Raw genomic sequence first — 133,108 nt, 5'->3', positions numbered from 1 at the left:
ATAGCTTGATGATGATGAAGTAATAGAAGATATAAGGGATGGTGCGATCGCACAATGGAACTAAAGCTAAAAGTTAACGATAGCGATAATATAACAATACGATGGTCATGAATCGGTGATACTATGGCCCAGAAGGATATTTACGGCATTGTTGTTCCATCGTTGGTTCCTCATCGCAGCACGATTCTCTCATCGCTCCATCGACTCAATATTCAACCAGTAAAATACCGATAGTTCACTACGTTGCCCTATCCGTCCGGATTCTAAAGCTTATGTACCAATAACATCAAAATGCGATGATGCAATGACGACTGTACACAAGTATGATTGTCAAGGCTTGATATTGCTTCGCTGTCCTCTGCACATTATCTTCGCGATAGGTCAGGGGCTAAGAAGGCCAAATATGCATGTAAATCTCGTGCAGCTGTCTATGTGTTCGACATCAATGGGTATAGGGACTATTGAAACTGACATGGGAGGTCTCGTGTAATTTAAATCTATTGATTGATTGAATATTATTTAACGCCGAGTCGGCAATTTTTCAGCCATATTTCGGCGGATTTTTGTTATATCTAAATTTACAGTTTTTATTCGACAATGATATAGGAATATAAGAAATCAATGTCTAATTAGAAGAGGATATTAGGGACATCAACGATAGGTAAAAACATGGAACAATTATTCTACAGTTTCCAACTATAGTTGATGCATATTTTCAGATACTTTGGCCAAGCAAGAACTAGGATCAAGGAGTGAAAAAACAAGTCACGGATACAAAATAAGACATATTTTTCATGAGGGATTTCATTTAAGAAAAACATTTGTGAATACTGCAGTTGCATCGCAGAAATTTTGTTAACCACAAACCCGAAGAATAACTAATTCCCAAGATTGTCTGGAATAAAAATAACATAAAATCCACAAAGATAGAAAACACAACAATTATTAAGATGTGTTTGTGAGACATTAATGGCGTCGTATGGGAGCTTTTAAAAAGGTTAAAGTTTTTTTTTGAAAGGCAAGCCAAACTCCATGGTCAAGGAAAAAATAAATATCAGAAAATTGTTACCCAAAGAAAGGACTTGTGTAAGTGAATATACCTGGGAAATATGGTAGCCCGAGCACCAATCAGTTACAAGTTATAGCCAAAGTTATCATTTTTAAAATTATTTTTTAATTGTATACCAATCTCCAAAGTCAAGGCCAAAAGGGTCAAATTAAAGATATTATCATAAGAAATAAGTCTTTGAAATATTAAAGCCCTAGACCAATTTTTCAAATGATTACCAAGTTTTTAAAAAAGTAAGTCAGCTTCAGATTTCAAGGTCAAACAGTCAAAATTGTTGGTATACAGAGGAAGGTATTGTCACACGAAATACAAGGTCTGAGAGATATGAAGGCCTTTGTACTCACTGTTCAAAATTTATGGTCAAGGTTAAATTTTTTCCTTACTGGGTCAAACTCAAAGGTTATAGCAGTTTCGTTTAAGGTCATCATTTCGTAAGTTCTATGGTCGATAAAATGACCTTGTCATCAGATAAAATATATCATTAATTCAAATGCTAACTTACTTTTTTCATACTGATTGTTAAGCCATTATTTACTCACTTGGTACCCCACGGTTTTTTTCCGTTTTGTTTTTCTAACATGACAAGGAGCACACGGCGGATGTGATCGGTCGGCAGTGGATGCTCAATCCTCCATGGCACCTGATCCCACCTCTGATGTTTTAGAGGTCCGTGTTTGCTCTGCTCCTATTTTGTAATGTTTAATGGACTTTTGAGCTCGAATACTGTTCGTATCTCCACAAATTTTATTGATGGCTTAGTCTATGGTTCATTGCAGATATTATAATGCAATGCGTTGTGTGTATATATAATTTATTAATTTTACCTTTTCCAATTTTTTTAAACACGTGTCTGATACAAAATATGTATTAACCATGATTAAAAATAAGATGATTAAATGCCAGAATAGGGAAATAAATAAATGATATATAAAGTATAATCATTTCTGTGAAATACATGAATATCTTGCTCACGTGTTTTAGATGCATGTGTATTTTTGTAATTTTTTCTTTGAAATTGTATTGTTTATGTTTGCATTGAATTCATAAAAGAAACAGGAAAAACATGACGGTTTGCAGCGTTTGAACACAGAAGAACGTGGTAGCAGATAGGACAACTTGTGATATGCTGTCTACAAGGTGTTTCTTTGGAGATGTTTGGTTATGCTTGATTAAAAATAAAACAATTCAAAATATGTTATTTTACTTGTTAAAAGAACTTTTCCTTGACAAAGGAATGTAAAAAATAAACCTGACAACTTATAGACACCACATGTTTATTACCAGATCGTGCAATAAAATCATGAGCATTGTATCTAAATATTCGACTGCAGTCGGCAAAACGGCAACATCCATGAGGCATGTGTACTTGCAGAAAAAAAAATCCTTAGTACTGTTACCGAACGGTTCAACCTCAGCTCTTTAGTCCTTGACACCGGTAAAACGCGGTCCATGTTCTCGCCGCTGTGAAATCGCGGGAATAAACTGTTTAATGTCTAGTAATAACGAGTTTCGGAAATGACTGGCACAGGAATTGTATCGATGACTTTGAGGCCAATTAAGTTTATATCATCCAAGATGATTGTAGACAAACTCTCATTTATACTGTGCAGTATATGATTAAATAATAATGAAGGAGTGAACGGAAGTCTATCATATATGTCTCAGACAAATGCCAAAACCGGGCTACACCAGATGATAATTAAAAGTTGTAGAACGATTAAAAGATGTCTGTTTAGCAAGGCAATAATTCTGAGACGGAATGAAATTGCGTGATTTCATTTAATAAGTACATTTTATTGATGTACACTTTATTTCCTCCTGATTTTTAATTAACGGTTTGATCGAGATCACAAAAAGGTTAATATCATCACACGTTACATGTAGCAAAATCTAATTATACAGATAATTTCAATGGGAGGGGGGCTGTTTGTTGAAACTTTCTCGATACTAAATATTTTGAATGTTACTTACTGTACAATTAAATTAAACATTCGTGAATAAACACTTTTTTGAATGTCACTTGTACAATAAAAAGAAAATATTCATGAATAAACACTTGAAAAGCTTAACATTGTTTTAAGATTTTCTGCATTTTTCTGGTAACATTAAGAATAATTAACATAGATTTATGCAAGTCTAATCACGATGTACGAGCAAGAATTTCAACTGACGTTTTTCTGATATCTTGTTTCTAAGTTATTGGTATCCCTGGTCCTGCGTACCAACATAAATATAGTTTGTTACCGTTCTCTTGTCAACTTGAAATACCGAGGAAAAGTAAAACAAAAATCTTCCAAGTTCCGAAGGGACCATTAAGAGATATATCTATTGGGATATTTAATGCTTCGGCAAAAGCGTTTTTATTGTAGCAAGAAGTTATCTTTTTCCAGGAATTCCCCATTGTCATATAAAAGCGCTCTTCTACAAAAATACCCACTTTCTATCGAAGATCTACATGGCTAGATCGTCTCGATCTATCGGGTCGGTGATTTCTTTGACAATTTTTTTTTTAATTCTTCAAAACAGTTCACGTCTTGATTATAATAAAATGGTAATATTTCATCAAAATTTGATCAACAAGAGTTTTTTTATCTACAAAAAAGGCAATTTTCCGGAAATGAAATAGGTTCTAGAATCTAAAGGAAATTGCATCATTTCTGAATCAAATAGTATAATGATTTTACAAGTGGTCATTTAATTTCTTGAGAACATTTGGAATTTTGCGTAATAACTGATAAACAGATATCTTTATAAAAATCATTAGCATATTTATTGATTGTGACAACAAAGGACCAAAAACACCAGACTTATATGTATGTCAAAGATACGGCCTTATTTATTTACTTTCTTTCAATTTTCAAAAGTTTTCCCCCAACACGCGTTCTCCTCAAATTGAGTTGCAAAGATTTAAATTAAATATTTGTAAGGAAAAAACAGAGAATTTGTTAAAGATGCTTCTTTTGAAGTTTCGTCATCAGATCCTAGGCCTTTTTATACTTATCTCAATATTTTAGGCCAAGATCTGCATATTTCTTAATTAAATAAGCTACATTATTTATGTTCTTATGTTTCTATAACCTAGACGTTTTCTTTGATTCAAGATAACCTTTCAGCGACCTCTTATTCAACCATTTCGCCTGTCATAAACTCTTAAAGATTACCATGTCATCAAATCATGCTTTATAGATTAAGTAAAGAAAGTATCATTTTCATAAAAAGAAAAACAAGGAAATCAAATAAACTTCTCTTTCTTCCTGAGTTTAATTTTATTATGTATGTTAATTTCTCCAAGCAATACGCACGCCGTTCTTCATAGTATACAATTTTGTTTCTTTAAATCATTAGGCCTATGTAATGTGAAGCGGTCACCCATCCAAGGGTTAAACAGGCTCGCTGTTGCTTAACTGCCTGAAATAGAGGGAGACTCTACCGCATCACGAAAAGCTAGCAGTACAAGTTCCCTATATACTGTCCGCTACACACACACCCGCTCAGGGAAGCTTCGACCCGAAGTTTAGCATGAGTTCTCTCTGAGTGTCTGAGCCTCTTCAGTACAGGCAACCAATGCCGTTCCCGGACACGAAGTCCGTACCTGGACACAAAGTCCTAGCCTTAGAGATTCCTGAAGCAGGTTGGAACTTCTTCAGTTACGGCAACCCCTGCCGTCCAAAAACACGAAGTCTGTAAATGGACACTTAAGTCCTAGCTCTGAGACTTCCTGAAGCAGGACAACAGACACCAGAGTCACTACGCTGCCACCAATTTTGTAATGGGAAGCGGTCACCCATCCAAGGGTTAAACAGGCTCGCCGTTGCTTAACTTGCTTGAAATAGAAGAAGACTTTACCACATGACCAGAAAAGCTGGTTAAACAGGCTCGCCGTTGCTTAACTTGCTTGAAATAGAAGAAGACTTTACCACATGACCAGAAAAGCTTGCTCACTTGCGAGGCAGTATAAGTTCGCTATATACTGTCCGCTATAATTACATCAATACTTTTAACTAAATTAGATATACTGTATTCTAGGATGAAAACACAAGGGGAACCAAATAAAAATTGATGTTTATGACTTGTTTTCTGTTTCTATTCTAAAAAACGGGCTCGTGTTTCAATTGGCAATAGTCAACCGGGCCAAGAAAGATTAGTAAATGTGTTCAGGATTCCGCGCCTTCTTCTTGTTAAATTCGAGGTCGCTCGTAAATATATTCCAAAGGAAATAAGCATTTTAAAAAATATTTTTAAAATAACGAAATTCCTCTCGAAGTTTGGTAAAAGGCAATAAAACAAATTGTAAGACTTATAGTGTACTATATTTATAAAGAAACAGTTCACTTAGGGAAGACATAAAATATTTTAAAAATTATTTTAAAAATAAGTTTTTTTCGATATAAATATTATTAAAGACATCATGAACTCAATAGTGTGTGTTCCATTTTTTAGAGACCAGACAAGGGTATAAAACATTAATTCTTCGTGGTTTCTGATGGCGTTAGCACCATTTATGTTACGCATTATGTCAAAATATGTACAACATAACAATTCTACCTCGTTTATATATATATTCCACGGCTAAATAAGATAACAAAGAACAAAAAGTTTAGCATTTTCTCTGAAATTCATCTGGGATTTAATCTAAAATGTTCCAATTTAGGAATTTTTTTTTTCAAGGCGCGGCATGAATGACAAATAATCAGAATTTAGTGATAGATTTTTGTGGCAGTCGATTCATGTGCAGAGGGATTTTAAACAGAGGTTTTATAAAACTCTAATTGAAGAAGGTATTATCCATTTCACATGCAATTCACACACAATGTTGTTCATAGAAATTGAAGTTAGCAACAGATTTAAAACAACACGTGTATCATTAATTAACTGGTATATTTTTTCAATGAATTTTATTTGAGGGGGATATAGAGGTTTCTTATATACCTATTCTCACTTTTTAAAAATTTCAATTTCATCTACTCCCACTTGCAAATTTAATAACAATAAATGTTCAGAAAATAATGAACAAAGAAGATGGGGGGATAAGGCGAACGAATTTTTATAAATTGCTAGAGTTCGAATCCCTCGATTATCATCTAGTATCATGATTTTAATAAAAGAATATATTTTCCCTATCTTTTTTGTCTAACTCAGAAGAGGTTTATCTCTCATAATTTTATACATTTCAATAATGAGAACTTAATTTAAATATTCAATTCACAAAATTAAGATGATTTCTTAATATCTGAAGCTATAAGCATTCTGCACGACTTGTTTCCCTATCTTCTTTATGAGCAATTTCATTCAAATATAATATGGATTTGAGAAAATAACAAAAGTTTAACAAAAAAAGGCACTTTAATATCTTTATTCTAGAACATAAAATAAAAAGATTCATCGTAAACAAAAAAAGCATTGAAATAGCTGGATTTTTATAATAAATAGATTAGATAACATGGGAAAACGATTTAATTCACTTTTTTTTCTTCTTTCAAATATGAGTAAAAAGTCTAATTTATAATTCTAAAAAGTAAACATGCCTGTCCTCTATTCCAACAGGTATTCATTAAATAATTGTTAATCATTGTTTACATAATAAATAATAATATGTCTTTTTCTAAAAAGTTCGTTCAGTAACTCTCAACTAAAGAATACGGTAACGTGTTTCATATTCCCACATGCATCTCATTAAAACAACTTTGAGATCTGCATGGTACGTTTTTAAATCAGAACCTGTGGAGGATTGACAATCTGAAGGTAAGCCAAAATTTTTGACTTTGTACACCCCTCCCCTTCTCACTTCCGATATTAGAACTCTTTTGAATTGAAAACAAATTTTGGTGCCACTAGTTTCAATATAATGGTACAAGGGCAATAATTCTAACGTTATCTGTTCAAAGTGCAAGAAGATGAATAGTTAAGTATAAAGCTCACATGTTATGTTTGTACATGTAAATTCGATAATTTGTCCAACAGGGACGTGGAACTACGGTGTTTAGAAGTCGAAGTGGCCTCAGTATAATGTAGTCACTGAGTCAACCGTGCTACATGTTGACATGTAACGTTAACGGGTCAACCGTCAAATGTCAAGTTCATTTTGTTAGATAAACAGATGAGGCGAAATGTAACTATTATAATTCGAACACTTTTAAAAAGAGATTTCCCATCTATATCCCTATAACCACGATAACATAACACATCTGTTTGATATTCTACTTTGGCTCCATGATGCATCCTCCCAAAAGGGAGGGGGTGATTTGAGTAAACTTGAATCTATAGGCCTACTGAGGGTACTTCCATAACGTCATATATCGATCTGATCACGTATTTGTTGTTCTTGAGAACAAGATTTTTTCCTTTACAATTATATGTACAACCAATTTCCTATAGTAGCCTCATGCACCTTTCTCTCACTGGTGTCAAGATTTGAATAAACTGGAATCCACAACTATCAGGGGATGTTTCAATATTAGATTGACTCATCATACATATCATATGTTGGTTGTTTCTGTGAAGAAATTTTTTCTCTATATTAGCCCCATATGCCCAAGTAGGTGTCATGATTTGAATAAATTTTAACCTGAACTCTGTAATGATCGAAACTTTCAAATAATTCATCTTTTTTACTCTTTTTTTTTTTTTTAAAGTTCTTGATAAGAATATGTTCAAAAGATATCATTGACTTTTCACTTATTCCTATTTATCCTTGAAAGAGAATGTGGCCTTTCTTTTGAAGAATCTTGAATCCTCTTCACCTAAGTATGCTTTCTATGAAGTTTGGTTAAAAATGGCCCAATTGTTTTTATGAAGAAATAAAAATGTGAAAAGTTGACAGATGATGGAGAGAAGCCAGACTCCCACAGCCTTCAAATAATTTTAATAATGATCTTGAAAATTAATAGGCAGCTCAGGATATTAAAGACAAAATCACAGATCATATTCAATATTCATACATTAAGCCAAATTTGACAGATTATTGGATAGTGTAAAATACTTATATTCACCATACTGAGAAAGGGTTTGATTTGATATTTAAAAATAGGGAGGGTTTTAGAAAAGGATGGCTATGGTTACACATACTTTTTTTTCTCTGCATGTTTACATCAAATGAAAAGATTTAGGAACTAGACCCAAAAGTGGTGTGTTTGAGAAATGTTGCTGATGTCCTCATAGCCTTCAATCCAATAGGTGAAGTTTTTCAAATGTAGATCAAAGCTAAGAGTTAAAAAATGTTGGTACCCTAAGAAAATTCCTCTCACAAGGAATAAGCTTGTGGGAGCTCTAGCACCAACCATTCAGAAAATAGAGGAAGGTTTAAATTAAATATGTTCAAAAGTAGGTCATACTCCAGGGTCAATGTTATTTAGATAAAAATATTTATTATATTATTGAATATTTTCCATCTCTCTGATTGGCCGAGATCCAACTATGTTAGAGAAATACTACGTTGTATTGACCTGCACGTGACGTTCCAGGTCAATACAAGGATTTATTTCCTCTACATTGATCTAAAAATAGATCGGGAAATTCCAAATTGATACAAATTGTTTTGGAAATCTATTTAAACGACTATCACTTTTTTTTCATGTGAACAAATCATAGGCGAATATATATTTTTGGGTGATGGTGGTAAGAGGGGATGCAGGGAACACCCCTCCCCCAACACTTTTACTGAACAACAATTTTTACTGTTTTCCCTGATAACAATTTTTACTGTTTTCCCTGATAATACTCCTTCCTTTGAAAATCTATACTATAAAAAAGACTGACATTATATTTTTTATTCATGGCAACTAAAATTGATTTTAAAAACTTCAAATTGATACGATTGGTAAGGCTTATTTACATTTTAATTCTGCTTCTCTTTTGTATTTGGCTAGAAGTTAATCAAATGCAAACAAGTAATGGACTTTATCATTTTATCAGTGAATCATATAATAAAACAATTATTGCTGTTTTTTGGTCAATACAATGATTTAGCCATCTTCGAAGTACAATATTCACCTCGCCCTCCGGGCTCGGTGAATATTGTACTCCTCAGATGGCTAAATCATTGTATTGACCTCAAAAAACAGCAATAATTGTATATGATACCATATGAAAGATTGTGACAAGAAATACTAATTATACTATATATAAGACATAAAGTGAAATATGGCAGCTCTAGTCAAAATAAGGGACAAGCTGATTAAAGTTTTTGCAAATGTAGGTCAAGGTCAAAGGTTAAGGTCAGGAGGTCAGATGGTTGATACCCAAAAGAAGATCTTGTAACAAAGAAAACACCTGACTGTGATATAAATCCTAGTAACAATCATTCAAGAACTATGACCTAGTTTAATATTTTCCAAATGTAGGACAAATGCCAAAGATTAAGGTCTAAAGGTAACAAATTTTAGTATCCAAAGAATGATCTTGCATTGGGGCTAAACATTTAGATGACCTCACTTTTGATCTCAGTCTCACTTTTCCACTTCATCTTGCTTTTGTGAAAGTGAGACTGAGATCAAAAGTGAGCTTGTCTACATTTTATGGCCTTGGGACATGGAGACTGGTCACATGAATTCCAAAGCAGTTACTGTTCAAAAATTATGATCAAGGTTAAAATTGATAAAATTTGCAAAATTATGCCAATTTCCAAGATTTTGGACAAAAAGCTGAAGAGGTCAAATATGTTGGTGCCAAAAATTCAGTGAGTCAAATTGAACAAACAAATTCAAGGAATTGTGATCCCCCGCTTTTGGAGTCTTTGTGGGTGAGATGTCATTTTTTATAACATGCTTTTGGTGTCTTTGTCATTTATTTAGAAATCATCACTGAACTCCAAGGTCAAGGTTCTTGGTATCCAATGAAAAGTCTTCTCACAAGGATTACAAATGTGAAGTATGAAACCCCTAGCCCTTACCATTCAAAAGTTATGGTCAGGGTTAAAGTTTTTTCATAAGTACAAAAAATCTTCAAGGTCAAGGTCAAAAGGTCAAGATTGTTGATATCAAATGAAAGGTCTTGCCACAAAGAATACATATGTCAAATATGAAAGTCCTAGTTTCTACTGTTCAAAAGTTGTGGCCAAGGTTAAAGTTTCTGAAAAGTAGGTCAAACTCCAAGGTCAAGATCAAAGGGTCAAAGTTCATGGTATCCAATGAAAGGTCTTCTCACAAGAATTACATATATGAAGTATGAAAGCCCTAGCCCTTACTGTTCAAAAGTTATGGTCAAGGTTAAAGTATTTCATAAGTATGGAAATCTCCAAGGTCAAGGTCAAAAGGTCAAAGTTGTTGGTATCCAATGAAAGGTCTTGTCACAAAAAATATATATGTGAAATATGAAAGTCATAGTATCTACCATTCAAAAGTTATGGCCAAAGGAAATTGGAATTTTTGTGTAAAAGTGGGTCAAACTCCAAGGTCAAAAGGTCAAATTTGGTGGTACCCAAAGAAAAGTCTTGTCACAAGGAATACACATGTGAAATATGAAAGTCATAGCTCTACTAAATCAAAAGTTATGGGCAAGGTTAAAGTTTTTATGACGTACAGACTGACAGACTGATGGACAGTCGGATAGACGAATGAGATTTAATGTCCCCTCTCCTTTGCGAAAACAAGGGACAATAATGATAAATCTATTTCTATACCCAAGAAAATGTATAAACAATATGTTTTATTCAAGGAAAAAGGCCAAGACTTTCCCAAAGAGCGGTTGAAGCTATGGAGTACATTTTCCAGAAAAACCCTTATCCAACAGACGAGGATATAGAATATGCGTCAGAAGATAGCGGTGAAAGTATTAAAAGAGTAAAGGTAACTGTAGAAACTTTTATTTCTAGACTTTCTATACTTTGTTTGTATGGATTAAGATATATTGAAACATGTATTTAAATTTTTGTACAAATTCCAGGAAAATTGAGGAGTCAATTTTATATTCAAGGGTTTTCTATTCATGTGCAACTCTATTTTCTTTCTTTGGCATATATGCTTTTCATTGGCAATCTTCAAAGACATTGGTAAATATATTCACTTTGAATGTAAATCATGTTGGTCTCTTGTAATTCCCTTATTCTTAACCAATGTGCATTATGTATTTAATTTCTCAAGAACATCACTGAAAAAGATACGTACTTAACTCCCCCCCCCCCAAAATAACACTCAATGCAGAACCTATCTGTAATTCAAATGCTTAATATAAATGAAGCTTTTATTTTTTTTCCTGTATGGAGGTGTTCTACTGAATGTATTGGAAAAAATAATAGAACAGAAGAACAGATTACATATTGATTTACTCAGAGTACACAAAATCACGAGAGAATGCAAAGTAAATTAACTTTTGCACACTGGAGCAAATTTTCAAGCCCATGATCGAGTTAAATACATTCATGAGTTAATAATGAACAAGATATCATTTGTGCTTAAATCTTCCTGATATACTTAATTTTACCAAATACCGTATAAGTAGAATTTTTAGCGAGGATTTAATTTTGGCATTATTAGCGAAGGTTCTGAGATTGCTAAAATTAAATATTGCAAAAATAAACTGTCTTTAATTTGCAATAGCTTTATTATGCCCCTCTTCGAAGAAGGGAGGGCATATTGCTTTGCTGCTGTCTGTCGGTCTGTCGGTCCACTTAGTTTCCATTCATTTTCTTCGCAACCATTGCACATACTGAAATGAAATTTGGTATACAGATATATCACATTTATTTCTAGGTCAAGTTCTGTTTTGTATACGATCGCACCATTTTTGACAGAGTTATGCCCCTTGGACTTAGAAAAATTTCAATTATTTGCAGTTTCCGTTCATTTTCTTCGCAACTGCTGCACATACTGAAATGAAATTTAGTATACAAATTTATCAGAGGTATATCTAGATCAGTTTCTGTTTTGGGTACAATTGCACCATTTTTGACAGAGTTAGGCCCCTTGGACTTACAAAAATTTCAATTATTTGCGGTTTCCGTTCATTTTCTTTGCAGAGGTTGCACATACTGAGAAGAAATTTGGTATACATATTCATCAGATAAATATCAGGGTCAAGTTTTGTTTTGGATACGATTGCACCATTTTTGACATAGTTATGCCCCTTGGACTTAGAAAAATTTCAATTATTTGCAGTTTCCGTTCATTTTCTTTGCAACCATTGCACATACTGAAATGAAATTTAGCGTACAGATTTATCAGAGGTATATCTAGGTCCAGTTCTGCTTTGGGTACGATCCCACCATTTTTGACAGAGTTATGTCCCTTGGACTTAGAAAAATTCCAATTATTTGCGGATTCCGTTCATTTTCTTTGCAGAGGTTGCACATACTGAGAAGAAATTTGGTATACAGATTTATCAGATAAATATCATGGTCAACTTCTGTTTTGGGTACAATCGTGCCATTTTTGACAGAGTTATGCCCTTTTGGATGTAGAACAATTCCAATTTGGGGGGAGGGGGGCATAAGTGTTTTACAAACATCTCTTGTTAGTGAGCATTTTCAAATCACTAAGATTACATCTCGCTAAAAATAAAATACCCTATTTTAAAGACAAATCGCTAAATTTGGGTCTCGCTGAAATTTCCACTTATATGGTAGAATATACTATCTAAGATATAGTCATATTGTATACATGTATATTTTATTTGCTTAAAAAAACATATTTCTGGGCCACATATTAGACATCAGAAAAAAAGCAATTTCAAAAATCCTATTTCATTTAGGGGGGGGGGGGGGGGGGGGGGGGATAGATTCAAACTAAATCTTCCAGTACCATATTTTATTTATACATTACTACATTACCCTAATCTGGCTATTGTGCAACAAAAGGGGGCATCAACCTTAGCCCTGCCTTTCATTGAATATTTTCTATAGTAATAAGTGATGTTTTGAAAAGCATTGACTTCCCCTGAATGGGCCCTGATGCGTCTTAAATTGCTATCTATTCTTCATTGGATACAGTACAGTTTTTTTTCACCATCTTTAAACAGCTTTCTGGTACTTTCAGTTGAGTTTAGATTTTCTCCTTAAAAGAATTGTTTATAGTTCAGTGTTTAATGTTTTCCATTACAGACATGGTTTGCAAATCGAAGAGTGAAAGCCTTAGCTGAGCTTTCTGGTAAGAGAAAGCCGACCAAGAGGCGGCTGACTCTTCTTCCAGCTTCACAGAGATCAACACCATCTAAAACGGATTGGAGGAGAACCTCAGGAGAACAGCCTGTCTCCACTATTATACCTTCAGCAAGCTCCTCAGACAATGAGGTATCAAACAAGAAACATGTTCCCTGCAAAAAATGTCAAGTGACTTCCAGTGCATTGGACGATCTTCTGTTAGCACGTTATGCTGAACTGATAGAAGATAAAGAGTTCCACGAAATGGTATTTGATTCCGATTAGTGAATGGACCAGTGTGCATGTTTCTCTCTGGATATTCGGACCATTTATTTTGTTAAAGATAAAGAGTTGATAATTGATAGGTGATAAAAAGTTCCACGAAATGGTATTTTTGATTCCGATTTGAATGGACTTATGTGCATGTTTCTCTCTGGATAAATGGGACATTTGTTTGTGTGTCTGTTTAGGTATGTTCGTGTGTTTTTTGGTTTATTTTTGTTTTGTTTTGTTTATTTTTCAAATCAGAGATATTACATGTCTCTGTGATTAAAAGTGTTTATTAAATTAACGATAAAATGATCATATTGTTAATGTTTAATGATAGAAATCGCAAATGTCAACATTTCGACTAAAACATTTTTCTACCCACATGAATCATGCTGTAAACATATTACATTCAATTTATTTTTAGCTCACCTGAGCCGAAGGCTCAATTGAGCTTTTCTGATCAAAATTTGTCCGTTGTTTGTCGTCGTTGTTGGCATTGTTATCGTTGACGTAAACTTTTCACATTTTCAACTTCTTCTCAAGAACCACTGGGCCAATTTCAACCAAACTTGCTACAAAGTATCCTTAGGTGAAGGGGATTCAAATTTGTTCAAATGAAGGACCACGCCCTATTCCAAAGGGAGATAATTATGAATTAGTGAAAAATTAATGGCATTTTTAAAAAATCTTCTTCTCAAGAACCACTGGGCCAGGAAAGATGAAACTCATGTAGAATCATCCTCAGGTAGTTTAGATTTAAGTTTGTTCAAATCATGACCCCCGAGACAAGGGTGGGGCAAAAAGGGCTGATCAAAGTTTAACATAGGAATATATAGGAAAAATCTTTAAAAATCTTCTACTCAAGAACCATTAATTGGGACATGAAGATTAAACTCATGTTGAATCATCCTCAGATAGTGTACATTCAAATTTGTCCAAATTATGGCCCTTCGGGGTAGGGTGGGGCCACAATGGCCGTTCAAAGTTTTGCATAGGAATATATAAGAAAAATCTTTAAAAATCAAGAACCATTGGGACAGGAAAGATGAAACTCATGTTTAATCATCCTCAGATAGTGTACATTCAAGTTTGAAGTTTGTTCAAATCATGGCCCGGGGGGTGGGGGGGGGGGTGGGGGGGGGCCACAATGGCCTATCAAAGTTTTACATAGAAATATACAAATGTATAGGGAAAATCTTCTTCTCAAGAGCCATTGGGACAGGAAAGATGAAACTCATGTTGAATCATCCTCAGATAGTGTACATTCAAGTTTGTTTAAATCATGGCCCCTTGGAGTAGGGTGGGGCCACAATGGCCGATTAAAGTTTTGCATAGGAATGTATAGAGAAATCTTTAAAAATTTTCTTCTCAAGTACTGCAAAGCCATGATTAGTGATATTTTTATGGAAGCATCCTCAGGTACTGTAGATTCAAGTTTGTTCAAATCATGACCCCCAGGGATAGGATTGGGCCACAATGGGGGATCCAAGTTTTTACATTAAAATATATTTTAAAAAATCTTTTTCTAATGAATAGAAAATCCATGATTAGTGATATTATGGAAGCATCCTCAAGTAGTGTAGAATTGAATTTGTTCAAATCATAACCTCCAAGGGTATGGAAGGGTCTCAATGGTGGATCAAAGTTTTACATAGTAAAAAAGGGAAAAATCTCAATAACAGAAAAGCCATGTCATATTGACATGTAAGCATCCTCATGTATTGAAGATTTAAATTTGTTCAAATCATGGGTACCCTTTGAGGTAGGGAGGGAAATGATGGGGAGTCAAATTAAAATTATTACAAAGTAATATATACAAACAAAATGTTTGAAAAAAATCTATAAAAATCTTTTCTCAAGAACTTTCTCAAGAAGTTATAGAATGCTGTCACAACTGAAAGATCAAAATTATGAAGAACGACTAAAGACTCTTAAATTACCAACATTGAAATAGCGGCGTATGAGAGGAGACATGATTGAAACATTTAAAATCATCAATGGAGTATCTGATAAAAGAGTTACATCTACATTATTTCAATTGAGTGAAACGCATATTACTAGAGGAAACAGTTTTAAACTAGTGAAACATAGATGCAACAGAGATGTTCGAAAATACAGCTTCACCAACAGAGTGGTTAAACTGTGGAATAGCTTGCCAGACAATGTAGTAATAGCAAAAACTGTACACCAGTTTGAAAACAGACTGGACAAACATTGGGAACACCACCCTCTAAAGTATGACTATACCCAAGAATATGGACTGCATACCGGAAAAGGACCAGTTGTATTTCAGCAAGAGAAAGAAGAGCTGCCTATAGAGCACCAAGAGGTGCTGCAGGCAGAATCAACATAAGGTAATTTAAGGTAAGGTTATATGCAGAATTGGTATGTAGGCATTCTCAAGTAGTAATAGAATTCAAGCCACATCCCCCCCCCCTTCAGTAATCTTTTCAATTCTGATCGATTTGTGTGTTTTCCTAGCTGATGTGCTCAGGTGAGCGATGTGGCCCCTGGGCCTCTTGTTTTAATTGTAATTGAAAATTCAAGGGTTTATAGTTTATGTCCTGTCTTTCATATTTTACAGGTGTATTCCTTGTGGAAAGACATTTCCAAGGGTACCACCATATTTGACCTCCTGACCTTGACCATGGAGTTTGAACCACTTTTAACAATACAACATGTGTTTGTGAAACACTGCCCCCATATGGCAGCTTATAGCAAAGATTGAAGTTTTTCAAATGCAAGTCAAAATCCAAGCTCAAAAGGTCAAAATTGTTGATATCCAAAGTTTTAATCACAAGAAATACACCTGTAAAATATGAAAGCCCTAGTAATAACTGTTCAAAAAATATGGCCAAGGTTGAATGTTTTGAAAAGTGGGTCAAACTCCAAGGTCAACAGGTCAAATTTAGTGGTATCAGAAGACAGGTCTTTTCACTATGAATACAACTATGAAATATGAAACCTATAGCCCCACCCATTCAAAAGTTATAGCCAAGGTTAAAGTTTTTGTGGACAAACAGACAGATGAACAGGGCAAAAACTATTTACTCCCGAAATCTTCGATAACTGTGGCATTAAAATTTAAACTTTAACATTGCTCAAAATTTTTGGACAGTTGGTACTAAGGCTTTTACATTTTCATGAATAATCATTGTGACAAGACCTTTGAAAGGGTATAAATTCTTTTTTTATAAATTGTTTAAATATCTACAATGCAATAAACTTGCATATTTCACTGAAAATCTACTGCTCCCCATCAGATTTCTTCTCCCTTAAACTACCTTATAAATAGTTAATACTTTTTGTTATTTTTTTAACAAATTCAATTTTTAAATAGCGAATCTTGTTATTATTTTCTTGATATTGTTTGATTGGTGATTTAGTTTAAACAAAAAAAATTCAAAGAATTCGGTGTGTTTGTGGATGAGATGTCATTATTTATGGCTTATTGTGTCAAATATGAATGCACTATCATATGTCATTCAAAAGTTATCACCACCGTTTTTTTTTTTTTTTTGGTTGTTGTTGTTTTAATTAGGTTAAACATGAAGGTCAAGGGGTCAGAAATCATAGCATGCTCGATAATATCTTGTCACAGGTAATACACAGGTCAGACATGAAAGCCCTATCATTTCTTTATTGAAATAAAGTTATAAGGGAAAACACTTTTTTTAAGAGATGTGTTTGTGAAACACTGATGCCCCCATTTGGCAACATAGTGGAGATTAAACTTTTCTTAAATGCAAATTGAATTATGTTGGTACCCAAATTAAGGTCTTTTCACAAGAAATACAATTGTGAAATATGAAAGCCCTAGCACTACCTGTTCAAAAGTTATGGCCTTATGTTTTTGAAAGGTACATCAAACTCCAGGGTCAAGGTCAAATGGTCAACGTTGTTGGTTTTTAAAGAAAGGGCTTGTCACAAGGATTCCATATTTCAAATATGAAAGCCATGACCCTTACCGTTCAAAAGTTATGGCCAAGTTTTTAAAAGTAGGTTGAACTCCAAGGTCAAAGGGTCAAGGTTCTTGTTATCAAATGAAAGGTCTTGTCACAAGGATTAAATATGTGAAGTATGAAGCCCTAGCCCTAACCCTTTGAAAGTTATAGTCAAGGATTGTTTCTTAAAAGTAGGTCAAACTCCAAGGTCAAGGTCAAAGATTTTGGTATCCAATGAAAAGTCTTCTCACAAGGATTACATATGTGAAGTATGAAAGCCCTTTGCCTTACTGTTCAAAACTTATGGCCAAAGTTAAAGTTTTTCTGTAATTACAGAAATCTGTAATTACTGAAATTTCCAAGGTCATGGTCAAAGTTGTTGGCTACCAATGAAAGGCCTTGACAAAAAGAATTGATATTTGAAATATAAAATACCTAGTACTGTATCAACCATTTAAAAGTTATGGCCAAAGTAAAAGTTTGGATTTTTTGTGTAGAAATGGGTCAGATTCCAAGGTCAAGGTCAAAGGGTCAAGATTCTTGATATCAAAGGAAAGGTCTTGTCACAAGGATTAAATATGTGAAGAAGGAAAGCCCTTGTCCTAATCCTTCAAAAATTATGGTCAAGAATGTTTTTTAAAAGTATGTCAAAGGGTCAAAGTTTTAGGTATCCAGTGAAAGGTCTTCTCACAAGGATTACATAGGTGAAGTATGAAAGCCCTAGCATTTACCATTCAAAAATTATGGCCAAGGTTAAAGTTTTTATTAAGTGTGGAAATCTCCAAGGTCTAGGTCAAAAGGTCAAAGTTGCTGGTATCCAATAAAAGATCTTGCAACAAGAAATACATATGTGAAGTATTGAAGTATGAAAGTCATAGTATCTACCATTCAAAAGTTATTGCCATAGTAAAAGTTTGAATTTTTAGTGTAAAAATGGGTCATACTCCAAGGTCAAGGTCAAATGTGGTGGTACCAAAAGAAAGTTCTTGTCACAAGGAATACCCCCGAATCTTTGATTACAGGGGCATAAAAAGTATAAAGTCAAATGTGTAAGGGTCCTGGTCAATCATAGTGCATTTAGAAAGGTCTTGTCACAGGTAATATACATATGTAATGTCCTATCTCTTTCTCATTCAAAAGATATGACCAAGGTGAAAGTTTTTCTGACAGCCTTACAGACGAACAGATGAATGAGATTTAATGTCCCTTGGCTTTTTGCAAAAGCGGGGGACAAAGGAAAAAAAAAAATTTGAATATTTCTAATATTTGTCTGAAAAATATATCAGTTTCAGTAAAATAAAATGCATCTAGTTATACAACTATTCCCCTTAGCTGTGATAGGGCCATGTAGATCAAGGTGCCCTTACTCATTTTAGCCATGCACTTAGGTTACCTGATAAATACCTAAGAGCAGAGAGAAAAGGTTTTCAAACAATGCAATTTGAGTATAATTCTCTGTCATCCTTAGACTTTCAGTAAGGCATGGCATTCTTGACGCTTCGGCAACGAAGAGATAACCTAAGCCACACTTCTTTGCCATAAGAAACACTGTCATTGGATTATTGCTATACCTGTTGACATTTGCCAGAATTTCTATTCCATGTATATTGAGACACTACTTATGTAACATCGAGAAAACCACAACTTACTGAAAGTCCAAAGATAACAGAGAATTATTGTACTAAATTATCAACAGCCCTTACAATATCTGCAGAATCCCTTACCCAGAGGCCATGACTTTAATAATTTTGCTGGAGGGTTCAATTCTTATTACAATCTTGCCAAGAGTTTATTGCTTGATATCCAGGGGTAAATATTTTCAAAGACTGCAATAATTATGCCCCCTTAATTGAAGGTTCAGGGTATACAGTTTTTGCCCTGTCTATCTGCCTTGTTGTTTGTATGCAAAAACTTTAACCTTGGCCATAACTTTCGAACTGTTAGTACTATGGCGTGTATATTCCTTGTGACAAGATCTTCCTTTGGATACCTTTCGACCTTGGAGTTTGACTTGCATTTGGAGTTTGACTTGCATTTGAGAAACTTCAACCCTCACCATAAGCTGCCATCAGTGTATCCCCACCACACATGATCAGGCTTTAAGGTGGCTGGAATCATGAAATTCAAGATCAATATACCCTCAAGGTTATCAGGGGATAATGCAATGACAATGAAGTTGTGGCACGACTGTGAATCAGTAGAACCTTGACAATGATGTGATGGCACCATCACGCAGCAGTGATGTTCATTATTACTCCATCGTGCTATTATGCTACTTTTAACTGCATTGTCATGCCATTACATCATCATCTCATCATTGCATTATCATGCCACCCTTCCTTTAATAGATGCTCAATGGTGCAATAATTATCTATGATTTAATGATGAACAATAGAAGTACATGTATCAACAAAAGTTTAGCTCTTCACTGTGTCAATCTATCAATACTTTGATATAAAATGTACTTCTTTTTCTGCATACTAGCTACTTTACACATGCATGAGAGAAGAAATTACTGTAGCAGTTCATTGCCAAGAAGGTTCCTCAAAAGTTCAAGATCCCTATCTCTATAATTCAACTTCATTTTCAGTACATATTTTGCTTGGTGCATAATTATCATCCAAAAATAAAATAACAACAATACAATATAAGACATGAATTTATTGCAACTTAGGCACATAGAAAAAAATTAAGGCAAGTCCGTATCACTGAAGCTTTATTTAATGAAAAATGTCTGAAATTGCACAACCTACTTCAAGCAGACTTCCGATGACAATTAAAACTGGAATTCCATGTGACATGCATTGAAAAAATGATATGATGTCATAATAATAATTAGATACTACACAGCTAGAGTTTAAAAAAAAACAACACAAACAGCAGACTCCAATGGAATACAATGACAGACAAGTCAGCTGGCATTGGACAGGTTTTAGTTAATCAACCTAAATCCCAACACACAAACACACATCACCTAGGCCACAACCAAGTATATAAAAGTTAAATTAAAAATCAATTTTAAATTGTTAAAGCTATTCGTTCACAAAAACATAAAAATTTCTACAAGCATTTAGTTTTTAAACTAATTATTTACAATTCTACTTTCCTGGTCCAACTTGTGAGATCAAATGTTATTTGAAACATCCTTACAATTCCTTCTTTATTTTCCCCCATTTATGACAAACATAACATTTTGAAAGATTTTTTTAAAATTTCCAATGAACAAAATTGAGTTATTTTCAACAGTTGATTTTTATCAATGTTAAATACCAGTAAGTTTATATTAACCAATATATCAAAATTATACATTAAAATACATGTTTAATAATATTATCTAATTTTATTACAAAAGAATAAGTTTTGTATGAGTAACCTCTACATTTAATAACACGTTTGTAAGGAATAAGAATACAAAATACCAGATTTAAAGACACATCCTATTTAACACATTCTACTTGTAACAATAATTATGCTAGACACAAAGACTGGGTTATTCCCCTTAGCTCTGTTATCATTAACAAATGCATTGATTGCCAACCAGCATTGCACAACCCTATAATAAAAACTTTGACATCTATTTACTACAGTACGATAATTAACAGCCAGTCCTATGTAGGAGCAGCCCCTGGATTAGTCCTGTCTAGCTGGCCGTCACTGTGCCCTGGATTTCTGCTGTAGTGTCCAATGCAGGCCGCTTGTTCATTGCTTCGTCTTCATCGGAAATCTTCAATTTAGTCAGCTCCTCTTCTGTCTTTTCAATTACCTAGATTTGGTAGAAAAAAGTAGAAACTTGTTAATATAGCACGACTTTAAATCTCTATCTGTACTAATTAGAATTTCTTGATATTTGTGTCTTTGGGGTGTTTCTTCCTTTCAAATAGCCACGTTCTTTACCCCAACATTTTTCCTTTCCTTTGAAATCCACAGTATACTCAAATCACTATCATTTTATTTTTAAAACATGAAAACATTCTTGACCCATACATTTGGCTCACAAAATTCTTAATGAAAACCTGAGTAAAATTAAAATAAGATAACTGCATCAAAAGCGACACAGAGCAGTGAGGTATCATGCGCAGTGAGAGAGAGTGCGAGAGAAAACTGAGTCTGTGTCAGCTCTCTTATGACACCTTCCTCTGCACAGAAAGGCTTCTTCTAATCACAGAAAAAAAATACTGACATCAAGAAAATAATAATTTAAAAATTAAAAAAGAATATGTTAAGCTATAAAGTGGGGGAAATGGTTAGCCTTTTACCATGTTATTTGGAAGATTGACTAAGGAACACTTCTATCTAGTTTTTACATACCACACACACACCCTTTTAAAACTGGTTTGTCATAAGAGAGTGCTCAGAATCACTTTAATCTCACCTGTGTCACTGGGGGTGGGGTCTGGGGTTCCTCATTATTTCCTAGAAAATGTAAATCACATGAATTGGAAATATGAATTGGACAAAATACTATTTGCAAACTGACCACTTTCAACCCCAAGTCAAATTTTTATACAGAACATATATTGAAACATGCTTTTAATGAAGCAGAAAATGGTTTGTCAATGAGATGAAGCAGAAGCTGCAGTGATATGAAGATGTCAAAAAAATTGATGAAGATAAGAGATGAAGTGAGATCCTGTCTGTCTTACCTGTGGCTGGTGCGTCTCCGCTGGAGGTTACTAGCTGTGTGGACTCTGTGACGTGCGAGGTAACGGTGGAATTCTCGCCCTCACTAGAAATGATTGTCCTCGTCTCCTGTACTGTCATCGTCCTGGAAGTCTCGGTGGAAGAGGAAATCTCTTCTGTCACCTGCATTCTACAATCAGATACTACACTTTATATGACTGAAATAAATTTTAGTAGATCCAATTTCTTTCAAATATTATTTTAAGATTTAATTTATTTCCCCCTTCTCCATTGTATCAAAATGATAAAAAAAAATATGAAAATAAAAATGCTGGTTATACATGTATATGCATCAACTTGTAAAGTGCAAGCATGCAATAGTTTTAGGTGCTTTAGGTTATCAGAAATTTTTGCTAGCAGTAAGAAACTAACATTTGTACACTATCTTGAGTGATCTCCCCTTCCATGGTGGTGTTGGCTTGCGAGTCATTGAGAGCAGAATCGTTCAGACCTTCTGCGATGTCACCACTGCCGTACGGGACTGCGCCTTCTCTGTAATCACAAGCACACGTGATGCCAACACCAAACACTGGTAACACACTCAAGGTACTAATACCTCAACTCTAGGTAACTCTTGTTTACTTGCATTACTCTTTTCTCCGTTTACTAATATTTCAAATAAATATTTCTTGTATCATTTTTTTTTCAAACATTTGACTGCCTATAAGTGACAAATATTAGTCAATTACATATTTTCTATAATAAGATTAGAAGCTGCCATTGAATTTTTAGCAATAATGAATGAATTAGTGATGTTAACTGGGTATAGGATGCAATAAAACAACATACTCTGCGGGTTCCTCGGTTTGAGCTTGTTCTGTAACTTCTGGTTCCGGCTCTGGTACAGGTATACGCATCCCTTCCTTCAGTTCCAAGCTACAGGTGGGTTCCATGAGGCATCGCGCTGACAATGTAACTCTTGCGTACTCTGAAGCTGATTGTAGATAAAAACCTTGTCCGTTCTTGGTAAATGTGAATGATGAAATTCCACTGTAAAATAAATACATCTACTTTATGTGCTGTAAACAAAGAAAAAGCAAAACTTTTCTACAAGATATACATGTACAAATAGCTAAACAGACTTTTCCTTCCTCCAGCAGATTACAGAACTTACTTGATATCTTCTCTCCTTAAACATGAAGCTTCTAATTGCTGTCTAAGTGTGGACACAGAATAAACACTAAGTTCACCTTGGTTGTTTAAGCAGGCAATGTCATATTCACTATAATTTTCATCTGCAAATTGAAATGTTTATTTATCAATTTCCATATGATGTAGAGTTAGCCATAACAATCAATGAAATTCACTCTTGTGTTTACTGGTTGACTGTAAACTTACCACTTCTACTCCTAAAATTGACAAAAGCTACTTTTCTAATCCTAGAGCCATTGAGGGCTGTGATCTTGTACTTCCACTTAGCCTTCAGATGTGGCAATGTAAAGATCTAAAAAGAAATTATTATTGCTTTACTAATGCTGTAATAACTTTTTTAGCTTAAAAAACTTGATTTTCATACAGATTTTGTTAGTTCACACTGAAAATGGATAGAGACACAAACTAACTGCAGTAAGAGTTATGTACCTTGAGCTGCTCTTCTGAACAAATGACAACAGAATGGTTGCTGCCTTGAGGCTCTTTAGCTCTGGCATGTTGAACTTCTAATGGATCAGGTAAAACTCGCGTTCTGCCATCCACCACAGCGATGGACATCACTGGGGCTTTATGTCGTAGTTTAATTTCCTTAGCTATAGTTGCTGTTACTTCACTTTCTGACCGTTTTTCTTGGGGAACAGTTACGGTATAGATGTAAACGTGGCCGCCATTGGTACCCACCCACAGGGAGGAGTTGGTATTTGAAACTGTGAATAAAGTGTGTAAACTTTACAAATCATGTACCCTGTAAAGGTCAACAATTTCATAAAATGATAGAGATGCAAGATAAATCCACTTACCATCTGAAATATAGGTACTAGCAAAGTATAGACATCTAACCATTGAACCAATGGAATCCTCGGGATTACGGGCCTCGACTTGTCGTTCTACAGGCCGAGACTCAGGGGAGGCAGGAGGGGTCTTTGCTGGGGAGGATTTCACCTCAATGCCTTCCGTTTTCTCTTCACTGAAAATAAAAGGTACTGCCTCAGTATATATTAAGAAAGTTAAATCATTGATAATTTTACTTAGTTAACCATGTTCAAATAGTACAAAAAAAAACCCTTAAATTTCTTACTCTTTCTTTTCTTCTTTAGCTTTTTCCTCAGCTGCTTTTCTTCTCTCTGATCGTCGTCTTCTTAGACGTCTAAATGACTCCCGCAATGATTTCTTGAAACTTTTTCTTCTAGAAATGGGAGTGTCTGATGTTCCTGTTAAGTCTACAACAGACAAGAGATTTCATTTAAAAGTCTGTTACAGATTATTATACAGATTTTTTTTTCTTGTACACTACTCACTCACCCTCTGGATTAAGGGTACATCTTGAAGTCACTTCTTTCTTTTGAGCGTAATCAAACAGACCAAATCCATGGGCAGTTCCTGCTGCTACCCTGTCAATTATATATTTTACTAATGATTAGATACGGATATACATTCCATAGTAAGCCAACTAAAGACAAAGTATAAACAAAATAAGGTAACAATAATTTCAGTCACTTACAGCTGCCATTCAGAGTGGAAGGCCAGGGCTGTACAGGCAGCTGGTGGGCTGATCTGCATCACCGCTATAGGCTGGAAGCCTGGGGGGAAGGTCACCTCACCCTCCCTCTTCCCCAGCGCTTCGTGTCCCTTCCAGACAAATCCGTCATGGTCGCTGACCACGTTGACAGTGGTGGAGCTGACCTCCAACTCCCTGTCCTCCCGTTCTGCCCGCAGGACCACCACCTGACCGGCCGTGCCAGCCACCACCAGAGTCTCACTCAGGGGACATAATGCTATCTTCTGAATGCCAAGGCGGGGATCATCACTGAATGGGTCATAGCTTCCAACCTAAAAAATCAAGTAAGATCTGAAACACATGCAAATCAGGATTTATGAATTATGACCACTACTTGTGTTGTTTGATATCTATACAAGAAATTATGAACCCTTTTCTAATTACAGTATCTGTTCTTATTTAAGTCAAAGGATTGTACTAATGTTACAAAACATATGTAAAAATCCTGCTAGAATAAGCAACCTATAGAGTAAATGTATAGTAAACAATAAACCAGAAAAGATAAGGCAAAAAAAATGAAAGTTAAGATCTTGTTTCATACAGCGTTCCTTTATTTTGATCGCCTTGGCAGTACAGTGGGGACTCGTTTTTACAGTGATAGTTTTATGAGATAAAACACAAATTATGTTGTAAATCACAGCAACAAAACATTTCATAACAAATTTATACATATGTATACCAAATAGGGCCATTTATTAAGATGTTGTCCAAAAAGGGTGGGACGTGGTATTACGATGTAAAAATTTTGACCTTAAAAATTCCATCAACATTTATTAAATATTGATGGTTAATTCAATTGACACTCAAGGAACTGCTAAATGAACACTGAAACACCTGTAAGCTGTTGTCTAAAAGGTGCCCATATGTTCACTAACCAGACCTGTTAGATGATTAATGATGCTTGACTGATCATACTTTGACAAGTCAAGCGGGGTTCATTGAAGTACAGCTAATTTGTCAAAGCCATTGATAAACTATCAAAGTGTTCTATAGCTTATAGTTTAATTCATTTCTGTAAATTTACTTTATTTTTTTTATTGGTTGCATAGAGATTAGAACTAATTTGTAAAATATGTTGCTTTAAATTGTGTTGAAGCGCATTAAGCCCATTGTGTAATTACGTTTGAGGTTGTACTGTGTAAAAAAACAGATGGGTATCAAACATCATTTCAACAAAAATTAACCTCCCTCTAGTTTATGCAACTTGGTTTGGGCTAATTCATAAGTGTAAACAGTACATGGATCAATAATTGCTAATTGAACTACTACAGATACCGATATAGATTGTGCGTAATCACATTCTTACGGAACTGTGTATGGTGAATGCAAAACCGTTTTTCTGTGAATTTTAGTACGGATGCATTATATTGAAAGTAAAATTAAAAAGAAATGGCAGGAATGAATGCACAAAGGTGATGTTCACTACAAATAACGAATGCTGCATTAGAAGAAAAGCAAAATGATTTCGAAAGCATACAGAAATATGCATATACAAAAATATGTTGTCAATAAATTAGAGCGTAGAAGTATTTAAAAAGATATTGCAGGTAAACAGGGAAAAAAACAAAATGGAAAAAAATACCCCCCTCCCAAAAAAAAAAAAAAAATGGATAACAAGCTTTCAAAACAATATTTCAATGTTTTAATGTGGAACATTTAGAACTGTTTATTTGTGTTATGATATTTTGAGGCCAACATGAAAACATAGTAATAGGCTCTTGTATTACCTTTCTGAATGGTGGCCATTCTTCTTCCACTTCTCCACTGTTCTGCTCGCCATGTATGTCAACATTAAAGAGACTAGCAGTAGAAAGTTTATAAAGAAGTGACATAGAAGTGCCAGAGGCATCCCAGAAACGAACTGTGCCATCTTCATGCCTAGAAAGAAGAGATTCAGAGATAAAAAAAATCAAAAACCAAAGCCACTGAGCTCAACCATTACAGAAAGACACAAAAAAGTACGTAAGGGTTGCCCGCAACCCTGTGTCTCGCCTGCTGTCGCTGTGGTTAGTAAGAAATGATTGTCTGATAAACTGAAGCATTTATTGACATTTCAGAAGGAATAACTCAAAAATACAATAATAAAGAAATGGAACAGCTGACTTAATATCTAATCCCTTGGCGATTATATTGGCATTTATATATATATACATATACCCTGTAAATTCACAAATTATTGTGATGTTTTTATTATTGCGAATATTGCAACGTGTTATGAGTCGCAATAATTTGAACTTGCATTTTGAAATCAAATCCACTGTATATGTATCAAGTCATTCATGCAGAAAATGTAGGTGAAGATTACCTAATTATGGTACTGATATTGTTGGTTACCCATGATGTGTAGACTGACAAATTATCATGCCACTATAAGTTATAGTTGCTGAGATATGGACCTCCACCATAAATTTATGCAAAGTCACTCATGCGGAAAAATGTAGGTCAAGATGACCTAATTCTGGTACAGGCGTTTGTGGTTACCCATGATGTATCCACTGACAAATTATCATGCCACTATAAGTTATAGTTGCTGAGATATGGACCTCCACCATAAATTTATGCAAAGTCACTCATGCGGAAAAATGTAGGTCAAGATGACCTAATTCTGGTACAGGCGTTTGTGGTTACCCATGATGTATCCACTGACTAACTATCATGCCACTATAAGTTATAGTTGCTGAAATATGAACCTCCATTATCAATTTAACCAAAGTCATTCATGCAGAAAAATGTAGGTCAAAATGACCTAATTCTGGTACTGATGTTGTTGGTTACTTATAACCTGTACAATGACAAATCATCATGCCATTATAAGTTATAGATGCTGAGATATGGACCTCCACCAAAAATTTAACCAAAGTCACTCATGCAGAAAAATGTAGGTCAAGATGACCTAATTCTGGTACTGACGTTTGTGGTTACCCATGATGTATCCACTGACTAATTATCATATCTCTATAACTTATAGTTGCTGGAATATAGGTCTTCACCATAAATTATCATGAAAAAACTAAGTCCAACTTAAGGAAAAAATACGGAAAAATTTGAATTTTTTTTTTCAAAATCATACTTGGGATATAAATTTTTATCCATACTGAATATTGTGTCCAAATTTCAAGAAGACTGAATAAAATTTGAGAAAGTTATTGCAGTTTATAAAACTTTGACATTTGGGTTAACCAAAAGTTGGACGCCGACGACGACGACGACGACGACGGAATCTATGGTCGCTATGTCTCGCTTCGCGACATTCGTCGCAGGCGAGACAAAAATATACATAGAAAACATGAAGAAATATCTCAAACATACCCAGTAAGCAATATGTCCTTGGTCAAGGATTCAGCTCCCACAATATTTCCTCCATTAATCGGCCATTCCTAGCAGGACAAAAAACCAAACAAAACATTTACTCTCCCTCAAACACAATGGCATCCACAAATAATACTTTTAATGAGGAGAGATAAAACTTATCATATACTTGACTAGATTTGGTATAAACCTGCATAAATTACGAAAGACTCTTTTCTAGGGAACTTCAGCATGCTAACCAGTTACATATGGTTTACATGTACATGTACTTCAGCATGCGTACTGGTAAACTATGGTTTATATGTGTATTGTGCATTTCCTTACCCGTGAGGAGACATTTTTGTTCTGTGCCTGGCCTGCGTCAATGATCTTCTGCCACAGACCGTCGGGGATGTTACTGACATGCTGGGAGCACGTGATGGGGGAGCAGTGAAGACTGTTGAGGTAGGGGAGGGAGAAGGTGGGCCATCCCTGGGTCTCCAAGTCAATCAAGACTAACTCCTCCTCTGCCAGCACCACTAGAGTATGGGGCTCATCTGTCTCTGGAAAAAGATTAGGAAACAATTAGTGACTGACCTGGAACTTTCTTTTGTAATCTGGTAATACACTGGAATACTGCATACTAAATATACTTGAATGGTATAAAATTTATCTTACGAATACTTTTCAAGATTTAACTTTTCTTCAAAAGAAATATTAACTTTTTGGATATCTGGAAAAATCCTGTGGAAAACTAAGTTAGAATATCCTAGCACTGCAAAATGCTTCCAAAGAAAAGCAATACAAAAGGTTATTGAAGACAACCTTAAACCAACACATACCCATGGAGTCCTCCGTTTCGTCTGCTTTTGAGATGGTAATGAAGTCCACCACTTTAGAGGTGAAGTCCAGAACCGTGTGGATGTTATTGGAGCCCTGCATCACACTGACTGTATGTCTGTCTCCATAACTCGCCCTCGGCATTCCCCCGGCAAAAATAATGAAAGGATCCCTGCAAACAATATAAAAGTTAATCATTTCTTCAGACATTTACAGTATTTCTGCCTTTCAGTATATCTCAGAGAACATAATTTTAATAATCTCTATAAATTATCATATAGGAAATGTATGCTACAAATTTAAAATGTAAATTTCTACCCCTTTAAGTATTAGTATACTTACAACTTTGCTGTTTTCCAGTCAACTTTGCTGATAGCTTTGCATGGGAATGGACCTAAAGAAAGTTGAAGAAAAAAAAAAATTGAAATTTCATTTTTACCTCAATAACAGGGTGTAATCATTTTTTTCTCCCTATCTCTTTAATACTACAACAACGGGGGAAAAATTTCTGGACATTACCATAAGGTGTAATTGCTGACTCTTTAGGAGTGGTGGCATCAGAGGTGCTCCACACAATATAGCTGCCATCATTGTGGGCACTCATAAACTCCTTCCCATTTCTGTGCCAGGATAAGGACTCTAATTGCTGCAAGAAATAAATGCATCAATTATACCAACTGCCTCAAAACTTAAATCTTTTAATTTGCTTAAAAGCTCTTGTGATGTGGTTAATTACTCAAAAAATCCTTCTGGCAAAAATTCTTCATCAACACTTTATATATGGGACAACACTTTATATATGGGACAGTACTCACTAATGAGGCATATATTTTCTGTGGTGTACATTGTGAAGTGGTAAATTTTCCTGCCCTGTAATTAATACGTACCTGTGTAGAGTTGTATGTTTGATCTGCATTGCTTGCCTCATTGTCCCACAACACAATTAATCCTCTGTTGTAGCCAATCAAAAACTGAAAATAGACAAAAAGCTTTCTTCAGTTTCATGTTCTGGAAAATCAAATTTCTCATTACTTTTTTTCTGTCTGCTTCAATACAGATTCCAAAGGGATTGAATGCTGACCCCTGACCTGTATAGAAGAATCAAGGTCAGAGCCCAAATGTTGTTAAATTGCCTGCATTACCTTTTCTTTTTCAGTTGGATGTACAGCCAAAGCCTCAATTGCACCAGGATTTACTTTGAAGTCATCGGGTACACTAAAAGTGAAAAGAATTTCTTACTTCATTTTTGTAAAATCTGCAAGGCCTAGCTTGCCAATCATTTTCTTAGTAAACTTCTTTTTCAATTCCATCAATATGAATGCAATACTTAAAGACTATTATCAACAATGCTAACAATGCAATAAGGCTATGTTTTCAGTCAGGTGTAAATTTAGGGTGGCTTATGAAAAAATAATTTTTACTAATTTTCTATAAAAATTAATAAACCTGCGACACAAATATAATATACTTTACAGGTTAGAGATATATTTAACACAATTTCATAAGTCAAAGTCACTCATAAAAAAAATTATTCAATTTTTATTTCAACATTCCTCTTTTTTTTGGAATGTAAAATGTGACATTGCATAGGGTCTTATATTAAATGGTTGTATGAGCCTATTAAATCTTACTCTACAGACACAGTTCTTTTGCTAATTTTACTTGCGATGTTTCTTCAATAAAAATCAGTTTTTCTAGTTGCCATGGAAACTGTCTTTAATTAATAAAAGTTAAAATTAAAATTGTGTGTCGGATGACTCTTGTCTGTCCAATTTACACTGACCAAAAATGATTAAATTGACAGATGTTGCATGCGTGTTTAAAGCTTCTTGCCGCTTTTCAGCTGTAGATATGCACTTTCTTGCATAATAAAATTCATTTCTATCCAGATAACATTGTTTTTCTGTGAAATATTTTAAATCAATTAAATCTTCTCCTTTGTCTGTCCTATGTTACGGGCGAAAATTGTAAAATTAAATACCGATTTTTTTCAATCAACGGACCTCTCTTTTTTACGACATACATGTCTTGAGATGGTAGAAAACGAGTGCATCATGTGTTTACCGCAAACCAGTCTGTTTACAAGATGGACGGAGGCAAGGAAAAATAGTTGTCCGTCTCACTGAAGTATGTAAGTTACGGGCGAATGTGTGTTCATCCGAATGTTCGTCCGAATGTGATATTTTATGAAATTTTTTAATTAACATCACACATATTCTTGTGAATTATCATGCTACATTACCGTAATTGTTATTATAGATTGAAATAACTTCGTAATTTCATCAAAATATAAAGTAAAGCGATGATTTTTCAATCTGGACAGAATGATTTCCATTCGGACGTAACAAGGACAAATACTTTATAGATATCTATGTTATTATGGTAATTATATTGAATTCTTAATGTTTAATGTCCAGCAAACTTGAGTGAAATTTTTTTAATGATCTCGGTCATATCTATAAAAGTTGATTACAGATTACCTCTAATTAATTCAAATGGAATAGATTTAATATCTTAATTTCTTCTTTTAACAGTATATACCAAAGAGACAGTTGAAGATCTTGAGAGGAACTTCATAGCAGCTATATAAAGATTATGTCAATAATTACCTGAATAAATATCTTTTAGATGGAGATAGATCATTTTGTGTGTTTTTTCCTCAGTTATTATGTGTAATAAAAAATACAAAAGAGATTAAAATTCCCTAAATCCTCAGTGTCCGTCCAGGTTTTTCCAACATCTGTCTTCTGTTAATCCAACATAAAAAGTGACATTTTAAAGTTTCATACTAGTGTTATTTATCAATTTTTCCCAATTTTTTTTGCATTCTATGTCTTAGGTCATCATATATTTCAAATTCCAAAGCTGAAAATACTTTTCTTTAAGCACTTAGAACAGAAAAATAGACTTTTTGTCTGTCCCTGTTTGACCAACACTTTGTCACTTTTTTCATATTTTAATGAGTTTAAATGATTTTGAAATATGACAAAAGGTTTAAACATAATTGCTTACCTAGAATATAGTACAAGAAATGTACATTTGCAATTTATATTGTAGTTGATGGAAGATATAACCGATTTTGTCTGTCTTTTCCAACATGTGATGTGGACAGCCCGATTATTTTTCATGAATAAAAACATTTTTCCTTAAAAAGTTATCTTTTTAATGATGCAGTTAGCAAGTATAGATATATATTTTATCCCATGTCAAAATTTAAGTTGATATTTCAAGAAAAAATTCTCAAGTATTTGTCACAGATATTCTACACTGTACTGAAAACGTAGCCATAAATAAATTTACAGAGGACACCTACTTTTGCATGACCACATCTTGGTAGATGATTTGATCGAGGAGTTTGAAGGTATTGAGGTCTAGAATGTAGATATTTCCTATCTCTGTACCAATCAGAAGCTGTTCACAGTTGTTTGTCAGGCAGCACACAGAGATCCCCTTCATACGACTGTCAAAAGAAAAGGACCATTAAAACTTGTACTGGTTTATCATATAAATGTGATGTAAAATAACATTATACAGGCTATCTGACTGAAAAAAGGACCAGAACAACTTACACTGGCTATTATATGACTGGTTAAAAAGTACCATAATAATTGCACTGGAGGATTTCATATTTTATTGACAATTTTTTTTTTTTTTTTTTTTTTTGGTACAGATAAGATGGCATTCAAGTGCAAACAAATAAATTATCATTTTATGCCTAAGTATATGTGAGTTTTCAACAATACAAACATATAAAGTGTCTTTTTGAAAGACATGATAGAAGCAAGAGATAAATTGCATTCTACGCTTAGGCCATAATAAATAAATTGCTGGATTCTCATCCAAATTTTTTTTAAAAATCGAGGCGGGCGGGCGGCTTTTATTTTATATATTTTTTTTTTTCAACTTTGCAGATTTTTTGTTGACCTGGTCAGTCGTTGTTGTAATATCATTTACATAACCCAAATAAAAGTCATAGTAAAAGTTCACTTATCTCTTACATCACATCATCACCAATCTTTTTCAACCAATGACCCTTGTTTAAAATATATACGCATGTATTACAGCAATTACAATCTTTTCAGCTGTCAAAATCATGTTGACTTTCGCAGGATTTAAAACGAAAGTAGTATGGTAGATGAATACCGATCCCGATCAGAATTAAAATGAAGAAAACAGAAATAAAAAAAATCGAGGCGGGGGTATAAAATCGGGGCGGGCGGGGATGATAATCTAGGAATATTTTTATTATGGCCTTATGCATTGTTGAACTTTGGTCTACATGCATATGAAAATTAGGGATACAAATGATATAACATGTCTAAAATCAAATATGAACCCTCTTAAAAATAGAAACTTTGCTAAGAGAATAAAATATCTAGTTATTCAACAGTTAATAAATCTGTATTGAAAACAATCTCTGAATCTCTCCTCCATTTTCTTTTCAAAACACATTTCCTAAGGCATGCTCAAACAGTGTCTTTTAAAAAATAAGATTTCGTCTATTGCCTTTAACAAATATTTGTTTAAAATATTTATCAATGTCAATAATTTAAATCAATATCACACTCAAATAGATAAAAAGATGTTCTTGAATTATTTGGTAGGTCAGGCTGCCCTGAGAAAAGCTGACAATATTCAAAAAAAAAAAGAAAGAAAGAAAAAGAAAATGGTCATATTTATCATTTATAATACATTTCTTATTGCTTCAAACGTGTCAAAATTGGCTAAGAGAGTAGAAAATTTTAAGTCGAGGAATATCATCAAGTCCATTAAACATTCAACCATTAAGAAGGAATTCATACATTTAAATACTACTTAAATTTATATGCACTTGGTCATAGAAAATCATGCAGTAAATTCAGTTTAAAATAAATTTATGGACAACAATGCTTGTTTGAAAAAAAATATCCACAATTATCTGCCAGATGGTACTGTCACACTTTTTCACAACAATGTGTCCCAATTACCCTTCAAATGAGCCATTGTAAATGATTACCTTGGAGTAGCACATAATTAAAGGCAATGTAAGGCCAGCATTGTGTGGATAATGGAGAATAATTACACACAGGAAGTGTGGCCTTCAAACCACAGCAACCCAACACCAGACCTTTCTCTCTCTCATTCCTTACCCAATACGACTGTATTTTATCTTTATGGTCAGTTACAGTTTTTCATCATTTAAAGATTTTTATTGGTTCGGGTATCAATTTTTATGGACTGTGTTAATAGAAAACGCAAACAATACAAGACCGTAAATACTGAATGACTTGCACAAAATCTGTTCACGATCTGCAAGTGGAATAAAAGATGTAATGTCTAGACCAATCCATTCAGCAGGTCACAGCCGAGTCAAACGGGGCCTTCCCTCTAAATAATCAATACTCCATTTAGTTCCAACCTCGTACTGCACCAAATACAGATATCTATTTCTATGACTAAGATAAAACCATTAGATATAATGAGCAAAGCTCCTCTTATTCACACAGGTGCACAGTGAAATGTGCAGAGGTGTTTCCAAGCTACCCAGGGTTGTCAAGATTAGAACGAGCAGACACAAATGATTTTAGTTGAATTTGTTCAACATGTTCAATTTTTTTAAAAAAAATTTTTGACAATGACATCACCCTCTGCAATATCTAGTTAAAGCTACCCCACGTCTGGATTAAAATCAGACCATTTCATTTTCCGGTGTTAATAAACTACAGACTGTAACATTATCACTACCACTCGTATTCCCATTTATCAGAAAAATTCCACATTTACACAACCCAAAATATTCAACTTATTTCAGTGAAACCTTTGAAATAAATGAATGACTAGATAAGTATGCATATATTTGAATTGTCAATGATCATGTATAGATACCTTATCCAAATAAGAATGGGTTTATCAGACACTATAAAAGTTTTGTATTTTTGTAATTTGACAATCATTATGACTGGGTGCACAACAGTGTCAGCTGAGTTAAGCTCCAATAATAAAAGTGGGTGTGGGTTAAACTGGGTCAACAACTCTGACATTCCACAGGGATCCTGTCAATGATAACACACTTACACAGAATGGTAAACACTGAGCCTACAGACGAGGAGCTATGCTTGCCTCATCAATTTTCATATAGTGCATTATGCTGGAAATGTAAACACATCTTCAAGTGCTAAATATTTATGCGATTCCAGTCTCGTGTAGACTTTGCAGCTGTTACAATTTTTGTTTTCTTGTAACAGAATGAAAGTTTGAAAATAAAAGTGTTAATCCTGTTGCTGGAATAATCTCAGATCAAAGCTAGGGAATGACTTGTTTGCAATGAACCTGAACAATGAAATAGGCTTCAGACCATAAATTTTAACACCGATTGTTAACTTTTATCATTTGTTCCACTGCAGATGTGGTTTGCATTTCTCTAATCAGCACCTTTTTAAAACCACATGTTGCCTAATTTCAATGAATTTACACTTCATTAATATTGTTGTAAAAATTTTTACTCAGTGTCAAAAATATTTCTATGCATGAATTTGCTCTGGGGCTTCAAACATCAATATCAGCTGTCACACTTGGAGAGATTTTCAGAGAATCTTTTCCTTAATATAAAATAATTTATAAACCCAAGCATATTTTGCCTTCTCATATGCAAATCTCTTTGATGCATGACAGTAAAAAGGAAAAGAAAGGCTGATTGTTATGAAACTGTTTCCTTTTCCTTCCGATATGAAATTATTCTCTTATTCATTGAAATTGTTGACTGAATGTGTAATATTCAGGAAATAATATTTTTGTTACATATCGTTTCTACTGAAGCAGAGATAGAACTTTCTGAGCGTAATAATTTTTACCATTGATTGATACTTCCCTCTGCCTATCTGACTTGCAGTACTTGGCTAACTGTAGACAATTTACCTTTCATCCACACTGAAGGTGTACTCTTTCTTCTGTTCCAACAATGATCTCCCCCCTGTATGGTTAATCTCCCAGAGGTACACAGTGTTGTCACTGCATAAAGACAACAAACGGCCCTACAATGAAATAAATCATATGAACCCATGAAACTAACTATGTGTATATTAGGGCTGTCACGGGTACCCGAAATGACCCGGAACCGCGGAACAATTAATTCGGGTCGGGTACGGTTCCGTTTTTCTGGAATTCCGTTCGGTTCTGATTTGTATAGTACAGAAGTTTTTACTACAAAAATGGCGTCAAAAACGAGAGATTTGTTAGAATATTACTATTATAAGGTGATTTAAATAATTTGGTACAATTGTTTTCTAAGAAACTACTTTAAACTTCTTATAATGTTGCCATTTCTAAGATTAAATAAAAATATTCTTTTTGTTGTTGAAAATAATACAAATCATGAGCTTTTATTCCATTACCTACCCGAACCGAAAAACCCGAAACCGAACCTTAAAAAATCAGAACAGACCCAAAAAATTTTGGAACCATGACAGCCCTAGTGTATATATATGCAATCAGCAAATTTTGTTCAAAATGCTAGTGGATTATAATAGAACATTATATTTATTTTCAAAGAAAAATGTATGGTATTGAATTTTTTTTTTTACTATAATTGTGTCTGGAATTGCACATTTATCAAATTTATTATTTTTTTTTTTTAGTTCAGAATGAATGTCTGACCTGCTCTGGTAAGAAGAACAGCTGATTGACCGATACATCTGATCTCAGTTCTACTGACCACTCCACACCAGGGGCGCCAACTCTGGGCCAGGGTTAAGGAAATGAATCATATAATTTCATAAAATGCAACAAATATCACGAATATCTATGCCATTAAAAAAAGAACCCTTTAAATAAACAAATGTTTGCTTAATAATATTAAACAAGATTCTGTCATCTTTTGTGTACAAGTCAGTACAACTACAAAACAAGAACTGTGACAAACAAATCAGGACCCCCTTGAGAATTCTGCAGTTTTAATTTAGCCTGCTTTGCAACCTTTTAGTTATCAGAAGTAGTAAAAGATTAATCACTTGTCAAGTCTTGGAGAATCAATACACAGAGCGGCTGTAGGTGTGTGACTGTTTCTGATGGGAATCACTGATTTCTGATTCACCTGTACTTTCCTAACCAGTAAGTCTACCTGTGACTAACCTCTGCTGCCCACACTGGGGAGGGGGGATGAGTCAAGTTTAGGTCAATAGAGTTAATCTTTTACTTAATATTCCCTACAAACCAGTTTATTTGCATGATATAGCCATTTTAACACCTGCCTTTCTATTTGTATTTTATATTTGACAAGGAGAGCCTTTAATTTTTATGAAGCCGTGGTGATAACACATGAATTAAATCTTAAAAACATAAACATTTTGTATCAAACTGAAGAAATTGATATGAACCTTTGTCTAACAAAATAAAGTATTTTGATTATAAAACTGAAAATATTAACTGTAAATAACAGCAAAGTACTATCCTGCGTATTATTATGACTGTGTACGCATCATCCATTGTTTACTTCCGGAAAAATTATTAGTTCCTACCTGATGAAATTCAGAGCAGTTCAGAAAGGTTTCCAGACTGAGCAATTATTAAAATTTCTACTTCAAATCAAATTAAATGAAAAATGTGAATGTATATTATTCATATTTTTGTTTTTAGTGTGTTAATGAAAAAATAAAGTTGTTATTAAAACTCGTTAAAAAAATCACATTTGTGAAATCTAGCATGAAGATTATTTTGACCACGTCTTTCAGTACTGTCTCAGTACTTTGATTATGTCATGTACTTAAAATTGACAGTATGCACAAAATCAGCTTTATGAATTTTGAAAACAGCCATAATAAATCATCATCTTCGAAGCAATATTTATCATGTTTATTCCAAAGCAAAGTATTGGGTGTCCAAAATTTAACAACAAACATGAATTGAACTTAACGTTCTCCTACCATTGTTAAATGGTTAGCTCTGTGTGCGAAATACTTTAAATTCTTGTTAAAAAAATATGTCACATCTTTGAATTCATAACTTGAGAATACTCTACTTTTAAAAAAGATTCATAGGCCAGGCAGGTCTTTAATGGATGACCTATTTTTTCTGCCTCGGTTCTGATCTTTATTATCTAACTAACAACAGAAAACAAACATCTATTTCTTTTTCACAAACAGACCGAAATCTGTCAGTAAATTGGAGGACAAAAAGATTGAGATCAATGACTTATGGAGAGGTAACAGAGCTCAGAGATTTAAATCTGGCCAGTCCTGATAATTAGATCACATTCAATAATGATCAGTAATTGAGAGGATTACCTCATTGCAACAGGTCTGGCTAAAGAGGTCAGGGGGGATAACTTACTTGGAGGTGTGATTGCAAGAGTAATCTCCCATTGTGCACAATACCCCATATTACTACATACACAGTAATCCAATCCTCTGAAACAACATCTGTTGTGTCCACAGAAATTGTTCAGTGATTTATAAAGTAACTGTACACAACAGCTTATGATGTAAATATGAAATACATCACTACCAGTCTCTAACTGCCAATTTTACACAATCCCTTGAAATACCCCTCCTTCATTTCTCATATTTTATGCAATGGAAAATTATAACATTATGTATCTAGCAAAACCCTTTGAAATGTGTAATTTAAAGTTTAAACAAACTTTCAAAAATATTTTTCATTTAACAATATTAAAAAGAATGAACATGATGATAAAGCTTCAACTTATTACATGTATGCTTTCACCACAGACATACAATTACCCCCACTCATGTGAAATATTTTGAATAATTTGGAAAGGATACATTTTGATTCTTCCAGTTTTAGTTCCAATGGCCAGCAGTTTCAGCTTTGGATCATAGGCCATACATGATGGTTTACTTGGAAATCCATGATCAAGACACTGAAACAAAAAACAACAGATTTTAAATAAAGCCTTTCATTTTCTCTACATTATTCTTACATGATGACTGTATTATTCTACCGTAGATCTATCTCTCTGAACATTTACTCCATCACTATGCATAGCTCTGATGAATGCCCAGGCTATATCATTATACCAACATATTTGCAAGCCATTTTCCAGTTATTATGTATAATACATGGAGAAAATCTATAAGTAACATTTGTAAAACCTACGTGATTACGATCCAGTCAAATGCTTAATGCAACACCTGTTTTCATTGCTGTTGGAATTATATTATGCGTGTCTGTGATGCTGTGATTAGGTGGGATTTTCCGAACTGAACAATGTCAAAGACAAGAGAAGATAGGTTTTCTTTTGAAACACTGATGTCACATTTATATATTAGCTAGCTCATCAGTTATGGTTACCCGGTAGTTTTTGAATTGTAAAGTCAAAGGTCAAGACAAAAATATTTAGAAGTATACCAAGAGAGATCTTATCACAAAAAATACAAATGTGAAATACGAAAGTCGTAACACCAATTATAAACTGTTCAAAAGACTTGACAAAAGTTTTTCAAAGTAAAAACTCCGATGTCAAGGTCAAAAGATCAAAAATTTGTTTCTTCAGATACACCAACAGAGTCCCAGAATTTCAAATGATGTGGGCAAAAAAATCATCCCAGGGGCTAATTAATCATGAAGTTAAATGTCATATTCTGTGTTCTTTTGCCACTCTTATCATGGTTATTTTTCTCTGCTTCCTATTCTATTTAAATTAGAATCATTGCACAAATAATGTTATTTTCATAAGGATCTGTTGAAGCTACTAGATTGCTTTTTGGGACAATCTAAGCAAAACTGATTTAAGAGTTTAGAACATAAGATTCAGTGGCAAAAATTATCAAAGACTAATTGAATCGGCTTCCAACGTTATAAAATGTTACTGAGTTCCAGATATTTCAGTGTTTTATCAATGGATACATTCTTGAATATGTTTATCCCAATCTATGGAGGGGTTTTCATAAACAAGTGTCCTTGTTTCACGGATGAATTATTAATAATGCCATAGAGAACAGATGACACTCCTCTTTAGGAAGGAATGTTTATATAAATCTTGTTATGTTGATAATGTTCAAAGTAAGCTTATATGGGGGTGTACAAGAATGCATTTTAAATGAGACAATTTCAACAAAATTTTATGGATAGACAATAAAAACCACATTCCAAGATGATGAAGATATGCAACATATTGATAAATAGATGCATTTTCATATCATAAGGATTTTTGAAAACAGAATTAAAATAAAACAAATACTTTAATAAAACAGATAAAACTCATAAAAAAGATCTATAGAATAGATCTAACTGCCAATATTTATACCATGTACTGTAGATTCCTAACAATCTATTTTTGTGATATAAATTTAATCATGCAACAGGTGCGTTATTCACATTCAACATTTAGGGTCTATAGACAATAAAGCCACAAACAAGTCCTTTGTACTCTCAGCATCCATTTAATTTTATTGTTTCATTACGAACAATTAACATTTAACTAAATGCAAAGACAAATCCGAGGATGCTGCACACTATTTTTGTACGGTCGAGTGATTATGACTCATCCTTCAGCCATTCAAAAGAAAATGTGCAACATGGCTGCCTACATAGATAAATAAACTCACCCGCCGGTATCCGAATAACTCCTTCTTCAACTGACTTCTCTCCTCACTCTCTTTTGGAGGATGCTTCCTGAAAATTTTAAACATCCTGCGTTCCTGGTTTAAAAAACGAAACAAACAATGCCGGCGTGATGCTACCTCGAACAAGGGTTCAAAAATCGATATACGAATATCGCATTTTCCCGAAAAGAATATTTTATCAATCGTAGGTAAAAAATACAAATTCACGTCCAGATTTTAACTTACCTTTTAAAAATGTGAAATGATGTGATATAATCCAGGGTATATTACAGATTCTGTCCAATAGCCCGCGCTGTATAATCAAACTTTAGACAACCCTGCCCCCTTTGACCTCGTTTGAATAAATCCTTCCGCGTCTCATGATTAATACCTAAAAATACATTTTAGATTGATTCTTTAGAAAATCCTTTACAAATATAAACATTCAAAAATTTACTTTGATTTTAAATTCAGTAAACTGTCAGTGAGATGAAGGAAAAGATGAGATTATTTCCATACGGCGCACTTGTTTTCAAGCCGTAAGAATTGAGTTAATCGTCCCGACGCGTCTGAAAGATTACACGTGTGAAGAAAGACCACAGGGTGTCAGATACAAAGAATAATAAATGTATCAGTGTACACGGGCGGCGTACACGCATTAAAAGAAATAGACTTTTCATTTGAGGGGGGAGCAACCATCCTACCCTTGTAGGGAAAAATCTTTTGCCGAGTTATTTTGTTAAAATCATCTTTATTTACGGTTTTTAAAGCCCCCCCCATTGTTTCTGTCGAATATTAAAAAAGAACCCCATCACCATGAATTTAATTTCTAATTTACTTGCATTTTTGCAACAATTTTAAAATGTTTATAATTAAACATTTACTTATGGTCTTCCAACTTTTCGGTACTGCCTCTGAAATATGGCATTTCTTTGGTCTATTTTGCGCTACCTCAAAACTATTTGAAAAAAGCAACATATAAATTATTATTAGATACTGTAACTTCCGAATGGCTGGTAAACAACTGAATCAAGTTGTTGCTTATTTGAAATGATCTTTAAGGGGGTCATTAGTCATTTCTCATTAATTCGCTTTGATTTGATTATGAAAGAAAATTCAAGAAAATTGTTTCTTATAGTTAACATAAAATTTTATCAAAGTATATCCGATTAATGCTTACAAGAGGAATATGCAAAGACTCATAATTCATCAAAACTAAAATTTTACCAAGTTGTTTTTTTGATAATTTCAAGCGCTATGGATACAGTGATATATGAAAGAGCGAACAGAGAGATCAATTATTAGCAGGTTGAGATTTAGTGCACATAATCTTGCCATAGAAAAAGGAATTAAGGCATTGGTCAATACCAACAGATAAATTTGTAAAGATTTTCTAATATTTGCAACATAGGCCTAGGGGAGATCGAAAATGATTTTCATTTTCTCTATATTCACTCAATCATAGGTAACGTTAAATTTTGAAAGGAACGTGATGATTTTTTTTTCTCAGAAAAAATACTCAGATATGTTTTATGCTAAAAAGCTAAATGCTTTACTTTAATAGGCAATGTCCATAGATATTTAAATTAACATATATATCTAGAAATAAAAAGTAGCTCAAACATGGAATCATTGTTGGTTAAGTCAATGAGTTAAATTTAAGGGGGAGGGGCCTTTTTCAATGAATTCGTTCAAAAATGAATTAAGGCTATAGATATCTTTAGAAAAGAGTCCCCCCTCTGTTACTAAACAAAATTTACTCCTATGTATATATGTTTGTTTTGTGTTGGGGGGGGGGGGGGTTATTACACACAGTCACTTGAGTATAATACAGCCTCTAAAGGATCTGCGGAATTATACTAGTATATAATAAAGCAAAATAAACTAATGGAGGAAAATGTATATGTTCAATTGCACTTGCTCAGAAACAGAAAATGGTTATCAAAGGTCAACAAATCAGTTGTTTTTGCAACTCCGAAAGTATAGATTTATAATTTTCTTGTCCTACTTAGGCCTACCAGTATTGTAATAATATCATTTAAAAAAGCAACTGAAAAGCATAAAAACATATATGGCACTTGAAAACATTTACACAACCATTTCTAGCGATGAATTAAAGACAAGGCTTTGTGACGTTATAAACAAAAGCTGGATTAAAGATGGAACTTGTTATTAATTTTTTTTTCTTTCTCATTGGTCATCTACAAGTTGAATTTAAGTTTACTTGTTGAAAACCAGTTTGTTAAAAATTTCACAGGTTATCTTTAGAAGAAAATGTTAACCAGCAACAATGCCTTCCAAACTTTTCACAAGTCTGTAATTTACTTATTTTATGTACATAGCAAATTTTCTTAGAAAGATAGACGGAAGAATAGGGACATCAACCTGCGACCAAAGCTTCCTTCAGGCCCAATTAAATTATACAGCATTATTTTTATCAACTTGAAAATAAATATTCTCTTCTGTAGGAAATGAAAAAAAAAACATCAGCACTCCCCAACAATTGAACCATTGCTACGTCATGACATGGTGGCGCTCCAAAGGTTTTTGACGATGACACAATGACATGACGTCATAATACAATTGCTTTGCAACAAGACGAGAAGGTAAGTGTTTATATGCAAAATCGATTTCTACTAGTTTATTATTTAAAAATTGCATTTTAAACTCGAACAAATACTGGCGAATTGAGGTTATTAAATACTTAATAATAAGATACTTTTTAAAAGATAAATCCCCTTAAAATTATGTTTTTAAACTGATTTATGTAGGCCGTATATAGGCAATTATAATATTTATCATGACGTCATAATAACGTAACGTCTCAGAGGGTCTTTGACGATGACCTTGTGACATCACAATAACATTTGTTTGCAACCAAAACAAAAGAAAGGTGTACAATGTGAGTATTACAAATTTGAAGAATGCAGCAAATATACGAATTGGTTTACTCACGGTTGAATAATACCACTGTCTCTTTTTCTCGGGGGAGGACCTGCTGGCAATGCTGGCGATTTATTAATTTGATTTGAGTATTTTCAGTGCATTTCTCCAATATGCATACATGTATAGATATTGAAAAAGTGCAAGACATTAGCACACCGCACGGTCTGACTCTCTATCTGAATAGCACATAGGAGCCAAATTCTTTATATTAAAATATATATAACTCTCATGCAACTTTTAAATCTGCATTTAGTAAACACGTTCAGTATCCAGCGAATAATTCTTAGACTTAGACAAATGCTAAAAGGGGGGGGTATTAATATTAAGAAACAGCATGTAGCCATTTACAAGTATTTTGATAAGCATTTATATGTATCAAAGTTCTATTTCATGTCCACATTTTATCACAATTAAATTACTAGTATTGTGTTTACTTTTAATTTTTGATCATAACAATAAATATTTACGAGTTGTGATTTTTCTTATAAATTTCAGAATGGCATTTGAAATAGATTACAACGAAGTGTTAGATTTTGGCGAGGAGGCGGTGAAGAGTGTGGTAAGATTTTTTGTTTAATCCACAATCTGTAAAAGAGACCCCCTAGTTCTTACCTTTATATGAAAATTGCATTGTGTATACAATGTATCATCTATACTATTATTATATATTTAATACTAGAATTAATTCATCTACAGTTTATTCTCATAAAAAAATCTGGATCTAATAAATTATTCTTTCAATAATGAAGAACCCTTTATTTTTATATGCATCATATCCTAGTTATTTCATGTGTTATAAACATAATCGTGCATGTATGTATATATAGGCTTTTCAATTTAAAGATCATGAAATTTAAAACAAAAAAATGATACTGATCATGGAATTGCATGCACCGATTTTTTTCTCTATCAACCTAACTTTTTTTTAAGGATGAAAAGATGAAAATTTTAAGGTTTGCCTATAACTGGGCTGATGTGGTGGTTCCAAAGGAAGAGAAACAAGAGGTATTTTGATTGAAGTACAGTAATCTCAACATTTATACATCTTGCTAAACAAGATTTTCATATCGTAAAGATTTGGAATAAGTAGAAACTTTAAAATGTTTTTTAATGGAGATGCTAAAAAGACAATATTATTTGTTTGCAGACAAAGATAGCAGCGAAAAAACGGGATCCTCAAATAATGCTAAAGCACACGCACAAAAAACGAATGGTAAGAAAAAAGAATTACGCACTTTTAAAATTTGTTAGTTAAAAAAGCCTCCTAGACCTTTTCCATTTGTATATAAAAACGTGTTCATGTTGATTTGCAGAGGGAAATTGAAGACAAAAGGAAACACCAGCTGAAATTAGACCAGGTGCATGAGGAATTGTTGGTAAGCATATTTAGAATAATATCCATATAGAAATATGATCAGTGCGTGATAAACACACACTTTTTAAAATCAAAAATCCATTATTTAAGTAGAATTATGTGCCATTTGTTTTATTACAGAAAGTCTTCAATGCTAAAGGAAAAGAAAAGGAAAGGACTCAAGGGAGAGATCCACAAAAAATCTTGAAATACAAACATAAGATACTTATGGTAAGAAATCACACTCAAACAGACAAGTATACAAATATTTTTATAAAAAAAAAAGAAAATAAGATTTTTAAACATCTAATATCAAGCCATGTTGTTTTTTTTTTCTTTGCAGAAGAATATTGAGTTGAAACAAACGACTAATACATTGATCCTGGGTACATACAGAGAAATACTGGTAAGAAAACAACGAATTTCTCTATAAATACTCGGTAGATCCTAGATGTATGCAAAGTGCAGTAGTTTTCATGATCAGAAAATATTATATTTAAAAACATTATAGTGACCGTAATTTTTTTCTTTATAGGAAAGAAATGAGGCCAAGAAAAGGCATACAGGTCTGCTGAAAAATATCCACAATGAACTATTGGTAAGGACACACTTATATTTTACATGTGCATTGCTATAGCTGATGTAGACAGTCTTTACACCAGACTTTAAGTGTAAACTTCTGTAAATAATAAGAATTAAAAATTTTATAATAAGAATTGAGTATAACAAATTCTTATTTTGTGTCGCATTCAAACTTCTCTTCTTACAATTTAGTCTAAGAATTTAAAGAAAACGGAAGAAAAGACGAGTACGACAGAAAAGAGAATGGTTTCAAGTACATTAAAGGTACAATTAAGATATAGATAATACAAATCATTCATTCATTTCATGCATATTTTTTCCTGACATAGCCTACATATATTGTTTTTATTTATAGAAGAATATATTTCATTTCAGGTTTTGGCAGACAAGGGGAGGCAATTAATTGATAGGATAATGAAGTGTTTCCAATGGTTTTAGATTTAAAGAAAGTGACACACCCATGAACTTCATATTGTTTTTTTTATTAAACGTAATTAACCTTTGATCGAGTCTTTTCTCTTTTTTTTAAGCATTTATGAGGTATATTAAGAGATATGAAATTATGTTGTGGTCAATTAGGACCGAAGTTCAAAAGTTGGCTGAACTTAAAGGTTAAAAGGTCAAAATTATTAATGTCTGGGGCTAGGTCCTGTAACCAAAAAATACACATGTGAATTATACAATTCCTAGCACCAAGTGTTCAGATGTTATTATCAAGGTTATGGAATTTTATTAAAACTCATACTCCATGTTCAATTTAAACTGCTCAAAATTTTTGGTATCCAATGAAGGTCATGTCAAGAGAACTAATTATGTGAAATATAAAAGCCTTATTACTGCATGGTCAAGAATTTTGGAAAAGGTTAATAAAAAAAAAAAAAACTAAGCCAAGCTCTAAGATATCAGCCTCGTGGCAGAGTGCCTGAGAGTGGTTAGAGCGTCTGCTCTAGAGTTGTGAAGTAAGGAGTTGATCCTTAAGTCACAGGTTCGAATTCCACTGTAGGACATGAAGACCGGTCCTTTAGATGAGACCGTATAAACCAAGGTCCCATGTTGCAATAGAAGTTGACACGAAAAGGATCTCTCACTACTTAATGGCCCTCTTTGCTAAGCATAGGACAAAATTTGCAGCTCTCCACCGGCAAGTGATGGAGTGTCCATATTAGTGAAAAATTCTGGAGAGGGATGTTAACAATAAACAATTCATCAATCAGACTCTAAGGTCAAGATCATAAATTGTTGGTATCGAAAGTTGGGCTTTGTCACAGATAATATAGCCTGTTGAAATTTGACAGTCTTAGTTCCAATTGTTCAAAGTTATGACCTAGGTTATAACTTTTTATAAGTTTTATATAAAGTGTGTCAAACTCTAAGGTCAAGGACCCAAGGACAAAGATATTTACACCCAAGAAAAGGTCTTTACAATAAATACATATGTACATAATCATGTGAAGTTTAAAAGCCCTATCATCAATTATACAAAAGTTATGGCCAAGGTTTAAATTCGATGATTTTTTTTTGGGGGGGGGGGCCCAAAACACCAAGTTCATGGTCAAGAGGTCGAATACATTCGTACTCTATGAAAGGTATTGTCACAAGGAATAAACACATTATATATTAAAGCTGCACAGTTCCAACGATCAAAAGTTAAGGTCAAGCTTCAAGACTTTGTGGGAAAACAGTATCAACAGACAGAGAGTTTGACAGACGGATGATGGACAGGGCAAAAACTATATACAAAACCCCTAGCTGCGACTGTTCAGAAGTTATGGTCAAAACTCAGAATAAGGTAAAGTTTTGCAAAGGTATGTCAAACTCCACGGTCAAGAAAATATGTTGATACCCAATGAACTCAATTCTTGTTCCCTTAAAAGAATTTCCAGGAAGCCAAAAGAAACACAGACACAAATTTGTATTTTTCTGATTTATTTATTTTGAACAATTTATGCTGCATGATGTTTTCTTTTCTACAAAGCTCTGGAGTTAACTGTGCATGACCATTAAAATATACTTTTCTAACCATTTTATAACAATTAAATAACAAAACTGCAAAGAAATCGCAGCAAAATGGAATGATTTTCTGCCATGTTGAAGACATCTCACAGAATGATTATGTTAATAGAATTTGTGAAGAAGATCAAATGTTAATTTCAAAGTGAGGAAATGAAATAAATATGACTAGATCAAAGACACAAATGCAATTAAAAAAAATGTAGCACTGATATTTAAAATGTTTTATGAAAAAATACATATTCCAAGCTGTAAGCTGTGCATGTTTATATGATAACTTTTTGTCTCATTCAAAATGTAGACTTCAATGATTGATTTGTATAAAGAAAGTTTGTATACCACAAATGGTCATATTTTGAATATGTTTATCCCATAAATCTCCATACAAATATACCTATTTTTAGAAGAAAATTATTCGTAAAAAATTTAACCACAATGTTTAGAACAATTCAACATATATGTGAAGCCTGGAGTACCATATGACAGAAAATTATATCTGAATTTTTATACTAAGTTCACAGGCCACAGCACTCAGTTGTGTAAAACAGAATAAAAAGCGAAACATTTACAGACATGTACATGTACGGTAGGCAAACTACTATCAGAATGGTTACCCTATGTAACAGAATGATGGCATGGGTAAAAAAACAAACTTTCGAGTGGTTGCTAAAATGAACAGTTGATCATTGATGCTTTACTTGCATATTTTTAGTTTTCTAAAAATAATCTGAAGAATTCATTTTTTTCGAATTAAATAAAGTTTTGTATTTGATTGAATTTGATGATAAAAAATTATGCAGGTATTTATTTATTTCAGTATATAATTTAAAACATTTGGAGACAGTCATGTAAATGAACTGGTCAGGAATAACAACTACACAGAGTTCAAATGTATTCAGAACAGTTTGTATACTGTCACTGATGTTGATGTATATTTTATAAAATTTCACAGAGAAGTTTAATCCTGTTGAAGAATTTCCCTTGACAGATAGACAGGAAGACAGATAAATAATGGACAAAGTGATCTCGACAGGCAACACACACATACACACAAAAATACAGCAATACTGTGAAGCTTTTACCATCCAATGAACAGGACAGAAATCGTTAGCAATTTCTCTGCTTAGTAGACAATCATCTCTGTATGGTTTAAATGTGTACATAAAAAAGAGAGAAAATTTATGCAAAAATCTAGCCTTGTATAAAATAGAGTATAAAACTGGAAATCTATGAAAATTAATTTTTTCAAAAGCTACAAGTTCTCTATAATTCAGCTACTGGCACTACTTGTGTTAACTATCATTTTATTTTTTCCGCAATCCATCTGTTGGTAAAATCCAGTGAAAGACTGAAGATTTTTTATGCTTATCAAAACTGGTCCACCTAGAGTACCAAGTAACAATGTTTCATTGTAAAGAAAGTGAAAAATTTAAGCAAGCATTTGAAAGCTCGAAAATATCACTGCTTCAACAAATACCCAGGTTTTTAAAAAAAATATTTAATATTATAAATGCTGTTTAATACAGAAGTTTATGATTAAATACTATGTACTTTGTATTCTTATTTGACATAGATTAATAAGCACCAACTGGAAAAAAATCTTGCAAGTTTCATGTATATAGAACATGATTAATACCATACATCAAACATTATTTGTGAAATGAAAATATCTGTGTAAAAATAAAACATCTTTACAGTTTTTTAACAAGTGTATATTGAATAGATATGAAGGAACCTTGTCCTAATGGAATATCTTCTTTGTGATAACATGAGAAAAACAACATATGAATATCATTATGAATGAAAAGGCAAAAAATGCATAGTTTTCACCGAAGCTGTTTCTTTCTCACAGTGACTTCCCTTGATATGTTTTTACATTCAACAAAAAAAAAATCACAACACGGAAAAAATTGTGCCACTTCAATAATTCTAAAAGTACATGATCTTCAAATCCATAATAAAAACATCGGGCCTTTTCTACATTTCAATTAAATTAATTAAATTAATAAATATCAACTTTTCAAATTTTCCAGAATGGAATCAATCCAGTAGTACATGTAACATCCTGCAAGACTTGTCTCCTTTATAGTACAAAGAATTTCTCAAGTTCAAGCTACTGCTGACACAACATGGGCACACACTATTCTGTTAATCAAACAATATTTTTTAACACTGCATGGACAAAACTAACATGAAAAATAGTTCCTTTTGCTTATAAAAGTCAACATTAGCAAAATGAATATTCATGAGATCAGGATGCCATCCTTCCATCACCAATTTGTATATCTGGTGTTCCATGGAATTCATTGGTTTCCTCCAGGTCAATAAATAAACATGAGATACCATATAAGGATAAGTCCAGCTTACCACAGTTTCCATCACACGTGAGACAATATCAGTTCTACCCTTTGGATATCACAGAAAAACTAAAACACTGGCTTTTTTCTCTTCCACGTACGACATTATCGATTTGTTATTTCCAATATGGAGGGATTTTTTTCAAGAATGGTCAAAATAATTTTGTCCACGTAAGATTTTAGATTAATGTTCACAGTTTCCACTTCCTGTAGTCTTGTCATCAGCTGAAGAAGAAAAAGATTTTTTATAATTCTGATGTTCTTCAGTCATTTCAAATACTGGTAATGAATGAAATGGAAAAATCCAACAACTATTCTAAACTTTGATGAAACTAACGTAGCGTTAGCCTTGTAACTATATTTTGCAAAGCATTAATAATATCTTTTTACTTTGACTCTCCATTAATCAAAACACATTTTCCAGATTGCAAAATTATCTGCATGGACAAATCATTGCCCTGTTAATATTGAGGTCAGCTTAAAAATAGTAACAGACCTCCTCCTTGGTTAGATGCTCGAGTTCGGTGGCCAGGGACTTCTCTTTCGTATCGTTGACCAGGGTCTTTCCTTCGTTGATGCACCGAGTCAACAGCTGAGCATTTAGATCCTCGTTTAGATCGTGAAGCTGTTTATTTTCCTAAAATACAATTACAGACGTCAAAAATGGTTTAACATAATAATTGTTTTTGTTATTTATTGTCATACTACTTGTAATACAGAAAGTGGATATGATTATTTTTTTTTCCAAAAAAGGAAAGAACTTTTGTTTAGTATGTACATTTAGCTAAAATTAGTTTCTGAAGTTTTTTTTTACTGGAAAAGGAAAGAAAATCCTTGAAATGATTGAGAGAAGTTATCGATAAGAAGTGAAAAACATGCATTGCTTTTGCAGCATTTTTTTTTTACAAGCACTGTGGCACTAATTCAGATATAATATAGAAAGTAACTACAGTGGTGTTTGTACATGCTTTAGAATGCTAATAAATCTATTATTTCAAACTCTGAATATTTCTAATGAATTGCAGGTATAATTTCCAATCAATCCAAATTATTCCCTATATCATTTCAAATCAAAAGGCTGCTATTAAGTCGGGATTTGATGTTACATGTATTGGCTTTATTTGAATAATGAACATTTCTTTTGACAATTGTTGATCTTTAATTTACTGGCTAGAAACTTTGATGTTGGATGATATAAACTGAATGTAACGAATATCACAAAACTAACGAAAAAAAAAAACTCAAACGAATCATAAATTTGCATACTTGCTCAAACTCAATGTAAACAGAAACCTTCCGCAAACCTACACAAACAAATGGTGACAGTATATATGAAAAAAAAAATAATAATAAAAAATGTGAAAGCAAGACCAGCACAAGAATCATTGCATTCCATAATTCAGAAACTCTGAAATAAAAGCAACATTAATACTGTTTTTCAACACAATATACATGTAGTTTCAGATAGATCATGAAAAAGTTTTCAATGCAAGTACTGACAAGCAAAAAACATGCCATATTTTGAAATTTTTCTATTTTTTGTTGACATTTAGTTTTAATAATTGAGAAATCTGCTACAGGGAGTGGCATGGGATCTTCATGCTTTATATTAAATTTAAGCACTTTGAACAAACATAATAATCAGACTGTTAAGAACATGAATTAGCCAGACTTTAAGATTCCTTGGTACATGCATGTTTGAATGTTAATATACCCTGGTATATCATTGGCACACTACAGGATGTGACTTATTTCTACTATTAATGGCAATATAAGGTGCAAATAGGAAGATTAGGGACTGCTAATAAATTTAAAAGAAGCACATTTTAGCCCTATTTATATTGTGTTGACCAACAAGAAACACAAGCACCCAAAAATGCACAACAGCAATGTCTCTATGCCTCTAGACAGTCACACAAACCTGAGAGAGTGTCCTCCATTCAGAAGATAAGGCCTTCCAAGTTAACAAGAAACAAGTCAGAATCGTGTCAGAAACAAAGAATTCAAAAAATGCTCTCAGATGTGAAATTTAAAAAATAAATTGAAGACATGGGACACACTTCAAAGAGACTTATAGCCTTGATCTTGAAGCTGATTGATTTAAAATTCTGAAATGGTTTCAGCTAATTTCTACAGAGAGATATAAATTTCTGTAGAGATACTCACTTCCTTTAACCTATTGACCTCTGTGTTGAGTGCCTGATATCGACTCGGTAATTCAGCCAGGCTGTTATTTCGTTGACGCGGAGATTGTCCGAGTTCGTGGTCAATCTTATATTTACGTAATTCTTCTAGCTCCTTCCCTAATTCATCTAGAAGCTACAAAAGATTTCAATTCAATGTGTAGATCAAAGAAAAATACAAAATTTTCTTTCATTCAATTCTAGATAAATTTATAGTTGCCTTCCAAAACATGTGGACTCATAATCACCACAAGTGCATTAACAGACATGCTCATTGTAATTAATATAAACATTTCGATATAGATGATTGACTTTGTATTTGTTAGAAGATACCCACTGTTCCAGTGGTCTGCCGTGACTTGTCAAACTTCTGTTTTAGATCCTCGTGTTCACTATACAGGGTGTTGTAATCGGCCTGGGCCTCCGTCAGTTTATCCTGAAGGTCTAACTTCTCCTGTTGAATAAAACAATTCATCTTAAATATCAGCTTTTAAAAGAAATATAGTTAAAATCAAAGAAAGAAATAACCAGAAATTTTGCTGAAGTAGTTTGCAATGTATGACATAAATAGTCTCTTTTGATGTCAAAATATTTCACAATGACAACTTACCACTCGTAATTTGTCTATTTCTAGCCTGAGTTTGGGATTTTCTTGTTTCAGCTGCTCATACTCATGTTCTATATTCTGCAGCCTGGGAATAGACAAAGAGAAATCCATAGCAGTTCTAAACTAATTGACTTCATAGACAACAAAGGAATCTTCATTCCCTTATACTTTATTTTGGAATTAAAAAAATATTTTTCTCTGAATACATTTAATGCATTATTGAATATCTAAATGTACATTTCTCTCAGTGTCACACAAAATTTTATTGTGTCTTCAATACTTACCTCTGTGAAATATACATTTGCTCTGCCTTTTCCGTTTCTGCTCGAGACTGAAAAAAAAGGATGAAGAATGTAAAATCAATAAACAGGAATTATAATGGCAAAAAATCAATGAATTAAGCTATCTTAGGGCAGGTACAAATGCTGTCAGCAGGTGTGTCAGTTAATCAGCTAGAATACAAGTCCTCTGCAGTGTAAACAAGATGTCCTCATCCTACTTCAGTGATTCTGGGGAATTTAATAACTATTGACAACTGCATGTTTGGAAGTTAATTAGAATAAAACACTACAATTTCAGTTGCATCCAAACAACATGTTAATAATAAATTTTATTCATTTCAAAAACTATAAACAAATCTATGATATTGTTACAATAATTGCATGGTACCAGTATATCTATAACTTCACTGGCACCATATTGCTCTTATAAATGGAACACCCCCCTCATTTTATAATCAACTTCTTTACATAGATGCCCAAAAGGTTTGCAATGTGTCAAAATTTAATTTGAATTTCACAAAAATGTCTGTTTATTAATGTGAAAAAAATTCAGCCTGGGACAATTTGAAATGACTTTACAAGATATGCTATCATATGAATTTAACAGTTTCTAATATAAACTTGCAGGTTGTTTGTGTGTATGTGTGTCTATGGGGTGGGGTGGGGTAGGGAGGTGCAAGAATGCCTTAATTACTATATAAATCCCTGAGGTATTCCGTGTGTATTCTTCCTCCTGATGACACAAACTTTTTTCTACACTCCATACAAATGTGATATTATAAACTCATGCTATTTTCACCAAATTTTAATTGCTGTTAGTCTGTGTAGAAAAGGGCTTCATAATTTTCAAGAAAAGCAACCTTGAATAATTTAAACTAAGTTTATTTTAAGCCTGTTAAGTAAATACTGTGTTTTACCTAATTTCTGTCTGCACTACTTCGGTGACAATTATTTAAACACAGAAAATTCCTTTCAGACAAAATCAATTTATCAGCTTGACAGTAAAAGCAATATATTTACACAGTGATACAAAAACTACGAGCAGCTTCTTCAAAATCAATTTATTTTAATTCCTGTATAGTCAGGATTTGGCTAAAATGCAGTTAAAAAATTTACTTCTTGTTGATCTACATGTAATACCATCAAGGGACTGTGCCAAGGTTGTGGAGGGGGAGGGAGGAGAGAGAGAACTTACCAGCATTTGTTTAAACTTTTTCTGTTCCTCTGCGAGGGTTTCTTGGGATTTCACTTCCACATCCTTTAACTGTTCTTCTAATGAATGAATCCTGTAATAAAAAGAGGCTCAGATAAAACATCAGTAAAAAATATCAAGAGGTTAAAATCTGACTCATCACTGAAGAATGTCATTAGAACATCAGAGAGCAAAGAGCATGTCATGTCTAGAACATCATTTCACTCAAGGCTATCATATGAAAGATGATAATTCAGAAACACCTATTTTGTTGCTATTTCTTTTAACAAAATAAAAGTAACAAAATGCTGAGAAAAAAATGAATTGTAACAATTAAAAATAAAAGTAACAAAATGCTGAGAAAAAATTGAATTGTAACAAAATTGAAAAGAGATCAAAGATTCTTAAAGTTTGTTTAAAATTATTATCACGCAAATAGACATTCTTTTATGTAAAATATATATAACATATACCGGTAATACAGCCAGTGATGCTAGTTATTGCTGTAGAAAGAATGAAAGCTATAACTGACAATTAGAAAAATGACACAGCTTTTTATATTCTAACCTTCATAGAAATTGCATGAATACATGTATATTCAATTAGAAAGCCAATCTTATATTCACAGATAGAAAATAGCATATAATTAAAAGCCTTGAAAAAATCATCACCAAAACAGAGAAAAAGACACATAACAAACTAGGCTATCTATGTTTGTTAGAAACAAGCATATTCTCATTTCTCTTAAAGACCAAAAAAAAAAAAAAAAAAAGCTGAGCTTGCAAAGTGTTGTAAAATATTTCATTCCAGAACAGATCAAGTGAAATCATGAAGTGTAAGGCATGCTTGTCCAAAAATAATGGAAAAAGAAACAGAGAACTTTTTAAAAAGCAAATAGATGTCTTTTATATAGATTTCAACCCCCCCTCCCCACTCTTCTGATCTGCTCAGAACTGTTCACAATTACATTGCCTTCAAAATAAATACAACAAAATTCCCAGTTTTGTGCCTCCCATCAATGTCAGACAGGTGCTTTGATTGATGAGGGCACGCAGTAACCCTTAATTGACATTTGTGTAAATTATCAATGAAACATGTCTCTTGGAAAGAGAATCATTAATACTGATCATAGCTGATTGAATTTTTTCAAAATATCAAAGTTTAGTTTTTGACATTTTCAAACTTTATTGCAATCGAAAAAGTGATAAACAATGAAAATTGAAATTAAAATGTCAATCAGAATTGAAATTAAATGTCAATCAAGTTTTTTTTTAAAAACTTACACCAGATTATTAATTAAAACACGGCTACATGTACTACACACCATACACCAATATATTGTCACACTACATCTACATTGAGTTTTCTTACCTGTCCACTATGCTATGATTAAAATGTAAATGTCTATTTTTATATGGCTAAACAGAGATATATATATCAGACGAGTGTACATTTAAAATATCCTTAAATAAAGCAGGTAATGTTGGCAAACTTATTTTTCCTTAAATGACACATAATGTAACTAAATACAAGATAATTATAGGTCTTCTTTTTTTCAAAGTCAAAATGGGCCCCATGAATGCAAATTAAAAGAAATTCAGAGCTATTATCTGTTATTGTAAAACATATTTTGCAAAGGTAAATTTCCTTAAAAGAGAAGAAAAACAGATTTACAACATGACCACCCCCTGAGGCTAAATCTTCTTCCGCAATGCCAGCTGGACATCAATTTATCTGAACTTATAACTATTGACACCTGACCCATTGGGCCATACCCATGTCCTTTTTATGAAGGTAATAAAAAAGTAGTCCCTAAGTTCAGGGTAGATGTAATCAAGGACTCATACCTTTCCATTAGATGGCTATTTTCGTCCTTTAGTTTAGAGTGGCTAGTGTCTACTGAGGTTTTCTCCTCTGACATATGGACCAACTGTTTCTCTAAAAACTGGACCTATATAAATTTAAAAGATGGGTTAAGAAATATATAATTTATGATAATTAAATGAAAATACATATATCTTTTTTTGTATTGCATTTTGATATCCATCTTTAAATTTCTGTCTATTCATTTAGATCTCATCTGTGATTTAGATCCACATAGTGCATAAATTTTTGATTGTGAACCCTGGCATGTTAAAAAAATACCGTAACCCATAATACTGAAATTGGAAAACTGACAATTTAATAAAGATCCAAATAATTGAATTAGGTAACACCTTAGGGTGGTTTCTGGGTAATAATGGTACAAACCCAGTGTAATGATAATTAATCTCATGTTTTATACATGTATTGAAATTCATCAAAGTTTAAATCTGTAGGATTTTAAATCTCTGGTTGATACTTTAACAATATATTTTGATAAGCCTTGTAAGGTGACTGCATGATAACATCTGCCATCTACCACTAGCTAATGAACACAAAAGTCAATATCCCACCTAAAATCAGTAAGTCACCTGTGACAATAGCTTGGACAAAGACGACAGGTGGTCAAACTTTGCAAGTTTTCAATAAATGTGTTACTTTCCTCCAACCTTTTAGAACATCTGCTCTCCTTTATTTTTTAATAATAATGACAAACAGATTTATAAGTTGGAATTGGAAAAAAAATGCTCTAATTGGCAAATGTCCCTAAAGATTTCATGCCTATTTTTAAATCTTGGTGTAGATAATCATTGTTAAGAGGCTTCTGAACGATATACACCTTATAATAAGGAAATCTTCAAAGATAGATCTATCAATACCGTACCATCAATACTACTATACACAGCAAGCATGCCAAGTGTGTAAACATTTTTGTCTGTATAAAAAAAAATTCTGTAACATTTCAAAATAAATTATGAATTGCATAATTATTTATTTTATGCATCTTCACATACTGTTTGCTTTCAAATGAAATTGTATAATGGATGTATTTGGGGAAAATGTTGAGAAAAAAAATCACAAGTTTGCAAGTGGCACATCCATATCAAAATGAACAAATTGCTTCAAACAAATACATCTTTTTTTTTTCCATGCATGTATATGTAAATAGCAGGTAACAATTTTATGACAAGGAAAAATCTCAGATGGAAACACAATCTTTCCTTTTAGTAAAATAAAATACTGCGACTCTCAAAACTTATTAAAAGAAATGAAAACAGTCTTCTGCTATAAACTATGAATTACTTCTTTAAAAACTGACTTATCAAGGATGTTTATAAGCACCAACCACTTCCGTATTAGTCAGTAGTAATCCAGGGCCTTTATTTATTTCCTTACTGAGTCATTCTTACCCGGTCATTCAGACTTTGGAAATTCCCGTCAATGTCGTCCAATACCTCCTCACCTGGCTCCATTCGAGATCGGTTCTGAAGTTGACTGAAAAGTTCAAAGGTCATATTCCAGAATTACAAATGAATGTGTACTTGACATTTGTAAATAGGATAAACAATGAAAAAAGGAAGAAAAATTTAAAGAAAAATATTCACTTATTAATTAGCATTGATTGACTTACCTTGCATATGCTGCAGATGTCATCCTGGACCTTTGGCTGAAAAAATAAAATACATTATTTAACGATTGTTTCTCTCACAGGCCCAATATTCTGAACAACACAAAGTGAATGATATATGGCAACATCAGGTCATGACATATTGTGATAGTACTGTACACAGTCAGTTCGATTCAATTAATTAATTGCCCCTGTCTTGTAGGGTGTACACATCAATTTATTTTACTGATCACTTTGTTATTGGAAATAACTGAACAAGCAACTAGAATTAATTAATACAAAGCACATAAGTAATCTAAACTACACTGTATGAGCATGTTTTATTTTGTATATAAGCAAAATCTAGCTTCCTGGTTTCAACCCAATTCTAATGTCAATATCAGCTATCTATCTATAAATCAGTACTATTATGTATTTGTGTCTCTCTATTGTGACCTTGTAGTAGATAGTCATAAATAGTGCATAAAGTGACCTGATTAGTACATCTATACGTAATACACACTGTCCGCAACACACATGTATTAGATTAATTGCCACACTGATAGAAAATCAACACCTACAATGATTTGGTCTATTCAATATTAAAACAAGAGTATAGTTGATAGAGAAATATAGGAACACACAAAATGTGAAGAGTTGGCTGCCATTTTAGGAAATTTGGTCATAAACTGCCTGACCTAATCAATTTGTATGAGATATATACCTGAAGCACATTATTTTGGGATTTTATAAAATATATACCACTATACACAACTGGTTCATTAATCTCACCTTGATTTCGAAGACTTAGATTCCATTAAGTTTATATAAATTCCTCCCAATATTCATGAAATTCCCTACAGCTTTGTATATATATACATATGTGAGCTAGATCCTATTTGTGCATTGTTAACATGTACATATAAATATATATATAGTTATGTACCATTGTACATCAGGATCAGGATTTGGTGGTTATTTCTCATTTGTGACATTTATGTATCAGTGGCTGGCCTCTGTGTTTCTTACTTTTTATATGGCATTTTTATGACACCCCAATCGTTAAGCTCAGAAAGATAAATAATAATAACAATCCAATTATTATCTAATGTGACTAATTATTACTGCAAAGGTTTTATCTTTCAGGACAGATCATAAATTTTTAGATTGATGCTGCTCAAAATCGATGTAACTAATCAAAAACCAACTTATTTAAATGAAAATTCTTTCTGCGCTAATCTTCAATGTGTTTATGAGGTAAATCACTAAATTTTATTTAAGTCATTTCATTTTATAACATGTACATAATACATAATGCCTATCATTAGATTAAACTGGCATGATGTTTAAAGCTTGTAAGCAAAGATTTATAAGCACTTTGATGTTAAAACCATGGGTTAAAAAATTAATTTAAAACTGTTAAAATCCATGCAGTGTTAGTAAAAAAGAAATACAAAGGCAACTACGAGTGTAGATAGCATCGACCCTCACACATGCATAAGATCAAGAGTTATCTACCCTAGGCCTTTACGATGTTTATCTCCCCTTCTGGTTCTAACTTTGTGTAAACTATCATGACTTCTGTAAAACAATGGAAAAACCTCTCTATGACCAATGTATTCTTAATCAAGTTTTTAAAAAAAATAACAAAATCAATGCCTTCAGATTACATCATACTAAGAGCTCAATATTATATAAAATTATAATTAAAAATTCCAACATTGCAATTCTTTCTTACAATACTTCTTTTTAAGGCCAAAATTTGTTCATACTATACAAGAGCCTGTACATTTTACCTTCTATGGAACCAAAATATCTGCACATATTGAACTGAAATGTAGCCGAATATCAGACAGACTATAATTTATCTTTGTTTCTGATTCACTTACCTGTTTTGTGAGGGCTCAGACAAGTCTGATTCTATTTCATCAATACCATAGTCCACAAAATCCCCCTCATCTTGGAAGCCTAATCTTCTGTTAGAAGAGATAGAAAGAGTCATGCATTGTAAAGAGTTCACATTTCATCATGCAATGAAACAAGCCATGATTCAAGTATGACATAATTTTTTCATTGGAATCTTCAATTTTGTTGAGAGGAAACTATTTTATTCCTGATTTTTACAGCATTTCTAAATAAAATTTTGGAAATTTGAGAAAGACTGTAAACCAACTGTCATTTTTTACAATAAACTTTTATAATTTGCAATTTATCAGTTTGAAATAAATCCATGACTGTAGAAATATACTGTTAATGGTTCGCTTCAAGAAATATTGCCAAGTTAAAGGTTGTGAAACTTAATAACTTAAATAAACAAATAAAATTTGGCTTAAAGTTTCAAATAACAATTTTTACTACTTTACTCAAGGTGGATGATTAATAATTGATACAGGGAATATGAAATGCACATGATTCTACATCCAAGAAATTACATGCTGTATTAGTATAGAATTTACTCTTAAGAAAGAAAGTATGTTATATAATGATAACGTATATGAAATATACTTGGCCACAAAAAGTTCTATTTTTATTTCTTTATCAAAGTATTTTGGGTGCATGTTTATTTAAGAGTATTATCAAGATATGTGTGTAACCTTCTCTCTGCCTGTATCCTGTACCTATAAAATATGTCTACAGACTCTCAGGTAACCTTACCAGTCTTCACGAAAACTCACTGGTCCGAAGATTAAGTGAATTTTGATGTCGGGGTGAAAATCAAAATTCAAGAAGTCCGATGGGCTTGTTGATTATAAAAATTATACACAGTCAATATATTTTTTAACTGTCTTGCTTGCATAAATTTCATTAATATATAAAATAAAAAGAACAAGCACATGTTGTTGAATCGTATTATTATAACCCTTTTATAACATGGATGTATTACGTAACAACCGGAACTAGCTAGTAACTATTAACTAGTATGTAAAATGTGCGAAGTTCCAACGAACAACTTACCGAAACGCGACAAAGGATGAAAAATGGCGGCATTTCAAAAGTTGAAGTACGCAAACATGTATAAATTCATAGTTATGAAAATTTATTTATTTTATTTTTTTTTAATAAAGGGACCAGTAAAAATTTTGGTGGGCCAGTAAATTTTGAAAGTTCACTGATCCAACTGGCCAGTTAGTTTGAAAAGTTTGAAAAGAGTATTATCAAGATATACATGTGTACTATTCTCTCTGCCTGTGTCCTCTGCCTATAGAGTACATCTACAGACTCTCAGGTTACCTTACCCGTTAGGTGTGTGATGGAGATTCCTACGGACAGGTTCGGGTGTGGACAGGTCAATTAACAGCCCCTGACCTTGACCGTCTTCATCTGTGTTGGTGTCGTATTCATTGTAAGTGTACGCACTGGCCTCCGATGTTTCAGGGAACTGCAAAAGTTAGCACAATCAATACACCATTTGACATTTCATCAACTTAAACTTAACAGAAATTTATGATTTGCTCTGATGAAACAAGTTTAAATCAAAAGTTTTCTGTTCCAAACAAAATGGTTATTACCACAAGTATTATTTTACAGCACAGTTGAACTTTAGTATCTTGAACACGATAGCTCAAATACATTGATACATGTATGTTGCAGTGATTTGGAAGTCTCTTTACAAGTAAAAGTATTTTACCCTGGATATCTCAAATTCTCAGATATCTCAAACTTTTTCTTGGTCCCATTAAGTTTAAGATTACAAGGATTGACCCTATTTGTTGTATTTGATACATGATGAAAAATACATGATTGCAATAATTGAATGTAAACCCTTTAGATCTTGTCTAAGACTGACCTCTGTTGAGGACACGTCCTCAAGTCCATCAAGTCCGTTCAGGAGATTGTTGTTGTTTGTTGACGGACTGGGGATCTGGAAGAAGCTTCCTGTATTGACTGGACTTACTACAAAGACAGAAAAAACAACATTTATTTTTCTCTGATATATATTGTAACAATACATTGTCATTTGAAGCTAAAATATACACCAACAGATAGGCTATACATATGCAGCTGAGTTTAACTGTACACAATAATTTGGATGCTTCAACTTAAACTGAATCTGTGAGGAGCACATAGTATTTTTATGTACCAAGTATGTTTCAGTCTGGACTTTTTCCTTTGAACACAATTGTTCAGATTAATAAGGTGTGACTGTACATATGAAAACATATGAAAACTTTTTTATTTTAACATCTGAAATTCAATATACTGAAAGACATAGGTATGACGATAAAGATGCATACATATGTATCCTTGATTTCGCATCTTAATTAGAACTTAAATTCTAGTTGTGTGAAATGTTATAAATAACATTTTGTTGTCCTAAATACTGAGTCATTACAAAATCTTTCCAAGCATCCTAACAATATTCATGTTAATTTACTGAAGTTTAACTATATACATGTAAAACATATATCATAAACATCCATTTTTTTTCTTATAATAATTAATGGACTGGAAACAGTGCCTCTGGAGTCTATTTTGTGACAAAATTTACACATCTATAAACCTAATTAACTGTGCATAAATTGATTGGTAGACTGATAAATCTTGATAATTTAAGCATCAACCTGTGGCAAGAATCAACATTTACCTACAAATTTACTGTTGCTAGTTTATCTGATTTAATTCTTATCTGCTGAAAAGGAAAGGCCACAGATAAACTAGAATAGGGAATAAACAAATGGTTATATTATGTCCACTGAAATCTTAAAGCGGGGCTAAATTTTGACACAAACTTTGCTCAAAATGAACACAACTATCTCATCTCTCTATCTAATGTTGTACACTATTGACTGCTAATCCTGATTTTGGTGGAAAACTTTCCCATCCAATTATAACACTTTGACAACGTGGGTTTAGTTAGTAGATTTAGTGGAAAATGATATGACCGAGCTGCTCAAGACAAAATTGTAGATTTTTGATAAAAAAAATCAATGTTGCAAACAAGTGACTTCGAGCAACCTAATTGACATTATTTTTATCAATATCTTTGTGATACTTGAAATGCAACCTTTGAATAATATTTTATTGTGACACGATAGCGGTGTTTTTCTTTGAAGTTTACTGTTCTGTATTAGCAATACAGAACGGGACTTTGGTGGGCGGAGCTACTTTCTGTTCTGTATTAGCCATGTATCTACAATACAGCACGGTCTAAAAATAAATCTGATTCAATTTAGCAAAAGCACGTACAGATAGTAAATGCTGATGTTTTCCTATTATAAATTTTAGAGACATACCCGGTAGTAATCCTGAAAATGTAAAATGTCAAAATTTCTCAATCACTTTTTAAAAAACTTATTCCACACAGAATCTACACGTAATTTAGATCCAAAGGAAAACGAAAATTCGCAAATTTCGAGTAACAAAATCTACACGTAATTTCGATCCAAACGAAAAGAAAATTCGCAATAACGGAAAACATCCGCTCTCCTCATTTAAAATCACTCAAGTCTATTTTTCGCGTTTTAATCCTCCTCGCTTACGACAGCCACACATCTCTTTCACTTCGTTTTAATATCGCAATTCAATTAGAAAATAAAAATCCGTGATATCAAAGTCCATCGAAGAATTTTCTGTAAATTCTGTTTTTGTAAATCTAGTTAAACCGGGATTTTAAGACCCCTGAAATATATAACTAGAACTGTCCAAACGGGACAAAATACCCCCCGCTGGGTTTTTCAGAAGTAGGTTTTTCCATAATAAAGATATGTATCAAACACGAATTATGAAATTTTTCTTCCAGGGACCTTGAACTTCCCCAAATGACCTTGGGTCAAGGTCATGACACACCCTTGGGTCATGGGCAATCTTTGTGTGAAATGAGAACCTACCAAGTTTATCCATAACCGGACACGAATTATGAAATTTTTCTACCAGTGACCTTGAACTTCCCCAAATGACCTTGGGTCAAGGTCATGACACACCCTTCGGTCATGGGCAATCTTAGTGTGAAATGAAAACCTACCAAGTTTATCCATAAGAAAGATATGGACCGGACACGAATTATGAAATTTTTCTTCCAGTGACCTTGAACTTCCCCAAATGACCTTGGGTCAAGGTCATGACACACCCTTCGGTCATGGGCAATCTTTGTGTGAAATGAAAACCTACCAAGTTTATCCATAAGAAAGATATGGACCGGACACAAATTATGAAATTTTTCTTCCAGTGACCTTGAACTTCCTCAAATGACCTTGGGCCAAGGTCATGACACACCCTTGGGTCATGGGCAATCTTTGTGTGAAATGAGAACCTACCAAGTTTATCCATAAGAAAGATATGTATCAAACATGAATTATGAAATTTTTCTTCCAGTGACCTTGAACTTCCTCAAATGACCTTGGGTCAAGGTCATGACACACCCTTCGGTCATGGGCAATCTTTGTGTGAAATGAGAACCTACCAAGTTTATCCATAAGAAAGATATACCGGACACGAATTATGACCTTTTTCTTCCAGTGACCTTGAACTTCCCCAAATGACCTTGGGTCAAGGTCATGACACACCCTTAGGTCATGAGCAATCTTAGTGTGGAGTAGTAGATTCTAATGTCCCTCTGTAAGAAAGATATGGACCGGACACGATTGCACAGACAGACGGACCTGATTCCTATATACCCCCCCAAACTTTGTTTGCGGGGGGTATAATAATCAATCTCCATCTATAGATCAAAACAATTACGGTTAAATCCTCCACTTTATCCATTTAGAATGACTATCACTCGATTACGTCTACCCTTTTAAATTGTCAAAACTAATCTGTCCGAATTTTATGTTTTCCGTGGAAATATATATACTGCGGATGCGTACTCCCCGTCGGGGCCTCATCTACAGAGCTCTGGCGGAAGTTTGGATGCTGCAAAGTTATAAAGTGGGCGGAGCTATTTTTGATTGATCGTGTCACAAATCATTTAGAGAACGAGACAGGTTCTGTATCGTAGATACAAATTTGGGGGTGGAGACTCGTGCTAACGCACTTGTCAACCCCCAAATTTGTATCAGGATAAATTTATTACACAGTTAGTTTTAGACATAATATAAATAATGTCAACCATTGTCTGTATTGGACTCCACAACCAATAGAATACCACTACCCTGTTCTTATTTCATCATCACTTTCCCAAGAAGCTTCCCCCTCCCTAATATTGGAGATAATTCATACAGACTTGCCTAGTGTCTGTATTGGGACTTGGCAACTTATAGAATACCAAAACTCTAGCTGCCATTCTCATTTCATAACCCTTTTCTTTGAGAAAATTAATGATTGAAGCTTCAGCTAATCAATCCCCTCTCCCACCTTAATTCCCATCCCCATTCTCGGCCCTGCCCTATTCCTCCATAAACTCTGCTGAAGAGAGAACCTTTAACCCCTTTTAAATATACCTCTTCTTCTTGCTCTTTTTCTCCTCTGCTTACAACCATATCCGTATGCATTACTGGTCAGTATGTGATGAATGGGGACATATTTCCTGTCACAGCACAAGTCTGTTACATTCTGCCTCTTACTTAACCCAGAGAATCGATTATCACAGTAGTACCCCAATCTCAGCCCCTCCCTCCAAATGAACTGAGAATCTGGTAGGTCTGCTGTCGTGGTACATTTTTCAGCAAACAACACCCGGGTTTTCTGCCTAGTTTTTCCAAATCCAAACAACTTCTTCCAAAACTTCACACATTTCACAATTAAACATTTCAGGCACCCGAAGATGCATCCAAAGCAAGACATGATGAAAGCAAAAAAGTCTTATTTACAGTAGCACTATAGACAGTGTAAAAGTTTCATCTCTCCCCCCAAAATAAATATCAACATGCACTCAATAAAGCACCCTACACAAAACTCCAACACTGTAAGTAGTATAGCACTATGCAAACCTCCCAAAGACATTCGATGAGTAGATCTCATAAAAAACTCACACAAAAAAACTGAACTCTGGGTGTGAGGGAGGGGTAATTATAGTATCCACAATGGACTGATCCCTCATTCATACAATGGTCACAGCTGACAGACTGTCATTGTTACATATCACACTTCAAAAAAAAGCTTTCATGTATTTCATTCATTATTTATAATGAAAGTATTAATTGAATACCAATATGAGAACGAAGAAAAAAATAAAGCTGCAGCAAAAGACATATCGACAATTATACCCATTTTTCTCACTTTTTGTTTTTGTACCAATTTTAACATTATACTACAATATCAAAGCAATATTTGTTACTTTCATTATTTGAAGATATTTTATTAAAATGCATGACCTTCACACAATATACTAGCATTCTGAGACTTGATTTAACATCTTAAGTATTGTCAATTTTCTGTGGATCTTTCAGGGGCTTCTCCCCCTTTGACAAACTGTGTTGGAGGAGTGGGACTTAATTGAGCTAAGATCCCTTGTAAGAAGAAAAAGCATCCATGTTATTTCTGCCTGGCTAGTCAAGTGACCACTGACTGCTTTGAACATGTTGAAAAGACATTCACCTCCTCACTATTTTGCATTTTACAACCGTAGATTACAGGAATCTCCTTATTAAACACAAATTATAAAACAGTCTTTTATGAACACTCTTATAAATAAATGAATTTATATTAACTTACAGAAAAGTGAAATTTATTAGGAATATTACCAATATGTAGCACATTAAATTTATAATATGTTTGTCCCTGACACTTCAATAAATGTGACTTTATACAACCAGTACCAGGTACTTCCTTATCCTAAAAACTAAATCTTTAAGAACAATTATCATACAACCTTGAATCATATATATCATTCCTTTGGCAAAATTTTGAACGAAATACAGAACTTGTAATTTATAAAATATGTTTATGCCTCTTTTATGACTTTTTATGCCCCACTTTCACTGAAGATAGGATGAATATCAGTCTGTCTGTCTGTCCATCCATTTGTATTTCTGTCTGTTTGTAACACTTTCATTTCCATTTTATTATCTCAAGAAGCCTTTGAGCATTTGCAATGAAATTTTAGATAACAACTTCCTATGACCCCTATTGATTCTGAGGTCAAAATGCCAATGGTCAAGGTCATTAATTCATAAATTCTATCTGTTTCAACACTTCAGTTTCTGTGAGATATCTCAAGAAACCTTTGCACGTTTGCAGTGAAATTAATTACCACTACTTGTTATCCCCCCGGCCCCCTTACCCACAAATAAAAAAAACAACAACTAGTTTTATTTTTTTGAAGTCAAAAGGACAAAGGTCATAAATTCATAAATACTGTCTGTGTGCAAATCTTTCCTTTCCAGACAATATCTCAAGATGTTTTTGAGCTTTTGCAAAGAAATTTTATACCATAAGATAACTCCCTATGGCCCTGCTCACCCTTATTACAGTGCTCCTTGAACCCATCCCCCTCCTTCTAGATCTGCACTTGCTCTTCTTCTTTCCTTAAGTAGGGGACACAAATTCTCTGAATTAGCTTGTTATATTTCTTACTCACATTCATTTAGAGCTTTGACAATTAACATATTCAAAAGAATTTGTAAATTGTCATACTAATACAATTTTGATGACAATATGAAAGACCTTGACTACCTATAAATCGTACAGATTTACAAAGTGCACTTAACAATTGGAGCATCATGGGATTATCTTATGAATTTAATTATTCACTCTTTTTATTTACAGAATTAATGTTTATTATTTGCATGCAGTGTCAATGCATAAAACACTCTTGTGAATTAGCCTAACCTACCCTAAGGCCAAGTCAATGATGAAAGCTAGTGCATCTAGTTCTGACGAAAACTTCAACATTCATACTTCTCCATTCATTACACAACTTTTGGCAATTGTACATTTATTTTGTTTACCAAGATCTCTTGTAGACAGTGCATCTGACATTTTATGCTCAGGAAAAACAAAAGCACGATACAAAATAATTCTAGAAAAGATTTTTCCGTTCTGACTAAAATAAACTACTAGTACCTGTTAAACAGGAAAACTGCTACACGTAACATTAGGCAAATGAACTGTGTGATTATACAAGATGTACAAGACAAAACAAATTTTAATTTAAATTGGAAACGTCACAGTGTAGCCACAAAACCCTGTACATTATGTTTACACAAATACATTATGATGAATTAGCCTATGGATGTTGTGGTCACTAGCTTTTCTGCGGTAAAGGGACAAATCTCCGTAGACATGAGCAGACAGGTGATTGACCAACAACCTTGACATACCTGAGTGACAATACACATAAGTACTCATCCCTATCATATCTGGACTTATTAGTACTTTAAATTTACTATCAATAGGTATCAAGGTAACTTTTCCACCACAATTGTCAATCTAGACCACAAAGTCAACACTTATCACTGATTAACCCTGATATTAAAGAGCTTGATCTTAAACACCCCTTGTAAGCCTATTGAGAAAGTATCGACAACATCAATTCTAGGGTCATTATAATTCATACTCCCTTAATATTTTAAAATTCTCTTAACTTTTTTTCAGCTATTTACCCCATGAGTTTCATGCTCACATCAGATGCACACACTAGAATCTAACGTATGCCATGACTTTATGAATATAATTTTAATTCTTTCTGCAAGACCAAAACATCATAATTCATGGCTTTAATGAATTAATACAAAAATAAAACTTGTTCTTACATACATTTATTCTTAAAGACTTCATTTAAATTCAAAATAGGATACACATCACAGTTAATCAGAGTAAACAAAGAAGAATTCATTTGCTGACAAATGAAGGTAATATAACATTAATCAAATAATGCTTTGAATTCTGTGCATATAATGATATACCAGTAATATACGTATCTGTATTACTATACATGTATTATGCATCTCTTTGTAATATCTGATAATACTGATATTATGTGCTTGTCTACTTTATCTGATTGTCTCGTTTGTTTTGGTATACTGTTGTAAAATGTAATAGCTAAAAGATGACTGTTTCAAGAGGTTTTCCGCCTGCAGGATATTAGTTTAGAAAAACGTTAGACATGATGTTTTTATTTTGGACAGCCTTTAACCATGTAATAAGATGGTGAAAATCTAGGTCTTGTCACCAAAATAAAGGAAATTAAACATGTCCATGCAAACAGGCCTGCTTCTCCCCTCATAGCTTTTCTGATGAACAATGACTAAAAATACTGATTATGATCTATGAAAGATGATTAATTATTATAATATAAATAAATTTTGATATATATAACATGTGTATAATGGAGAAGATTAAAAATAATGTGAACAGTGCTGCACTTGGAGCAAAAGAACATTCAAACATTGTATAGTTTTTTTTTCTTAGGGGTCATAATTAATTCTGCAGAATACCAATTCTGTCCGCAGGTAGAAACAGATTTTTTAAATGTCATCACTGTTTTAAATGCATTAAACTTATTTCTGTGGAAAATTTGTATCATTGTTCATATATAGAAATATATTACAAAGGGGAAAATGAATGTCTACTATTCCCTGAAAAATTCAAGTTTCTAATACAAAACCATTTTGAATTGTAAACACCAGCAAACAGTAACGCCCACTTTTTTAAAACTGTAAAAATTATATTGAACCCCATACCATATTCACCAGATATATGTAAAATTGTTTGCAAATTCCCTGTAGGTAACTGTTCAACTTGTACCCAGTATATTGTAAATTCACGGGTAAGACAAGGTGTTTGGGGTTTGGGTTGGGTATATTGTCTGTATACTTACTGGGAGAAGGGGGCACCTGAAGTTCATTGATCTGCTGAACACCTTCACAGAAATCATCAAAGTTGATTTTCCCCTTTCCTTCAGGGTCTAATATTTGAATAATCCCAACAATTTTCTGTAAGAAAAAAATGACTTCTTTAATACATCTCATCTGTATAAAATCATTCTATAACATTATACCCAACACTGACTTTGCAGTATTTATATTAATTGGGTATGCCATAAAATAAATGAAACTTTCTAAGGTAGAAAGATTAAGTCATAAATTAATTATTGAAAACATTATGCATAGAAAGAAAAGGTGAATAAATGTTAAAGCTGGAAGGAATTTAGAAGAAAATGGATTGACTGAAAGTTGAAAAAAAAACTCCTTATAAAAACTTTTCACAAGCAGCACAAGATTATCTATTGAATTGGGTATGTACACAAGTGACTTATCAAGCACCTTTAATCACAATGCACATAACCCAGAAAAAGGGAACTTGATTAAGTGTAGCATTTGAAATGGTTAAAAGCAAAATGATCTTTGAGATCTTTGAACTGAATTAAGATATATACAAAAAAATATATGTGAATATACCTTTGTTACCAAGGTTTTCTGTGTCTGCAGGTTGTACTAGTATGTACTTTATATAGGATAAGCCATAAAGGAAGTAAAGATTATTTACATATATGTATTCAGTAATTCACAAAGAATTTTACCTATTCCTTAAAAAAAAGAGATAACCACATTATACCTAAAGAGTATCAGATTATATCTCTGCAAATTTTGGGTGTCAAAGTAATCATCCCTGAAATATTTATTAATTTTTTGTAACCATACTTCAAACTTCAGTACAAGTGAAATATGTCAAATCATGACAATGACTGTAAAACTGACATGTCAAATTAAACAAAAACACATAACGTTACCTCATCATCACCAAATTGTCCGAAATGTTCTCTGGCAAGATCTTTAAAATGGTCGACCGTGATGTACCCTTCCTTACGTTCATCACAAACATCAAACACTGTCCTAAGCCGTTCTCTGACATCTTCATCCATGTTTATACCTGAATCATACACCCACCGATTACAACACAGGTAAATATCGCATAATGTAAGCAAAGAATCAACTACAGCGGAAAAACCAACGCTAAGACAAATTAGTGCATATAAAAAGCTTTTCTAATGCAGATATATTTTAAAAACAATGCATTTGATAATTTATTATTAAACTCAAGAAATGTAATAAACTATCGATACAAGGACGAATGTAAATAGACAGTTAAATGTGAGCTTGGTTTTGCGTATGAATATTCCCTGATAAACTTCCGGGTTTTAAGGGGCTGTTTCAAAACCTGTTTGATCGAAATAAATGTTTAATATGTTTTTAACTTTAAAATTACATGGTCTAATCAAAAGATTTTCACAAGATTTTTTGGAGGATAACATTTTAATGATATCCCTAATTAATTACGACCATATGTTGTTTTTTTTTTGTTATTCATTTGTGTAAATGGCATTATGACTGTTGTGAAATTTTACAATGAATGACTGTAATTAATATTTATGAAATCTGTGTGTAAAAAATATTGGCTAATTTTAGACTTAGCTAAAGGTAGAGTAGCCAACAGTTTATATATACACTTTACAGATAAAATAACATTTAAATATAACAGACCTATAATTAAACTTACTTATCAAATGCTTTATCAATTTTTAAGAAAATGTACTCACAGTAAAGTGCCATGATGAATTAAACTTCTACCTCGGTTTGAGTTGGATCTACATTAAAATTTGATTTTTTTTCTCTCCCATTCACTCCCCCTATAGATTTATTCTGATTTTATTTTCCGTATTGACATAGGGAAATTAAGTTTGAAAATTCAATATTTTCACCCTAGTACGTCTGTTGTTATTCAGGTGAAATGAATAAATAACGCCAGGGACAAGGAAAAGAAAAAAAACACCCGACGTTTTTATCGAGGGGGGGCCAAACAAGCTATGCTTTTCTATATATCCGCATAATTATGGGACCCCCCCAGCTCCTTCGGTCATGGACTTGTACATATAATATCTATGTTTCTGTGTATAAATCTTAATGGCCAAACACCTGTGTACAAAATGTTATTTAAATGAAATCGTGGACAGGTTGAGAATAGAACAATTCAAGAGAAAAAATTAAGTCTCCACAAGTTCTTAAAATAGTAACACTTATCACTATCATTGTTTTTAACACGTAGTTTATAACTAAATTATCGCTTTTAATCATATTTTTGCTATTTGACCTAAAAATAAAAATAAATCACTAAATATATAAAATTAAGCAATGACTTGTGAAAAGAATATAAATATAAATATAATAGCAGTGCAATTTATTACTAGATGACCAAAAAAAAAAAGTCAAAATTAATTGATTTCAAACCATTCAGAAAAGGGTTCAAGCATTTGGTTATTCGCACCCCTAAAAAGCAATATAGTCCCAACACATGACGAAAATCATCACCAAGCATTCGCTTTAAGAAAGCATATAAGCGGCTTACAAAAGTTTTCAGAAGTAATTTATTCTTTATAAATTAAGGCTGCATCAAGGCTGCAGTTTATGTTCTTCGTGTCGAAATTTCCTTAAACCCTTCTTAAAAATATCTCTTGCATGCAACCTTGATAGCTGTTTAAACCATCCTTACACCTCAGGTACTTGACGCTTTAAACCCTTCTCTTCATTTATATAAATATCCCTGTTCTATATAATTTTCAATTAGGGATACTTCTATCAGTTTAAAACGCTAAATGAAGGAGTCTTTTTTATCGTAAAAAAATAAATTAAAACTCTAGTAATAAAAAAAAATCTGGAAAAAATATCCCACCCTAATTAAAAAAAACAAAACAGTTTCTAGTTAAGGACATATACAAGGTACCTTATCTACTGATAATTTTTCAAGATATTTAAACTTATAATACAAATATTTGAAGCTGTACATACATTTATAGCAGCAATAAAACGTTTTATATAAACACTGTCATATCTATATATAGATATAATTTAGTACTCCCAAACCGGTACTACTTTGTATTTTGTCTCCCCCTGTAATTTGCCCTTTTTGTTATTTTGTTCATTCTATTTTTCTCTTTTGTTTAATTTTCTATTTATGACTTTTTCTGTTTTTTTTTTCTATGTTACTTTGTTCACTTTTGTTTGTGTTTTTTTCTCTCTTCTTTTGTACATTCTTTTTTTATCACTATTTGTTTTGTACCTTGACCTAAATGTAGGGAGAGGGCTAAAATAGGCTGCGCCTGCTGCCCAATCCTATTCACAATAACATCTGTGAATAAAATATTGTTTAAATTAATACCATAACATGTTCTTAGACAAAAACAAATCAGCATGATTGTATTACCAGGGGTTTTTAAAACATATCAAACTATCAAATTTTTTTGCATTTAACAAAGAAAAATGTACAAAAATTACAAAACATAAATTCCAGAATTTTTTTCCTCAAAATTTGTTCTATAAGAAGTGAACAAATCCATACATAGACATTAAAAGTATTGCACACAGGTCCTTCGTTTAGTGGAACTCTTCAACTCCAGGGTAGAGCCAAATAAAGTTCAAACTACATTGCGTATGACCTTAAGGATGGGGTGTATTTTTCCGGATTTTTTTTTTTACGATAAAAACTTCAGACTCCTGTGGCTTTTGTTTTGGACAAAAATGACTTTACGTCTATAATTCAAATAAAGCTTAAATGTGACTTTCTTTGGACACCAACACTTTTGGACCTTGAACTTTGACATTGACCTACTTTTGAAAATCTTTAATTTCGACAATAGAAATACAAGACCAATGATTTTTAACTTATGAATTTTACCTTGGAGTTTGACCTACATTTGAAAGAAAACCTTTAAGCATGCCTGTTTGCTGCTAGGGCTCTCACGTAATGTTTTTCTGTTTTCCAAGACCTTTCTTTAAATTACCTAAGCTTGGCGTTTGACACATTTGATACACCTCGAGTTGCCATATGAGGACATCAGTGTTTCACCAGTACGTCTTGTTTTATGCCCGGTAACGCAGCATACCGGGATACCTCTGCTGAATCGAATATAGTTGTTAAGATCCAGACTAATATCAACCAAAGACCAAAATATCCTGTTATTTTTTCTTGTTAATTGAAACAAACTTCTTTAAAAAAGTTTTAGGAAGTTTACCTGGCGTTACTTAGTTACTTACTCTTTTTACCAAATGACCAATATATCATCATCAGACTGACTAGACCCGTAGAACGCAGCTGCATGATGGGGTAAGGGTGGGTGGGGATGGGGGAGTTTGCTATGAATCTGATGCCATTGTTCCAGTCCATTTGGGAAAGGGTTGCATTTTTGTTATTTACTCCCCTGACTATAGTACGAGAGAGAGAGAGAGAGACAGAGAGAGATGGGTAATATATATATGATATGGTCTAAATAAAATTAAAGTTACATGTAGTACATAGCATCTGAATTCTTAAAATGTCTATCAGCTTGGGACGCTTCCTTTTGAAATATTTACCGAAACAAAAAGGTAAATAATTTAATGACATCCATTTTGAATTGATTATATCAACTTCAGTTGCTCTCTTTACTTTGCTCTCAAAGCTAAAACTTTCTAATGCCATGCATGTATTTGTCACATGTGCACAGACATTGGAACACAGTCATATATATAGATAAGGGTCGCCTACATAGCCTGAAATGACTATAGTATGCAGTGACGTTGAATAATGAGGAAACTGTATATTCTTTGTACCCTGCTAGCGTCCAAACATGGTCCACAAAGAAAAGAGGGCAAAGAAAGAGGGTAAATATAGAACGTTCATGTTTTCTGATTCATTTTTTGCCTCCTTAGAAATATGCTTATTTGTGTGTCTAGTATTCAAATATAGCTGACACAGCAAGGTTACAGGCAGAAAAGATATCTGGCCTTTTCTGAATTTGAATATGGCAAATACATAGAATTGGAATTATTGAATGATTTTGCTTGAAAGCAATTTTACATTATCTTAAGGTAACTGATTTGATTCCGTACATCAACATTACACTGTGTATCAAAAGTCTGATTGCTGTGATTGAAAGACACTGCATGAAATACATGTACATAAATTACATACTGGTACATGTATATGTTTTAAAAAAGTGTAATCCGACCCACCCAAAGCAAACTGCATAATATTTATAAATATCATGACACACATATTAGAACCTTAAATGACCGTCATTAGAACATAGCTAGGTTCAATTCCATAATATCGATAAGGCTTTGAACTTCTACCGTGTAGATGGTCTAAATTTATTTCTGGTCAAGGGTATACATATGTATAAAGATTGAAATCAAAGACACATATAATGATTTTCTACTTGGTTTACTTCATTGCATTCAAGGAGGACAGAAAATTACCAGATTGTGTAACTGAACAAAAACTTTGAGTGATGTATAACACCAATATAACAAATATATGTACATGTATTTCTAAAGACACTCCACACGGGCATGTAAAATATGTTCATTATCAGGTGATTTTTTTTTCAAATATAGAACAATCTTAACGAAAGAACATTGATTGCATAATTAAGTATACATGTAAATGTCTGACTGTGCGATATTGTGTTGGTCACTTTTATTATGCACAAATAACAAATTCTCTTATCAATTCTTTATATCAATAGTTAAGTACCTGAAAAATAAAAGTACCAGATGGTATTTTTCCCAACAACTTTGATCTTTAATTAAGCAAGTTTGAACACTTACATACAAACGCATATGGGGTTTCGGATCGGACCATCCTAATAGACATGTGTCACTAAAGTATTATACATATTACTAAAATGCAACAATTTTGGGTAACCGGTATCAACTCAAAGACCTGAATAAATAATATCTCCAAGGACGGTCGAAGTCAAGCAGATACTTAAAAAAATCAAATAACCCCGAACCCCCATGAGAAAGCATTCCTAGTTAAAAAGAAAAAAAACAAAAACAAAAAAACCACACATCTCAAATTCTTCATGAAATGGTAAAATTAGAAAGTACGTACGACTTACTATGTCGTACGTACGACTTAAAATATTTTTTTTTCAACTGGCAGCAATACGCTTCCGTAGAAATACAATAATGACAGCTAGTAAACATTCTTAAATTTACAATAATATTGTTTTACCTCAATGATTCCTCTAAGACGGAGATGCAGCACCACGATTATGACGTCACAATCATTCTTATTGACTATGACTTCATGATTGTGACGTCACAATTATCCTTGCTGACTATGACGTCACAATTGCATGACGCTGAATTAAACGTTATATTCACACTTTGACATGGTCTGGAGTCAATCTCTCACCAGAGGGCGTAATACGCATCGCTACAACACCTATATAAGTGGTACGACAACTCTGGGCAGAGATTGGTCCGGAGTCTGTTATATAGAATAGAAGGTATTACGATCGTAGTTTGCGACGATTTAAATACCAAAACAAAACCAAAAAGGTTACTTGGGAATTCATTATCAACAAAATTTGACCTATATAACTTGAACTTGCCATTCATTTCTAAATGTTTTGGGCATTTATTGCTGTATGGTCACAGGTGCTGCGAAGAGGAAAAAATAGTGTTATTATTTAATTCTTTACAGAAAGACAAACAGAGCGTATCATAAAATATTCATCGGTAAACATTACTTCTCTTTCCTTACAGACCGCGAAACATGAACAATTTTTTGGGAACGTCATCGTTGTTTATTGTGATTTTGTCTGTGATAGTTTACTGTTTCCTATCCAAAGAAAGCACTATTCGAATAGCAACTCAACTTAACAATACTTACGACTTCATCATAGGTAAGGATAGCTCAAAACACAGTAGGTTGACTTAAATTTTACTTTTTTATTTAATGACCTTGCTGTAAACTTTTGTAAATTTTGCTTCTACCTCCACCCAATAAATTAAAACTTGAAAGAGTGATATAAATTTTGTATAACTGCGTTGCATTTGGTGAAAGAAACAAGCTATCAAATATTCATTTACAATTTTTACAATCCCACCTTAATTTTTGCACACAATTTTATATTGTATCGATCACTGTCGTTTTAGTTGGTGCTGGATCTGCCGGCTGTGTGCTAGCTAACCGACTTACAGAAAATGGAAAGTTTTCTGTGTTATTGCTAGAGGCGGGGGCCAATGACTTGGGGAACTATATATTCGATGTTCCCGGGTACACCGACAAAGCCGTTCGAACACACGCCGACTGGGGCTATCACACAGAACCACAAAAACACGCCTACAAGGCGTACACCAAAGAGGTAACGAGGTATAGTATCTGTGTAAAGACTTACATTAATATTAGTCTCAAGAAAATATCCATTCCAGATTTATTTGGATTACAGACATCGACAGTAAAACTATTATTGACTGTCTGATATTTTCATAGGTCAGTTATTGGCCAAGAGGGCGTACTTTGGGAGGGACAAGTACAGTCAATAGTCTTGTGTATCATCGAGGAGGGCGTGGTGATTTTGACAAATGGGCGGAGCTTGGGGCTAAGGGATGGGACTACGATAGTGTGTTACCATATTTTCTAAAATCAGAGTCCTTCCAATCACCATCTTTTAGAAATAGCAGTAAGTGTTTGGTTTTCTAGTTACCTTGATATACCAAAAGTTATATCAATTTTGCTTAGCATAACATCATGTCAAACATAAAAATTACTTTTAAGAATACCACAATACGAACGGACCAATGAAAGTAACCGAGACAACAATCACACCAATATCAAACATCTTTCTAAATGGCGGAAAAGAGCTTGGTTATAAAATCCATGATTGTAATGGAGACGATGGTGACCAGGAAGGTACACTTTTCTTCGTTCGTACGACATACATGTACCTTTAAAATGTAATAAACTACAGTTAAACCTAGTTATCTCGAAGTCGATAAAAAAAACGTTCAAATCACTCTGGCATATCCATGGTTTTTGAGATATCAATGTTCAAGTTACTAAAGTTAAACTGTATTTGATGCCGAATAGACATTGTATTTGTCTCTTGAATTAAAATTTTGTACGATGTTGTTACAGGTTTTTGTAGATTACAGACTTTCATTGGAGACGGGTTACGGTCCAGCACTGCCCGTAGCTTTCTACTACCAGCTTCTGATAGAGAAAATTTACACATAGCAACGAATTCTCATGCGACTAAGGTAAAACTTCTTTAAAAATCGCTATTTTTAGATAACATTATACTTTTATTGACTGGGTTCGAGGGCAATATGCATGCGTTGAGGCCGGTATATCAAAGGTAAACGGTTTCATACGAGGGGTCGACAAAACGCATTTAATTTCCTAGAGAATACAGTCCATTGCTGTTTTGTATTATTTTTTAATTTTCATTTTGACAAATCTTACATTGGCTTCCATGCTTGCAATAACTGATCTTGCCTGCAGTGTGACGTAGAAAAATGTCATAGTGGTCCAACATCGCTTAGACAGGCCTTCTTCCTTACTCAGCGATCCAATAGTATTATACCGATTTTTTTGTTTCGACTGCTCGGAAAAAAAAAATGTAAAAATATTAGACTTTTTAAACATAGATTTATGTATAGGATACAATTTTCTAGGGTGTTTTCTGTAGAAAGTATGACATTTTGACTTTAAAACTATTTTAGATCAGTTTTGAAGGGAAAACGGCAAAAGGTGTTTCATTTATTCGGAATGGTATAAAATTCACAGTTAACGCTAGAAAAGAGGTCATTGTATCTTCGGGGACAGTAGGATCAGCACAACTTCTGATGTTGTCCGGCGTGGGACCCAAAGCAGATCTAGACAAATTAAAAGTTGGTATTATTTCAGGTATATTGTATTTGTTGCTAAACTGCTGATTTAGGATAAAGTTACTTAAGTATTACTTAAAGTTGTAGACAGTTTAGTTCCGAAGTCCTCAAATGGCAGAAAAGGCAATAGTCCATGTACCGTTCTTGTAGTTATGAGACTTCGGAATTTTTTTTTTCTTTTTCATGACGGGAGACCCTGAGATCATACGAGACTGATGGCTGGCTATTTTTATTTACAGATTCCTGTGGTGGCGGATCTACCTGTGGGTAAGAACCTTCAGGATCACATGATGTTCCCCGTCATGATACAGGTGAACGAGTCCATCAGCGGGTCGGACTGGGTCTACGGCTGGTGGAGTCAATTGCAGTACGTCCTGTTTAGGTCGGGTAAGATGGCGTCTTAGCTGACCCTTCTTGGTGTACTTGTAGCTATTCTATGCTGAACTTTTTATATTTCATCAAAAAGTCAATCAAAAAGTGATTTATAAGTACAAGATGAACCTTTGTTGTAGGTTTACTTAACGTCTGCTCGTACTGGTATACCAGTATTTGACTTTTTTTCCTTAAAAAAAAAGAACCAGAACATTTCATAACCTTATCAGCAAGTTAACTTTCTTATCAAAAATTAAATCGATACATTAATGAGACAAATTGTTAAATCAAAGGGCCATTATCTTTTGCGGGCATGCGCGAAGCAGCTGCATATTTCCGGACCAAGGCAACTCCAGAGGACATTTCACCGGATGTACAATACCAATTACACAGTATTGATATAAAGTACGAAAGACGGTTCTCCTTCTTGGATTTCGCAAAACCAAAGGTTTTTGTATTTTACATGTACATATACCAACCTTTATTTTTCCATCTGCATATTGAATAAATATACATATCAATGAACTTATTTCTTTATAAAATCAAATTTTCTATGTTTACTCTTTATATGACTGATGTTTCCCGTAGATGTGCAAGAAGTTTTGAAGGATTTATTATTTTTATCCTTGCATTCAATTGAGGGGTCGAATAAATGACGTTTTTCTAACCCCAACCCCCCCCCCCCGAAAAAAAAATCCTATTCACTGTCTCATTTAAATATACGCAGTGGCCATATATGATCTTTTAGAGTTTTTGTAAAGATTTCTCTTTTTTAGGACTTAATTTTGACCTTCAAGATGAAAAAATGAAAATTCCGAAACCATATTGACTTCCAAAAGAGGATTAAGTTTCTCGTAAAATATAGCTGAGACTCGTGGAAATGCAGTTTTTTGTCATTAAGAAAAAAAACTTATTTAATCCCCAATTTTCCAAAGATGATTCTGAAAATTTAGCGGAACTCTTTTGCACATCTACAGGACACCATCAATCATATTCCCAAAAACCAAATGGCAGGAAGATTTAGTTGATATAGAACAATTTGGGTAACAACGATGTACCAGAAAAATCCATTAGATATACTTTAACTTGTAACAATGTTTTAAAGGCATTGACAGAGGGAAAAGTAATTGAAAAGGGGAAACTTTTCACCATTGGGATAATGGCCCCACAACACCCCAAAAGTATCGGAGAGATCCGCCTACGTTCTTCAGATCCTTTTGACTTTCCCATAATTGATCCGCATTATTTAGAAAATCCAGATGACGTCAAATGTTTCATTAGAGGTGAGTTGTAGAAAACTTCATCCAAACTTCCAAAAACTTTGTGGGAAAAATCGACTAGGTGATAGATTTTTAAATAATAATGTTCAACCAAGATTTTGAAATATAGCATTTGTTAGTTTAAGGGATTCGTATTTGTTCAGAAAACAATTTTTGGTCTTACCAAACATGCATTAGTAAAAAGAAAATGAATAGGAACAACATATCACAAATAGCTTTCCAGTTCCTTGTTACGCAGTGCATGTATTTCTAGAAATAAAATTCACAACTTGAAACTGCTTTACATTTCACTTGAAGGAATTCGTAAACTCCAAGATCTTGTTGCCACAAAATCTTTCCAGTCGGTTGAAGCAAAAATTGTGCAGATAAAGCACGAGGACTGCCGATCGAAGGATAAGGATAGCGATGAACATTGGGAATGTCTCGTCCGTCACTATGCTCTAACAAACTACCACCCCACCAGTACCTGTACAATGGGGGGTCCTAACGATAAATCAGCGGTGGTGGATCCAAATTTAAAGTAAGTTGTAAATTATATATCTCTGAAATAAGAAATGATTGCAACGCGATTTTTTTTCAATTAATAACCATTGAATGTTTATGAATATGTAAAAATAGAATTACAAAATAAATATTTTTTAAGATAAGGATTTATATTTTTATCATAGAGTAAGGGGCGTGGCCGGACTACGAGTTGCTGACGCCTCCATTATGCCTTTTGTTCCTGCCTCTAACACTAATGCTCCAGTTATAATGGTTGCGGAAAAAGCAGCAGATATTATACTTAGTGCTTATAAAGCATAAACTTAGCAATAAATTTAGCCGATTTATTTTTTAACTGCCACTTATTCATTCTCCAAGAGTTTTAATGATGCGCGAAATCATTATCAAGCATATATATATATATATATATATACGCATTGACTATGTTTTCATGAAGCATTCAAAAATAATTTTAAAATCTTTGCATTAGATAATGATTCAATGAATCAATGAAGAATTCATTAAAAAAGAATCTTTTCTTCGTGGGTCAAGGACCAGGATTGCAGGTTTAAATCTCATATACTGGTATTTTGAGGCGATTACTTATTCAACTTGAGCAGTTACCTTCCGAGCCAGTATACTGTACTAGATGTACTTGTTCTTCAAAGCTCGGGTATCCGTCTCCGTCCTCTAGTATCTGTACTGTGATACTGTTTTCCTCGACAAACAAAAAGACATTTGATCCATGCATCAAAGAACTACGCACGATAACTCTCGACTCCCGCCTACAATTTTATTCAACACTAATGGCAATTTGGCCATAGAATCTTTGTTTAATGATAAAAAGAGTTCAATTGTAATTGATTTATAATTTTGATACCGGTGTTCAGTAGTTAAAAAACTATTAATTCCAGCTCTTTTTATTGGGGGGGAGGTCCATTGAAATCAAGCTTGGAAGCATCAGCATATTTAAAAATATTCGTATAAATTTTTCTTAAATCTTTTCTTATGTTCTACGCTTATAAAGATTTGGTCATCGTCGGATATCCACTGGTGATCTCGTCTTTACTCAAAACGAGATCACCCATGGGTATCCGACGATGAGCTTTAAATTGGTATGAATTTGTGAAATAAAGAATCATTAACCTGTAAAAAGGAATTTTGTTTCTCGAGGAGGGGATGCTTTAAAAATATTTTCCGTGTCCATTGATTTCTATAGTGAAAAAGCAAGTTTTACCAAAATTTTAGAGTCAATTCTCTTTGTTTTCCCAAATAAGTAATGTTTTGTGAAAATCCATATAAGTATCTTTAAAAATTATTTAAAATTCATCAAATATGTTAACTTATGAAAATTGATTAGAAGATAGACAGGAGATCAATACATGTAGTATCGTTCGCAGTTCTTTGTGTTTTTTATTTTAAAGTTAATATACAGGGACGTAGCAACAGGGGGGGGGGGGGGGGGGGGCTGTCCCCCAACTTTTTTCCCAACATTACCTTTACTATTGAAAATGTCCATTGGAAGGTTGGTTGCCCCCCCCCCCCCCCCCAACTTCTTACCACAGTATAGTGATATGAAGGAAATATAGTATGGTATGCAAAAAAATTGGAAGTAAAAAAGAAGTTGGCCTTGGAAAAAGTTGGCTACTCCCCCCCCCCACTTCTTACCATAGTATAGTGATATGAAGGAAATGTAGTATTGTATGCAGAAAAATTGGAAGTAAAAAAGAAGTTGGCCTTGGAAAAAGTTGGCTACTACCCCCCCCCTTTTTTTTTTCTTTTTGCTTGTCAACTTTAACAGGTTAGTAAAGAATTCAATTTCTTTATTGATTCACCAAACATGTTGGCATAGAACCATGTTACATATAAAAGACAAATAATAAAATACATACATACATGCAAGTGTATGGATCAGTGAATTCAACTATGCAGAGTATTACAACTTGAAAGATTTTTCTTTGCTTGCCCCCCCCCCCCCCCCCCCCTTTCAAAAACGATGCTACGTGCCTGATATAAAAAAAGAGTGATGAAAAGTTTAACAGTCTGTTTGACTGTTTGTTTTCACCACGTAGCAAATGGTCTTAATTATTGTCCAAACCATGCAAACGATGCGCTTAGGCTCTCATATGTACAATTTTACTTTGCATAATGATACTCGGGCCATTGTTAATCAGAGTTATCTTCCGTTGCACGTTCCTTGAAATATTCTCTTTTAAAAATATTCCTCTGGATTTATTATCTGCATACATATGTAGATATAGTGTTTATGTGCATGATAAAACTCCACATACCCAACTCCACCCAACGCTCCCGTTTTCCTCTCAATGCTATGTATCAATAAAATTTATTTTGTTCCTATGTGAAGCGTCGGTGGTGTAATGGTCAGCATGGTTGCCTTCCAAGCAGTCGATCCGGGTTCAATTCCCGGCCGACGCAGCTTTTTTTTTTTTGATTTTTTTTTTAATCTCTTATTTATTTTTTTCCCTTCCCTGACCTTCATGGAGAGTCTGACAGATTTCAAGTGATTGGTATGCGACATATGTTGTATTCAGAAAGCAGAAGCTGCTATTTGTGTTATATATAATACGTATGACTGATGTTCAAACCATGCGAGATGAGTGAAATTATTCAGTATTGTACTTATATGGCTACATGATAAGTCGTATGCTGCTGGCTCTGCATTTTGACATTTCGCCACGATACCCGCGTCAGTTGAACATATTAGTAATGATTGAGTTTGTACATAAAAAAATCGATCAAACAATTCCTGTATTCATCAGCTTGTCTAATCCATGGCTGCAGGGTAAAGGTATGTCACCATTCGCGTATATTTAGCCATAAATTTTACTTAATTTTTTTTACATTCCATTAAAAAACTTTCTTTTTCGTCTGGAGATTATGTAATAATATATGATTTTCTGTGTAGGATGTGTATTTATTTCGATGAAGTGAGAACAATCGATAATTTCTGCTTTCATCTGTGATATATCTAAGATTTTAGAAATACATGTATGTCTATATTGGCTATATATTTTTTTTACCCCCATGAGATTAGATGTGTTAATGGCTAACATAAGAGGCAAAATCAGTTATAACTGAGACGGCCAGTACCCGTAATTCAGTGTTCTATTTTACGATTAAGTCAGTTTCAGTTTATGTAAATCAAACCTGGTGATATTGATCCGAGTTTTACCGGATGGTAATCTAAATTGAATACCCGACAATTTAAAAAAACTAGAAACGAAAAAAAATCAATATTTAATTATTACAAAGATTCATGCGCATAGATTTTATATGATTAGGAAATCAATATACATTTTGTAGTAGTGAATTAATATCTAGACATCACAAAGATATGAGGGATAACATAAAAAATATGACATTTTATATAAATGATTTGCTTCAAATTTATCGGGGAATGCTTTGTATGTTCCTAGAAACACTTGTTGTCTGCACAGGAACGTGGAAGTTTGGGAGGGGGTTACATTTGTGCCAATTGAGAAAGCTTTAGATTTTCTTACAATTTGCATTTGAGAAATCATGGGTACTTTAGCAATCAAAGCATGTACATGTATGAATGGATTTCCGAATTGAAAATGATTATTCTTCTAACGTCAATTTATAAGATTTTAAATCACTTAAAATTTACTAGAAAACTTAAAGTACAGTTTATTGAAGGAACAATTTTTAGATTATCTAAAGGGTATAATTATTAAATGAATTTTTTTGTCTGAAATGCAAGTTATTGTGAATTTTTGCTCTTTTTTAAAATTTAATTTAAATGATTTTTTTTTAAAAATTATTTTAATCTGCATTTCTTGTAAATAATGACATTTTGCTTCCTTCTACAAGTCTTTTTCAGTTTCATTTAAGGCGAATTGCTTTAAAGATTTGGGAAATTGTGGGAGAATTTATTTGAAGTCAATTTGGTTTATGTTACAGTTTTTGAAAAATATATTTTAGAATAGCGAAATCTTAAAAAAAAATAAATAATAGATAAATGACGAAAGTATTTTTATTTTTCTCCTACATCTTCCGTTCTCTCGTGTGTCCGATTCGTTTCATACCATTACCATCACCATCATCGTGTAATTATTTATTACTAATTTATTTATGTCAGGTTATGTTGATCAATCCGAAGAACATAGATTTTTTTTCTTCTCAATGTAAGCTCACCTGGAACGAAGGCTCAGGTAAGATTTTCCGTTGGATATTAGTTTGTTGTCTGCCGTTGTTGCCCTAATTTTTGGCGATGGCTTTTATCTTCAAAAATTTTTGGCTTACAGTATACTTAGGTACAGGGAATTCAAATGGACCATGCACTCTTTCAAGGCGAGATATAATTTAGTAAACACTGAATATTCGGTTGAGTCATTAAAAATCTAGATTCAAAAAGTCACAGGGAATACAGACGTGAAATACAAAAGGGCTATCACTAACCGTACAAAAACAGAGGCCAAGGTTTTCAAAAGTGGATCAAACGCCAAGGTCAAAATTGTTAAAACTCCAGGAAAGGTCTTGTCACATGCATAAAATGAAAAGCCCTAGCCACAGCCATTCAAAACTTATGTTTAAAGTTTTTTTTAAAGAATGTCAAATTTCAAGGTCAAAGGTCAGAAAAAAATATTTTGTCAAAAAAAGAACTTAACATAGGAAAAACACATTTGAGTTATGAAATCTCTGGCACCAACCGTTTATAAGTTTTGGTCATGGTAAAAGTTAAATAAAATTTTGCAAAAGTCGGTCAAAGTCCAAGTTCAAGGTCAATTGGTCAAATATGTTGGTTTCTAAAAAGGACTCATATATTGTAATAGGCCATACACTTATGAAATATGAAAACCATAGCCCCAAACTGATTTAAAAAATTAAAGTTAAGAACAAGGTTCAAGAACAAGGTTCAGATTTTTTTTGCGGACAAGCAGACAACTACGCCAGAAAGACAGAACAAAAACTACTAGTATGCACGATAAACGGGATAAGGGGATAAAAAATATCACCCATCTTCCTCTTGAGAACAAAAAGCTTTAACGTTTATTATGTCCTGTAATCGAAGAATCGGGGTTTGTAGTTTTTGTCCCGTACGTCCATGTGTCTAACTGTTTGTCCGCAAAATACTTTAACCTTGCTCATAACTTTTAATTGGCTGAAGCTGTGGTTTCATATTTCACATCTGAATTACTTATGACAAGTTCTCTCTTTGGGAACTAACATATTTGACCTTTTTCACTTTGGAGTTTAATCGTATTTTTGCAAAAAGTTCGCAAAAAGTTACCAAACTTTAAACTTCGCCATACATGTAACTCTTGAACAATTGATGCAAGAGCGGTCATATTTCACGTGTGTATTTATGAAAAGACTTTCCATGTGTGTAAATATTTTTGATCTTTTGACTTCTTTGACGTAAGGGATTGACCCACTTAAAAAAAATCTTAAACCTTTGCAACAACTTCAACTTTTAGTACTAAACAGTTGGTATTATGGCTTTCGGTCAATTCTTTGATTCAAGACCATCCTTTGGATACCAACATATATTAATACCTTTTGACACTGACCTTCATTTGAAAGATGTTCACCTTCGCCATACTTTTGAACATATATATATAATTTTTATTTTGCATGTGTATTTATGATAAGGCACGTATTATTAGTTTTGACCCTTTGACTTTGTTCTTGGATTTTGTTCCATGTTTAGAAAATATGAACCCTGTCAATAACTTTTGAATTTTTGGTTTTCGGACTTTCATATGAACAAAGCAGATGTGCGGATTCAATTTGATTTTGTCAGGACCCCTTGGGGGCTGGGTTGGGATCACAATATGGGGTCAGAAATTTTCTTTTAAAGGAAAGAAAATCTACAAATGGACTAAGGTGATTTTGAGCATTGTGGTCCATAGTCCTCTTGAAAAGGGCAAACTCTTTACCTAGAACTGAGCCATTGTGATTCTGGTGAGCATTAAGGCCCATGATCCTCTTTTTTTTATAGCTTTGTAGAAATGGGATTTTTGGAGCGATGGAACAGAAACAGGGACATTTCCCAGAGAGTTCGCACAGAAAGTCGTCTGCTGGAAACCATAGGCTCCGTCATCTTTGTCTTCTGTAAACCATTGTTTGTGATTGGCATAATACTGACCATTGTAATCAACACGGAAAAAGATCCGACGGATTCTATTTTATCATTCCGGATCATCGGACCCGTGTGTCTAGCACTCTCTGCTGTATTTTTCTTCATTGGTGGTTTCATGTCCAGTCCGTATTTTTCTCTGTTGAAGGAGAAATGTAAATATAAGGGACCAGGTCCCATCAAGAGAGTTGTATATAAAGACGAAGTCGTTGTTATTAAGAATATTAAAGTGCATCCATTAAATACACAAGCTCCGGTCGACCCTCCTGAAAATCAATTGACTGCTTGATGAAAAAAATTGAAATTTTATTGGAATCTCGTCTCAACGACAGATTCCTATAAGGTTTTGAGTTATAATAGTTCCTATAACGACGTCGGACGTGAATTTAAATATGCACATCGTTACACCTGAACTGTCAGGGCAGCTCTAATAATAGATATAGAAGGCATGGTCTACGGATTCTACGCCAAAAAAAGACAAAAATGGAGTCTTACATGGATAGGAAACTTCCATATGGGATTAAATTCTAAAGGCAAGTACATTTTGTTAAAACAGTATATTGAACAAAGTGCAAAATAGCACGGAGAAATAAGATCTTGACTATTTCAAAGAACCACCATTGTTGCGAACCAGAGTTGTGTTTTGTTTAATGGACCACCCACCTAACATTTTTAAATGCTTTTTATCTGTGTGTAAACAGCTAAGAAATTTCGATCGATTGAACGGCATTGTTTCCATTTATTTTCAGAGAACGAAGTATCTTCGTCCACGATGGAAGTTATTACGATATGCTAGATCATCTTTACTGCGGTGATCACCAAATTCCAACTGGGGAGAGATGAATAATTGAACAGTTCCGAAGAGAAGTCCAGGTAAATAGACCCTCAAAGCATGCTTCCTTCTGCGATAAGGTTCGATTTCTGAGTTGTATTGATGAGAAATAGGATGTACTATATCGTAAGTTCTAAATACGGTCACGCAATAACAGGATCCAGCCGATGAACGACATCCGGTGTTGTTTTAAAAATGTCAATACGTGGATCTAGATTTTGAACTGTAAACAATATTTTTTATTCCAGCCATTAATTGAATTGTTTACTGAAGTTTGCTCTGTTAGATTGCCATTATCGGTTTTGAATTTGTTTCAGGCTTCAAGAAACATGGATGTGGTACAAAGCAAATACTGGAATGACCAAATCAAAAGTATGGTGGGACCGTGTATGATTACGTTTTCCATCCCCCTTACCATTCCTGGCTTAACCATAACGCTTGTGGCGTTCAGTGATGAAAAATCTTTCCCGGTGTATGGACCACTGCATATAACTGGACTCATCATTTTAGTCATTTCGGTTTTCCTGATCCTCTTTGGTTGCATTTTGAAGTTTATTTGGAAACCCATTATCCTACCAGACATTGAACGCCAGTTGTCTCCTCGTCAGTCTTTTAGAAGTGATTCATTTTACAGGAAAGAAATAGAGCGCATACAAAGAGAAAACATCCGAGAGAAAGACGTGACAGAGACGAGGCGCAAAAACAGTTCTACAGAAACGGGAGAAACGGTTCTGTGTTCTCAAAGAGACCCAGAAATGGTTAGATCGATAGATGTTTCTGATGCAGTAAGAAACTCAAATGAAAGTGAAATCAGACATTTAGAACAAGATGATGGAGTAAGGTACACAAAAGGTGACGATAATTTATCAGCATTCCCTCTCCAAGACTATACTTTCCCCTCCCCACGGGGAGGCCGTTTACCCCCGATAGAAACTACGGACAAAGTGGGCGTGTCTCGTGGACACAGTTCTGATAATGACGGGCAGGGCATTTACAGGAGTCGATCTCCTGGCGAACTTGAGACCTCTAGAAAGAAGAAAAAGAAACGAAAGCGTCATAAAAAAGAGGAAACTGAAGAAGGAGGTGTGAAGGGAGGGGATGAGATAATGGACATTACCAAGAAAACCTCCAGAGAACCCCAACTGCCAAAATTACAGAAAACAAGAGAGCATTTAGTGGATGAAAACGCCTCAGGGTCAGTACTGCAATAACCCCGACACACATCACTGATACACCTTGCTATATAGCCACTTTGATTTGATAGCTTAGTTGATACTTTATTTTAGGATCATAAAATATTTGATTTAATGTCACTCACGTGTGTTTAGATGCTACGAAAAACGAGCACGGTAGAATTTGACAGTAGTGAGTATACACAAAATGCATGCAAGTGTTTTTCTCTGATCTTATCGCATAGTACTATATTGAAAGATTTAATAATTTCAGAATCAGTCCAGGGAATTTGTTTTATTAGAAATGTTAATGCATAACAAAATGATGCAGAACAATAGTCTTGAGTTATAAAATTCTCGGTGTTAAAATCAAAGTTGTTTTGTAATAAGTAATCATGTACACATCCGAGAACACCACAGATTAAAGTTATAATATGGTGAGTAAGATTGCATAAAGAGATTAAAATAAACTAGGGATGTATACTTATATAAGAGAGTATTGCATCATTAAGTATTTAGGTCAAGACGTCATTAATAAACATGCATGCACTTTAGCTATAGTATTGAACATATTAAATTTGAGACTGGATTTATTATAAAAAAAATCTCTACCTGTATGCTTTTATGTTATTTTAAAAATTTTTTGCATGATTTCAACTGAGTTTTGCCTGAAATATTCATTACATTCAACCCCCCCCCCCCTTTCTCTCTCTTTACCGTTCTAAATAAATATTGTAAGCTAAATGTAAGTATTGTTTATTAATTCTTGAGTGTCTCCGTAACGATTATTTAAAAAATAATTGATACACTATAGTACCTTAATCAAAATGATGAGTTTATGTATCACGATTTCCTACTACAAAATACTAGGATATTATGTCAATGCATCTATTTTCTAATTTTCTCAGAGAGTCCGTAAAGTCTTCAAACTGTAGTCTGCTGAATGAGGAGACATCAGACTCAACAAAGAGAAGAAAAAGACGAAAGAAACGAAAAACACTGAGTGCCATGCGACAAGAATCGCACGACAAATCGGATACTGGCGGTGACCAATCAAATGGCCGCTCTAAGTCATTCGGATCACAAGTCAGTGATGACGTCACAAATCGAAATCCATCCGATTCGGATAGCGGTCGTCCGGTGGACTCTGACTGAACTATATGCAGCCAAAATTGTTCTGTCAACAAACCAAAGAAAATTTATTTATATCATGATGGCATTTTAAATTACGCAATTGGCGTAGTGGTCATCCGTCCTTTTACATTAATTCATAAAAAAAAAACATAGTGGGAAGAAAATCTGTGATATATTTTTTTTAACATGCCATAATACTTTGTAATTGTTATTTTGTAAATAAAAGTTCTAAATGTCTTTTGAACAAAATCTCTATATATTAAAACATTAACATTGATGTTTCTTTATTGTTAATATCTTTTCAAGAACATAAGAGCGTAAAAGACGGATGGACATCCCGATTACTATATACCCTTCCACCTTTCAGGTGGGAAGTGATTATTATACCCGCTTGAAAAGTGGGAGGGTATACAGTAATCTGTGCGTCCGTCCGTAAGTCTGTTTGTTACGCTTTAGGGTACCCATCTCTTATCCACAATTCCTCTTATACCACTGAGTGAAATTTAATGAAACTTTCACAAAATCTTTATTACATATTGCCATTATTTTACTTTTTGATCTGACACATATTTTGGGTTTCCCGGCCACAGCAAACACGGTCTTTGTCATCAGTTATAACCATATGGGAGGCCGGGGGGTATCATTTAGTACCTCTAGTATTCACAAAGGATCGCCGATGTCCGTTCATCTTCATTTCTTTTTCGAATACTCAGTAACTAAAAACAAAGAAAAGTTACTGTGAACACACTGATACTGCTGAATAAAATTTAAGGAGACTTTCGACAGATTCATAATTATATAAAGTCACTGTGCATCTCATATTTTAATTTTGATCTGACGCTTATTTCGTGTTTCCCAGAGAAAACCATGGACTTTGCCATATGGGAGACAGGGGTATCATTAAGTGAGACTGCTCACATTACCTCAAGTTTCTTCTAAAAATTGATATTTTGTTGTCATGTATACTAAAATATTCATTTGGTATGGAGATTAAAATTTGACACTAATATTATATGAAACTAGAGGTACTGTGAGCAATGAGCTCACTAAATAATACCTCCAGCCTCCCTTATGAATATAAAGGGAATGTCCATGTTTTGTTGTGGGTAACCCAAAACGTGTCGGATCAAAAAGTTGTATAGGAGGTGCACAAAGGCATTATGTAATTTAGATTCTGTGAAAGTTTCATCAAATTTTATTCAGTGGTATAAGAGGAGTTGCGGATAAGCTATGGAGCGTAACAGACAGACGGACGGACGGACATACCGATTACCATATACCCTCCCGCTTTTCAAGCGGGGGGTATAACAAGAAACATACTGATGCACGCGTTAAAAGTCGGTCGCAAACCAATTGTTCCTTTCAAGAGGCAAGGAACTGAAATGCCTGTTTTGTTATTAAAATATCTGATATTTGTTTGTTGATATATCCTAGTGACATAAAAAGTGCATACGACATTTTTCTTCATACATTTTGTGGCCATTCACAGTGCATCTGCTACATTAAAAGTTTAAAACAGAAGTCTTAACTTATCTATAAATAGGAATAGTTTTACGTAAATTAGAATACAACTAGAAGTACTGTGAGCAATGAGCTCACTAAAGGATACCTCGCCTCCCATATGAATATAATGGCAGTGTCCATCTTTTTCTATGGGAAACCAAAATATCTGTCAGAACAAAAAGGAAATTAGGAGGTCACAATTGCATTATGTAAGAAAGATTCTTTGATAGTCTAATCAAATTTAGAGGAGTTGTGGATATGAGATGGGTACCCCAAAGCGTAACAGACAGACCTACAGACAGACGGATGGGCATCCCGATTACTATATACTCTCCCAACTTTTCAAGCGGGGATATAAATATTTGGGTTTCTCTCTCTCTCTCTCTCTCTCTCTCAGCAGACACGTACGTAGTCTCTTAGCAGGCTATCCCCCACTTTTTTCATGCAGACACGTTTTTCTAAAGGAAATGTTTGAAATTGATAGTTCGGTCCCCCCTATTATAGGTTGCAGTATTGTGAAATAATAAATATTTCATCAAAGTAATGCAGTGTTTTACCCTCAGCTCTTTATGTTCGGACGAGCTTGTCGGGGGAGATAGGCGGTCTGCTCCCCTACTCGACCTGCTGTTATGTTCGGCCGAGATAAAAATCGTACTAAAGAAGTTGGAACCAGAGTTCTAGGAGACGAAGCTTTTACCCCATTATTTATTCAATTTTGATTACTGCATATGATTATTGTGCGTTTTCGTTAAACAATAAGTAAGACATTCTTTTTTGATATTCTATATGAATTTTTAAATACTTTTATTTAATTTTCTTTAACTCCACAAAAATGGACGAGTTCTTCAAACTTTCATGTCAAATAACCGACCGCCTCCTTGCGGACGGTAATTGCCATATTTTTCTTAGGAAAGAATAGTTCTCACATGCGATAGGAGGCACATACAAACAAAATCCATGTTATTAGATACTGGCATGCAAAAATTTATTTTTTTTAACAATTGATCAATCAAACAAAATAAATCGATTTTGTTGTTTTTAAAACTATCCTCCTTTAGGCATTTCTTGAGATCAAAGCATAGGAAAAAATATTGGCGAAAAAACGTGCACGTAATTGTTAAGAATGGGCCTAAATGGTTTATACTACAGTGTCCTTTTACTCTTTCAGTTCTTTGATTGTTTTTGTTCTTTTCAAGCCACAGAAAAAAACATCCTCCATTTTCAGGGGTCCTGGTTCCACATGTAATTCCATGATCACGTGTTCAAGGACCAAGTATGGACTCAGCTTCCTTGACAGTTGCAAGGATGCAGAAAAACGCTGCATTTCAAAAATCTCCCACTTCTTTTCCTCCCTTTTTTAAAAACCAAAATAGTAATACGATCTATTATCTGCACTTTTCTTTTTACATCAAGCATGAACTTATTTTCAGATGCTTTTTCCTTTTTTAAATCTCATGATTAGCTTTAAATACCACAATTTGCTTTTTATAACGTAAAATATAGTGCAGAATACTAAGATATTTAAGTGCAGTTTCCCGATGTTGTTTCAATTTGCAATTATTCATGAATATCCTCAAAAAGAAACACAGCTGACATTAACAATAACTTTTCTGCAAATTCCAGATTGTAATCTGATTTTTAGAATAATTGATTTTCAGTAAACCTTTGATCTTTCGATGGTTATACTGTTTAGATCTATTGTGGTTGCAAAGTGTACTAGCTCTAGGTTATTTTATTTTGAAAACTAGTCCTTTGATGCTCAGGAAAATTTCTCTTCATTATTAAAGCATTAATGTCTCTTCCGGGAAAAAAAAATCTAAAATCGATTTACTATCATAGTAATTTTTTTTATTGTGAATAAAACCAGAAGTCTCTGATGACACTGTAGCTTTACTGGTCTGTACGTATAACAAAGGAAAAGTAGCACTTGGATTTGAAACTTTGCAACAGGCAGCAATAAAAAGAATTAAGTATCTTAGTGAAGTCTACATATGTGCCAGATTATATTGAAACCAGACCAAAACTGTAAGAGTAGTGTTTTAAATAAATTTCACAGAAAGAATGACTGCACTTAAGGATATGCGAAATATGCGTCAAAATAAACTTTCAGAACAGACATTTTTCTTCTAATTGCAGGAATGATCAACATCTAATCTACAACTTCACTTAATTACAATGAATAAAATTGTGTATTAATTAAATGGGGTCTCAACTAAATTTTGATTTGTCTCAACTATTTTTTTATGCAAATATCACTTTTTAAAGCTTTGTTTATAAATGACTCATGCATCACCTTACAAAAACCTATGCTGAAGCACACATTTGAATTGACAAAATTTTACTTTTCAAAGTTGAGCAAAATAAAGTTAAATTGGTAAAAGGAAAATACTGAAATTCCAGAGGGAGATGTTTTCACTAGAATTATCTTTCCACTTTACATCTCCTTACCTGCATTGTTGCAATGCTACTGAATTTGTACAACTATATCCGAATCCAGATAATCTACATTTCCCAATTCCCCAATGCAAGATTTCCATTACTATGCAGTATGAATGCAGACTCAGTCAAGTATTGTGCTTATAATGTCTATCAATGTCAAGTCAGTCAATGCAGGCATTGGCCGACCTCACATCAGTCAGTCAATGCAGGCATTGGCCGACTACACAGTCAGTCAATGCAGGCATTGGCCAACTGCGCAGTCAGTCAATGCAGGCATTGGCCAACTGCACAGTCAGTCAATGCAGGCATTGGCCGACTGCACATCAGTCAGTCAATGCAGGCATTGGCCGACTACACAGGGAGTCAATGCAGGCATTGGCCGACTGCACATCAGTCAGTCAATGCAGGCATTGGCCAACTGCACAGTCAGTCAATGCAGGCATTGGCCGACTGCACATCAGTCAGTCAATGCAGGCATTGGCCGACCTCACATCAGTCAGTCAATGCAGGCATTGGACAACTGCACATCAGTCAGTCAATGCAGGCATTGGCCGACTGCACATCAGTCAGTCAATGCAGGCATTGGCCGACTACGCAGTCAGTCAATGCAGGCATTGACCGACTGCACATCAGTCACTCAATGCAGGCATTGGCCGACTTCACATCAGTCAGTCAATGCAGGCATTGGCCGACCTCACATCAGTCAGTCAATGCAGGCATTGGCCGACTACACATCAGTCAGTCAATGCAGGCATTGGCCGACTACACAGTCAGTCAATGCAGGCATTGGCCGACCTCACATCAGTCAGTCAATGCAGGCATTGGCCGACTACACATCAGTCAGTCAATGCAGGCATTGGCCGACTGCACATCAGTCAGTCAATGCAGGCGTTGGCCAACTGCACAGTCAGTCAATGCAGGCATTGGCCGACTGCACAGTCAGTCAATGCAGGCATTGACCGACTCACATCAGTCAGTCAATGCAGGCATTGGACAACTGCACATCAGTCACTCAGTCAGTCAATGCAGGCATTGGCCGACTACGCAGTCAGTCAATGCAGGCATTGACCGACTGCACATCAGTCACTCAATGCAGGCATTGGCCGACTTCACATCAGTCAGTCAATGCAGGCATTGGCCGACTGCAAAGTCAGTCAATACACCTCATTCTTCACAGTAGATCGTGAAGCCCCAGACTTGGCTGACTTTGACAAACTGTACGTATATAAAATATGGCCGTTTGATTGTTAATAATTATCATGTCAAGAATATGTATACTCAGTAATGATAAACAATATAATTTTAATTTGAAATTAATAAATTTAAAATAATAGGAGGCCAGATAATTTAAAAACCATAAAGCGTCGTAATGGACATAAGAAACGTTAACGTTAACGTGCATGAGGTGAAAGTTGGTCTTTTTTTTTTTAAATAGTGTTATTCATTTGATAAATTCTAAAGATGCCAGCATAAAAATGATGTTGGCTGTTAATTGACAACAAAGTACTAAGTGTTCTAATTAATTGATTAAAATTTTCACTGCGGGGAATGGTGAATTTCCAACATGACTGAAACTGATGTACACAAAACAAATTCACGTGATATATGCACATGTATAATGGTATAATTAAATATTTTACTAAAGTATATCAATAGTAGAAAATAAAGTGGCACATTTAGTCGTGCATATGAGTTATATTCATTCAATGTCATATTATAAAGCGTTTTCTTGGTCCTCTATCATTTTCTTTTCCTTTGGTCTGTATTGTAGTTTTTAACCTGTGTATACCTGAAAAGGAAATGCAGTATTAATTAAAGTAAACTTCTTTTTAAAATAATTCAAGAATTACTTCTTATTTTTACATTTTCTTTCCAAATTTTTTCTTCAAATTTTTCATTTAATTTAACTCTGTTTATGATCTGAATAGTTCACAAATAGTTTAAACTTATTTCTTCAAATTATAAGACTTTGTAAGAATATGAGGGCAATATATTCTGTAAGGCAGATTAAATATGCATTCCCAAGCCTTCACAAGACTGAATATTTTATTTTCCGGATAATTATTCTATGAGACCTGAGTCTGTTTGTTAAAATGGTGGCCAACAACCATATCATAAGGTTTAATATTCAGTATTGTGACTCACTACATGTATTTGATTATTGAGTGATGATTACATGAATACATAAAATTAAAAATCTGCGAAAGAAGCATTGGAATTAATATTTAGAGCGTATAACACTAATTATTATGTTGGGACAAGACGATAAATTGTAATTATTTGGTGAAACAATGCCGAAAATTATATACAAATTTACACGAATTCAAACAATGTTGTGTAACTAACTCCGATTCTATTTTCAGGCGAAGTACTGAGAACTGCACAGACTAAATGGATTACTTTAGGGATCAAGAAGACAACATTTTGACAATGCAATAAGATTCTATGCAAATAATTTTTATCAAACTGTCCTTAAAAATACATCGTTTTTATTTAATTTTACTTTTCTGCAAATTCTTCTCCAAAATTAAAATAAACGTTAAAATTGATCATTCATCATTACTTGATTTATAGAAGTCTGCTGTTAAAAACCAGATTTGACAAAAACAATATGTACATGTATAACTATATTTTTTACAAGGAAGATTTTATATGCATTAATTGTATGAATTAAAGGTATTCCAATGCCTGCAGTCCCTATACATGTATATACGGTGGAATGTACAACCCCTGCATTGCATCAGTCTTTGGACTCTATCATTGACTGCATTGGCACTTATGTTCAGTCGGCCAATGCCTGCATTGACTGACTGATGTGCAGTCAGCCAATGCCAGCATTGACTGACTGCGCAGTCAGCCAATGCCTGCATTGACTGACTGATGTGCAGTCGGCCAATGCCTGCATTGACTGACTGCGCAGTTGGCCAATGCCTGCATTGACTGACTGTGCAGTCGGCCAATGCCTGCATTGACTGATTGCGCAGTCGGCCAATGCCTGCATTGACTGACTGATGTGCAGCCGGCCAATGCCTGCATTGATTGACTGATGTGCAGTCGGCCAATGCCTGCATTGATTGACTGATGCGCAGTCGGCCAATGCCTGCATTGACTGACTGATGTGCAGTTGGCCAATGCCTGCATTGACTTACTGATGTGCAGTCGGCCAATGCCTGCATTGACTGACTGTGTTCAATGCAGGCATTGACGGACTCTCTTGAGAGCATGAGAGAGTCAGCCAATGCCTGCATTGGCCCTTGAGAGCATTGCAATGCCCGAGTGACCATATATAGAGAGAGAGAGAGGGAAAAGAAGAAAGAAAGAGATATTCACATTGCCTGCATTGGCCCTTTTGATAGTTGTGCAACCTGCATTGGTCCTTTTAATAGTCGTGCAACCTGCATTGGCCAACGATAAACACACTGCCTTAAGAAATTGCAATGAAAATATGGCATTGACTTGAGAATAATAGCCACCACTGCATTGCAAGTTTATTCACTTTCCTAGGTTTAAAACACATTTTCTATTCCTTTAACGCCAAATTGCATTAGTCAATTACATTTTGAACAAATTCGATTGCATATGTGATTAAGATAAAACAAAAATCAGAATGAGCTAAAAATTGCAAGAAATTGAATGGAGATCATGTCATTGTTCCCGTCGTTACTTGTATCATATGAATTTGGAAATGAGTGAATAAAACCATACCATTTGTTTCGGACTAATTTTGTAATCATAAACAACTTCTTTTATAAATCTATTAAATTATATTTACTTTGGTAATAGAAGTCAAAATGATTTTCCAAATTGCCCATAACATCGAACTTAAATTAAAAAAAAAATAAATTAGACAGATAATAATTAGTTGAGACCCCATTTTATTTATAATCATGTAAATTTTACGATGTACGAAGCTGTTTTCTAAGGCGGGGGTCATCACAATTTCTTCAATCTCCATTAGATAATGAGGACGCCGACTTTTTTTACTGACTTCATACATAGTCAGCGAATGTTTGTGTATTGTTTTTCTTTTCACAGTAGTTGTATATTTGCATAAGTAATGTTGTGTTAAAAGGAGATTAATAGACAAACATGCGCTCATGGTTTAAACGAGAAAAAACTGCTTCTTCTTACACTCGCTCTCTCTGTTGTTACCAAGGGCTGTGATATGTTGAATATTATAATTCATCACGTGACATCTTTCTTCCGGTAATTTTGTGAATACTAAATTCTGTCACGTGACTTATAGGTAGCATATTTTTAAATACCAGCCTATCTAGGACACTGTGCTCGAACACGTTAAACAGTCAACAATCGATTCAAAATATTCTTTACTTACATGGATGGCCTCATACGTTTTAAACCTTTGTAAATAATGTACATGTACCATACAGAATAAATAGGAGGATGAAAAATAGTGGTCTCGTCTCGTATTTTTAATACATGTTTTTGTTATTCATCAAGTCCAATTTTAGATCCATTCTTACAACTTGTTAGCTCCTCCTCTCATACACACATAATGTTTAATCAAGGGCAGGAAAATGTAAATTCTCTGTATTTGGAAACACTGAGGTCAAAAACATGGAATTAGTTTATTGTACTACAGTCTAAAATTACTTTAATCATTTAAATTCGGCTCCAAATTGATAGACCTCTGTAGTAAATATACAAAAGTGAAATTAATATAAAATTTAAAAGCAACAGAAGCGATTGAAAAAGACCCAAAACACAGCGTTAAGCGTAGTCATCCTTTCTATTTTTTGTAACCGTGCAATACCGTTCATCGAAATCAAAAACCTATGTACTAAATTATGTATCTTAGTGTAGTCTACTGTGTGTGCCATATTGAACTTCAACTAATCTGAAGGAGAAGTAGCGTTTTAAAGAAATTTCACAGAAATTTCTATTTTTAGTAACCATGGCAACACCGTTCATCAAAATAAAAAAAAAACGATGCACTAAATCATGTATCTTAGATTATAGTCTACTTGTTTGCTAAGTTATATTGAAATCAGACCAAAACTTTAGGAGGAGTAGCATTTTGAAAAATTGTTTACAGACAGACGGACAGACAGCTAGACAAACGAACAGACAACGGACACCTTACTATCACATAAGCTCTTCTGGTCCCTGACCAGTAGAGCTAAAAAATTAATTTGATTTAAATTTTCCTTTTGGCACCGGTTAGAGTTATCGTTCTTCTGTCTCCAGCATTCGTGTAATGAAAACTCATCCAAAGATTAACCAGATGATTGAAATACTCGATATGTATCAAAGCAATCAGGCGTGATACTAGTATTAAAAAATGGAAATTGATCTTTGAGCGCTGATATTTTGCAATATTTCACTTTTTGTTATGTTTATCATCACTGTTTATGCCTGCTGCGTTACCATCCAATCATGACTGGAGATGTTGCAAAATACACAGGGGTCTACAGATGAACTGCGTTATATTTTCGTAATATTTAAGTTTTTGCTGGTTGGGTTTTTCCTGACTTTTAATGATATGTTAATCGATATAAAATATTCTGTTAACTCTCTATGGTAAACTTTGTAGGAAATATATTTTGGACAAAAATTAAACCAATTCAAAAACTATTCATATAAAGATTATAAAATAATTGAAGTTTAATAATCTAAGTTATTTGAAAACAAACATATCCTTTAGGCTTTGAAATTTATTTTGAATACAATTTACCAGATCATTGTTTTTCCTCTTAAAGAAAGTATGGCAACCTTGTTCCCAAAAATGCCACCACCCTCCAACTAAACCAATTGTGCTTTTCACACAAAAATGTTACCATCCTCCAACCCACCGTGCTTTTTACAAAAACAAAAAACTGCCACCACCCTCCAGTTTCGTCGCACTCTAATCCCATCTTCGTTCACACTCTTAAAGTGAGGACCCGAAACAATATATCATATAAACAATGTCTTTAACACCTGGCTAGTAGAACTGCGATTCGTTATCAGTTTTGAAGTTATTTTTGTCCACTTCATGTAGATTTCAATTGAAAATAAAACTATTTTTAATCAAAAGTTAAGAAGACTCATTTTTTTAAATAAAGCTAATATGTGCGTATCGGTGAAATCAAATACAAATCAAACACAATGTACCCGGAACGCAAAAGATCGGAACCGTGTTTGTTTAAAGATCCTTCGATCAATCGTTTCCATATCACTTTTATATTGGTATACAAGCAAAGGGCTGTTCATCAACGACTCTATTATTGTAATATTGGCATCCTTCTTAAGCAAATTTTACCTTCAAGTATTTAAACCTTGGTTCGTTAAATCGTCCAGGCCATTCATGTGACCCTGAAATGCCGATCTAATGTTAGAATTTAAAACTCTTGGGCTATAGAATTCAGAGTAGGGTTAGTATTCAGACTAGCTGTGTCATTTGGTGAACGATTTTAGTTTGGTCTTTCAAGTTGACTAAACATGCATCTAGTGTACAAAGCCTAGAGAGAACATTCGTGAGATTTTTTTATTACTTCAGTTAAAATAAACAATAAAGATACTAATCATTTATAAGTCTTGTAGTAACCTCATTTTTTGGCAAGGTACATGGGTGCCAACCAGATGACGCATGCTATTAAGTGCAATTGCACTAACACAATGCCCAGGTTATTACTAAACTTAAGATTATATAGGGTCCCGCAATGAGTATTGAATGGACGTGTAAAATGTCACGACCGTCTTCCGTTCATCCATCCGTTATGTCCTTCCGTCTGTACTTCCGTTTCACTTTGCTTTTAAGACTTTCAGTTAAAAAAACCAAAGATATTTCTATCAAATTTCATTAGCTGATACATATTTATAAGAGCCATTGTAAATCTTATTTGATATTGACCTTTCCTTTCCTTTAACCTCAATTTAAAAACTAGTGTTTTGGTTTAGGTTCAAGGCAACTAATCAAAATGTTTATAATAATACCTCAATGCTTATACAAATTAATGAGAGCCACTCAACTTCAGAAATTTTTTTAACTCAATATATTTTCCTTGACATTGACCCAACATCTCATTATTCTATTAAGCTTAATGCAACATGAACATTTGTATTAGTGTATGGAGTTTGTACAAGTCGCTTTAAATGAGTTACATCACACATCACATATTCATGAATTAATGATATCATCTATTCCATGTTAAATAGAGAATGATTCCAAGTTGAATGAATGATATCAACTGTTTACGTTAAATTAAATATATCAATTAAATCACCTAAAAGATTTATATTGAAAGAGGGATATCAACTACTTAGTTACATACATGTACCTTAAATAATGCACTGGTATATTTGATACGCAAAAGCTTGCTTCACATTATAAAGCAATTTCTAAAACGAGTCAAACTATTGACAAACAAGTTGATGAAATAAGAATATCTGATAATCAACGGTCTCATTTCAAGCCACGTTTCACAAATCCTATGGTCGATACAATGATACATTGACTCTGTCAGCAAATACATTTTATGATAAAGTCGAAGACTGATTGATTTCCCTTCAACAAATTTCTTTGCTAGCAAAGCTACTCACTGAAATGTGCACGGATTATTTTCGTTTGTCCAATGACAGAAGCACTCGGCGGTATGACGGTCAACAGGGATGCTTACTCCTCCATGTCACCCGATTCCTTCTCTGATGTTTTTAAAGGTCAATCTTTGCTCTGCTACAAATTTGTAAAATTTAGATTGTTTCACTGGACATGTAAGCTTGCTGCTTGTTGTTCTTAGTCTCCATATTTCTTATTTGTGTCTAATAAGTGATATCATGTATTGGGGTTCAATAAGAGATGTAACTTATTTATGTTGTATATTTGCAAAGCTGACAGGATGTTTCTTATACAATAACATATATCGAACACGTACAATTACACGTTTTTTTTTCATATAATATCTTTTGTCAAATGGGATTAGTCAATGTGTCAGTTTCATTGATTGTTAGATCTAGAGGGTGACAGCTGTTTCTCCACAAGTACATTCACATTCAATTTAATAATACATCTCAGTCTTCATTATACATGTACGTACTTAACAATGAGATAAAAGATAAAACATACATGAGGTACACGACAAAATGAACAGCATAGTTATTCAGATATGATACATTCATCTTTTCCCCGGGGACGAAGGTCTGAAACAACCGCCAAGAAAACGATTCGAATCCTTTCAAAGGAAGTGTATGGTTGTCTTGCGCTACTTGCCATCTTCTTTACAAATGTAGGGGTCTTCTTGCTTATATACGGACTGAAGCAGATTTTGATATTTGACCTAGTGTCGTTGGAGGCATTGGTCGCCAGTGGTGCGCTCTTGATATTATTTGGAGGAACTCTTATATGTCTATCTATTGTCATCTACCAGCGTGAACGACGCAAGAAAAACATTTGTTGTTGGTGTTTCCGTGACAACCAAGACGACGAGGGGGTTTATTGGGTGAGCGATATGTACATCTGCGAAGACGACGATATCGTGGAAGCCTCTTATTCTGTAACGTAGACTTTGAAATGACAGCAAATGCACAAAGCAGTCCCCGAAATTACAACGGAGTGAGGTAAATAGTGTACTGTGCATGGATTGCGAATGGCGACAAAGAAAGGCAAAGTTAGCAATTGCAGAATGTGTCAATATAATTGATCCCTGCTTATCGAATGACATAACATATGTCTTTAAAAAAAAAAACTCGACCACAGAAGTGGTAGACGGTTTGGTTATTGATGAACGTTAATTTGCTATCTACATAAATATAAGTAATAGACAACAAAGTCTCACTTTCTGGGGTCTGTGGCAGTTGTGTTATATAATACAGTAATTTAATTTTATTCTCAATATGTTATTATCTTACCTTAATATTGTCGTTACTTTATGGTTTATATTTCTGATTTTAAAGTACAGTAACTGAAATTTAAAAAACGATAGTGTTTGTAAAAACGCTGAATATTCCCGTATGGTATGGCAGTTAAAGACCAACTAAGGTTAAAAAATCTTAAAACGTAGGTCACTAAAAGTGGTCAAAAATGTTGCTACCTGAAGAAAGGTTTTGCATGTGATTGTGATATTTAGAGGTCCTTGTTCCTACGGCTCATAAAGTATGGCCTAAGTTTTTTTTTCAAAGCTCCAAGGACAGGTTAAGGTCGACAAGGTTAAAAAAAAGCGGAATCCAGAAAGGTCATGGGATACACATTTGAAATTTAAAGGTTGTAGCTTTGACCTTACAAAAGTTTCATTGCATGACAAACGTTAAAGTTTTGATAGTTTTTGCAAAAGTGAGTCAAACTCCAAATTTTAGAGGTAATAAATATGTTGGTACCAAAAGAAAGATCCAACGGAGAGGAACTTACATGTAGTAAGTTGTACAGAACTTGTTTCCAATCCTTTTGATTTCATCACCAAAATTTGTTCAAAACAAACATCTTATCACAACTAAGACACTTGTGAAATGTTGGTATTCAAAGAAAGGTCTTGACACAAGTGAATTGGATGTGAAATATGAGAGTCTGAGTGTCAAACTATTCAAATTATGAGCAAGGTTAAAGTTTTTGCAGACAAACAGCTGAACAGGAAGACGGATGGACAGACCGAAAAACTATTTGCCCCAAAACCTTGATTACATGGGCATAAAGTTCGTGTCGTTAATAAAATGCAGGGGACTCACAATGCATGAAAAAGAAAAAAGCTGATCATTTCTTAATAACTATATACATTTGTAGAATCTATCATTTTCTATGCCTCTGTAATCGAAGACTTGGGGGTACAAATATATAGTTTTTGCACAGCTGTCTATAGTTTTCTGTTTGTACGCAAAAACTTTAACCTTTCCCATAACTTTTGAGTAAATTGGGCTTTGGCTTTCAAATTTCACAGGTGTATTCCTTGTGACAAGACCTTTCTTCGGGTACTACCAAATTTGACCTCTTCACCACGACCTTGAATTTTGACCCTATTTAATGAAAAAAAAACCCAACAAATTTTAACCTTGGTCATAACTTTTGAAAAGTCTGTGCTAGGGCTTTCATATGTCACATGTGTATTCAATGTGACAACTTAGAAGACTTTTCATTGGGTATAAAAAGTTTTAAAATTTTCACCTTGACCATAGTTTTTATGCACTTTAAAAAATTAACCTTGGCTATAACTTAACTTTTGACTTTTGAACAGTTTGTGGTGGGGCTTTCATACTTCACATGTGTATTAACAATGAAAAATTGAAAACAATATTATTATTATTGAACAATAAATACTCAACCATTTACTTTCAAAAGCGTTTAATCTCCTTGGTACTGCATTCACACCGACACATGCTTTGAACACAATTTTGAAGCAAATCTATGGTGGGGTTAAACCTCATATGAGGTGAACTCACTCTGAGGTACATCTCAGGAAAAGGCGTCAAGACCAATCAGAGAGCACCGAAATTCCTGATCATTTAATTTAATTGAACAAGTAGAACTAGAGCTCTCATATTTCACACTTGAATTCCTTGTGACAAGACCTTCCTTCGGGTACATACAAGTTTGACCTTGACCTTTGAGTTAAACTTGCATTTGAGAGACTTAAAGCTTCACCATAAGCTGCCATACGGGGACATTATAAATTTTATATCAATCTGTTGAAAGTATTACTAGTATGAAGAATTATAGCCCTGTAATCATATTTCCTTGGTGTATCTCTCTGTTTGTCTGTCTGCAAAAACTTGAACCTTGCCCGTAACTTTTGAATGGGTGGGGTTATAGCTTTCATATTTCCTAGGTGTATTTCTTGTGACAAGACCTTTTTTCGGGTACCTACAAATTTGACCTCTTGACCTTGGAGTTTAACGCACCTTTGCGAAAAAAATATCAAACCTTAATCTTGGCCATACCTTTTGAACAGATACTTCTAGGGCTTTCCTACTTTGCATGGGTAATCAATGTGACAAGACCTTTCAATGGGTATAAATATTTTTTTTACCTTTTAACCTTAGCGTTTGACCAACTTTTTAAAACTTAAAACTTGGCCATAACTTTTTAACAGTTACAACTAAGACTTTCATATTTTGTGATGATCAGACCTTTCTCTGGATACAACAAGTTTGACCTTTTGACCTTGACCTTGAATTTTGACTTGCATTTGAAAAACTTCAAACTTTTTCATAAGCTGCCATAAGGAGGTATCAGTGTTTCACAAACACATTATTTATTTTATAAAATGATGGCATTTGTTATAAAGTTTGAACGAATTCCTTGATATGTTATAATGAATTCAGTTTTAAAGCATTTTTTTTTATTTGTTATAACGATTTCATTCTACCAAACAAAACTGACATTCGGTATATATAATATATAGATAGGTCCTCATCCAACAAATTGTTGAACGAATTAACGAAAAAACTTTTTGAAGATATTTGTATGAAAAACGAAGCATTAACGAAAAATATGAGTACAGCAAAGTTTGGAAAACTCAGCTGCACTGTAAAACAGGAGTATCGTTTTAAAAAAACAAAACAAAGGTCCTATTTACAGTATCTACACAACAGACAATGAAAGAATTAAAATATTACTCATAATTTCTTTTTAGATACAAAATAGTTTTGAATTTTAAACAATATAAAAACTAATATTTAGAAAAAATAAACGTATTCAACTCAAAATCAATCCCCGCGAATTTGCTGTATTTTTTATTAACCCATTTAAGGTAGGATTCTTCTCTGGTTTCTGACTAGATGAAACATTCAAAGTATATTTCCTTATACGTCTTATATATTGAGGTGTAAGGAAATTAAAAGACCATATTTTTCTTTCCTCATCACAATTATACAACTTTAAATAGAAATGTTAAACTGTGTTTGAAAACTAGCAGGGACTATATTTTTGGCGGAATGGTGGCGTATGAAAATATCTTCTTTTCTGACTTTCAAAATTATAATAGAACAATGAATTTAGTTATAATTTTTACACAATCGAAGACTTGGAGAAATTTTCAAATGTAAGTTTAAGTAATAATGAGGGACTAAACTTTCAAAATATATCAAATAAATATGATTTTTCAAACAAACTAGAACTTTATTAGCTTTTTAACACTTCCTATCAAAGTGCAGATTTGAGCCAAAAATCCATAAAAAGTATTTTTTCTGTCTTAGTAAACGATCAAAATTTTTTGTTTTTGTATCATTTTGTATATTTATAAGACTAATTTATTATATGTGAAAATAAGAAAAAGTTAAATATAGGAAACATATGAAAATAACTAATATATCCTAAAAATTAAGAAAAACAGAGAAAATTCGGATTAGCCAATATCCAGTTAAGTTAAATTATATATGTAAATTTGGTAATATCGTTCTATAGACCCGATATAGTAATATGTTTTTCTGCAAAAAGAACTGTCATTTAACTTTTGAAATAGAAGTAGGTATCACATGATTGGCAACAGTTTTTTTTTTATTATTAATGTCAAGGAAAAAGATAATGACCTTGACCTGACCTTGCCTCTAATATAACACGGTCAAATTTAATTTCACTGATACTATCACTTACTGATATTGTCTTCTTGATTCTGTGAAAATTTCATTAATTTTTAAATATTAGAAATACGAGAAGAATCCTACCTTAATCAAAATTAATGGGTTTTTTCATTAGCAGTTGCAATTCGTAAGCATGCAATTGACGCCCACTTTTCGGAAAAGAAGTAATAGCTATATTTATATTTATACATTCCTGATCTCGGCATTGCTTTCCTTGCTGCGGTTTCACGAAATGGATTTTCCAAAATTTGTTTTGATGTGTTTTATCGTCATGACACTTGATTATTATGGTAGCTGTATTGTTATTTTTTAAAACACTGAATTTCTTGTATCAACTTTTAAACATGAATTATTTGTAACAATCATTTGTTACAATAAACGATGTGTATATATTATGGATGTTATATTAGCATAATTAAGTTTGTAAATGTTGTCATAAATTATTAAATTTTCACACCATATTTTAATATTCAAGTTCAATAAAAATATTTTAGGCACTCCTCTGCAGTTGGCAGTAGTTTTGTTGTTCCGTCTTGTGTATTCCGAGAGACGTTTCCTCATTAACTTAGTTCAATGGTTCAATATATCTTAAATACACAAGTTACAATTATTTACACTATTAGTCAGTACATATTCACGGAGATAGTTTTGACTTTAGAGAGGTTTAGTCTCGCTGTTTGTCTTTCTCAGTTCAGCAAGGTTGTGCTCGTTTTTGTTGATTTTACGACACTCTAGAAATTAGGAGTTAATTCCTTCAGTTTAAACAAGACTCTCAAGAAAAAAACCCTCCGTTTTATCTCAATAACCCCTGCCTATTAAATATTACATACATCATGTGCTTATATTAATCCTTGAACAAACAAATAATGAGTGACACTTTACACCAAACTGTGTATGATTTTAATATCACAGTGTTGGGATTTTTAATAAATTTTATCGGTAATTACATATTTCTAACCAATTTGCAGATTTCATTTTCAAATTTAATTATTCATTATTGTTTATTTAAATTATTCACCATTCCTCTGTTTAAATCGAGGCAATATAAAACTAATTTGTGTAAGTTGCACTTTTCACCTAAAAAGTGATAAAATTATGCATATACTTTTTTCATGTGTATAATCTTATCCCTGTTCCTTAAGTATAATGTTATTATTTTCAAAAAGGATAAACCAAACATGCACCGTTTTAGACTATCGTCTCATTGCAAAATTGCTGACGGCTAAAAAACTAATTCAACCGTTAAACTGCAAAAGGTTATCGTTTCTATCTGTACGAACAGTATCAAAACGCTGAACGAATCGTGCAGAACTTCCGTTGTCAGGGACGCTCCCTATCAACAAACCAACGTCAATATGACGAACAGCTATCCAAGATTTTCTGTGAAGCAATGTTCACTCAAGTGTAATCATTTACCACATCAGTGCTTGATTTTGCAATAAAATAACTCTATGTGTAAACTGCGATCTATAGCCATTTACAAATGTCTGACTGGCGATTCTTCGGCTAATGAAATATTGATAGATCAGTTTTTATTAGGTATAAAATTCCATGCTATAATTTTGAGTCGGGTATACTTATCTAGTACTTCATAAATGCTTCATTCCTTTCATTCAAATGAACAAGATTAATCAACAATAAAGGGAAAGGTTAATTTTTAAAGTCTTAATTTTTGGTGTGTTTGAGATTTTAAAAAAAATTATAAAGAAAAAAAATAAAGCCCAAATTATTCATAGAACTGAATCACCTTGGCCTTGCTGGCCATATTCTTTTGAAGAAATGAAAATTTCATATGCCTACATAATCGAAAATTGAGGGGCATATACATGTACATGTAGTTTTCGTTCTGTCCATCTCTCTGTATGCCTACATCTTTTGATTGCTTGGAGCTAGGGCTTTCAACTACATGTATGAAGTACATGTATTTCTTGTGACGAATCCTTTCTTGGGGTATCAACACTTTTGCCCTTGGAGACTGACCCACTTTAATTTGCAGAATTTTAACTAAACTTGAACCTTGGCAATAACTTTTGATATGTTGATATTAGGGTTTTCATACTTTGCCTGTGTGTTACTTGTGATAAATCCTTCCCTTGAGTAGTAATGTTATTGCGTTTGTAACCTTGACCTTGGAGTCTGGCTACTTTAACCTTGGCCATAACATTTGATTAAGGCTTTCATATTCAAACGTGGTTTCCTTGACATGCAAGTATTTTTTATGTACCAGTATTTTTGACCTCTATTTCTTGACCTTGAGAGATGAAGTACTTTTTAAAATTTTTACCTTGGCCAAAGTTTTGCTGCAAGGGCTTTCAAATTTCACTTGTATATCTCCTTGTTCTAAGACCTTCCCATGGGTACCATTTTTGATCTTTTGACCTTGCATGACCCGGTAGTTTGACTGGCATTTGAGAAACTTAACCCTTGGCAATGGACTGACATCAGTGATTAACAAACACATCATATTTCTATATTTTTCATCTTCCCAAGTCAATGGTTTTTGATCCCCTCTGCTTCACATAAACCCTGACCACATAGGCAGAGTTTGACAAGGGTTAACATGGAGGGGATGAAAAACCCTAGACTTGGAAAGATATTTTTCTATATATAACTTTTGACCCCTACCTTAGCCCCTTTCTATATGAAATACATGTATATGCATTGGTTCTTGAGATGAAATGACTTCACAAATTTCTACATTTTCTTTCTTTGTCGTTTTACAGTATTTTCCCTCTTAGTTCAAATTACACTTAAAATTTATCAACATACTATTAAGCTGCATGAAAAATGTTCCCCAAAATTATAACAACAGAACACAATTTAATATTTCAAGTTTATTTTTCTTCATAAAAATAATAACAATAACATTATCACTTTTAAAGATACATTTCCAAAAAAAAAAAAAAAATACATTAAAAAAAAAAAACAAACAAAAAAGTACTTGTAGACAGAACAATCATACATCAGCCTCTGAAACCCTGTCATTACATTGCAAAATAAATGATTATTCTCATACAGTGTATCACTGATAATGGCGAAACACACAGGTTTGATATTGAAATATGCATTGTCACTAGTATGCAGATCAAGGGAACATATTCAAAATGATGCAACATTGCATTGACATGGCTGTCTACTTTGAATATCACAAAAATGGTTTTCTTATGACAAAGTCATGGGGAAAATCATTAATGTTGAAACAAATCTACAACTAGAAATGTTAGCAAAGAACATAAATTAAACAAAGCAAGTCTGAAGTAACTATGTAATTTTTTCCTGCATAACCACAGTACTTATTGTTAATTAATCTAGTAGAATTTTTTATTTCTTTATAATATTTTTAATAAAAATGCTTAAGAAATTTTTCCAAAGAAATAAAATGAGTTTACAATCAGGATGTGGAGCACACTAGACCGATTCTCAGTATTAAAACATGAAATATTAACAATAGTTTCATCTAAAGACAAAGGGTACAATAGATACATGTTTTAAAACCATATACAACAAATTTTAGACATTTACTAGCATCATTGCAGCAGACTTTCAAGTTTATAAGGAAGGTGAATCAAAAACTGGTTTTAATTCTTTTGCAGGAATGAAAGCAGTTGAAAGTTAATCAGTTTTGAAATATGATGGTTTAGTTACATATATAGACTAGACATTGCAAGGGCATATTCAAGTATTTATATGATTTGTACGGATAGGGGCACTATGAGTCCCTCCCCTCCTTTCCTCCCTAAAAAAAAATCTGAAATTGCTTCCTGGGCCTTAATTCATTTAGCATGGAGTCTCTCTCTCATCAGCATGTAAAGTGTATTCATTAAAAAAAATGCCATTTTAATTAATTCACCAACAATCAACTGCTACAACAAAAACAAAAATGTTGTCAAACATCAAAGAAAAGTACACAACACCAAAACAAAATGAACAATTGGATTTACAACACACACCAACTTCATTTGGCAGTGACCTTGTTGTCTTCAGCAGTATATGGACACCAATACCTACAACTCATCCTTCTAAACACCAAGCAAATCATGCTGAAAGGCTAGTATAACATTACTTTGAGACAAAACCATGATTGCATGATGCATCCACCATCATTTTTAAAATGAAGGGAAGTTCGCATCCCCCTTTTTTGAGTCACAGAGAGTATAATATGGTACAGAATGCAAGACATAAACGGTAACCTATTCTACAACCAACGAAAAATATATCTGAATTATATCACAAGGAAAACAATAAATAAAACTACATAATCCACTTAAAATAAGCAGTATTTCTAAACTTAAACATCCTTCAATACTTTCTACATTTAATATGTTTTGAAAGAATACTAATAAACACATAATTAACTCTTAATTATTAAGAAATATTATATCTTCCTATTTCTTTTGAAATTGAAATCTGAAATGTGGCAGAAAAGATTGAGACAATATTTACTGATTCATTCCCTTTGATGTTGATATTTAAAAATGGCAGAAAAGATTGAGTTTGGCTTATACTTAATTCTCAACATGTATGATTTTTTTTTGTAAATGCCATATTTGTTGTATGAAATTGTGAAGATTATAACACTACTTATAATGCACAGCATCATATTATTATCATTTCATTTCAAGTGGACTGGGATTTCTAACACATATAAAGCAATATGCAGTATGTAATAGCACTGATATTTTTTATCACATAATTAGTTTTCAAACATAAATGTTTGGTAAATATGAACCATTTTTATAAATACTAGTGCCTATGGGGAGGAAGACCAGCTTCCTTGCTGAAATGAAGAAATGTCTTCCAAAATCTGCAGTAGACTATATGAGATGAAGTTTTGTGTTTCCCCCTCCCCCTTAATTTTTTTGTAATCCTTGCCTTGTGCAATCACTCTGGGTGTTCAATACTTGCCTCTACTTTATAGAGACTGTCGGTTTTCTCGGACCCAGTAAATCCACTTGAGGTGGAAGATTGGTCATAGTCTTTCCTGATTTTCTCTTCTGTGTATGCTGGATTGTCCACTTGTGGCAAGTCATCACTAGATGCTACAGAATTTGAAGATGAGACTAACACAGTATTATCACTTGCACTATAAAACACTTCTGGCATTGCTATGGCTTCTGAGGTCTCTTCCTGAGAGTTTTTTTCGCTGTGCACTTCGTCGTTGGCTGTTGCATCAATGGAACTATTGATGTCTTTTTCTGAGAATTTTCTGGAAATGGCATCAGCCTCCTGGATGCCTTCTAGTTTGCTCTTCTGGAGTATTCTCTGCTTTTTGCGTTTTCTGGGATGTCTGGCACGAGGCACTGCTGTGGAATGCATGTCCTTGCTCTTATTTTGAGGTTTTGATGCTGCTGGTGCAGCATTGGATGCTGGTTTCTGCTTCACTGCAGCTGCAGCATCAGTAGAAGCAACCTTATTCCTACTTCCAGCAGAGGACTTCCTACCAGAACTGGGTATAGTGTTAAGTTCATCTGAATGCACTGAAGGTGTCTTACTCCGTGAACACAAATATATGGAACTCACAAGGACACTTATAAAAACAGCAGCAAATCCTGACACAGTTAATATAATCCCCACAGTTCTTTTGCCTTCCTGGCTTTGTAATTCAGGGGGGAACAATGCATTGTCAAAGTAGCCATAATTAAGTATAAGACAGACTCCAGTGGACAGCATGATGACCCCCATGAGGAACATGAAGACCCCCACCACACACAGGCAGCACTGGGTGGAGCTGGAGTGCATCCTGGGCATCTGCAACCAGAACAGAGGATACATTAAAAGAAGCAGGTAGTAATATCATGAACACAATAGTAACATTTGTCAGGAAACAAGCTCTCTGCTAAATATAAACCACCTATAGTGGTAAGTAATTGATTATATATAGACTTCAATAGATAAATAGTACCATTGTGTGTATTGATGGCCAGTATCAACCAATAAATACTTTATTCTCTTTACCTAGTAATATTCTGTGTGTTTTGATGCATAATTCAAATAATGCTAACTACATACATATATACCCTTATTTTTTAAAACTTAAAATAATGTTCATAATGTTAACCTACTCGACATTTGATTTGTGCACTGAACATTTTTTAAAGATCATATATATGTTTAGAGGAGCTTTGTGTTGCAGTATGAACTACATTTATTGATTCCGCTGAGAAATAATAATCAACCTTTATATTGACTTTGCACGGCTGCAGCATTAACCATCGCCCATGGACATATATGTACTTTAATGTGTTCGCACAAAATCAAGTATATTTCTAGAAAAACATCATCATTTATTTATGCATAGGCAGGAAAAATTCACAAGAAATAACGCTTTTTAATCAGGTAATTCAAACAGTAAAAACAAGTTTACAAATAAAGATAATTGTTTGCCAAAAGCACATCACATGCCATAAAACTGTCAAAATATTAAGAATGTTATGTATATCATGAACCAGAATAAGAATGAGATTTCACAACATGTACAGTAGGGCTGTATCAATATATCGATATATCGATACGTATCGATATTCAAGAAAAATATCGTATTGAAAAGTAACTTCCAATACGTATCGGACAGACATTTTTTCTTCAAATTCTGTTTAAATGATGGGAATTTCAATCACCAAAGATTATATTTTACTTTTTTGAATTAAAACCTTCAAAAATTATATAATTTTTTAAGGAAATAAAAAAGTTTTTATAATTATTACAAAATACATAGACAAATTTTTTTGAACATGTTGATTTTACTGTCATCAAAAGTTTGAATTGAAGTGTTATTTTTAAAGACAATGAGACAAGTACTTTAAAATGGGTAATAAAACACTTAATTATTATGAAATGTATGCATTAAAATGATTTAGAAGCCTTTTCTGATGGACTTGTTTCAGAATCCAATATATCGCATATCGCTTTAAAAAATATTGTATCGTATCGTATCGAAATTTTTGGCTCAATACACAGCCCTAATGTACAGAGAAAATGCGCACTTTAATAAACAAATTTTATCCTGATGGCTTATGCATACCGGTAAATGTGAAAAATACCCCCAAACACTATTGAATAAAGGTCGCAATAGTTGTACTTTAGTGATATTCAATAGCAAAACCTTTCCCACCAAGTTCCTTCATTCCTAATTTATATGCATAATAAATCATAATTCAAGGAGGAAAAAAATGACCCATTGTGACTTTGTTTTCTTTGGTGTAAAACATTCCTTGAAAACATTATTATGAAATGTGATGCACAATGTGTCAGATAAAATTACATCACCTCATGACAAGCCTTTTCAGAGCAGATGCGTAAAAAATATTTTAAAGGTATTTTGTTTAGTTACCATGTTTACACTTTTTTAACCAGAATACTGATTAATATTTCAAGATGAGCAGTTCTAATAATGAAATGGATTGCATAATTACATTTGTTCTCCTGAGGTTCAAAGGAAAAACCTCATGTAATATGTAATGTGTCTCAGTCTTTTTCAATTACATTTCTGATACTGACCTACATTTATTTACTTGAAAATTTGGTTCACACTTTTATAAGGAACTTACTGTTAGGTTATTTCTCAGTTTCCTCATACCATACTCCTAACTACCACATGTCATTGTTAGTTTCTCTCTTGGGCAATTTAAACTACCAAGTAGCTAAATTGCACAATATTGATCCCCTAAACTTCAAAGTGAAAATTCTCTATACAATGAGGTATTTTGCCAACTCTTACACAACTTCCACAAAATTATTTTTTTTTTCTGTAATAAATGCAGACAACAATACTCGTATTACAAAATGTCATCTGTGCAATTTTGCAAGACATGAAAAACTTGTTTTATGGTTTTTTTAACACCACCAATTCATATATAAAGTCTTAATTCTCTTCAATATTCAGGAAAAAAGTAGCATGTTGAATTCAGTGCTATATATTTTTAGTTTAAGGAATTCAATGTCATGTGTGATCATGTTCTGCTTTGATTTCCTCCACCAGTTCCACTTCCTCTTTAGTTCCATATTATAACCCATATATCATAACAGAGATTATTCGGAAATCATGTCTCTGTTTTGATTTCAGGAATAATTAAACGGGTTAAATAAGTCATACGCTGTACACACTTAATGCTTCGCTGGTTTGGGATTATTTCGGATCTGAAATCAAACAAAGCTGGACCTGTGCGTCCAAGACAGTGTACGTCAATAGCTTCACAACAGGACAGGGCACAGATTTTTTTTTTAAATCCTTCATTTAATTCTATACATTTTAATGAAGGGCAAGTCTTAACTTGAATATTTTGGATTTAGTGGGATTTAACTGGCTTTAATTGAAGCTGACAATTTATGTAATTAAGAATTTTGTTTTTATTTACAACTTTTTTTTCAGTAACAAAGTTTACATTTTAGTGGATTAACTTCTTTATCATAATTTTTTTTTTTTTTTTTTTAAAGGTTAATATAGTCTACTTCAATGTTTTAAATGCATCATAGATAATTACTGGTGAATAATAACTACTAGTGAATACAAAATATAGTGGACCGAAAACTTTTGTATTAAATAATTTTTGCCTTGGACTTCACTGATGTTATAAAACATAATAATTATATAATTCTTAAATTTTTTCAGTCTTCAATTTTCCATCATTCCAACATGTCCCAATGTTCTGCCTTTTTCTTTTATCATTAATTCATATTCTTGATAATTAATTTTAAAATAATCCCATTGTTTGTCTCATTATTTTCTTTTTAATTCAGCTGTAATATGAAAAGGACACATGGAAATTATAACAACTAACAATGCTTATTTTAAACATATATACTCAAGAAATTCCAATAAGCTGATATACAATCTTGTATATGACTATAAGAGTAATTGAGAAAAATTCTATGATCATGATAATACTCACGATGATGATTGCTAAAGGTTGAGGGAAAAAACTTTCTCTCCCTTATTTATCAAAAAGGGTGTCAAAAAAGAAAGCTAAATAATATTATATAATTATAAATCCTTTAAAAATATATATAACAATTCTTACTAGTATGTACATGTCTCTGAAGGAAACACTGTCTGAATATTTAAATAAATATATTATGTTATTTTTGACAAAAATAGTTATTGGTGGAAGCTAACTGTTTAGGCGATTGAGCCATCTGCCTATAACAAATGAAATGGGATTTACATTAGCCTTGGTTTAATTTCATAAAACCTTATATTATTAATGCTTTTTAAAAATTATTTACCGATAATGCGATAAATAAAAAAAATAAAATATTTTATATTGTTTGCTTATCAATTTTTGCATAGTTATTGGTGACTCACGGAAGCCATATCTGTTTACATGTATACAAACAATGGGGCAGTGTCCCTTTGACAGTATTAGACTAAAAAAACACCTATATAATTATTTTAATTGATATTTTATTAATTGTTAATCATTGTTAATCATGTAAAGGCCTATAACCTATAAAAATGGAATTTTTCATTTTTTATTTTTAATAAATATAAATGGTTTGCGTTTATTACAAACTTATATTTTTATTAACATATATCGCAGCTTGTAAAATTATTAATGATTTTAGGGTTTTAAAAAAAAATCAACACTTAATCACTAGCACCTATATTATTTTTTTTTATTACACACTTAGAAAAAACAGGTTTTTTGCATATGCTGGCATGCTAAGTTTATTGCTATTCAAATGTATATTTATGCAGATTTACAACATTTTAAACCAGAATAAAATTTTCATTTTTGCATTGAAATAAATTTACATGTATGTAAGAAGTCCATGCATGATTATTTACATTATTTTCTTCTCAGTATTTTATTACTAAGATATTTTATCCCTTTTCCAATCACATCCTGCAGTCTCGTATATCCTGTTTTGGTAATATATTATTCTCTATATATATACATATTAATCAATTATTCCTGTTTTTGGCATAACAGCAAGCCCAAGTTTGTTATGCATCATGATATAAACTTTGTGGGGATCAAATCTCCTTAATAAATGCAAGGGTTGTGTTTACACAACACACTTATAGGGTATGCAATTTTTTTTTTTTTGAAAAAATTTTTTTTGCTTCTTTAATCAAAACGTGTATAGAAGCAACATTAATGACAAAAGAAATTGTGTTTTCAAGCATTTCTGTGACTTAACTTATAATAGAAAGGTGACCCAAACTTCTTTCTGTCTTGAAAAGCTTGCAAAGTTGGAGGCTATAATTCCCTAAATCTTGCACATCACGGGACACAAGCATTAAAACAATATTTAGGGTCGGCACTATAAATTAGGGTCGGTCGGGAAAGCGGAAACAAACATATTTTTTTTCTAGGCCTTATGCAGATTTACAACATTTCAAACCAAAATAAAATTTTCATTTTCGCGCAGTATATTTACAACACATTTAGGATATTATATCCTAAGCAGCCTCTTATACATGTATCCTGTTTTGGTAATTTAGTCCTAACCTGTCATAACAGCAATGACATCATGATATAGGTCCTGAATTGTGTTTACACAACACACATGCATTATGACTGTGTATTAAAACTCCCTAACCTGCAGTGAAATTCTTCAAAATCCCACTTGTCAACATCTCATTTTCAACTAAGGACTCGAATATATTCGTAAAAAAGTCAATGTCATGTGTCATTTTCCATCTTTCTCCCTAAACTTATTGATAAAGTAATTGAATTGATTAACAGAGATGAAATTGTTCTTCAATTAACAAACGAATTCAGGTGCATTTCAACGAATGACAAATCGATCTTTTTCTACCCAGAACAGATCGGCCATTTTCTCGAAATCTGAAATCCATGACAGCGCATAGTTTGCCAGAGAAACAAAGATGTAATAATTTTCTAGTTCTCAAATTTAAACTTTACCTGAATGATGGTCAGAAGACTCATCTTTAACCTCTTACTGAACGTTAAATTGTTCTCCCTCTCCATGTTTCGTTCACATGCCTATCTAAGCGACCACGAGAGGAAGTCAACAACACACAACATTGACCCTCTACTGCGGGTCTGACTATTTACCCAATCGATACACTAAAGTAGTGGCTTGGAATTTAAATAACCAAGCGTAGCATTTTATTGCAATAATTCGTCTAGGTAGTGTTGATACTGTTTGAAAAGTTTTTTTTACATTTGTATTTCATTCATATATCCATATGATAATCATGCCCATATTTTGTTTTACGGCACAGGGCTTTTCAAAAAGTAAAACAAAATAATACTAAACATTGAAACTGTGCGACCTTGAAAAATTTTGTCAGTACTACTAAGCTAGTATTAATTCAAAAAAATATATTTACACTTTAAGCCCTCTTAAGACCTCTTTGTCCTCGGCTTTTAAAAGTAGTGGATATAAATATGAGTCCATCTGCCCTCCGTCTATCTGCCTATGTGTTGATCAAACGTAGCTGCAGATCTGTAGCTCTCCGAAAAAAAAATATTGATAGACGGTCTATCAATTTATTTTTTTCGGAGAGCTACAGATCTGCAGCTAGATCAAACTCTGATGTCTGGCTGATAAATCAAAATGATTGTTGTTTAACGTCCCTCTCGGGAATTTTTCACGCACATGGAGACGCCACCATTTGCCGATGGAGAGTTAGAAATGTTGTCCTATACTCGACACTCAGGGTCATTGACCAGTAAAGATCTTTTTTTGTGCCAGTACGTACCAACTGCGACACGGGGGACCTCGATTTATACCTTCTCATCCGAAGGACCTGTCTCCACGTCCCACAGTGGGATTCGAACCCGTGTAAGGATCGACTCCTTACTTCGCGACTCGAGAGCAATCCCGCTAACCAATGCGCCACGGGCGACCAAAAACACCCTTTAGCTTTTAATGCAATGAAATCCCCCCAGCCGAGTGATCCTCAAGTTTGAGTTGTCAATAAAATATTAAATATACCAAGGGAACTGGTGGGTCTGTATGATCTAAAGAACTCAATAGAATTCAGGATCGAAAGGTCAAAGGTCAATATATTACTGAGAAATTCAAATACCGGTGTTGAAAAATTGTTTTCGAGATGATGAATTTAGCTTCCTTTCATCTTTTCAATGAAAGTCACAGTGACAAAAAAGCTATATATTTACATGTATTTGAGTTCAAAGTTCAAGGTAAGAAATTTACACACTGCAAGAAATGACTTCCAGGTGTTTATTATTTCTTTATCATTGCCATTTTATTTCAGAACTCCTAATGCTATCAAGAGGACCCCTGTTGAATTAAGGGTAAAATTTCAAGGTAAAACTATAACATCTGGCAAAAAATGTTTTCCTTGACCAACTTACATGTACGACTGCGACCACAATTTATTTATCGTATCTTGTTTTTTTTTTCTTTCATTATTTTGAAAATTTATATCCTTTAGTCATTATGAGTTTAAAAAAAGAACCCTGTAGTGCATGAGATTGAAAATCAAGGTTAGAAATCATATAGTGCATTTTCATATGATAACTTTAGATCTCTGTAAGCTTTTGCAAATATATGGAACTTCATGAATTTCTTCCACTTCTCAAAGATCGATCTCTATTTATAATATTTAGGCCATACTCGGAAGGGCCAAGGTTAATCTTCATTTTTTATTCTTATTAATCTGTATTTTCAGGTATTCCAACCTCTCTTTTCCTTCAGCGGGACAAACAAATTCTCTGAATTATTTTGCTCGTTAAGAAGAAATTGTTACATCGAAAACCCACCCTGAAAATACTAGTTACCCACGTAAACATGTACTTTTTGATGTAATTGAAACCGAAGACCTCGGCGAATTGAAGTAGATAAGATCGATTTCATTTTTTTTTAAACACCATGGTGACCAATATCACTAATTAAAATGGGCAAATCTAGTTTTATAATTGGTAAACTTGGTAACTATGGTGTAAATTAGAAATTTGTTAAAAAGTAAACTACAGTTAACGTTTCGTTAACTAAACATTAACTTTCCTATGGTTTCAAAAAAAAAAAAACAAACAAAACAAACAAACAAACACACAAAAAGACATGAATACTGTACGTGTAGAATAAATTTCAATGTGAAAAGGGATATACACTATCGTTTGTAAACTTCAGTTGATTACTTCCTATCGTTCAAGAAAGGAAGAAATATATCATATGCCCATATGCATATTCACTACTTACATGTAGATACCTTTTCAGAGTTTTATCAAGAAGAGCGAATTTTACCCAGAATGAACCGTAATTTTTGGTACAAGCAGCATATTGCAGCATATGTCGAATATTTGAGCAAGGTAATTCTTTTTACTAATATCAATTATAGGACCAATTTGACACAATATGCGTTGGGAAATCAATATTTTGCCAAAGGATTTCAAGATATAGATAAAATTAAAAAATAAACGTGATAAGAGCCACACGTTGTCATGGTTACGGAGAATTTAATAGTTTTTTAAATGATTTTTATCGTCTGTCAAGTATCGATGGAGCATGCGCTCTTTTACACTTGTTTGCAGATTTTATTAGATTTCAGTTTCTTCGAAACTGACATGTTTTATATCGAATTACATAAAATCGAAGTACTGGTGAGAGCCTTTACCGTGACCAAATACATGACACGTGTATATGCTAGAACTCAGTAGAAACGGTCGTTTAACCATCATCTCAATCCAAGGTTCGGAATCCACTCATACATGTAGCTCTCTCCAAGACTTGTTCCTACACTTTTTTCCCTTGGTCTGCGATGTCTTTCAATATTAACAAGCATTTATCAAGCTTTTGTATTCGGTTTCATTTTAATGTAAGGAGAGTCGCCAAGATAAGTAACGACTTTCATATTTCTCCTAGTTCCTTTAACTATTTTTGATTTAAAAAGCCCCGAAAATCCGCAAAACAAACATTCTACAGTTATTTAAAAAGTTTCGAATTCAATCTATTCAACCATTAATCACGATTTTAAGCTAAATAAACTCGCTGGTTTACATATCACTCTTGCTTCCTGACTTCTTGAACATCCTTTTCTATGAATATAAAACTCTAAACCCCCGGTAAAGGACAAAAGAATGTATCCGTCCCTTTGTCACATTAAAGTTTTGCAATTAAGAAAAACCAAGCTTTTTATAAAAATACACACCTCTCATGATCTTTTGCGATCTTTACATAGGCACAACGGTAATCTTTATCATCAACATTTTTGCATTCAAAAACCTTATTTTCTTTACCACTTTATACAAATATAGGGATATTCGCACATGTGATAAAGAAGAAAAATCTTGTGTATGACTTCTCCAAGAAGGCTAAGGAGACGTTACGTAAAGAAGTAATTAAATGGCACTTAGGTGTTTAACCAAAGAAGGAAGGCTAAATTGGCAATGTCCATCAAAATAGAACGTTATAGTCATATATCGACATTAAATAGTGCAAAAATAGTAATGAAGCAATATATGCTACTAATTTTGGTTAGAATTCACTTCCTTTCGTTCATCGACGTCATCAGAATAATGGTGGGTAACCTAATTATTTACGTAATCAGAGTTTTGAAAATGTATCTTTATGCACAAAAAAACCGAAAAAAGCATCTCTTATTTTAAGCATCAATGTAATATCAATTTAATGTCCAATAACTAAGAGTGGAATTGTCATTGTTTTCCAAATGCTTATGTTAAACAGCTCGGGGAGGTAGAGGCATTTTTCAACTGTTACATAAAACGATAGATCTGGTATTGTGAATCAAAAATTAAAGTACGTAGGATTTCATAACAACTAGAAGTCATACTAATTCTCATGATCATGAAATATGCAACAATTTTGCAAGTTATGTAGTCATGCAATCAGATTTTTATTCGGAACAAATTAATTTGGTATTCATTTTGTATCTATAATGGATGTGTTTTGTATTCAATCAGATTTTGATACGAAACAGAGTTGATTGGTAGCCATTCCCATTTTATATCTAACAGATTTGTTTTGTATTCCATCAAAATTTCCATATACGAAACAGACGAATGGGCTCTCAATGAAGACATTAGTGTATGCAACAATTAATGGCGCCCATCTTTCATATTCTAAGCAGCGTAGGTGGAGTAGGGATTTTCTCTTTTAAGGAAGCTCAAAAAGAAACTGACCACAGAAGAGTTCCAATTTCGTGGTAGTTTTGATATGCAGTTAAGAGTAATCTATCCTTGATATATAATATATAAACGGAAACATACAGAAAATGCCATTATTTTGAAAAATATATAGATTAATCTATTCTTAACATAATTATATGTATATATATTATACTTGAAAAAAAATATTTCCATGTATTTTCCTCATGTAAGTATACAACGACAATTTCCGTTTAATTAATAGTACTTCATTGTCCTTGATTATTTGACCGTTAGAAATAACGTAGATCTATACCCTATGTAGAAAATGAACTGGATAAACGTGATATGTACATCTTTAAATGATACAATTTTTAAAATAAATTCATTTGTCATTAGAGTTCCTAAATGTATAGTAATTAAAAGTCTGCCAACTTTTAAACATATACTAAACGAGACCTCACAGTGCTTATATCAAAGACAGAGAATGTCTTTCTTATGATATTTTGCCAATATTTTGTAGTTCATTTTCTCATGGATGAGCAGTTTAGGAAATCGATAAAAATTTAAATCGCAATGATTTTAAAATTATATGACTTTAAAGTATCGAGGCCGAGGACTTTTTTTTCTAATGTGAAGGTTTATTGTTTTCCCACCTATATCTTTACTTGTGTGAGTTCAATAACTGGGCCATTCAATCAACCAAGAAAGCCGGAAAGTAAAGTGCTGAACCAATTAAAACTGATTTTAAATTCCACCAAGGTTGTATTTGGCTACTTTCTCATACATGCACATTTTTAAATTAAAAGAACATCAGCTTTTACAACTTAAATTTGAGCATATTAATTTTATTTGCATGCTTATAACATGTAAGAATTTTCATAAACTTATATTATTTCCTGGGTATAATTCTATTGCATTTTTAATTGCACACGATTTAATGAAATCAGTAATCAGATGAATCATGACTCATTCAAAACACGTCTTTTTTCGAAATGATTTATTCTTTAAAGATTTATGCTGACCACAGAGTTTTCAGCATAGTCAGTCCCTACTCAGCTAAACTATATTACTTGTAAAAAGTTTCCTTAACAAAAATAGTCTTATCTATAGTTTTTAATTCTTTGAAAATTAGTTCCACTTTTTAAAAAATTAAATTAGCTTCAAAATCGACGATTTTCATTTCAAATCAATTTTAGGCAATAAAAATAAAATTATACACATTTATTTAGCTATAGAAATATCAAGCTACATAAAACTAAAACCTGGAATAACGTTCATTAGCGACGTTAAGGTTCAGCGACTCATTTAAACACAGTCCTGAGTCTGAAATACGACCCTCTGACTTTATGCATGAATAATGAATCCCTTGTCACGAAAATGCTATCAATTTCAGTAGTTTGTTAAATGTATATTTTAGCTTGTACACATATGTCAATATCGGCGATCGGAAATTTCAAAAGTTGTATAAATACAACGGTCTTTTATGAACAAGTGGCAATGATCCAATATATTCTTTGTCTGTTTTGTCAATTTTAAGAAATCATTCTCAATTCAAATGCTGATTTCAAATAAATGAAAAGAATTCATAAGTTAAAGATTTTCTTATTATACAAACACAACACTGAAAAATGTAGAAGTTGGTTTGTTTAGCTGTGGCCTTTATTTTTTTAAAGTGGTAAACTTTTTTTTAGGTATTAATCTCCATATAACATAGAGAAAAAAATATGACAAAACGATGCCTTTATCAATTTTAAATGAAGGATTAGTTTGTACGAGTAGTTGTATTCAAGAAAACGAACACAGAGCTAAACAGGTTCGAAATTATTACATATACTAGTATGTCAGACTATTATAACTTTGAATTGTACATGTAATAGCAATCTATGTTGTACGATTATGAAACACATTATGTATACCATAACTAGAACTAAATTTCAAGAGGTTCGCAAGTGGAAATAAAGAAGCCGGAAGAAGATTTAGGCAGGCCATATTAGCTGCATTAATGTAGCCCTCTCCTTTTTTTTTGGGGGGGGGGGGGGGGGCTTTCCAGAAAACATCAGATTAAAAAAAAAATCGGATAGGGCTACATTATTACAGCTAGGCCATCTTCGCTAGCCAAAGGTTTTCGGTTTATGGAGAACGGAGTGGACCGAAAATCTTTGGCTAGCGAAAATGAAGAAACGCATGAAATATAAATTATGACCATATATTTTATGAGTGGATGATGAGAGCAGCTGGTTTGACTTACCCATTTTGCGAAGGCGGATTTCTGTGGAGTCTGAGACATTGAAAACTGGAAGGTTCGAGCATGCTTAAGGTCCTGCCATTCTTCCAAACCTTCAAGGGAATCAGACACACAGGAACGATAACAGTCTATTTAAACTTTTTAAAGTTTACACAACTTTCCAATGCTATCAATATTATACTGTTGACGAAAGGTGAGATTTATGATGAGGTTTTCCTGTACTGTCAGGTTTCTTATCGCCATAGGTAACCAAGTACCCTACAAATAAATATACTGTGTGCAATCAAAGACGTGGAGCCCTTTAAATTTGCACACCAATTTTTTTTTTCCAAAGCAAGAATTTCCATTCATTGAAATATTAGATAATGTTGCGTATTGATGATTTAAACGGCTAGATCACGTTTTGCTCCATTTAAGCGTGCCCTTAAATTAAAAAGAAAAACACTAGAGTTCTCTGTCGCCTAGGTCACTGGCCTATGATGTTTTAAATAAATATATATAAGTTCTGAATAATTGATCGAGGTACACACAAACTAGCTTCAAACACGCTTTGAGTATAAGGGTACTGAAAAGGGTTACCTTATGTCCTGACCTTTTCTCTGTTTTCAACCCGCCAATGGAATCTCAGACTAGGAAGACAGCTTCGCAGAACTTGACTGCAAATAAATCCAAATAAATTATTTCAATGTTTAAAAAAAAATCCAATTGAACACAATGAGGAATATTCTTCGATTTTTTACCTTTAACATAATAAGCAATGACAATGTCTTATTGTATAAAACTAGGAGACACCGTATTGTTATTCGCTGCGCCACATACCCGTTATATGGATCTATATATACCTATTAAATATTCACACGAAAACTAAAACTGCTGCCTTTGTAGAAGTGCATTGATTTTCGATACATAAATGATAAAATGACATGGCTTGAACTTGGAACGTCGAGACTTGAACCCCCTTTCCTTCTGTTGGGTGGCTTGTCTCGCAGACATGATGATAATCTGGATTTTTATATATAACAATCATTTGATTTATATTCAGTTTATTTGAACAAGGAATATCGATGAGAAAAATCCCTCCAGACTTAAGCTTGCTTATCGAATTTAAATAACTTCCGGTTACGTCCACCCTGATCAATCCATGCACTTGAAAACCCTTTTCACCGCTGAGCAAGGCTTTGAAGTAAAAACAGGTTGTTATTAAGATTTTGCACTCAAAATCATCAATATCTTTTAATCTGTTATTATGCATTAAATGGCACAGTTTGAAACGAAACATATGAAGATAACGAATAGAATTCAAGATCAAAAATCCATTACACGATACAAAATAGGAGCAGAGCAAACACGGACCTCCAAAACATCAGAGGTGGGATCATGTGCCATGGAGGAGTAAGCATGCCCTGCCGACTAAACGTTAAATTTCACAATAGTGCTGATCTTCTGGAAGAAAGATTTTGGTCACTTTCACGAATTTTAACATAAAAGAGCACAAGGTCATTCAATTAAATAATACTTATCTATAACAGTGAAGCATGACAAAATTAAAAGAAATTATTAATTTTAAAACATGTTTTTATAATAAATTATACGAATTTTGTAATTGCAAAAATTTCAGAGAAACCAGGTCGAACAGGCTTGGAATCTCCTTTGACAATTTTTGCCAAACTCTGACGATAATGCTGCATTGTGAATTTCTTGATTTGGACTAAAAACAAGATCTTAATCTAGAACCACTGTATTTTTTTTTGTCTTCAATTTTGTACGAAATGAAACATTAAAATAATTTGAGTTGTTGTATTTATATGCAAAATTTTAATAAATGAGAATTATATTTTTTCTAAAATGAAATATATATTTTAAAAAAAATCAAAAGAGTTTTTTTTTTATTCATAAACCACTGTATTTTTTTTTAGTTTTCAATGTTGTACGAAATCAAACATTAAAATAATTTCAGTTGTTGTATTTAAGTTTCTTATATGCAAAATCTTAATAAATAAGAATTTAAGTTTTCCTAAAATGAATTATATATAAATAAAAAAATCAAGAGTTTTTTTTTATTCATAAACTTTCCTTAATCAATAGGGACCGCCTTTTACCCCCTACCCCAACCTGTAATTCTTATTACAGAGAAAAAGGACAAAAAGCGATGCCTTCCTGGTGTTTGTTTAGCGCGATAATCCTTCCCAATTGTCGCATTCTTTACATTGATAATGGAAGATTTATAACCTTTGAAGTCTAAATCCGGTGTCACCTTTAGTCCTATATATACCATAAACTTTACAGCTGCCTCTTAATGACATTTCATGTTGCAATTCCCCTAAATACTAACTTGGTCGCATGCGTATAATACTACAAAAACAAGTTTAAATAAAACAATATTTATTCAGGGAAATGCATGAACTGGGCAACAGCAATAGCAACATGTACAGATGTATGGTTAAAGTTCGCGTTTTTCGCGGACAACTCTCATATACATGATATATATATATATATATATATATATATATATATATATATATATATATATATATATATATATATATATATATATATATATATATATATATTCCTTCCATAAGCTATTTTGACACAATCTAAGATGTTTTACCTATTGAAGTTTTCGTTAATTTTTTTTATTTGCGAATGTCATTGATACAATATATCCCATCATGCGGGATGTATACTATGTTGTACAATATGCTTTCAAAGTGATCAAACGGGAATTGATATTTTCTCCATTTTCTCAATTTATGACTATATTTCGCCAGAAAGCACAATTGCTCGTATTGCTCTGGCTTTCTCTCTATCTATCTCTCTCTCTGTGTGTGAGAGAGAGAGAGAGAGAGAGAGAGTTGGTTTGTTTGTTTGCGTCTAGTAAAGTCTATTTAATTCATTTTACACATTGTACACCCTTAACTTCCGTGTTGAAATAGGCTGTAAATCAATAAGACACCATGTATCATATATTTTCTATTTGATGAGGAGCAGGGGGATTAAACAAATGATCTATGGACATGTTACAAATGACATGGCATCAAATGTTTTAATAAATCTTAAGTCAACATCACTCGGTGCGCGTCTCCCTAAAATTGTCAAAATCAAGATAAATCGTGGCCTCTTCTTTGTAAAAAATTATTTTTCGCCAAGGGGGTGTTAATAAAAGGTTTCATTTCTATATTATGTCAGACGGGAGCTTTTGGAGGCTTGGTATTTTTGTTCGATACAAGAATAAACTTTAGGAATGATTGCACTTAAAGGCATGCGATTTTTGCGAGAGAATTAATTTTTTGTTATTTTATTAATTCTTATAGTAGCTGCAGGTCTGTAGCATTATGGTTTTATATATTTGTCTTTGACCATAACGCTACAGATCCCGTAATGCAAAAAAGGTGCAAATTTACGGGAATTTTTTTTTTTGGGGGAGGGGGGTCAATTACCTACCTTTCACTCCCTAATTCTAGACACATTCTGTAGCCAATATTTATATTTTGTCTACCTCCCAATCATTTATAGTTGTCTCTACAGGCAATAAACTCGCTTGAAGTGAATTTTCAGCAGTCTAACAAATAATTTTAGTCAAGCGAGTTTATCACTTGTAGAGACGACTATATTAAGGGTTGGGAGATAGATAAAATATACAGATTAGTTAAATAATGTGCCTAGAATTAGGGAGTGAAAGTTAGTTAATTGACCAATGCTGGAAAGTGGAGAAATTCTCCCCAAAAGTGCGCAAAAAATAATGCGCCGTAAATTGCACCTTTTTTGCATTACGGGATCTGTAGCGTTATGGTCAAAGACAAATATATAAAACCATAATGCTACAGATCTGCAGCTATTCTTATAGTAAATAACAATGACAAGAGATAGGATACAATGTCATTTTCAGCCAACAAGATACTGTATACAATGAATTTTCGCCCCATTCGCTCTACCCTCATTTGGGCGAATTTAAAACGGGGAGAATTCAAGGAATACATTATAATTTCTTAAACAACACCATGACCGGGCGAATTTAAAACGGGGCAAAAGGCGAACATAATACGGAATGAAAATAACCCTATATACAGTATCTGGAATGCAGGAGATCCTGCGGATTCGCAACCTGGCCCTCAAGGCGACTCACAGACCTGCTTCCTATTCAGCTGGCGCCTTTCTCACTTCGAACCCGGGTTCATCCTCTTTCATTTATATTTGGTTTGTAAGATTTACAACCATTTTCCTTACTTTAAAATACAGTTATAATTTACTTAAAGATTTACTACGGACAAAGCCATTTCACCTCTTACATCTTTATAATCACTGACCAATTTCGAAAGTAAATATGTACAGTCTTAAAAAGTAAATGAAAGTTTATTTCCAGGATTTCTTTTTAGAAACTCGCCCCTCCCTCCTCATGACGTTTGAACTATGTAGCATCCCAATTGCGTCAGAAGCCCAGAATCCATTCGCAGCCACGAATATGACGTCGATATCGATCATTGTTTGCCGAAGTTGGCAATCAAATCGAAAACAAGAACTCGCAGATTTTTTTTTTCCTTAACAATGTTCCAGTGGAGATTCTTTTATTTGTTCCTTTTTTTTTTTGGGGGGGGGGGGGTAGGGGGGATATGCTCGCTAACTACTGTCTGCAGGTTTTCCAATCGATATTTTCTGCAAAACTGTCGACAGGATAATTTCGTGCGCATTGATATGTCCAGTCTATAAATATAAAGAATGTAAAGGGAAAGTAGCAGCATGCTTATCAGAATAAATTTATTTCAAATTCTTCTTGAGGTGAATTTTGTTGTCGATGAAACATCTATAAATGGTTACTTACAATGCAAAAGTTGTAAGGTAGTTAAAGTCAAACGACACTTCAAGTTCATCCCATTTTATTGTGGAAAGATCCTGCAAATGATGGGACCAATAAGCAGATAAGGACTATGTCAAAAAGAAATTCCAGGTATTATTATTAATAAATATTTTAAAGTACCCACGTTGCCTATAATCAATGACCGTTTTACCAACAAAAAGTGTCGGGAACCCAAGAGGCTCATGCGGGCTTTGCGACCGAACATCGTCGGGGAAACAAGTCGAATTTCTACGATGATCTCTGGGCTACCTAACTTGGCAATAGGATTGGAGTGACCGACCATAGCCTCTGAGGTCTTCTTAGAATGCTGAGGTGTTGTCTTCTAAAATGCTTCTTTAAGTACTTTTCCAGCAGAGGACTTAACGTGGCCGATCGACCGCGGCTTTCAGAAGTCTTCCCTAACCTAGGAAGAGGAGAAGACAGTAAACGACATCCCCTGTAGGTTATTTTTTCCAGAGTGACTGATGTATCGCCAGGGTTGGTAGATCGAAAAAAAAACCTTCAATGGTACTTAGGCAACATCCTATTATTAACACTCGATCACCAAGGGAGCTCGCGGCCCTGAAAGATATCCTCATATCTCCCTTTGTAAGATGGAAATTCTTCAAAATCATAGGTCACTTTTAAATAATATTTCCAACAATCAAATTGAATTTGAATTACCAGGATTCTTAAACTATATGAAAATATTTACGAAGAAAGATTCATATAGGATTGCAGGAAAAGTTTTACCAAACCTTCTTATCTTCTCACGAAAATATTAAAACCAGTAAAAGAAAAACTTAGGTGCATCAGTATATTCGAGATTGGAGAAGCTGTGTAAATCAGATATAGATACTTAAAATATTCAAGGAACCTTTGGAAGTTTAAAATCACAAAATTTTACCCAAATCAATAACATCAAAACGCACGACTTTTCAACAAATTCATACCCACCATCGCCCACGATAAATTAAAGCTCAGGCTTTTTGACATGATAGTCAACTTTTTTTTTTTTTTTTTTTTTTTAAATGGAACCTTACTTACCTTATCATTGGTCATTTGCAATTATTTTGGTAAAACATTGTGACTGTACAAGCAAGTTGATATTTAAAAAAAAAGTTTGAGTTTCTGATCGACGAGATGTATGTAGTTTTGGAGAGCAGATCTTCCAACAATCTGTCTGAATTTTCAATTGTGACCAATCATAATTAGGCCTATAGAGCAGAATTTATTTAATATAAAGCTTATAAATTAAAAGAAAAGTCCTTCTGTGTGTATCAACGACGTATTTTTAATACTGAAAAAACAGGTGGTTATTTTTCGTTCCTTCCTTTCATACGTCGACCCGATACACTAGTACCCTAGTTAACTTGAAATAAAAGCTTCTACAATGCCTGAGAAATCTATTTCATATTTGGATATTTTACTAAAATATAAGGTTGATGGTAACCTACAACAAAATGTTTTGGTAAACGTCATTGGTTACAACAAAATGTTTTGGTAAACGTCATGGATTTAAATTTTCTATCTTCATCCTCCCTTACTTTTATACAGCAGTAAACTCTTATCACCCGTGGGTTATACCCCCCGGTTGATTTTATACATACGAAAATATTCTTGGAAGGAATAGTTTGCCTCTTTCAATTTTACACAAGCTATTGACAGAAAGTTGATGAAACAAGGATATAAACAATCTCGTTTAATGTCAACATTTGGCATTTGACTTTGTCAGCAAATACACTATAGGTCATTTAGACGAATGCTAATGACATTTTTCATTCAAATTAGGTCATTTTTTACAAACTGAATTGTCCTTGTATTTTTCCGTTTTTCCGATTATGACATGGATCACACGGAGGGAGTGATCGATAGACAGGGGATGCGTACTCCACCCTGGCACCTGATCCCACCTTTGATGATTTACAGGTCTATGTGTGCTCTGCTCCCTATTGCATTGTTTAGAAAGACTTCTGATTCTTCGGTAATTACCATATTTAACTTTCTTTTACTTCAGTTTATTAAAGATTGTGGGCTTTTTTTCAGTTCGGCTAAAACTTAGGAGAGAGGGAGGATGAATCATGACAGTGGTGTTAATTCGGCAAGAGAGACTATCTATCCATATAATTTTTTTAACCGGTATATTGTTTCATAATTTTATTGTGATACAAACTATTCATATACGTGTATAAGTCTTTCACAATCTAAAGCTGTGATTCATCGATATAGTTTGAAAATAAAAAAAAACCCTTACAAATATCCTCTTGTCGAACAACCTTATAATAAGGCTGTTCGACAAACCAATGGATATTTGTAAGGGTTTTTTTAAAAACTATATCGATGAATCATAGCTTGAGATTGTGAAAGATTCAGATATAGATGCTTGTGGAAAAAAATCCATACTGTATTCATGTACATTTTTCTTTCGGTAAAGTCCTGTTGCATATTAGATTGCATGTAATTTAGAATACATACCATTTAATTTACTTGGCATCATTGTTCAGTGTGCAAATTATTTTCGTCTTTCATCAAATCTTAATCAATCTATTCAAAAGTAGAAATTTCCTCTTTTTTTATACAATGGCAACAACCAGTGTTAGTTGGGAGCGTTGAACATATAGTCGTTAAATTAAAATAAAAAACACTTACCTTTTTTATTTCTCTTTAAGAAATGCACAAAGTGCCTTCATATGAAAAATGTCTCCACATGTCTTCACACACTGTCGTTAACATATCATAACGGTGTAAAAAAAAAATTATGCAACACTAAGATTGAACATACTTCAAAGTGCAGTCTCTCACCTAACCGTTAAAGTACCAGTGAAATATTATTATAAGAATCATAGAAAACGATGAAATCTGTTTTAATATTATCCATAACAATAAATTATATTGCTATGCAGTGGAGACCAATTCAGTTGATGAAGGTAAAAAACAGGATAAGACATTGATGTTATCAAAATGTTGTCAAAATTAAAATCGAAACAAGATGTGTTTGTGAAACACTGATGCCCCCCCCCCCCCCGTATGGCAACTTATGGCAAGGGTTGAATTCTTTCAAATGCATGTCAAACTCTAAAGGTCAAGGTCAAAAGGTCAAAAGCCCAAAGGAAGGTCTTGTTACAAGGAGCACACCCGCGAAACACGAAAGCCCTTGATTAAGATTGCTGTTCAAAAGCCATGACAAAGGTAAAAGCTTTTAAATCATGGGTCAAACTCTTAGGTCAAGGTAAAAAATATTCATACCAGGTCCTGCCACAATGAACACACATGCGAAAAAGGAAAGCCCTAGCTCCTACTGGTCAAAAGTTATGGGCAAGGTTAAAGTGTAGTATTTTTTTTGTAAAAGTTGGTCAAACGCCAAGGTCAAGGCCAAGAGGTCAAATCAAATTTGATGGAGCCGTAGAAAGGTCTTGTCACAGGGAATACACCCGTAAAATATGAAAGCCATAGCCTCACCTACTCAATAGTTATGGACTAGGTTAAAGTTGACAACAGACAGACAGACAAACATACAGGACGAAAACAATACACCCCCGGGATCTTTCGATCCAGGGGCATAATAAATAGTGAAAATAAACATAAAATATATCAATTTGGAGTATTGTGATCTATTTAATAGATGGACCACCTTGCTATTATCCTTCGGGATTTTTTCTGTCTTTTGATTAATTGTTATGAAGAACATGTTAAACTAGTCTAGCAGTGCAATACTGCGTAAACGATAGTGCAGACATAACAAAATTCCAAAAATTAGAATAAAAATAATTTAGAAGTTTGTAAGAATGTCAGTGTAAATTGAATACTAGTAACTAAAATTGATACTTCAGAAAAATTCGTATGATACATGTATGTGCTAAAAATAAAATGTGATTCAAACTAGATATTATACCGGTACGACGGCTGTACCAAAATTCCGTAGACTGAGCTCATGTCTTCTAAAGAAATTAATGTATCTTTTTAAAATTTTCTGGGTAAATAAAGCCTGTTCTTGGCAGATAAATTATGAAATTTTATCATGTTTGCTTGAAAACAAATCGAATTTTAAGATTTTGCTAATTATCGTTCGCTAACACCCCGAGCAATCTGCAACGAAAAAAACAAATGTCATAAATGTAAGTAACACGTTGGCACTCTTGTCTATTTCTTAGGCCTGTCTTTTTTTTTTTTTTAGTTTCAAAGGCGTCGGAAGCAAATCGAAAGTAGTGGGGGGGGGGGGGGGTAATTGAAAGTGTGGGGGTGCTAAAGCAATAACAAAAAGTAAACCCCAATTTTCATTGTATTTGCAAAAAAGTGGGGGGGGGGGGTTAGCAGCCCCCGGTTCCGACGCTTAAGAGTAAAATGTTCTGAAGATGACATTACTGAGTGCATGATTTTAGAAAAATATCACTTTTCCGTGAATTTGGAAAATTAAGAAAAAAAAACTCAGAGCGGGGGATTGTCCACACTTTGTGTGTGAAAGAGAGCATTACTCACAGTTAGGTCAGTTCGCTTTGACGCTATTAATAGAATGTATCGATTGACGAACCTTGCTTTTCATTGGGCGCACTTTGATCATTTGATCCTTGGTCACGTGTTCATTTTGGTGGGAATTTTTTGTTGTTCTTTCCACTGAATGTGCGTGTGTGATGTTTCCGTTGAATCCCTTGTGTGTGACATGGATTTTTAAATTTTTATCCCAGGTGAGTTGTCTTGAAATATATGCATTTTTGTTCCAATTAAAAGTGCAAGGTTGATAGTTTTTTTGTTCGAAACTTGTAAGACTGCGTTTATCAGCAATGTGAACACGTACAGGAGAGTTGGGCTAGCCTATGGTATGTTTCGATGATTTTTCCTTGTTTATCAATGTGAATACAGGAGAGTTGGGCAATGTTTCAATGATTTTCCCTTGTTTATCAGATGTTCGTCCTGGACGATGTGGTGAAATGGGAAATGCCCAGTTGACGGTATCTCTTCATTCGAGCAGCGGTCCCTAGAGAAATGTGTTTCTGCAGTCCTCAGCAGGTAAAATCACATGACAGTTACAAAGTGAACAAAATTGACACTGTTTAACTTTTATTATTTCTGTGACAGTTTCTCGGAATAGGGAGATAACAATGAGAAGTCAGGCGAAAAAATCAATTATAGTCAGAAGTCAGTGTTACAGTCACGACACTAGATTTGGCCACATACATAACATTGAATTAGCTATATTTCTTTCTTTGGCTTATCCAAAATACATA

The 133,108-nt window shown here is 33.5% G+C and overlaps 6 protein-coding genes, 2 long non-coding RNA genes and 1 other non-coding gene across 14 annotated transcripts; 7 read left to right on the top strand and 2 right to left on the bottom strand.

Moving 5' to 3' along the window:
- The first annotated feature begins 6,885 nt into the window (after positions 1-6,885).
- LOC134241976 (uncharacterized) lies at positions 6,886-13,715 on the top strand. The gene is made up of 3 exons (XM_062723994.1): positions 6,886-6,970; positions 10,721-10,851; positions 13,101-13,715. The coding sequence occupies exons 1-3, from the start codon at positions 6,964-6,966 to the stop codon at positions 13,422-13,424; spliced, it is 462 nt and encodes a 153-aa protein (XP_062579978.1). The 5' UTR covers positions 6,886-6,963; the 3' UTR covers positions 13,425-13,715.
- Positions 13,716-19,996: 6,281 nt separating this feature from the next.
- Positions 19,997-65,209, bottom strand: LOC134241969 (LLGL scribble cell polarity complex component 2-like). Its single transcript, XM_062723990.1, is given in 39 exon segments — positions 19,997-21,116; positions 21,726-21,766; positions 21,997-22,163; positions 22,406-22,525; positions 22,823-23,023; positions 23,148-23,268; positions 23,372-23,477; positions 23,615-23,892; positions 23,986-24,152; positions 24,264-24,405; positions 24,488-24,576; positions 24,687-25,015; positions 26,471-26,621; positions 28,053-28,120; positions 28,377-28,594; positions 28,874-29,043; positions 29,214-29,265; positions 29,391-29,517; positions 29,759-29,842; positions 30,014-30,086; positions 32,185-32,331; positions 35,766-35,881; positions 36,504-36,585; positions 38,627-38,724; positions 42,241-42,254; positions 49,762-49,882; positions 50,154-50,294; positions 51,824-51,976; positions 52,178-52,294; positions 52,451-52,532; positions 52,732-52,778; positions 53,924-54,014; positions 55,768-55,871; positions 57,193-57,277; positions 57,414-57,449; positions 59,279-59,365; positions 60,626-60,768; positions 61,177-61,283; positions 64,769-65,209. Coding segments are annotated over 39 exon segments (4,941 nt in total). The 5' UTR covers positions 65,112-65,209; the 3' UTR covers positions 19,997-20,993.
- LOC134241970 (uncharacterized) lies at positions 30,935-31,504 on the top strand. Of its 2 annotated transcripts, XR_009986771.1 has the most exons (3): positions 30,955-30,998; positions 31,131-31,253; positions 31,406-31,504. It is a non-coding gene; the product is annotated as an uncharacterized LOC134241970 (long non-coding RNA). The 2 variants fall into 2 exon arrangements; XR_009986772.1 differs by lacking the exon at positions 31,131-31,253 and having other exon boundaries at positions 30,935-31,002.
- LOC134241971 (uncharacterized) lies at positions 43,291-45,141 on the top strand. Its single transcript, XM_062723991.1, has 7 exons — positions 43,291-43,310; positions 43,850-43,913; positions 44,285-44,359; positions 44,502-44,567; positions 44,668-44,730; positions 44,850-44,939; positions 45,052-45,141. Exons 2-7 carry the CDS (start codon positions 43,851-43,853, stop codon positions 45,139-45,141), a joined length of 447 nt encoding a protein of 148 aa, XP_062579975.1. The 5' UTR covers positions 43,291-43,310; position 43,850.
- On the top strand, positions 45,238-45,750 carry LOC134241975 (uncharacterized). Its single transcript, XR_009986774.1, has 3 exons — positions 45,238-45,306; positions 45,489-45,554; positions 45,666-45,750. It is a non-coding gene; the product is annotated as an uncharacterized LOC134241975 (long non-coding RNA).
- Positions 65,210-68,067: 2,858 nt separating the features above from the next.
- On the top strand, positions 68,068-80,413 carry LOC134241968 (L-sorbose 1-dehydrogenase-like). 2 transcript variants are annotated; one of them, XM_062723989.1, is made up of 12 exons: positions 68,068-68,119; positions 75,797-75,936; positions 76,190-76,398; positions 76,527-76,716; positions 76,812-76,946; positions 77,172-77,293; positions 77,759-77,926; positions 78,163-78,310; positions 78,589-78,743; positions 79,401-79,578; positions 79,873-80,095; positions 80,244-80,412. In XM_062723989.1, the coding sequence occupies exons 2-12, from the start codon at positions 75,807-75,809 to the stop codon at positions 80,377-80,379; spliced, it is 1,794 nt and encodes a 597-aa protein (XP_062579973.1). In that variant the 5' UTR covers positions 68,068-68,119; positions 75,797-75,806; the 3' UTR covers positions 80,380-80,412. The 2 variants fall into 2 exon arrangements, with proteins under 2 accessions (XP_062579973.1, XP_062579972.1); XM_062723988.1 differs by lacking the exon at positions 68,068-68,119 and adding an exon at positions 73,767-73,903 and having other exon boundaries at positions 80,244-80,413.
- A 2,009-nt stretch (positions 80,414-82,422) lies between these two features.
- Positions 82,423-82,494, top strand: Trnag-ucc (transfer RNA glycine (anticodon UCC)). Its single transcript has one exon. It is a non-coding gene; the product is annotated as a tRNA-Gly (tRNA).
- Positions 82,495-86,549: 4,055 nt separating this feature from the next.
- On the top strand, positions 86,550-89,503 carry LOC134241966 (uncharacterized). 2 transcript variants are annotated; one of them, XM_062723987.1, is made up of 4 exons: positions 86,550-87,052; positions 87,329-88,206; positions 88,340-88,376; positions 89,092-89,229. In XM_062723987.1, exons 2-3 carry the CDS (start codon positions 87,341-87,343, stop codon positions 88,362-88,364), a joined length of 891 nt encoding a protein of 296 aa, XP_062579971.1. In that variant the 5' UTR covers positions 86,550-87,052; positions 87,329-87,340; the 3' UTR covers positions 88,365-88,376; positions 89,092-89,229. The 2 variants fall into 2 exon arrangements, with proteins under 2 accessions (XP_062579971.1, XP_062579970.1); XM_062723986.1 differs by lacking the exon at positions 88,340-88,376 and having other exon boundaries at positions 86,582-87,052; positions 89,092-89,503.
- Positions 89,504-108,582: 19,079 nt separating this feature from the next.
- LOC134241965 (uncharacterized) lies at positions 108,583-123,892 on the bottom strand. Of its 3 annotated transcripts, none has more exons than XM_062723985.1 (4): positions 123,793-123,892; positions 123,632-123,708; positions 123,056-123,144; positions 108,583-111,511 (listed from the first exon to the last, which is right to left on the bottom strand). In XM_062723985.1, the coding sequence occupies exons 3-4, from the start codon at positions 123,092-123,094 to the stop codon at positions 110,645-110,647; spliced, it is 906 nt and encodes a 301-aa protein (XP_062579969.1). In that variant the 5' UTR covers positions 123,095-123,144; positions 123,632-123,708; positions 123,793-123,892; the 3' UTR covers positions 108,583-110,644. The 3 variants fall into 3 exon arrangements, with proteins under 3 accessions (XP_062579969.1, XP_062579968.1, XP_062579967.1); XM_062723984.1 differs by having other exon boundaries at positions 123,056-123,310; positions 123,793-123,891; XM_062723983.1 differs by lacking the exons at positions 123,056-123,144; positions 123,632-123,708; positions 123,793-123,892 and adding an exon at positions 116,632-116,762.
- Between the last annotated feature and the right edge of the window lie 9,216 nt (positions 123,893-133,108).

This window comes from Saccostrea cucullata, unplaced genomic scaffold (assembly GCF_032062105.1).
Source record: "Saccostrea cucullata isolate Sc308-1 unplaced genomic scaffold, CSIRO_AGI_Scuc_v1 ctg438, whole genome shotgun sequence".
Taxonomy (NCBI): Eukaryota; Metazoa; Mollusca; class Bivalvia; order Ostreida; family Ostreidae; genus Saccostrea; species Saccostrea cuccullata.
The sequence above is the reverse complement of the archived record's forward strand: the minus strand, read 5'-3'. Positions and strand labels throughout refer to the sequence as shown.

Excerpts from the sequence above, each read along its gene's own strand:
- LOC134241976 (XM_062723994.1), top strand. Across the intron at positions 10,852-13,100 it reads AAAGTATTAAAAGAGTAAAG|ACATGGTTTGCAAATCGAAG; the intron begins GTAACTGTAGAA and ends TTTCCATTACAG.
- LOC134241971 (XM_062723991.1), top strand. The coding sequence starts at position 43,851 with ATGGCATTTGAAATAGATTACAACGAAGTGTTAGATTTTGGCGAGGAG. Across the intron at positions 43,914-44,284 it reads AGGAGGCGGTGAAGAGTGTG|GATGAAAAGATGAAAATTTT; the intron begins GTAAGATTTTTT and ends CTTTTTTTTAAG. Across the intron at positions 44,731-44,849 it reads AGGTGCATGAGGAATTGTTG|AAAGTCTTCAATGCTAAAGG; the intron begins GTAAGCATATTT and ends GTTTTATTACAG.
- LOC134241965 (XM_062723983.1), bottom strand. The coding sequence starts at position 116,697 with ATGGAGAGGGAGAACAATTTAACGTTCAGTAAGAGGTTAAAGATGAGT. Across the intron at positions 111,512-116,631 it reads GTCTTCTGACCATCATTCAG|ATGCCCAGGATGCACTCCAG; the intron begins GTAAAGTTTAAA and ends TTCTGGTTGCAG.
- LOC134241966 (XM_062723986.1), top strand. The coding sequence starts at position 87,341 with ATGGATGTGGTACAAAGCAAATACTGGAATGACCAAATCAAAAGTATG. Across the intron at positions 88,207-89,091 it reads GTGGATGAAAACGCCTCAGG|AGAGTCCGTAAAGTCTTCAA; the intron begins GTCAGTACTGCA and ends TAATTTTCTCAG.
- LOC134241968 (XM_062723988.1), top strand. The coding sequence starts at position 73,827 with ATGAGGAAACTGTATATTCTTTGTACCCTGCTAGCGTCCAAACATGGT. Across the intron at positions 77,294-77,758 it reads CGAATTCTCATGCGACTAAG|ATCAGTTTTGAAGGGAAAAC; the intron begins GTAAAACTTCTT and ends AAACTATTTTAG. Across the intron at positions 80,096-80,243 it reads GTGGTGGATCCAAATTTAAA|AGTAAGGGGCGTGGCCGGAC; the intron begins GTAAGTTGTAAA and ends TTTTTATCATAG.